The sequence below is a fragment of the Schistocerca gregaria genome, chromosome 1, assembly GCF_023897955.1.
Source record: "Schistocerca gregaria isolate iqSchGreg1 chromosome 1, iqSchGreg1.2, whole genome shotgun sequence".
NCBI lineage: Eukaryota > Metazoa > Arthropoda > Insecta > Orthoptera > Acrididae > Schistocerca > Schistocerca gregaria.
Genome location: NC_064920.1, coordinates 110,723,419 through 110,867,597, shown reverse-complemented (window position 1 = coordinate 110,867,597; position 144,179 = coordinate 110,723,419). Strand labels below are relative to the sequence as shown.

Genomic DNA, 144,179 nt, shown 5'->3' with positions numbered 1-144,179 from the left:
GACATTTCCAGAGCAGTTAAAACAAGCAAGAGTTGTACCTTTGCTTAAGAAAGATAATGCAGAAGACAAGGAAAATTAGCGACCCATTTTTCCGCTGCCACCATTGTTAAAAATAATAGAAGCAATTATGAAAGACAGATTAATGAAGTACCTGAATAAATACAACCTTTTCAGCAAATCACAGTTTGGTTTGTGAAGTGACAAAAATACAGAATCAGCCTTAGTAGAATTCACAGAAGTTGTACTTGATGCCCTTAACAAAGATGAGTGTGTCACAGGCATATTTCTGGATCTTTCTAAGGCCTTTGATACAGGCGACCACAAGATTCTATTAAATAAATTAGAACCATTAGGAATAACAGGGGTGGCTGATGATTGGTTTTGATCAAATCTAGTTGATAGGGTACAAAGGGTACATACTTCAAATAGATCTAAACATTTAGTAAAACACTTATCAGAACCAATATACATTAATATAGTGGTTCCGTAAGGTAGCATATTAGAACCAATACTATTCCTGATATACACCAATGACTTTCCCAGTAGTGTTACTAAAGGTGAAAAAATTCTCTTCGCTGATGACAGCAATATTATAGTCACTGAGAAAACGAGATTGAACATAAAGAAAACTGATGCCATGAATTTCAGTTTGAAGAGGGAAAATGACAGTGTTAAATTAACTGTAGATGGCACCCCTATAGACTGTGTAACAAAAGTAAAATTTCTAGGAATGAATATTGATTCTCAGTTGAAGTGGTGTGAACACACAAAGGTACTTGCAAACAGAATGTCATCAGCATGTTGTGCCCTTAGAATTCTATCATCAGTGTGTAACATGCAGTGTCTTTTAGTATCTTAACGAGTCAGTTTTCTGATTAACTCCTCAATGTGATTTTCAGATAAGGCACTGGGAACAATTTCACATGATTCACTGTCCCTACTTCCCATCCTAATCACTTGAGTCTCCCAGTCTATGGTTGGTATGTTATAATTCCTATCTAAAACTGTAACATAACCAGGAAACTTATGCAAAATATTCTCCAAGTTTCCCTTCAACTGTTGCACCACTACTGCTGCTGAGGCAGAATGGCCTATTAAAGTGGATGTTTGATCCACCTTGAACACTTAACCCAAATGATTTTGCATTCTGAATTTTTACTAATCTCACTAGATATCATTGTATTTTTTTATTGCTATGAACATACCTCCACCACTAGCATTCAACCTATCTTTGAGATAAACATTCCAGTCGGAGTTCAGAATTTCATTGCTATTAACTTCTGGTTACAGCTAGCTTTCTGTCCCAAGTACTATGTGCTCATTGTTACCATTTATACGTTCCTGGACCTTTCCATATATGCTCATGCACTTAACTGATACTATATTAACATTTTATTTCTCTGATATGCTTTGACAAATACTACTTGTCTAGACTCAGAAAGTGTCTTATCAGGCTGTGGATGATCGTACAAAACTCACATATACACACAGCACATACTTTAATACCATTGTAGCCACTTCCTGAGTGTAATGCACGCCTGATGTATCAAAGGGGGGTCCTTCATTTCTCCACCTGAAAGTGGAGATCAAGAAATCTGCATCCAAGATTAATGTTCTGTGAATGATGACAAAGCAATAGCTCTGCTTCAACCCTGCAAGCAAGGCTAATTGTCCTCACAAAGTCAGCCAACCATGTGTAGGAACTGAGGACGGCCTCAGAACCCATGTGGCAAGCACCATTCATGCCAACATGAGCCATAACTTGCAGCTGTGGGCACCCCATCATATCAGTCACTGCCAGCAGTGTCTACTCCATATCTCACATGACACTCCTTCCCATACCCCCATCCTACCACCACAACCAGCAAGCAAACAGGGTGGTCACTGGCCTTCTTTGCAGATCTACCCTCTATTTCTTTGACGGCACTGTTGTCCCCCACCTAACATTGGCACTCTCAGTGACAAGCAGTTCCACCCACTATACTTGTCCGGTCAGGAAGGTCAGCCACAGTCCCAACAAGTATGATATCCTGTGCTAATTCAGATGTACTTGCACCAGGGACAAATTTATGGCCGTTACTCACTTTTGCCTTCTGCCCAAAGAGTTTTGTCATCCTACCACTGTTCGCCAGTCGTGTAACTGTGAACAGGCAGAGTCATGAAAATTGGGATGTGCAGTGGCATCAGGGATCCCAGACTATGATACAGGCTCTAGAGTTGCCAAAGCAATCGCCTCAGATGCCCCAGTGCCACAACATCCCAAGGCAGCAGCTTGAAGCCCGTCGACAGTGGCCAACACAGCATCCAGCTGTTTATGGACACTGGCTGAGTCCCCATGCCCCTGTCCATCTTAAATCAATAAACAAGAAAACAAAAGTAGCTCTAGTATGTTTTAGATGGCACTGCAGGAGATACTAATAATCAATGTCACAAACTGAAAAGCACAAGGTGCACAGCTCACATAGAGGCAATGAACTTATATTTCAAGGAAAACCCACCAGTATTGTTAGGGAAGAAGCTGAGTTTCCAGTGGTTAGTGAACTAGTTCAGAAAGTGAAGGTTAAACAAGCAAAACAAATGAAGAAGATGGAGCCACATAACCGAAATGTAAAACCATCCAATTTCAAGATTGGAGACTTAGTCTTGGTGAAAACAAATGAGAAGTCTAGTAAAGTTAATGATGAAATAAAGAAATTTTTGCATGTATACCATGATCAATTCAAAACTGATAGAGTTGCACATGACAATGCTTACAAATTCGCTGACACAAAATTGATGTGACTTACCCAACGAAAGCGCTGGCAGGTCGATAGAAACACAAACATACACACAAAATTCAAGATTTCGCAACCAACGGTTGCTTCGTCAGGATAGTGGGAAGGAGAGGGAAAGACGAAAGGATGTGGGTTTTAAGTGAGAGGATAAGGAGTCATTCCAATCCCGGGAGCGGAAAGACTTACCTTAGGGGGAAAAAAAGGACAGGTATACACACGCACACACCTTAGCTAGCTTCATCCTGACCCACAACTTCTTCACTTTTGAAGGCCAGACATACCAGCAATTAAAGGAAACAGCCATGGGTACCAGGATGGCTCTCTCGTATGCCTACCTATTTATGAGTCACTTAGAGGAAGCCTTCTTGGTTACCCAGGTGTGCCAAACCAAAGTTTGGTACAGATTTATTGATGACATCTTCATAATCTGGACTCACAGTGAAGAAGAACTCCAGAATTTCCTCTCCAACCTCAACTCCTTTGGTTCCATCAGATTCACCTAGTCCTACTCCAAATCCCATGCCACTTTCCTTGACGTTGACCTCCATCTGTCCAATGGCCAGCTTCACACATCCATCCACATCAAACCCACCAACAAGCAACACTTCCTCCATTATGACAGCTGCCATCCATTCCATATCAAACGGCCCCTTCCCTACAGCCTAGGCCTTCGTGGCAAACAAATCTGCTCCAGTCCTGAATCCCTGAACCATTACACCAACAACCTGAAAACAGCTTTCACATCCCACAACTACCCTCCCGACCTGGTACAAAAGCAAATAACCAGAGCCACTTCATCATCCCCTCAAACCCAGAACCTCTCACAGAAGAACCCCAAAAGTGCCCCACTTGTGACAGGATACTTCCCGGGACTGGATCAGACTCTGAATGTGGCTCTCCAGCAGGGATACAACTTTCTCAAATCCTGCCCCGAAATGATATCCATCCTTCATGAAATCCTCCCCACTCCACCAAGAGTGTCTTTCTGCCATCCACCTAACCTTCGTAACCTCTTGGTTCATCCCTATAAAATCCCCAAACCACATTCCCTACCCGTCTGGCTCCTACCCTTGCAACGGCCCCCAGTGTAAAACCTGTCCCATGCACCCTCCCACCACCACTTACTCCAGTCCTGTAACCAGGAAGGTGTACACAATCAAAGGCAGAGCCACATGTGAAAGCACCCACATGATTTACCAACTGACCTGCCTACACTGTGAAGCCTTCTATGTGGGAATGACCAGCAACAAACTGTCCATTCGCATGAACGGACACAGGCAGACAGTGTTTGTTGGTAATGAGGATCACCCTGTGGCTAAACATGCCTTGGTGCACGGCCAGCACATCCTTTTGTCTTTCCCTCTTTCCTGATGGAGCAACCGTGGGTTGCGAAAGCTTGTTATTTGTGTGTGCGTTTGTGTGTTTTTATTGTGTCTATCTACCAGCACTTTCCCGTTTGGTAAGTCACAGTAGATTTTACTGGTGACCAGGTTTAGCGTTGTATTTCATTTATGTACATAATAATTTCAACTCATCTTTTATGAAAATTCTTTAATGATCTACGTGAAAATTTTGAAATAACTAATTGCCTAGACACTGGATTATACAGATAGCTATGTGGCAGTATCTGCCTGTTTAGTATATCTGTACAGGCGTACAATGCTACACAGGTATTCCTCGGGCAAATGATGGCTTGGTAATAATCAGGGGCCAGAAATTCTTGAGAGAAAATGGAACTCGCCATGTGAGTCAATCTATGGGAAGCAGAGAGTCTGAAACAATGTAAAGACATGCATGTGAATAAACTCAGCATGCAGCTGGTCAACAGCTGAGCACTCAGCACGATGTGCAAGGGGAGGACCACAGTGGTTGAACTCAGTGTAAACACTGGCCCGCTCAGCTTATTACCACTTGCATATAAACACCTCAGCCCAGAGGGTCAGCCTGTACTGCATGTCATTTGCGCACTCCATCAAAGGCTTCCACATTGTTCCATTGCACTACCCTCACCAGCTCATGTGACTCCATAGCACTGTGTGTTAGTGGGGATAACTCAAGGGGGCAAGGATAAGTGACAAAGCAGGTGGACTTTCTCCTATTTTTCCGTACCCTCTGACATATGGCATTGATTAATTAATGCAGTAATTAATTATTTCATATAATGCACTTTGATTTGCAATATGGCGTCTATTCATCTGAAGGAGGGAAAGCACAATGCAGAAAAAAAATAGTGTCACTGAATTTTAATAATTTGTAACCAGCAAATTTCTGGAATTCAAATTTCTATTAATTCTTGTAGTTCATCAGAAACAATAAATTCCCATGTAGCCATATTTCAAAGCATTAAATACTTTTAAAAGTAACAGTTTGTTCTTACGCCAGCCCATAAGTAGTCAAGTACCACACAAAATAGTCTGTGATTTAAAGGTGAACAGTTAATCAGTGTTGGAGGCGCTCTCGTTGTTCACATCAAACCACAATTATGTATTTGTTTGCAAGAATATGCACTCCATTCATCATGGAACTCAAGTACTTTAATTATATACAAGTTATTTCTGGTACCTAAATTAATGGATGTTTGAAATGAACTGTGTTGTAATTACCAAGAGCATGAACTGTTATTGTCTTTGGAATGAATTTGTGCGATGGACTCACTTAATGGACCACCAAAGTGTAATTTTTCTTAACAATTTGCTAAAGGACTGTTCTAACTATGAACTGTCAATTTTGTATAAATGTGCATTGCTAAGTTTTATGCCACAATAGAACCAGTTACTTCCCACTGTACAATTACAGTGTGTGCTGGCTTATAGACTTGTGCTAATAGTTGTTTGTAGTATAAAAACTAGTTATTGTAATTAATAACTTGACTTCAAATGAATAAATTGTATGTGTTCATGTCACCTAAACTGTTGGTGTCATGTACATTTATGAACCCCACCATTCGCATGTATGTGAGGTGGTCAGGAGGCTGGTACTAGCAAGGAAAGGCTACGAACTGCGTGTCACTTCCACTGCACAGTGAAGCATATGTGTGAAATTTTACAAATCAATTACTGTGCAGGTATAGTATTAGGAAACAAAGGTACTCTGTACAAGTCAAACCACTTATACATAATTACGAAAATGAAAAGGTCATTATTTTGGAAGGAGATTCTTCATTCTGAGAGTGTTGTCAACATTTTATGTCCAAATGGAAAAAAAAGACACACTTGTAATTGATAAATACTGTGACCTTTAACGATTATCAAACATTGTAAATAGTGATGTGTGTTTACCATCTGCCACTTTATTAGTTTTTAACATCCAGTAATTTGTTTGAGGTTGAAAGGAGCATAAGAAATGATCTGTGCTCTTGCATCATTTATGATCCGTACTAAGAGAACGACTACTTCTTCATCAATACACAGTATAAGATATGAAGCAAAAGAGACTAATGGATTTCACTCAGTGTAGCTTCACATGTTCATAACGTGGATTGACATACTACTTTCTTTGTCATATTACCTACATCCACACTGTGGACATTAAACAGTGTAATTATAAAACTACTATACCCAATCAATATGTCTATACAGAGTGAAGAAAAATGAAGTCACAAAATTTTAACCCTGGATAGCTGATGCCAGTAGGAACCAAAATTATTAATGTTGTGTATGTCGACAATGCAAAATTTTGAAAACTACGGAAATTTGGTGCCACACAATCCGATTGGCCATGGGATTGCCCTGTTGACGGATGCTCTGGACAATGCATGACCACAAATGTTTTGCTTGCTGGAGATTGCGATATATCTAAGGCAGGCCGCATGCTCAGTGGTAGCATTCCAGCCTCCCACTCTAGGGGGCCTGGGGGTGAATCTGCCGGGGTCCCGACACATCCATTATAGTTTCATGATAAGACATACCGAGAACAAACCCGTCAACAGCTGTTAGTTCGCATACAGAAAGTCTTTTACAAATTGTGTCGGCCCTGAAAACGGCCTTATTTGTAGCTAGGATATTGTTTACTTAAAGCAGGTGCTTGAGCTGGTGACCCTCTGACGCGACACAGACTTGGTAACATCGAACGGTGTTTTGCTGAACTCTTTCAAAGATTCCTGGCATTGCCCTGATGTAATTGGTGGCATGTGTTGAATGTCATCCATTAATTCCTCTTCGTTTATAGGTGGTTCATGAAGCTGGTGATTGCTGGGCCATGTCCAATGAGCACTTCTGCCAATTGCCCAGCCATCGAAGAGTTCATTTAAATATCTGTGCCCCATCATGCTGTGTATCAACGGGAACATCTTCCAGCAGGCTGGGTAGAGGTTTTTGCAAAAAGTGAAGGTAATTTGACCTGGTAAGTCAAGGAGGTAGACGGACCAGCCCAATCAGACGGTCACCCACAATGCCTGCCCAAATGTTGAGCGAAAATTGTTCCTTGTTTCCATGGGCATATATGATGGGAGGATTTCCCCTTTCCCAGTAAAGAGTGCTTCGAGTGTTGTAAAGGTCATCCCAATGGAAGGTGCACTTGGCGGAAAACAACACCATGGTAGGAAAGTCAGGATCTCGTGCAGCATTTTGCAGAAACCACTGGCAAAACCCTAGCCTTTGTTCATAGTCTGCCATAGGATTTAGGTCTTGGACAGGGCGAAAACTAAATGGATGCTGGCTGTTATCCATAAAAACTTCCCAATCTAACCGATGAGTGACCCCCATGTTATGTCCAACCGCTCGAGTATGTGTCGTGGGTGCTTCCTCGAAGCGCCCGAGAATGGTCTCATCAAATGCAGCATCCTGTTATGTTTGAGGTCTTCCAGCATCACCATTATAACCTGCCAACAAGCCCATTTCGCCAAGTCGCTGGTGAATTGCTGTAAATATTTGCGGGTGCCGGTGTCATCTTGCTGGGTACTGTTCCTCATACAACTGTCGAGCTTCATACACATTACCATTGGCTAGTCCATAAACTAAAACCATATCTAGTTGTTCTTCAAACGAATACTGTACTACCAAGCTTACTGTATGACTAAATCACAGATGACGCGCGTGTGTGTGTGTGTGTGTGTGTGTGTGTGTGTGTGTGTGTGTGTGTGTGTGTGTGTGAGTGTGTGTGTGGGCGCGCGCTCCGAAGCGAAGCTTACATATGAATGCCTCTGATATGAGGTGGACAGAAACAGCAAGACCTATTCATCGCGCATGTGTGTAATCCGTTGGGGCAGTCATGGGGTGAGGGTCATTTGTATGTGTGAATCGACAATCATAGTGCTCCCCGTCAACCGATGAACGGCAACAGGGCAATCCCACGGTGAATCAGTGTGTGCGGTGCCAAGTTTCTGTAGTGTAAAAATGATTAGTTGTTGACCTACACAACATTAGTTGTTTTGGTACCTATTGGCATAAGCTATCCAGGGTTAAAATTTTGTGACACAATTTTTCTCCATCCCGTATATAACCAAATGTTTTTGTGAAGGTAATGGTTAATCCATCTTGATGTTTATGTGTACTACTCACTTATTGGCCAAACTTAAGAGAGCAATGTACATAGTCCTCTATATAAATGAAAACCTCTCTTTTAATAATGAATTAAGGATGGGTCTCCCAAATTTTTGTTTTGTTTTATTACCCAAACATGTTTCACCACCGCCGTGGCATCCTCTTTTGTAAACTTTGGCTACATCTACCACAGGCATCCCCATTGCAAGAACAAAGTTTACTAGTTTATGATATGACTGACTGGTTCGATGGCCAGAAGATTACTAGTAGTTCATTAGCTGCAACAGGGAAACGACATGCTTTATTGATGCTGCACATTTTTCTAGATTCTGATTAATGTAAACTCACACTGCAGTGTTGTTCTTTGGCACACCAGTGTAGAAGTTGGCACAGAAACAAATAATTTAAAAAATCCATGCAATTCACATGTTTAGTTATATCAACAAAGCAGACTTCAGAATTCTTTTTTGTGTGAGACCACATGTGCGAGATTTGTATGCTGTTTTGAAATTCTAAATTTTCATATTTTACTGTTTGCATAACTTCTCTATAATTTTTCATTCAGTTGCATCAATACCCCTTCATAATGTGAAGATTCTAACTGTCCAAATGTTGCCATAAACTCCTACTGTTATTGTCAATTGTAGGCTTAAACTTATTTGTGTTCTTTTAAAATTTTTGAGAACAGTAAGTGTATCCTCATTTAAAACAACTGTTCTCTAATTTCATTGTATAATTATGCGAGAAACACATTATTTTAGAGAATTTTTTGGATGCTTACAAAATTATATTTTTGTAAGTTACTGGTACAAGTGTTTTTGGATAACTTATTTAGCAGGAAGTCAGCATTTGTGATTTAGTTACTGTAGCAGATATTCTAACACCTTATGTTACATCTAGTTTTCCCTCAAAGAAGAGTAAATACTATCTACATTTATCATAAATTAACTTTATTTTTGAGTTTGTTTATAACTATAATCAACATCAAAAATTATTAGGAAAATAGAAAGGTTTTTTCTTTTGCCTTAATAGAAATCTCCTTTTGTGTGTCTGCTTCAATTCTTATAGGGAATTTGTAATTTTCTTGGCTCAACAAATATAGAAGATAATCAGCAGGTCCAGTTTAATGTTACTTGCTCACTGTCTTGTAATATATTGCACCAGCCAAAGTACAGCACTGCTATGAATGCTGTCCTCGAACACGGGATAAGTTGGTTAAAGTTTGTAAGGAGCTGGAAATTGCCTTGACTACTGTAAAACAATTAGCAGCCACTGCGAATTGCTGTGTTGGAAGAGGTACTGAGAACCATGTACCTGATTTAATGGTACCAAAGGTATCTCAAGTACTATCCTTACCTGTGGATCCTGTCTCCTCTGTAGAAAGTCTGGGATCAGTCATTACTCATTCACTTGACAGCAAGCGGCATTTCAATGGTAGATCTAGGTGTCCTAAAGAGTGTGGACAAGGACCAGGGAGCACTCATAGTGTTACCAATCCACCTAATCAACAAGCTGTCTCACTGAAACTAAGCCAGTGGGACTCACTTCACCTGTTTTGGGGAAAGCTGTTTTGTCCAATGTCAAGAGGACGCAAATGCAAAAGGATAGAGGTTTATTAATTGTCAGCACTTCGAACGAACACCTTAGGGAAGTGGCAGCAAGGGACAGGAAAGGACAACGGGTGCACTCAGTATGTATGCCTGGGTGTCTCATCCAGTGTGTTGAAGAGGGTATCTGGCAATAACTCAGGGAACAAAGTGCAAGCAACTGCAGATTGTGCCACACATTGGAACAAATGACGCTCGTTGTCTGGGCTCCGAAGTCATACTTAGATTACTCAAGCGACTGGCAGAAAAGGTTGAGATGACCAGCCGTGCGAACAGTTTCAATGAAAAATACAATTTGCAGCACGGCCCCAGAACTGATTGTGGCCCCTTTGCTGTGAGTTGAGTGGAATGACTTTGAAGGTTCTGTGACAAGCTAGGCTGTGACTTCCTGGATTTGAATCATAGAGTTTAGAATTGTGGGGTGTGCATAAATGGGCCAGGGGTGCACTACACATCAGAGGCTGCTACTCAGGTGCCTGTGTGTGGGGTGCCCACAGGTTTTTTTTAGATTAGGTGACTCTTCATACAGTCCAAATAACAATAACTGTACGAAACCCAGAAGTATCAGTATAAGATTGAAAGAAACGTCCTCCCATGGACAAGTGTATTAAAATCCTAATGGTCAATTGCCGAAGCATTCGCAACAAAGTGCTCAAGTTCGAAGTGCTCCAGAAAAGCAGTGAAACTCATGTAATATTACGCACAGAAAGCTGGTTGAAACCTGAAATTGACAGCAATGAGATTTTTGTGGAAAATGTAAGTGTATATTAAAAGGATAGGTTAATGGCAAATTAAGGTGGTCTATTTGATGTAGTACACAAAAAACTCAAGATGGAAATTCAAGCTGCATGTGAGATTGTTTGGGCAAGACTCAGTATCAGGGGTGGGCATAAAATGATAATTGGATCCTTCATTGTCCACCAGATTCATCTCCTGATATAATCAAAAACTTCAGAGAAAAACCTCAGTTCACTTGTACATATGTTCCCCAATCATAATGTAATCATCAGTGGACACTTAAATTCATACAACAATCAACTGGAAAAATTGCAGTTTTGTTAGTGGTGGGCATGATAAGACATCCTGTGAACCATTACTAAATGCTTTCTCTGAAAACTACCTGCAACAGACAGTTCAGAACGCCACTCATGATGGAAATGTATTGGCTCTAATGGCAACAAACAGATCTGGCTCTCTGAGGATGTCCACATTGAAACTGATATCAGTGATCATGAAGCCGTTGTGGCAGCCATGATTACCAAAGTACAACAAAAACAAATAGAAATATGTATATGTTCATCAAATGAGATAAAAGAATCAGTAGTGTCGTATCTCAATGAGGAACTTGAAAATTGCAGCACAGGCAGGAGCATGTAGAGGAACTAAGGCTCAAGTTTAAAAGAACAGTTGACCATGCACAGGATAGATATGTAACAAGTAGAACATGGGAGAATGGTATACAGTCACTCTAAACAAACTTCTATAGAAACAGAGATTACTGTACAATATGTGTAAAACAAAGCATAGGACAATAGACAGAGAGATGCTGAATGAAACATTTTGGCTGTCAGGAGAGTACTGTCTGAAGCCTTCAGTGACTACTGAAGCAGAATTTTGTCAAATGACCTTTCACAAAACCCAAAGAAATTCTGATCATATGTAATGGCTTCTTAGTGGAAAAAAAGCTATTGTCCAGTCGCTTGCTAATGAGACAGGAACTGAAACTGAGGATGATAAAGCAAAAGCTGAAAACTTTGATTTCAAATGCTCCTTCACAAATAAAAACCAAAGAGAATAGCCCCAATTTTATAGTCACTGAAAAGCCAAGTAAAATCAGTATTAGTATTAGTGGTGTTGAGAAACAGCTGAAATTGTTAAAATTGAACAAAGCTCCAGGAGCCCCTGTAATCTCTAACAGATCCTATATTGAATTTGCGGCTACTTAGCACCTCTTCTAACTATAATCCATCCTAGATCTTTTGAACAAAAATCTATGCCCAGTAGTTTGAAGGAAGCACAGGTAACACCTGTCTACAAGAACAGTAGCAGACGTGATCCACAATCTACTGTCTGATGTCTTTCACACTGATTTGATGTTGAATCTTGGAACATAGTCTATGCTCAATCGTAATGACGTATCTTCAACAGAATGACCTCCTCCATGCCAACCAGCAAGGATTCCGTAAACACTGATTATGTGAAACCCAAATCGCACTTTTCTCACAATACATACTGAATGCTTTGGATCACACCAATCAGGCAGATGCAATATATTTTGATTTCTGAAAAACATTCAACTCAGCACCACTCCTACGCTTACTGTCAGAAGTTGGATAATATACAGTATCAAGTGAAATTTGTGACTGGATAGAGGACTTTTGGCAGAGAGGACACAGCATGTTACCTTGGATCGTGTGTCATTGTCAGATGTAGAAGTAACTTTGTGTGTTCCCCAGGGAAGTGTGTTTGGACACTAGCTGTTCATATTGTACATTAATGGCCTTGTGGACAAAATTAATAGTAACCTCAGATTTTTTGCAGATCTGAATGAAGCTGTATAAATATTCAGTCAGATTTTGATAAGATTTCAGTGTTGCAAATTTGGCCACTTGTTTTAAATTTTCAGAAATGTAAAATTGTACACTTCTCAAAACGAAAAAATGCAATATATTATATGACTAAGGTATCAATGAGCCACAACAGAAATCAGTCAGTGCATATACATAGTAGTTGTAACAATCTGTAGGAAAGTGCAATGAGTATACAAAGGAGATTGCTTACAAATCACTCATGCAACCCACTCTAGAATATTTCTCAAGTGTGTGGGACCGTACCAATAAGACTAACAGGGGCCATTGAATATATAAAGAAAAGAGCAGCACAAATAATGGACACAGGTTTGTCTGATCCATGGGAGAGTGTTACAGTGATGCTGAAGAAACTGAACTGGCGCACCACTCTTGGAGATCAATGTAAACTGTCCCGAAAAAGTCTACTAACAATGTTTGAAGAACAGGCTTTAAATGATGACTTTAGGAATGTACTACAGCCTTTTACGTACTGCTCACAAAGGAATAGTGAGGACAAGAGTAGAATAATTGCACCATGCACAGAGGTATTTAAACAATCATTCTTTCCATGCTGTATATGTGAATGGAAGAGGAAGAAACTCAAACAACTGGTACAATGGGATGTACCCTCTGCCACGTGCTTTGCGGTGGTCTGCAGAGTATGGATGTAGATGTAATTCCTATCTGTCAATGACTTATGTTACTAGCAATCGCACAATTTAGTTGTGCACTTCTTTATTACTTGACTCCAATCAGCTACATTGATAGCCAAAACTATATAGTTTTCTGATACTTGTTTGCCTATATACAGGGTGTTTCAAAAAGAATATACATATTACAAAGTATTATTTTGTACAAACTATCGATTGCTGCGCCTTGGCTCGGCTATTGGAGAAAAGAATACTTAGTCGAGTTTATAGTAACAGCCACTAGATATCAGTTGTCTTCTGGTTTGCTTGGTAACTGTTATATGTTATGGCTACTCTGCAGCAGAAATCATTTTGTGTCGAGGCTGCGAAGTACAATTCTGTTATTACAGTGCAAAGACATTTCAGGTTGAGGTACGAAACTGATCCTCCAAATGGGTGGAACACTTGCATATGGTATCGACAGTTTCTAGGTACCAGATGTGTTACACGAATTCAAACTGCTTTCCAACATAGACCTTCAAAATCAACTTGTTGTGCCAGTCGGGAATTACAACTGCCTACAACAACAATTTGGTTCGTTTTTAGACATTAGTTGGTTATGAAGCTATACAAGTTAGAGCTGTTACAAGCTCTTCATCCTGATGACAAACGCAAATGTGTGGCATTTTGTAACAAGATTCTTGATGCTATTGACAATGATAACACTTTCGCACAACACATCATGTTCAGTGATGAAGTGACTTTCCATGTTAGTGGTAAGGTAAAAAAAAAATGAAATATTTGAATTTGGGTCCTAGAGAAACCACCTGCAGCCATAGAACATGTACAAGATTCACCCAGAGTCAATGTGTTTTGTGTGATATCCCGATCATCTGTTTACAGCTCATTCTTCTTTGATGCAAACACAGTTAACAGTATCTCACTGTCACAAAACCGGATGTTTTCGAGGCTGCACAAAGACAACTTCATTTTTCAAGACGGGGCACCCCCTCACTGGAGTCGCCAAGTGCATCAATATCTGAATGAAACTCTACCGAACCATTGGATTGGTCGTCAAGGAGCTGGTGACTTCGCTTGTCTCCGCTGGGCTCCATTGTCACTGCATTTGACACCCTCTGACTTCTTCCTGTGGGGTTTTGTTAAAGACAATGTTTATGAACCACCACTCCCACAGAATGTGGAAGAGTTGAAGAACCGGATCCATACTGCCATAACATCAGTGATGAAGGACATGCTTGCCTGAGTATGCGAGGAATTTGAGTATCGATGTGATATTGTTTGTGTCACTGATGGAGGACATATTGAACATCTGTAATCTGAACTTGAGAGGTCCTTAAATGTGTGTGTAAAGTTTCATATTCATATGTCTGAAACTTTAATAAATATAAGCATTCGAAATACATATATTCTTTTTGAAACACCCCGTATTTAGCTATTAGTAATTATGATCTTGCATTTCCGACATTCACACAAATAGATAATATTATTCCTTATGATTACTACTTATTCAGCCTACTTCCATTCACTAATGAGTTATGGAATCATCTTTTGGGGAATCTCCTCTCACAAACAGAACATTATCAAAATTCAGAAACGAGTCATTAGAATTATATTTGGTGTCAGTCCTAGATCATCATGCACAGGTCTCTTTAAGAAACTTGGTATTCTGACTACTACTTCTCAGTACATACACTCACTGATGTCTTTTGTCATTTCCAACATGTCTCTTTTTACACAAAATAGTGCAAAACATGATTATAATACCAGAACCAAAAACAATCTTTATAAGGACTATAAAAGCTTAACATTAGTACAAAATGGAGTCAAATACATGGGTACTCATATCTCCAATAACTTACCAGAGCATGTCAAAGGTCTTGTTCAAATGGCTCTGAGCACTATGGGACTTAACATCTGAGGTCATCAGTTCCCTAGAACTTAGAACTACTTAAACCTAACTAACCTAAGGACATCACGCACATCCCTGTACCCAAGGCAGGATTCGAACCTGTGACTGTAGCGGTTGCGCGGTGCCAGACTGAAGTGTCTTGAACTGCTCAGCCACAACAGCCGGCTCAAAGGTCTTGTAAGTGATAAAGATCGGTTTCCGAGTGAATTAAAGAACTTCCTGTTGGTCAACTCCTTCTACTCCATCAATGAATATCTTCACAAGGATTATAGCTCATAACTCTGTCTGCATTAGAATTGTACAACATCCATGTATATGGGGGGGGGGGAGACTTAAACTCTTTCCACATCCACAGATCCATGCTAAATGCAATGTAATGTTTCTAATTTTGATAGATTTGAATTCTTGTGACTACGTGCTGTCAGGAGTTCATTATATTGAATTTTGTCCTATAAAGAGAAGAAGCAAGCCTACCATTACAATTTGTTTGTTTGTTTGTGTTTATATAAAAAGGTTAATTGTTCCCTAGCCAGACACTTACTAATGAGGGTAATGCAAAGTTTCAGAGAGTTCATGATGAGTTGAGGTGTGAAGGGCCTAACCAAAGTTGTGAGAAGTGGGACTCAAGGTGGTGAAGCTTTGTGTACAAGCTGCTTGCAAGCTATGTAAAGAAAGAGGGACATCTGTGAAATATTTACAGAGATTTCAATAGTAAAACAAGTAACTATAACCAGGCACAAGTTTTTATGACTAATACCAAATTATATTAAATCATGTGGACTAGAACACTTGTACACCAGTTAAGACAGATTGTACAAATTCATCATTATCATTACTAATTAAAAAATTTGTCTGTGATGTAAACACACAATAACTGTATATTACTAAATTTGCTTTGCATTACATTGAGAGAGACCCTAAGTTGAATTTCCCATTTCTATTCCATGCATGGCCTGGCAGAGTCTTGCCCATAAGTGTTATGTGCAATACTTGGGGGAGGGGAGTGTAGGGGATGTTGTAATCTGTTGCAATAAACTAAACTAAACTCTGCTCAAATAGCCCATGAAGGCCCAAATGGTATCGACCGCCGACTGTGTCATCCGCAGTCCACAGGTGTCACTGGATGCGGATGTGGAGGAGCATGTGGTCAGCACATCAGTCTGCGGCCATATGTCAGTTTACGAGATCAGAGCTGCTATTTCTCAATCAAGTAGCTCCTTAGTTTGTATATGAGGCACCCGCTTGCCAACAGCAGCTGACAGACAGAATGGTCGCCTATCCCAACAGTGCTTAACTTCAGTGATCCAATGGGAACTGGTGTTACTAATGTGGCAAGGCCTTTGTCAATCTGTTGGAATGGGACAATATATTTAGAATACTTCAATAACATGTCAATTACAGACTGTTGTATCACACAATGGCCATTATAAAAGTACACTAAAGCTACATTACTGTTGATTACCTGGTTTATACATGAATCTTGATGTACAAAACAATAACTTTGGCACATAATTGGTTGTTTTTCATTATAAATGCAATACGTATTATTCATTACCTATGTAGCTCAATTCAGAATGTACACAAACACAAGTACAGAGTGGTTATAATTAATCTTTTGCTACTAGAGGCAGTGTAGATGAGAAGCTATTTGCTATATGGGTACCAAACTTAGTAGAAATGACTTGCAAACTGTGCACTGATGGATTTGCATTGTTAGTAGTGTTAGTGTCATGACTTGCCATTAGGTGCTGGTAACGGTACGGCGATGTAGGCTTGAAACATGTCCATCTATGTACATTACAGCTGCAGTCAGTCAACGTGGATCCAGACAGGGTGAGCAGTGCTACACTTGTAAAGCTGTTTTATCAAAACAGCAATAGTGCTGTTGCTGTTTGTGAGTATTTACACATCAAAGGAATACGGAGAGGCCCTTTTTCCACACTGGGAATTGCTCCTGGGTGAGGTCAACAGCCAACTGTACCATAAAATGTTGCAGAAGTTACTGTTACCATGACTGGGAATGCTGAACTCAATGTGTGATCGTCAACCAGTGCATGAGCTGTGTCACAGCAGCTGCACATTCCATGGTCCACTATTTGAAAAGTGCTCTGTACAATTGTGAAATTTGTACAAACTTCACATTATTCACCAACTTTTGCCACGTGAGGCAAATGTTTGAGTAGACTTTGCTCTCACATTTCTTGCAAGCATTGACATTGACTACATGCGACCTGGGAACATTTTGTGAAATGCTGAAGCTACTTTACACACAGTAGGGCAATTAACAACTCACAATTGTCACATTTTGGGATTGTCACTGCCAATGAACATTCATGAAGTTTGCCTGAACAGTGAACACATCATTGTGTGGTGTGACTTCACAGCCCAGTTCATGATTGGTGCATTCTTCTTGAAGGAACTCTTGACACTATGGATGAAGGGTATGGAATATGAATGGCATATGTTATTGTGATCTGATTCACCAACATGTGATTCCAGCTCTATTGGAGGGAGATGCTTTGGGCTCAACTGTTTTGATGCACAACGGAGCTGTACCCCACATTCCTTGTGAAGTTGTTCGATTATTCCGTAACATATTTGGAGAAAACCGAACCACTGGCTAATCATTCCAAACTGTGTGGCCACCAAGATCACCAGATTTGAAATCGTGTGATTTCTGGCTGAGGGGTTACCTAAAGGACAGGGTTTATCAATAGGACACTAATACATGTTGGAGGCTGAAGACAAGCATAGTGAGGGAGGTTGCCAACATCCCAACTGAGATGTTTCAGGCAGCAGTAAAGCAGTCTGTAGTGTGGTTCCAGGCTGTTATGGATGCAGGTTATCATATTGAGCAACATTTGTAACCTGGAATGTAAATATGGCATGCAATTAACAAATGTTGCCCTCTGATGTGGTAATTACCATGTGTTCCTTTCAGTGGTTTCTTTGTTATTTCTTTCCCACATGTCCTTACAAAGATTTCCCTTAAGTTTCACTGTCCTATGATCACTTGTTTTTCATGGTGTCCTCTCAAGTACAGAAAGCTTGATTGTAACCACCCAAAATTATGAAGCACACAACTTCATAATACTGGGAGCTTGTTAAGAACATTAGAACTGCTTAATTCAAAAGTTATTAAATAATTTTTATAATTAACTATTAACCCAACTGAAACCACATACTTAGTAAAGTTACAGGCTCTAAAACATCAATATATTTATTTTATGTTGAAATTTCTGTCAAGACCATGATTAATCCATGACCGAATAATCCAGATATGTAAAACATAGATTCTAAACTACGAAATGCAGAGAATCAACAATGTACTTTTACAACTTTCATTATTCTGATTTTATATAATAGGCTTGGTTGAAAACATGTGAAGGTCAGTCTTCGTTATGGCAATGCTGGAACAAAATCTGTGCATGTCTTTGTCATAATAAACAGTTACATTTAAGGTGTGGACTTGATCATTTAGTAGTTAATTATAAAATTGTCCAGAAAGTGCCTAAAATGAATACTAGAGATATAAAAATAAAGGTTATTATTTTACAGAAATGGCGCACCCCCTTGACAAACTGAAAACTTAAATGACAAGTATTGAGTCTGCGATGATAACTGCAATTGGTACATTTCACTCAGATAAGACTGTCTATTCTAATTCATATTGTTATACATGTATAACTGTCCACCTGCTTAGCTAAGTGGTAATGTGCTTGCTTACAATGCAGCAGTCCCAGGATCAGTTCCCGGCCAGAGTGGAGATTTTCTCTGCTTGTGGACTGGGTGTTGTGTTGTCCTCACCATCATTTCACCATTACCAACATGCAACTCGGCCAATGTGGTGTCATCTGTAGTAAGACTTGCAACTCAGTGGTCGAACTTCCTCGGATGGAACCTCCTGTCCAACAATGCCACACAATCATTTCATTTTTTTAAATGTGTAATTAAATCATTTCAACCCACACTACTGGCATGTACTCAGAATGTTAAAATCACATATAACAGTAAAATGCAGTCACAATGACGGTGCAGGAATTGACTGTTCATATAAACTGCTATTCAGTCGATTGTGATTTCGTCTGTACCTCGTGTGTGATTAGGTCTTGTACTATTGTATGTGATACCAACTGCGTTATCTGGAATGTTTTATTTACACATATGACATCGGCACTGAAGTACTAGCCTAAGTGGCGTGCTTTCTATGCAACACATACAACAGACCAGTGTGGCAAAATCTGCCATTGCAGACTTTTGATGACCAAATAGTCAACAAATGGTACTTGAAAATAGCCTAACGTAAGACCAAAATTATGCAGCAGCATACAAATAAACTAAAAAATTAACAGTTGCAGGTGGTATGGAGTTACTTAAGACATAAATGAAGTTTCAGATTTTTAGGAATATTCATAATGTTTGCCGAGAACTCAGGATTTTAAGTTAAAGTAAAAAATAGGTGGAGGGTGGGGGGGGGGGGGGGGGGCGTTGGTCAAGAGCTTTTATTTTGCTTAAACACAAAGAAAGAGAAATGCATTGAACTTAAAAATGCCACTTGAAAGAAGTGCCATCTTTTGGCTCATATTCCACATTAAACCAAAGATGCAATATATAAAGTATTTAAAACAGAGGAACAGAATGTAACATGGGGTAAACTCTACTGTTTGTTAGTAAAATGCATTCGTTGTCAGGAGAAGCAGGAAATGAAACCAAAAGACATGTGGATGGATGTAAGGTAAGGAGCTTGGAGTATATTCTGGAGTATATTCTACTGAGCGAACTGCTTAATTGTCTGGGAAATTTGTGTGAAGTTCCTATGGGACCAAACTGCTGAGTTCATTGGTCCATAGGCTTACACACTATTTAATCTAACTTAAAGTAACTTATGCTAAGGACAACACACACACCCATGCCTGAATGTCTGGGATTTTACTTCTCTTATTTAAGCTTTTTGTTGCAACTGGAAACTGCAGTACAGTACTTGGTTCATTCGAGGAACTGTTGGGACCAGGCATGATAATGCACAGAGCAGAAGTTGTGTTCAGGCAGAAGATTCTCCCAATTCCAGTAGTTTCTGAGTTGCAGAAAGCTGAGTGAGCAATGGCCAATGGTGACCAGTTGCTGAAAGCTGTATGAGAAATGGCCAAGTTTGGTTTCCAGCTGTCAGAACCCAGTCACAGGAAATTCTTCCAACATCAAAATGAGCAAAAGCTGCAAAGTGAAATGTATATAGGCAGGCAATTTTCCCATCTAATGGAAACAAATGAACTTTTTGTAACTGGGAGCTGCCAAGAGAATTTAAATATATTCACACTCTGTTAGTAATTTGTTATGTACCTGTTTTAAATTTTGGGTTTGATTTCAATGTTATTAGTGATGCAAGTATTAATTGTCTTGCAGCAAATTTAAGTTATTTTTGCTGGTTTGCTACATAAATTTTGCTTTTCCAAATCTGACTCCTTCCCAAGTTTGGGTTCATTCATTATAAAAATTAGGTTGTTCTTTACACTAATATGGAATAAAACATTTCATTCACAAGAAATATTTCAACTTCTGTGTGTTAGCTTCTCTAGGTCTCACATTATTTCACAATTACAACCCTTTATGCCTTAAATTTACAAAATGTCATTCTTTGGTAAATTACAGATTGGCAGCATACAGTGTTTTATCATACTACATTTTTCAAGTGTGAAGTGTGAGTACATTTTAAAAGCAGTTTCTTTATATAATTACCCACACCACTGATGTATGGTTGTCATTGAAACACACTAAAAAAAAGAACAGATAAGTTTAGATCACAAATTGTAAGAGTCATTTTGCTACAGTTCCTCTATATACACAAATGCTGATTCAGCTCATCTTTAAATTATGGAGAATAACATTCCTAAACTTTTAATATCTGAAAACAATATATGAGAATGATTTGGAAACTGAAACTCCTGATACGTACTCAGTGTTAGAAATTACATGTTTAGACTTGTGGATACAGATTAATAAAAAACTACAAACACACATTATTATATTACAACTTGAACAAAGTATGCTACACTCATCCATAACTTACAAGGAAAACTCCTCATCGCACCCCCCTCAGATTTACTTATAAATTGGCACAGTGGATAGGCCTTAAAAACTGAACACAAATCAATCGAGAAAACAGGAAGAAGTTGTGTGGACCTATGAAAAAAATAGGCAAAATACACAAACTAAGTAGCCCATGCGCAAGATAGTCAACATCAAAGACAATGTGTGCTCAGGAGCGCCGTGGTCCCATGGTTAGCGTGAGCAGCTGCAGAACGAGAAGTCCTTGGTTCAAGTTTTCCCTAGAGTATAAAATTGAATTTTTTATTTTCAGTCAATTATCAAAGTTCAGGCACTCACACATAATCAACTTTGCTCTCCAAAATTCCAGGACATGTTCAGATTTGCTTGGACATATGCAGGATTTGACGGTCTACACATGGAAAAATTTGAAAATGTTAAAAACATATGTTATGACAGAGCACAAGAAAAACTGTGCTACTGTGAAACTGTTGCATTCATTTGTTGCAGTTTATGTGACAAACTCTTATGTTTTCATCACTTTTTTGGGAGTGATTATCACATCCACAAGAAAACTTAAATCGGGCAAGGTAGAAGAATCTTTTTACCCATTCGCCAAGTGTACAAGTTAGGTGGGTCGACAACATATTTCTGTCATGTGACGCACATGCCGTCACCAGTGTCGTATATAATATATTAGACGTGTTTTCCTGTGGAGAGATCGGTTGGCCTATGATCTTGCGATCAAATGTTTTCGGTTCCCATTGGAGAGGCACGTCCTTTCGTCTACTAATCGCACGGTTTTGTGGTGCGGTAGCAAAACACAGACACTAAACTTATTACAGTGAACAGAGACATCAATGAATGAATGGATAGATCATAACTTTGCGAAAATAAAGAAGGTAAACTTTTCACTCGAGGGAAGACTTGAACCAAGGACCTCTCATTCCGCAGCTGCTCATGCTAACCACGGGACCACAGAGCTCCTGAGTTCGCACTCTCCTCGATGTTGCCAATCTTGTGCATGGACTACTCAGTTTGTATATTTTTCTTATTTTTTTCATAGTTCCACACAACTTCTTCCTGTTTTCTCGATTGATCATAGTTCAGTTTTTCAAGGCCTGTCCACTGTGCCAACTTATAACAAAATGTGAGGGGGGTGCGATGGGGAGAGTCCCTTGTTAGCACAAGCTCAGAGACTGTTCACTGTGCTATGTCTGTTTTAATAGAATAGTTCATGTTCTGGTTACTCACTCTCTGTCTAGCTCAGGCACTGTTCCTACTTATAAAGGAACCATGAAGGCATTGATCAATACAATAGACATATGTGAAGGATCTTCCAATATTCACATCTTGACAGTGCATACATATAGAGAACATCAAAGTCTGTTAGAAATAATAATAATAATAAAGTGAATGCTTATAGTAAAGCAAAAAACATAAAAATGAATATATGAACCTCCATGTACATAGAGCAGAAACCTTTACCTTAAAAAAATAACCCTTTTCAACAAGGTACAACTTGTTACCAAAAATAAATGCATTGTCATCTTATTGTTTCACAAGAATCTTAATGATTTGCTACTTGACAACTCTTCTTAAAATGTCATCTTTTTCACATACTGTCTCAAAGAAATGTAACATAACCAAATGCAAGAATAAAAGAGGTATGCAATCATGCAGAATCTATTTGAGTGAATGTTTTTTATACATAGCTTCTCTAACTATGCCAATGTTTTAATCTGGTGTGTGTGTGTGTGTGTGTTGCAGGAGTGGGTGGGAGAGGGGGATTTTAATCACACCAAATCATTGTCCATCATGACATATATTACCCCATAATGCACCTATTATATACGTCAAGATGTGCACAGTTTTGGACACTGTTCCGCCCAGTTAAAACTGTACTCTAGTTCTATGTGCTTCGTGTAGCTATTTTATGATCATTATGCAATGGAAACTACACCCTAGCACACCTCACACACACACACAACTGCCATCTCCAGCAGCTCGGACCAGAATGAGTTTCATTGTGCCTGTCTGCAACTCAAAGGGTCATCTTTACTGTGAGTAGCAATACATCTTTTCCTTATACTGTTTATGAGCATTATACATGTGTAAGCATGGAATTTGTGCCTTAAAACTTTGAAAAGTAGCTTATTATGGAATTGTTAACATTGATAGTGGAAGATAACACGATTCTACAATGATGTCACATTTCCTGACTTGTACTCCACCATGTTGCACCAACAATGACGTGTTTTTGATGCACCTTTTATGTATCAGAGCATCTGAACATGAGATTTTCTTAGCACACAAATTAAAATATGTTACTTACCAAATATGGCACTTTAGCTCCAGAATAATGCAATCTAATGCAGAGTTAAAGGAAGTTTTGCACAGGATCAAACAACAAAACATACAGAATATGCACACAAGCAGTGTAAAAATCAATAGTAGTTGGAAACTCTTCACTGCTGCACATGCACAGTAAAACCAGTTTGCAAACATTGTCAAATGTTTCTGACCATGGGTCAAAGAAAGCCAATATCTTACTGTACTGAATTCTTCCACACATCATGGTCATAACATTAATATACAGGCTGCTATCTAGTAACTGAATTCAGAAAGTTTTAAATCTGAAAAATGTAATGACAAAAGTGAGCAGGAATGGGGTCGAATGAATATATATAAGTCATAAAACATTTTACTATGGTTCATACCTTGCTATTTACAAGAAAACTACAAAATATTACATCATTTCTTTTATAAAGTGTGCAATATATACTCTACATAAATTCTTTGGTCGTCATAGTATTGTAACAAAGTAAAACTTTCCACATGATTATAAACACCATGATAAACTATATTGAGACGTTTTGTAAATGACATCATGGTCCTGTTTTGATTGTAGAATTGTTATCTGTACACCCACCTCTGCAATTTTGGCTGTGTGGCAATTATCAAATGAAAATACTTACATTTTCTGTATATCCTGAAAAAGATGACAACCTCTCTCGAACCGCACAGACAAATGGAGCCCTGGGTATTATGAGTGAAGCTGAGCTGTGCAAGGCCTTTAGCTCTCTACAAGCTTTGTCGCAATGTTTTTTTGTTCTCTTCCTGCTCATCCCAGGGGTTGAGCTTTTTCTACACTGCAGCGAGTGGCTGCTTTTGGAGAACCTTTGTTCAGGTGGTTCTGTTACAGTTTCAGGACAGCTCTGCGACTGACTATGAGTTACTGGTCCTCTACCACAGCTGGTCTGTGGTGTACTACTTCTATTGCCGTCACATCTACTTGGCTGATTTTTTTTCTTCTCACCATCTTCATGGGCTTTCATGCGCAAAGCATATCCCTAGCCCACAGTTCGTGCCAAACTATCCATTCAGAAGCATCCACAACCAATTACACGTTACTAAACGGATAGTAAAAGAATAACAAAATCTGGCAACAAAGCTCTTGAGAGATAATGACCTTACATAGCTCAACTCAATGCTTAATACCAAGGTCTCCATTTGTCTTTTTCAAAAGACACAGAATTTGGAAACTGTTCAGAATTTGGAAAGTGTTTTCACTTGATAATGGTGGCCCCATGAACTGAGTGCAAAAGTGGTTTGTACAAATAAATAATTTTACTGTCAAAAGACGACTATAATATCATTTAGAAAATTTTACATGACTGAACTCCAACATCATATATTCCCAACTATTTGTGCTAAATAATTACAAATACATAAAAGTTTAGTGAATATGCTGACAGCGAGCACAGTAACTCACACACAGACATGTACATAAAATATTTGAGACTATCACAAAAAAATCATTACAATTCCATCAAACATATTGTATGTACAGCACCACAAGTCCCCAAGGTTCAGGTAATTTCTCCGGAAGACGTTCACATGATAGTAATTTGGGAAACAATTACAATTAATAATCAGGCACTACCCAAATTTATTTTCTGCGCAGAGAGCAGCGTGTTGCTCAATACAATCCTTCGCAATCAGTTCATCACATATTGGACAGACCTAAAAAAAAGAGATAGACAGATAGAAAGAAAGAATAAATATTGCTTGTGAAATTAATAAATCACTTGTATTACAGAAAAAAATAAAACAAATTCTTATTAACATGAAGAGACATACACTTAAAACACTGAGAGGGTCTGCAATACAATATCGTTGTCCTAATTTCTAAATACAAAAACTGAGGACAATTAGACTTGGTCTCAATTGGTCTCTCTTATTTATTTGGCCTGCTTATAGTGTTTAAGAGGGAATATATGCAGAACTGCAGTACTGTGGAAAAAAAAACCTTATAGCCCAAAGTTCTCATGGCAATGTAACTACGTGTTATATACATACACACGTGTTCTGATGCTTACTGGCATTTTACAGTTTTAATTATAAACAACTAAATTATTTTAACAAAGTGAGTTCGAATGTCTCCTTTTTTGAAAAATCTATCAGAAAGAAATTAAAGCATTTTTTGTACAATATTTGATACACCATTGTTACAAATATCTGTGGAACAGAATTTTGATACCTTCTTTTGCTGAATTTTTACAGCTCTCCAAATACATATGCACACGCGCTGTATGTGTGTGTGTGTGTGTGTGTGTGTGTGTGTGTGTGTGTGTGTGCGCGCGTGCATGGGAGAGTGTGGGAGGAGGGGGGGGGGGAAATTTTAAGGATTTTCTCTTACATAAATATCTCGCTATTGTATTAAATAATCAGTGATTTGTAAGGAAAAGGTACATAAAGTTTCCAAAATGTAAGTTAAGGGAAACATGAATTAAAGGTAGGATAGCATTTGTAATCAGGCCTTACATTAAGTTCGTGAACTAATGCAAACCATATGCATATTCCTCCTCTTCCTCAAGCATTCTTTTCTTTGCTTGTCTTTGGTTAATCTCATTTTAAAACGGAGTAGCAATAATATCAGCTGCAGCAATTCTCCTTGTATCAATTTCCTTCAATGTCAACAGTATGAAAGCTCCTTGATCAAATCCTAGCCTCTGCAGAGTTCGCAGTCTGCCAAAATTACTAAAGTGTAGTGATTACACTTTGCTGGAATGAGGCATGTTGCTGATTGTAATAACAGATCTATACACAGCTTTTGTAAACTTTACTCCTTTGCAACCACTTCTAAACAAGCAGGAATAAATAATATGAAGAAATACAGAACAAGAAAAGGGCGTGACACCGTGTAACCTTCTGCAAATTATTATTTTAATACTACGTACTAAATGAAGAACCAGCAAAATTTTTTTCACAAGGTTTATTGCTTTCATGTATGTTCCCCCTTAATGAATTTATCTATCTGCAGCATTTTATAAATTGAGGCAATGAGAATGATGAATTACAGACTTGCTGACATTACAATACTGTTAGTTAAAGCTTATTCCACTTGACTGTAATCCTTGTCTGACTATAAAATTTCTCTCATTAGCACACTTTATCAGTATACAAAAAAACACAAATTACAGAAAATGTGAGCTTCTGGTATTATGTCTGCTAATGTGTGGCCTATTGCAATGACCAAACTGAGAGAAATACAGCATATTTTGCAAATTGATGAACTCTAGAGGCAGTTCTGAGTAAAGGCAAGACATGGGTTATGACGGAAGTATGTTGTTGTTGTTGTTGTTGTTGTGTTCTTCAGTCCTGAGACTGGTTTGATGCAGCTCTCCATGCTACTCTATCCTGTGCAAGCTTCATCATCTCCCAGTACTTACTGCAACCTACATCCTTCTGAATCTCCTTAATGTATTCATCTCTTGGTCTCCCTATACGATTTTTACCCTCACGCTGCCCTCCAATGCTAAATTTGTGATCCCTTGATGCCTCAAAACATGCCCTACCAAGCGGTCCCTTCTTCTTGTCAAGTTGTGCCACAAACTCCTCTTCTCCCCTATTCTATTCAATACCTCCTCATTAGTTACATGATCTACCCATCTAATCTTCAGCACTCTTCTGTAGCACCACATTTCAAAAGCTTCTATTCTCTTCCTGTGCAAACTATTTATCGTCCATGTTTCACTTCGATACATGGTTACACTCCATACAAATACTTTCAGAAACGACTTCCATACACTTAAATCTATACTCGATGTTACCAAATTTCTCTTCTTCAGAAACACTTTCCTTGCCATTGCAAACCTACATTTTATATCCTCTCTACTTTGACCATCATTAGTTATCTAGCTTCCCAAATAGCAAAACTCAACTACTAAATTAAGTGACTTATTTCCTAATCTAATTCCCTCAGCATCACCTGATTTAATTCGACTACATTCCATTATTCCCATTTTGATTTTGTTGATGTTCATCTTATATCATCCTTTCAAGACACTGTCCATTCTGTTCAACTGCTCTTCCAGAACCTTTGCTGTCTCTGACAGAATTAAAATGTCATTGGCAAACCTCAAAGTTTTTATTTCTTCTCCACAGATTTTAATTCCTACTCCAAATTTTTCTTTTATTTCCTTTACTGCTTGCTCAATATAAAGATTGAATAACATCGAGGATAGTCTACAAACCTGTCTCACCCCCTTCTCAACCAGCAGTCCTTTTCATGCTCCTCAACTCTTACAATTGGCATCTGGTTTCTGTACAAACTGTAAATAGCCTTCTGCTCCCATTATTTTACCCCTGCCACCTTTATAATTTGAAAGAGAGTATTCCAGTCAACATTGTCAAAAGCTTTCTTTAAGTCTATAAATGCTAGAAATGTAGGTTTGCCTTTCCTTAATCTTTCTTCTAAGATAAGGTGGTGGTTAGTGTTTAACGTCCCGTCAACAACGAGGTCATTAGAGACGGAGTGCAAGCTCGGGTTAGGGAAGGATTGGGAAGGAAATCGGCCATGCCTGAAACGATTTAGGGAAATCACGGAAAACCTAAATCAGGATGGCTGGAGACGTGATTGAACAGTCGTCCTTCCGAATGTGAGTCCATCTAAGATAAGGCATTCGGTCAGTATTGCTTCACGTGTTGCAACATTTCTACGGAATCCAAACTGATCTTCCCCGAGGTCGACTTCTACCAGTTATTGCATTCATCTATAAAGAATTCGCGTTAGTATTTTGCAGCTCTGAATTATTAAACTGATAGCTCGGTAATTTTCACATCTGTCAACACCTGCTTTCTTTGGGATTGGAATTATTATATTCTTCTTGAAGTCTGAGGGTATTTTGCCGGCTGTCTCATACATCTTGCTCACCAGATGGTAGAGTTTTGTCAGGACTGGCTCTCTCAAGCCTGTCAGTAATTCTAATGGAATGTCGTCTACTCCGGGGGCCTTGTTTCGACTCAGGTCTTTCAGTGCTCTCTCAAACTCTTCACACAGTATCATATCTCACATTTCATCTTCATCTACATCCTCTTCCATTTCCGTAATACTGTCCTCAAATAAATTGTCCTTGTATAGGCCCTCTATATACTACTTTCACCTTCCTGCTTTCCCTTCTTTGCTTAGAACTGAGCTCTTGATATTCATACAAGTGGTTCTCTTTTCTCCAAAGGCCTCTTTAATTTTCCTGTAGGCAGTATGTATCTTACTCCTAGTGACATAAGCCTCTACATCCTTACATTTGTCCTCTAGCCATCCCTTCTTAGCAGTTTTGCACTTCCTGTTGATCTCATTTTTGAGACGTTTTTTATTCCTTTTTGCCTGCTTCATTTACTGCAATTTTATATTTTCTCCTTTCATCAATTAAATTCAATATTTCTTCTGTTACCCAAGGATTTCTACTAGCCCTCGTATTTTTACCTACTTGATCGTCTGCTGCCTTCACTTCTTCATCCCTCAGAGCTACCCATTCTTCTTTTACTGTATTTCTTTCCCCCATTCCTATCAATTGTTCCCTTATGCTCTCTCTGAAACTCTCTACAACCTCTGGTTTAGTCAGTTTATCCAGATCCCATCTCCTTAAAGTCCCACCTTTTTGCAGTTTTAATCTACAGTTCATAACCAATAGATTGTGGTCAGAGTCCACATCTGCCGCTGGAAATGTCTTACAATTTAAAACCTGGTTCCTAAATCTCTGTCTTACCATTGTATAATCTATCTGATACCTTCTAGTATCTCCAGGATTCTTCCATGTATACAACCTTCTTTTATGGTTATTGAACCAAATGTTAGCTATGATTAAGTTATGCTCTGTGCAAAATTCTTCCAGGCGGCTTCCTCTTTCACTTCTTACCCCCAATCCATATTCACCTACTATTTTTTCTTCTCTCCCTTTTCCTACTCTCGAATTCCAGTCACCCATGACTATTAAATTTTCGTCTCCCTTCACTACCTGAATAATTTCTTTTATCTCATCATACATTTCATCAATTTCTTCATCTGCAGAGCTAGTTGGCATATAAACTTGTACTATTGTAGTAGGCGTGGGCTTCGTGTCTATCTTGGCCACAATAATACGTTCAATATGCTGTTTGTAGTACCTTACCTGCATTTCTATTTTTTTTATTTATTATTAAACCTACTCCTGCATTACCCCTATTTGATTTTTTATTTATAGCTCTGTATTCACCTGACCAAAAGTCTTGTTCCTCCTGCCACCGAACTAATTCCCACTATATCCATTTCCATTTCCCTTTTTAAATTTTCTAACCTAGCTGCCCGATTAAGGGATCTGACATTCCACGCTCTGATCCGTAGAATGCCAGATGGAAGTTATGTAACATGTATTTGAAACCCTCCGATGACAGAATAGCACTGCCTCAGACACCACCAAATTACTTTTGTGTTTATTAATTCAATTCCTCTTCAAATTTTGTCTACTGATAAAAAAAGCAGTAGACATTTCTTTGTGCATATCAATACCCGAGCAAATAACTTACTCGTATATGATCAGCAATACATAACATCTCCTGCTGTTTGTCTAAGTTCATTGCTAAATTACTGCTGTCCCTGTCTGTATAATTGTCATGTTATAACGAACTTGCTGTTTACTTTATTCTGGTATGCTCATCTTGATTCATAAAAATATATTCATACTCAACATTTCCGAAAGAAAAGAGTTAGCAAATGAAATCAAACAACAAGTGCAGAAAAGGCAAAAGTTTCAAGGAAATTGTACTGGGAATTTGATAGAATATACTGCACTAAACAAAACTATATGTTTAGGAGAACGTGTATGATGGTCCAATGAAAATCTGATAAAAGGAATAACTGAAAACAATGAAAATATGAAGAACACACAGAACATTCTGTTGGGTAAATAATAGTTAGTAATTAAGATAAGAGTGAGTTTGAAACATGCACATTTCTTTTGACAACATCCTAGACATTCTCAACAGAAAATGAGTTCACAGGACTGGTGATCAGTCCAGCACATTCACATCCCTAAATAGGCTATCAAAGTGTTGGCACCATAATGGAGCAGTGGAGAGGGACAATGCCTTGTTGAATTTATAGCAGCTATCACTGACCTCTAAGAATCAATGTCAGACATACCAGGAAGGTGATTTTTGCCCCATATTAAATCTGAGTATGAGGGCACCAACAGTCTGAACTTTGCCCTCCAACTGGCTTGTACTTCCCACACCTATACTCTAAAAACCATTGTCAAGTGTATTTCATAGGGTACTTCCCATTGTACCACATACTAGGCAAGGATCACTTACATGCACTTGTGTGCACAGTGGTTAGTCTAATTTTATCTTCATGAGCTCTATGGATGCAATACGTAGCAGGTTTTAGTGTATTAATAGATTAATCACCTACAGTCAATTCTTGAAACTTTGTAAATAGGCTTTTACAAGATAGTTTGTGCCTACCAACAAAGTTTTTACATCTCCATGATGCTCTCCCAAGAGTCAAAAGAATCAGTGACTATTCAAGTGCCATTCTTTATCTGCTTTTAGTTTTATTTGGTACAGTCTCCAAACATGTGAGCAATATTCTCGCTTGGGCTGCACAAGTATTCATAAGGCATCTCCTTCGTAGACTTATTGTTTTTTCCAAGTATTCTCCTAATGAACTGAAGTCTGCCACCTACTATGTCCATGACAGAGCCTATGTAACTATTCAGTTTCATATCTCTAAACATTTTTACTCCAAGATATATGTATAAGTTAATCATTCTAACTGCAACTCACTGATTGGCAGCTGCACCATACTAAACGTTTTTCTTTTACAAAATGCAAAATTTTACATTTCTGTACATTTGAAGCAAGCCGTCAATATTTGCACCATTTTCAAAACTTATCGGGATCTGACTGAATACCTGTGCAGCATTTTTCAAACAGTACTTCAAACATTACCTGCAATGCTGTTAATATATAAGGGGCAATCGGAAAGCTTCGATCTGAGCGCGCTGCTGCAGCATATATGCAACATAGCAAGACCCCAAAGCGGTTATATACACACTGACTTGTAGGCAAGGGATTTGAGTAGCATTTGTGTCTTTCCAATGTACATGCAGTGAATGAGGAAACATTAATTATAGCAATATTATCACCAAATGTGTCCAAACAGGACTAATGTGCTGTTATTCTTTTCTTGGCTGATGAAGACCAAACACCAGTAGTCACCCATCAAAGAATGAAGTATGTGTAGAGGGCAGCATGTCTATTGAAAACCAGTGCTGTAGAATGGTATGCCAAGCTCCATGTTGGTCATGATTTGACACAAGATGTCAATCAATCTGCCAGTCATGCCCCCCATATGGAAAATGTCAAGTTGGAGATACTGTAGCACCTGCTGTATAGTCCTGACCTTGTGGTTATAAGCCTTTGGTCCCTTAAAAAAGGCCTTGAAGGGTTCATGATTCCTGTTGGATGAGGATTTTCAGCAGGAAGCAGCTGAACATGATGTTTTGCCAAATGGGTATCTTCAGCTTGTTGAGTTGGTGAGATGATTGCTTCAATTATCACACTGATTTTGCCTGACTGATATATGAATTTTGGACTGTACAGCCTTCAAACAGGGAGTTTTTGATTGTCCTTTACACAATTTGAACAGCAAGAGCTTCAGCACACTTCTGTGGAGCACACTTGAAATTTCTTATACAAATGTTAATGACTCTCCCTCCAAGAAAATATGTTGTCCTCCCTACCAATAAATTCTTAATTCCGTCACAAATTTTGTTTGCTATCCCATACAATTATACTTTTCATAATAAATATAGGTGCTTTTTCGAACTCAATAAATATGGCATCTACTAGACTCCCATCATCCACTGGGTTTCATGACGTCATATGAGACAAGCACGAGTTGGGTTTCATATGACTGATGTTTTCGCATTTCATGCTGGTTGGTATGGAGGAAGTCATTCTGTTTGTTGTAACTCATTAAGAGATGACATTACTACAATAAATTTCTATCAGTGCAAATAATTTATTTGTGGATTAAGGGATTATTTGTCTTTGCGAGTACTAGCAATTACAATCACTGTTTGTTACTGTGGCTCAGTGAGCTTTCTATTTAATAAAGAATTTATTAACACTTTGTGCTGAAGTTTGACGTTGTGGCTCAGTGGATAAGTGCCAGAGTACAAACTGAAAGGTGCTGAGTTCTGTTTCCAGTGGGCTTTGGCAACTTTTTCTGTCACTTGTTGCTTCTTTCTCAGACAGTGATTTTATTAATGTAAAAATGCACTGTTGCACCATGGTTCCTAACATCCACATTACAGTACACATATCCTTACAATTAACTGGATAAGTCAGTTCAGAGCTTGTAGGAATACTACCTTCAATAAGACAATGCTTAGTAAAGCACTGTGTGTTCAAAGCAACCTTTGAATTCTTCATAGCTGTATTCATTTTACAGTTTAATAATTATAACACAGGCAGATTGCCTTAACAGTTACACTTATGACATCACGTAATTAAACTGCCTCTTGCACCAGACGGTATGTCCTCCCCCTCCCTTTCCATGCTAATATGTGGAAGCAATGAGCACGACTAGGTAAAGATATAAACATGACTTATGAAGAGTAGTTTGCTACACCTTCTTCAGTTGTACAAAGCCTGCTAAAGCCAATGGATGTGAACAGCTGTGCACTTCCCTTCTGTTTGTATTACTACAAAATGAGTGAATAAAGTTAGGACTCCATAAGTGGTAAGTTAGGACTCCATAGGTGGTAAGAGTCTAACATCAACAGACATTAAATCTAATGTCTCCTAAAGTGGTGATATCAAGTGGTTTATATGTAAACAATTCACCCTCTGCATTGATCTTACTCGATGGTAAGTTTTTCAGACTTGAAACTGAAAGTTCAAACACAAATAATGTAGGTTCATGTTCACCAAAAGTTTTTTGGACTAAAGGAAGAGCTAATTCAAATGTGAACTTTATTGAGTGAGTTGAAACGAAAACACGGGGAACCACCTATTGAAGAATAATGTGCTTATGCTAAGCAAATGAAACAAGGATGAAGAAGCCTTTAAAAAACTGTGACAGTCGCAAATAACGAAAAATCACCAAAGCATGCTCAGGCCTTGCTGGTGATGATAAAGATATACTCGAAGGTGAAATGTATGTTTTATAGATTTTTAGTTTCTTGTTTGAAGGCTATATGCATAAGAAAACTGGAGGATAGTCCCGTCAAATATTGCAGAACACTGGCAGCATCCTATGGATAAGGGCTGCGACAGAATTTGAAGACTGTTTTTAACTTTTCTGCACCAAACGGAGAGCAAGCAGCTACTGTAGCACTGTCTTATCTTCAATTTAAAAATAAATGGTTCATTTGGATTTCCGTCCATGACCCATGGAGAGCAATAATAAACGTCTGATATAGAGTAGCCAAAGAAATGGCTACCATCTGGATGTGTCCACCCAGAACGACTTAAAATGGAACTGACTGAAAATGAAGTTGTGATAGGAAGAGAAAATTCACTTGTTGATTCTGAATCAGATTTGGAAGGTGGAACTGACAAGAAACTGCACTGAACTTACTCACCAAACATTAGAGAAGAATTGAAGATTCCTCAATTTTTTGCCGAAGAAGATCATGATTTGAAGCTAAATAATTTAGCAGTAAGTGCCCCTACTATTCAGTGAGTTGTTGCATTGAGTCATCAACATGTACACAAAAAAGATTGAAAATTCACTATTAGACAAATCCCCTTTCAAGCTACAGTACACACACACACACACACACACACACACACACACACACACACACACCTATACTGTGCCAAGTGAATACAAAATGCTGGGACTGCAGTTCTGAATATAGACTGGGGGTAGAGGGGTTGTGTCAGGTGGACTGGGCAAGGAGAGAAGGGTGGTGGTCAGCAGGAGGGAAGTTTGGGGGAGGGTAATTGGCAGCTCGGAAGGAGAGGTAGCAAGTACATGGGATAATATTAATACGAGAGGGAGGACAGCAGGTGGACAGGATATGCATGTGGAGCAGCAGCAGTTGCACTATGTAGAAATTCAGGAAGGAGACACAGCATGTGTATGGGACAGAAATGTGGGAGGGAGACGCAACACATGCAAAGGATAGGAATGCAACACACGGGTACTGCCACCAATCAGTTTCAGCAGTGGACAGTGCCTTAGGTGGAGGAGTGGATTTGGAGGATGAGGTGCAGTCTGAGTGAAGTTGGGGTTCTGAGACAGTTGTTCAGTGGAGACTAAGGTCAGAGGGATTACAGAAACAATGGATGCATTTGCAGGGACAGTTCCCCCTCTAGGTAGTACAGAAAATCTGGTGCTGGGGAGAAGGATTTGTATGGCACAGCCTGCAAAGCAGCCATTTTAATCAAGCACATTGTCGCTCAGCAGCATCTTCTCTCAATGGGTGGTCAACTCTGCTCTTGCCCAAGTTGGCTGCGGCCATTGATTCAGGGTAACAGTTGGTTGACGACCACACCTACATAAATTGCTGAGCAGAATCTGCATAAGGGCTAGTATGTGAAATGGCTGCATTCACATGCGGGCCTGCCTCCGAAGAGATAGGGTAAGCCTATGACAAGATTCAAGCAGGATGTGCTCGGTGGGTAAATCAGACATATCTTGCACTTAGGTTGTTCTTCCACAGGGATATGATGCATGTGGCAAGATGTTGGGGATGAGTGCTGCATAGGAATGGAACAGAATATTGTGTAGGTTGGGTGGGCAGCAGAACACTTTAGAAGAGAAATGTGAGTGAGATGTTTCTCAAAGCCCTGGTGAAGGACATGATTAAATTGTTCCATTCTGGAATGATACTAGGTGATGGAGGAGGGGTCGCCTCGTTTCACCAGGTTCTTGATAGTGGAAGAATGAGGGGGGGGGGGGGGGGGGGAATATATGAGGATAGGGTGAGAGAACTATGCAACTTAGATTTGGTGGATAGTGCCTGTTTGTGAAGGCCTTAATGAGACCTGCAACATACTGGGCAAGGGAAATATCATCATTGGAGAAGTCCCAGTCACCAGTTTCCAGACCATATGGGACTGATTTTTTGGTGTGGAAGGGATGACACCTGCCAAAATGCAGATACTGCTGATGTTTAGTGGACCTGATATAGATAGAAGTATGGATGATTCCATCATGAGTTGGAGATCAACATAAAGGAAGATGGCACACTGGGCTGACGATGACCATGTGAAACGAATGAGAGAGAAGGTGTTAAAGTCGTGGAGGAATGACGACAGCGTGTGTTTGCGCTGGGATCCATATCAGGGAAGTATCTTCAGTGAAAATGAAACAAACATGGCGTTTGGGGTTTTTAGATCCTAAGAAGATAGCGCATACGAGGGAGCCATGCAGGTGCCATGGCTGTGTTGCAGGTTTGTATGTATATTTTCCCCTCAAAAGAAAAGTAGTTATTTGAGAGTATGTAATTAGCTGGATGTATACGGAATGAAGTGGTAGTTTTGGAATTTGGAGGAGGGAGATGTTGCACAGGAATGTAGCATCAACAATGATGAGTAGGTGTCTATGTGGTACTAGGGTGGGCATGGTTTGAAAGTCGATGACGAAAATGTTTGTATTTTTAATATGAGAGGTTAGGCTACTGCAAATTGGATGGAGGTATTGGTCAAAAAGGGCAGTAATTCTTTCAGTGGGATCACTGCAACTAGCTACAATTGGGTGTTCATGATTGTTAGGTTTACCAGTTTTGGGAGGTTACCATTAGCAGGAGGAGGGAGATTGATTTTGGGGGAGAGAGAGATTCTGGGACTAGCCAAAGGATTTGACTAGAGGTTATGTTAGACTTCTTGGATGGAATCCCAATTTGGTGGTGGTGGGGAAGGGGGGGGGGGGGGGAAGAGGGGGTTAGTAAGTGGAGGACTCAGATGGTGGAAGTCTTCTGTCACGTAATCACTGTAATTCATCGTGACAATGAGGAAGGTTTTCTGTGCACGGAAGATGATTATACCAGGATCTGTCTTGAGGTTGTGGATGGCTGTTCTTTCTTCTACTGACAGGTTTATGTTATTGGGAACGGACCTGTGGAAAGATAATTAAGTCACGTTGGAGGTAATAAATTCTTGGGAGGTAACCAGTATGTAGTTCTTTGTGTGTGTGTGTGTGTGTGTGTGTGTGTGTGTGTTCTGAAATAAAGGCAATTTTCAACAGATTCTCTTCGGTGTCTGTGGATATTTTTAATTGTTTTTTTTTTTCAATGCCACAATGGTAAATCTTCCAAAGTCCAATAAACTGTCTGATGAAATGGTAGAAGAAAACAGGTTCCAAAAAGTAATCTAAATTCAATAAAAAGTACATCTGTCCAATAAGTGACAAAGAAATGGAGCAATAAATGTTTTTGGATTTGATGATATTATATTTTATTTGTGCATCCTTTTGTTCACAAAAAACAAATATTTTTATTGGTGTAAATGAATAATAATTTTACCTACACTGGTTATCCATCATCTGAATGAATTTTGTCCAATTCTAACATTACATTTAAGCTCAGAACATCTTCTCGGATTCTAGAACAAATGTATGTCAAGGATATTGAGGATCACTTGTGCTACCCTTCATGTAGTCAGCCATGTCCTGTACTTTCTTCCATTATTGGGCACAGTTCTCTTTTCAAGGGACCTATGATAGATTATGGTTAACACAAGGGTTAACTCAATTGCACATTCTTTAGAGAATGATAGTGTCTCCATCAGGCCACTGAGCCTTTTTAATTTTAGCAGTTTCCCAATGTCACTGGTGTTATCTATATTACTCACCTTTCCAGTGGCACGAGAATTGAATGGGACAATACTTCTGGATAATTTGAGAATGAAGCTCAGCACTTCTACTTTTGTTTTGCTACCCTGAATTTTAGTTTGTCTTGTCCATGAGTGCCTGAGCACTAACTTTTAAGCCACTAACAGCCTTTACATACAATAGTCTGCCATGAATAATCTGACAAACTGAATTTTTCCACGCTTTAAGCAACCAACAGTGGTGTGTCTGCACTGTTAATTTCCATGACCTGCAACATTCAGTTAGCAGAGTTTCTCAATGTGGCATCTTTACTCCATAGAAGGACAAGGTTCTGCATGGCACTTGTAGCATTAGACTACTAAGTGGACTACTGTACTGTGGCCTATCTGCTACTGCACTCTGACAGCCATGTCAAACACGTGTAGATAACCACACCAATTAAGCCTGGGGCAGTGAAAACAAATCAACATTTCTTAATAGACCTTTCCTCAGTGTTCTGTAAAAGTATTGTGCTTCTACGTCTTTTTGAAGATATATTCTGATCAAATGCAATGAGACCTTGTGCACTGCTCATCCAGTGTGTGTCTACGAGTCAGACGGCTGGTACAATGTTTGAGTGCATCAAACATCTTACTAAACTATTCCATTAATTCATGTGATACTTGTTGGAGGTACAGCATTTCTGTATTTAGTTCAATTGTCTGCATGTACTCGCTTTTTACCTACTAGTGAAATAAAAGGATGCTTGAGTTTCTATAATTTCAAAGAACGATTGGCTGATGTCTTACCTCTCTTTCTGAATTCAGCTGATGAATGTCAGCAGGAACAATGCAGGTTGAAGAATGATTTCCTATGTCTGCTATACTGAAGAACTCTGTGAAAAAGCAGAAATACATGTGTTTTAATACTACAACTTGTCAGTGCTTTAAACAGGAAGGATAAATGAAAGAATAATTACATACATTCATTTTTCTGACCACACTTCCCCAAATCCAATGTTGAGAATGTAACAAGATTATAATTGCTATTATCTAAAAATGTGTAACACGCCACTCACTAATATTTTTCACAAATACAATATAAAAATATATGCTGTGTATAGAGTTACACACATGTTAACAATAATGTGTGATGTTGGAAACAAAAACAAATACTATAAAGAACCATATGGAATTTAATTAACACACTGCAGATGGCTCCCCGAGTTTACTCATGTTTTGCATGCCATATTTTACGGACGGATCTCAAGATAAATCATTTTCTACAATCTGTCTGTGGATGTCATCTGCTGTGATATATTTTAACTACTTCTGCTACACTGCTGGCCATTCAAAATATAACACCAAGAAGGACTGGAGCAAAGATCACATACAACTGAAAATATAGTGCCAGGTGAAGTGAGGAAGATGATGAAGTCAGTATTTGTTGGCTATAACTGCTGCTACCCACCTTGGCACTGAATCAAAGAGGCTCTGGATGTGTTGTTGGGATACAGCAGTCTGTTTCCACATATTGACAAAGTTGATCTGGTGTAACAGTAGATGGTGTATCCTGGGCCAGTCGTAATGCAATCATTGACCAGATGTATCTTGTTCCAATGTGGGCCATCATAAAGCTCTGAAGGTACAGGATGACGACAGGCTCCAACATTTCAGTTTAGTGTACAGGCAGTGCGTACTAAGGGGATCCCGAAGTGGTATCCAATACCACCTCAAACCATAATATTGGGTGCAGGACAGGTATGGTGATGCATAAGGCAACAGTTCAGAAGTCTCTCACCACGATGTCTCCATACGCTAACTCAACCATTGTGGTAGTGCAGGCAGAATCGGGATCTGTTGGTAAAAACAATATCGTACCGTTCGGTTGTCCATGTCCATCGTTCATTGCACCATTGCTGGTGCAAAATGCCTGTGGCATTGACTCAGTGGTAAACACAGTAATGGATGCCTTGCAGACAGTCCATTCTGCTGCAAACAATGGCGAATGGTATGTACAGACAATGCTTGTTGTGCAAGAGACCAAATTTGTTGTGATGTGGCAGCGCGATTCAACACTGTCACACGCAGAATATGTCTTCTCATCACATGTAGCGGTGCTATGAGGTGGGCGCAACCGGTTCCTTCGATTACTGATTTCTCTGAAGGATAATCTGCAATCCCTTTAGGCAACTGTTCTTTCTCTGTCGAATACCGAAACATGCTCAAAAGATGCTCACTCTCTTCTATGAAGCATACAGAGTTTGCAGGTGGCGCTAGTGGCTTCCGTGATGTGCGCCTGCACTGGAGTGCTAATCATGTGCATCTCTCATCGCCACAAATGCATGCTGCAAATTTCACCTGATTTAGATGCTCCCTTCAGGGGGTTGCATTTTTGGTGGCCAGCAGTGTATTTAGGTGTTTACACGAGTAGACAATACATCAAACTTGATCGCCTTCATGTACTTTTTGCTTGTTTAGCATTCTGACTGTATTCTGATATTTCAAATAGTTATCTTTTTGTCTGGAAGTTCCTCTTGCTTTCAGAGATGGTCCTGTTCAGAAAAATGGACAAATCTGAAATCCTTTCAGAGGTTTTTGACAATGACATGTTCCTAGTGAGAATAAAGATTGGGAGGATTGTATGATATAATGGTTTTACGGTACTGAGGACAACTGCAACAACAATGACATCATTAGACCTGTAAAAAAGTGTATGGCAGCAGTGTTTGCAAGTGACTCAATAATAACGGTGAAGGTTCTGGTACCGTGAAGCCGCAGAATTTGAATCCCCGCCAGACATCATGGACGTTGAAGACCCATAGACGTCTCTGCATCATCGCGCCGTAAGCTGTGGCGGCGCGCACCTCCTGGCCTGCATTTAGAGTGAGGGCGCCACAGTGGAATACATGGTTGCATCAGCCAATAGTGGCGTCCCCGATAGAGCACTTAAGCGCCTGCCTGTCGCTCAGCCTGCCAGTCTAATCTTGCATACGTCTGTTGACACCTCACCTCGCGTTAGCCAGCTTCCTTTCTTGTTCTGTGTACGAGTGGACGTGTTTGTTAGGTTTCCTTGTGGCTCCGTTGTTCGATCTAGTTGTTGTTCATTCTGTCCTTCATTGGTCGTGTCCGTCCTCTCCTGTTGTGTTGTTGTTCGTGGCCTCTCCATTTTGGCGACGAAGTAAACGGTGGTCATTGTTGGTATGGAGGCGAAGTTGGTCTGTCTGCTGGAGCAACAGCAGCAGCTCATGCAGCAGCAGCAGCTCCAGTTAGACACCTTGCAAAAGTTGCTGCAGTTGCTAACAGACGAAGTCGACGCCCGGGACACGTTACCACAACAACTTCAGAGTCCACGGGTGTCCGATGCTTTCCCACATCCGCCGTCGTTTCCACCTTTAAATGACACTAACTTGACTATGAAACCTACTTACATTGGCTGAAACCACATTTCACGGCTTTTCAAGTCACAGACGACTTCTTGCAGCAGTCGTTGTTTTTCTCTTGGGCCTCCCCGCACACGTTCTTTCTTTTCCGCAAGTTGGCACCGTTCTCTGATCCTGTGGCTCTCTCTTTCCAGGAGATCTGCCTTTTGCTGACAAACTATTATTCCCAACGCTACCATGTGGTCGCCTCTCGGCTGGAGTTCCACCAGTACCATAAACAGCCTGGTCAATCGTATCGTTCCTGAGTCACAGACTTGCAGAGTCTCAGCCATTGATGCGATTTTACGTGCACAAATCAGCAGTGTAAGGCTTTCTATGCAGACTCCCTGATCTGAGATGTGGTGATACAGCTGGCTGCCGATCCTGAGGTCCGTACTGCGGCGTTGAAACTCGACAACCCCTCCTTGTAAGAGATTCTCCACATTGCTCACTCCTTTGAAATTGCTCAAGCGGCTAACAAGCGTCTTATGGCGTGACCACAGGTGGCGGCGAATGCAGCATCACAGCGGGTTCCACTCTCGCGATGTTAATGTGGCCCGGCCGACATAGGGCAGCGCAATCGTGATTCCTCGTTGTCCAACGTCTCTATGGCATCGGCGCCTTCGGTCGCCCCTCGTCGCGGGGCCCACTTCCATCTTGCCCACAGTGCTTTACTGCACACTCACCGTCTGATTGTCCCCACTGCTGGAAAACGTGCATGCTGTGTAACACGGAGGGCCACGTACTATTGGTTTGTTGTAGTCGCTCGACTCGCTCTAGTCCTGCCCCTCCTGGGCCTCAAGATACAGTCCATGCTCTGCAATCGGTCGTCCCACAGGAGGACCAGAAGCATTTCCCCACACTCCGTTTTCACTGAGGATGTCAGTTTTTAGGTCGACACGGGGGCCAGTCTCCCTGATTAATATGGCGACATATACCCGGCTGGGCTCTCCTGCGTTGTCGCCTCCCTCTTGCCATTTGCTCGGCCACTGAGACGGTTCCACTCCCATTAGTGCGCAGTTTGTTGTCCAGGCGACATACAAGCGTGTTCCCCGGCTCCTTGTCGTCGACCATCTATCGGCTTCAAATATATTTGGCCTGGATGCGTTTCAACTGTTTGGCTTTTCAATTTCCAATGAAGTTAAGGTCGTTTCCACGGCTGTTCCCTTTCAGGACTTGGACGATCTGTGCTCCGCTTTTGCGTCGTCATTTTCACCGGATCTCGGGTATGCTTCCGGCTTTCAGGCGCACATCACAATATGGCCGGATGCACAGCCTCGCTTTTTCCAGGCCGAGCCCCTTCCGGTGGCCTTACGGCCAGCGATCAAGCAGGAATCTGATCGGCTCCAGGCTGCTGGCGTGCTGGAGCCTGTCACTTACAGTGCATGGGTGACACCACTGGTGATCATACAGAAACCCAATGGGTCCCTTCGGCTGTGTGGGACTTAGGCACTACAGTCAATGCTCAGTCCCCCGTTGACACTTACCCCGTTCCCCGACAGAAAGACCTTCTTGCCCAGCTTGCCGGGGGAGAGTATTTTTCCAGGATCGACCTGGCTGAGGCATACCACCAGTTGCCGAATCTCAGATCATCATGGTTAGCAACACGCCTTTCGGATTGTATAAGTACAATCGCCTTCCCTTTGGTGTGTCTTCAGTGCCGACCATTTTCCAGCGATTCCTGGAGCTGCTGACACAGGCTATCACTGCCTGTGTGAATTATCTGGATGACATCTTGGTCACCAGGCATTCCCGCCAGGAACATTTGCAAAACCTCAGTGCCTTATTTCACATTCTGCAGTCTGCTGGTTTACACTGTTGGCTGGACAAGTGTTGTTTTCCAACTGGAATTGGAATACTTAGGCGACTGGCTTAGCAAAGATGGCATTCACCCTTTGGGTCGTAATGTTGTGGCCATTGAGGCCCTTGCTCGTCCCAAAGACTTATCTGAACTCCAGGTGTTTTTGGGCAAGGTAACTTATTACTTAAAGTTCTCGCCCCATGCTGCCTCCGCTGCTCAACCCTTCAATCACTTGTGTTGCAAAGGGGTACCTTTTCATTGGACCCCTGCCTGTGAGCACGCTTTTCTCCACTTAAAGGTGATGTTGAAGTCTGCCCCTTGTCTTACTCCCTTTTCTCCAGACCGCCCCTTGGTTGTGGCAGCCGATTCGTTGGCATACGGCATTGGGGCTGTCCTTGTGCACTGGGATGGCGGTGGCTCCAAACACTCCTTCGCTTATGCCTCTAAGACGTTGACCCTAGCACAACGGAACTCCTCCCAGATTGAAAAGGAGGCTCTGGCGATCTCGTGTTCGCTGTCCAAAAATTTCACACCTATCTCTTTGGGGCAAAGTTCACACCGGGATGCGCTGGACTGTCTGCCTCTTATGGCTGCTGACATTGCTGTGGCTACCCGCCGCGGTCCTGTCTTGCGGCAGGTTCTCACCTGTATGGTCCACGGGTGGCCGTCCTATATCACTCGTCGGATGCAGTTCGATTTCAGTAACTGGTGCCACCTGTCCTACAGGCTCACCATGGTTGATGATGTCCTTCTGTTGGCCACGAAGTCAGATGCCCATTGGGTGGTCATCCCTCCGGCATTGCGGCTTCGGGTGCTCAGTTTGTTACACCGTGGGCACAGGGGTATGTCCCGTATGAAGGTTTTGGCTCATGGCATGCGTACTGGCCTGGCATCCATGGCGATATTGAGCACCTGGTCCATGGGTGCACTGTCTGTGCGCGTCACCAGGCGAGTCCCCCTCAGTCATTTGCACCCTGGCCTGTGCTCGCCGGCCCTGGGATCGCATCCACATCCATTTTGCGGACCAGTTTTTGGGGTCCATGTGGTTACTCATTGTTAATGCCTACTCCAAATACCCACGGCGGGTTGGACACCCGCCACGGTTGTCATGGCCCATGGGCGGCGTGTGACGTCGGTGCAGACATCAGAATGCTTGGAGCGCCACCATCATAATCAGCTCCCCCTGCATGCCACCATAGGACTCGCGCCGCCTCTGTCCCTACCTCCTTCAGGTAAGGACGTGGTCCTCGAGTTACCGCCCCTGCCCCCGATTGCCATCTCCCCGAGGGCCTGCTGCCGGCCCTCTCAGCCACCGGGTGGATCGGCGGCTCCCTCCCCCGCCCTGAACTCTGGATCGCCTGTCATGGATCAACTGATCAGATGACTTCGTAGCAGCTGAGGAGAGCTCCGCCTACCATCCTCCAAGGAAGCCATGGGTCTGAAGATGGTTATATAAATATAACCGAAACTGGTCACCTATGTTATTGAGACATAAGTGTTTTGATCAAGACTAAACTTCAGTGAAAATATACAAGACAGGAGCTACAGAGATGCGGAATGAAATGCTTTTGGCCGTCAAGAGAGTAATGCATGAAGTCTTCAATGATTAACATAGCAGAATTGTGTCACATGATCTTTCACAAAATCAGAAGACATTCTGGTCGCATGTAAAGGCTGTTAGACCATGGTTTGTGTCCAGACACTGGTGGACGAGATGGAAATGCAATTGGGTACGGCAAAGCAAAAGCTGAAATGCTTAACTCTGCTTTGAAATGCTTCTTCTCAAAGGAAAACCCTGGGAGAACTGCCCCAATTCAATCCTTATACTGCTGAAAAGATGAATGAAATAAGTATTAGTGTCAGTGGCATTGAGAAATAGCTGAACTGGTTAAAATTTATAAAGCATCAGGCCCCGATGCAATCCATAACAGACTCTATATTGAATTTGCGGCTGAGTTAGCACCTTTCTAAGCTATAATCTATTGTAGATGTCTTGACCAACAAACTGTGCCCACTAATTGTAAGAAAGCACAGGGAACACCTGTCTACAACAAGGGTAGTAGGAGTTATCCACGAAACTATTTTCTGGTATATTTGACATCAATTTGTTGTCGAATCTTGGAATATATTCTAGCTCAAACATAATGAGATATCTCGACCAAAATGAGCTCCTCCATTGTACCCAGCATGGATTCCAAAAACATTGATCATGTGAAATCCAATTCACACTTTTCTCGCAAGACATCCCAAGGCTTTGGATCAAGGCAATCTGGTAGATGCAGTATTTCTTGATTTCTGAAAAGCATTTGATTCAATACCACATCTATGCTTATTATCAAAGCACAATTATATGGGGTATCAAGGGAAATTTGTGACCAGATTGAGAATTTCTTGAATGGAGAGTCATTGACAGATGTGGAAGTAACTTTAGATGTGCCCCATTAAAATGTATTGGGACCCATGCTGTTCATGTTGAATATTAACAACCTTATGGACAATATTACCAGTAACCGCTGATGCAGTTACCTATAATGAAATTCTTGCCTGAAAGAAGCTATTCAGTCAGATCTTGATAAGATTTCAAAGTGGTGCAAAGATTGGTGAGTTGCTTTAAATGTAAAGAAACGTAAAATTGTGCACCTTACAAAACAAAAAAGTGTAGGATCCTATGACTATAGTATTAGTGAGTCACGGTCTTAATTTGTCAGCTCATATAAATACCAGTCCACAACATTTTGCAGCGATATGAAAAGCAATGGTCGCACAGGCTGAGTCGTGGGCAAAGAAGGTGACAGACCTTGATTTATTGGTAGAATACTTGGGAAATGCAACTGTTCTACGAAAGTGATTACTTACAAATCACTTGTGCAACACATCCCACAATATTGCCCAAATATGTGGGACCCACACCAAACAAGACTAACAGGTGATACTGAATGTATATGGAGAAAGGCAGCATGAATGGAAACAGGTTTGTTTGATACATGGGAGAGAGCCCCATAGATGCTGAGGCAATTGAGGGATAGTGAGGACAAGATTAGATTTATTACAGCATGCATGGAGGCATTCACACAATCATTCCTCTCACATTCCATAACTGAATGGTACAGGAAAAACCCTATTGCAGAGTATAGATGTAGATGTAGACCAATGTTTTCAGAATCCATGCTGGTTGGAATGGTGGACATAATTCTGTTCAATATACTTGATCAGGTTTGCACTCAGAACATGTTCTAAGATTTTATAACACATGGATATCAAGAAGGTACTCCAGCAGCAATAGCACTCTCCCGCCCACACTGACTGCTACTGCCTTGTGGTGTCATGCCGGGTATTCTTCATGTTTTACTGTGTCAGTTAATATGTAACACTAAACCGAATATCACGCTAGACTAATGTGGGACAGCTCAATTGAATGGGCATGTAAAATTCTGATGTAAAAATAATTTTGTTTGTAACGGGAAACAAACTGATGCTTTCTGTCAACAATGGGCTTCACGACTACTTAATGGTCAAAATTTGTTTGGGCTGACTCCAGCTTCACAGTGCAAAAACGAAATTGCAATTAGCTGTTAAAATACCAGAGACAATGCATCTGATGACTCTTCACAAAGATACCTTCTATATATGGAAGGGCCCCTACACGTTCAATGAAACCAACAGTAATCTCATTTGAAGTAACAAGTAGCATATCTGTTCCACTGTACTATTAGGCTGTCAGACAAAATTCATAAATATGAGATGAAAATAATAAATATGAATAACTGTTTATTGTTTACAACTGAGAAATACAAACTCAAAAAATTGCATTTTCAGTATATTTAAATTTAAGCTGCACTCAACACCACTTCCTTTATGCATATACATGGTGTTTCAGATTACTATTAAGACTGATGTCCCAATGTACTGTACACTTCTGGGACATCAATTTTTTGATATGCAATATTTACCACAATGTAAGTGCTACAGTAAACTCGGGCTCCAGAATCAGAATGTACTCCCCCCTCCCTCTTTTCAGTCTGGAGTGCAGCAGTTGGTACCAATAATGACAGGGCAATGATTTCCGTTATGCCATAAATTGTGGTTATGTCACTAATGATATTGATGTTCACAGCATGAAATGACTGATGAGAGACATTAACATTCAATTACACATATTTTTAACAAAAGAGCAGCTACTGTATCCAATGTGAAGTAGACAAATAGACACAACTATGCAAAACATTTAAATAAAACAAGCAGCCAAGTTCTGTCATAATCGGTCCTATTTGCACATAGCCTAAGAAAAATGAGATACTTCTTTACATGTATCCTTAATTCCATTATCTTCTTCTGACTATCTAATGCGGAAATTATGACTTCAGCAACAGAATTATGAAATTAAAACACTAATCTCTTGCAAGATGAGCACTATTTCAATCCCAATGCTTCACATAGACTAAACTCATTGAACAACTACGCCATGACTAAATAAATCATTTACAAATCCAACGAAGTGTGTTCAAGTTTCATTCAATCCATTAATTTATCACTGTGACCTTCTTGCCTTATCAGTTTCTTTTAAATTCAATTATTTCTTTCACTTGAAGATTGACAAATTAATATAATTTTTTTTGGAAGGTACCAGAGCTGTCCTGAGTACGTGAGGACTATGGAAGATCAACAACGTCTGCGAACCCTTGAAGAAATTTTCTTTCCCCAGCTTTGTAACTTTCTTCATTAAGCAAAAGAAAAACCAAAGATATGTCAACATTGTAACTACTACTGTGATAATGCAATAAAATTGTTTTACCTTCACACAGATGGCACTGGACCATGTGAGCGACGTCCTCCAATATAGTGTGCACTGTATTAGGTTCAGAGTTACTACCATCATTAGTGGCATCTGAACTGTGCATACCATTAGCCAATCGTTTCCTCCTAAAAGGCCCACTCTCCAAACTCTTTCTTTTAGGTGTGTGAAGAGAGTCAATTCTTTTGGTCGGTGTTGTGGGTGATGCATGGATTATAACATTTCTGCTGATGAAATCATCTTCTTCACAATCATCCCTGTTTTGTGCATTTGCGGAATCTTCTAAACTTAGAAGATTTCTCCTACATACAGGATGCCTTCCTATAACATCCTGATTATCTGAAACCTTACTGCTGCTGCTTTTTCCCTCTGAATCCGTGTTTGCTCTAAGATAACTTCTTACAACTGCCGCAAACTTTTTGATTTCGTGACTCTGAAGGGACTCTTTTGTTGTTTGTTCATACAATCTTCGTAATTCTGCAAAAGAATGAAATAAGTGGAATTAAAATTGTATTTTAGTCACCAGACACTCACCTGATAGTAAAAATTCACTTAAGTACAAGTAAATGAAGTTAGAAAAGTAGAGACTCCCAAGAAACTTTTTTTGCTAAGTTTTTTGCCTTGACCGATATATTATGTACACAAATATCACTGTGTGATGGTTTGGATTCCATGTTAACCTGTTAGTTTTGAATGGGTAAGTCTCTTCTTACGATGGGTGAAAACAAGTACATCTTGAACATGACTACATGAAAAACTGTCAAATAATATTATTGCTGATGACTACTGCACTCATGTGATACTAGGGGCAACTTCAAACAGAAAAACAAAGTTTGAAAGCTCAGCTACAATATTAAACTTATAAATCAGGGATAAAACTCTGTGGAACATGTGTGTCTTTTGATACTGTAGTATAGCTTTTTTTTAATTCCTTAAAAACGGAGAAAGTATTTCTGACTAAAAATAGAGCATAACTATTTTTTATGGCTGGTCAACAATCCCATATATTTGTAGCTTTTCATGATTTTTTAGACCTTTTCTAAAATAAACTGCTGCAAAAATACTGTTATTATGCAGTAGAAATTCCCTTAGCAAGCTATACTCATCTCTTATTTACAAAGGGCTGTACAGCCAGCTAGGCCTTCTTGTTGGTTGTTTGTAATCCTTCATTCCATTGACTACTATCATCTTACCAAGAAATCTCTGTTGAAGTCAACTTCTTCAGGTTTGATTTCTACTGTTTAGAGGTCTTATTTCATGTTTATATGCTAAGTCATTATGGTTTTGTGCTTTACACTGGGAAAAAAATATCCACAGCCTCTGCCATCGATTTGTTTGAAGTGATCAAAAAGTTCTGTTTTTTTTTTTTTTTTTTTTTTTTTTTTTTCCCCCCCAGCTCGGTTCTGTTGTGTCCTCTGTGATTCCGTGGATTTATGCCTTGGCAACATATTCTTGTAACGTAAGTGTACTGATTTGCAACTGTTTTCCTCAACTGCCTAAAGAAATCCTATTTATCTGGCCACCTTGGCTCATCAGGTTTTAAGTTACATATGCAGCCACTGGACACTGTTTAGGGACATATATTTTCTTCTTCTTCTTTCTTCTTCAACATTTGTTGGCCTTCCTTTTCGCCCAGTATTCCTTCATAAACAACGAATGGGCTAACTTTTGTTGCGTAGACCAAGTATATCGGTTTGTTTTTCTCTCTTCTTCCTCAAAGCCCCGTGTGTTTGTGATTTTTCTGATGTCATTTCTGTCATGTAGATTTGGAGACCCTAATTCTCTCAGATCTTTTTCAGTCTGTTTGTACCAGTTCAGTCTTGTAGTTTTGTTCTTTAAAAATGTATGGATTTTGTGCGTTAACCTGTTTGAGTCCATTCTTTCTAAATTCCCCATGAATTGGACTCTTCTCATGTGCATTCTGTCTGTTATTTTGGAGATATTTTTATACATTTCTGGGTTTTGGGTAATGCACGCCATCTTTAGTTCTTGGTCCTAGGATTTGACTCATTATTTTACATTCTTTCACTTCTAATTCCTCTTTTAGTGTTCTGTGTTGAAGGTTTAGTGTCTCAGATGCGTAGAGAGCTTTGGGTTTAATTATTGTTGTGTAGTGTCGTATTTTGCAGTTCCATGAGAGACTCTTTTTGTTGTAAATGGTTTTTGTTACTTGAAATGGCGTCTCCATTTTCTGGACTCTTGATCTGACAGATTTCTTTTCATTACAATTTTCTGCGATCCATTCACCTAAATATTTAAATTCTTTAACTCGAGAGATGTAGTTATTACCAATTTTGAGATCAGAAGGTGCATCTTTTATGTCAGTCATAAATTTTGTTTTTTTTCAAAAGAAATTTGTAATCCTATTTTTGCTGCCTGCTCTTGTAATAATTCTAGCTGTTTCTGTGCATCGGCAATGTCTTGTGCGATCAATGCCATGTCATCAGCAAATGCTAAACAGTCTAATTCTATGCCCTTATGTCTTGGTCCCAGCCTGTGTGCTGGTGCACCTGCTATTCTCCATTCACTAACAACTTTTTCAAGACCACAATTGAGAAGCACTGGGGACAGTACAACCCCTTGTCGTACTCCTGTGTCTATTTCAAATTCTGTGCTCAATTCTCCCATAAATTTTACTTTGGATTCGGTCTCTGTGAGTGTTTCTTTTATGATGTTTGTTGTCTTTTGATCTAGTCCAAATTCTGCTAATACTTCAAAAAGGGATTCTCGGTCTATACTGTCACATGCTTTTTTAAAGTCGACAAACGTGATGACATAACTTTTGTTTGAAGTATTACACAAATATTTCGTTGAGTTTTTTAAGTTAAGGGTTTGCTCTACGCATGATCAACCTTTTCTGAATCCACCTTGGTATTCGCCTAGTTTTGAATCCAGCTGAGGTTGTGATCGGTTTAGTAGGGCTTTAGACAGAATTTTGTATGTTATTGACAATAAAGAGATTCCACGATAGTTGTTGGGGTCTGTTTTACTTCCTTTTTTGTACAGAGGATGTATGATTGCTGTCTTCCAATCTGTGGGGATTTTTTCAGTTTTCAAGATTTCATGTATAATTTCTTTGAGTTTTGCAATAAGATTTTCTCCTGCATTTTTCCATAATTCTGCAATGATTTGGTCTTCTACTGATGCTTTGTTATTTTTCAGTGACTGAATTATCTCTTTATTATCCTGTAAACTTGATGGCTTTGAGTCTGGGTTTCGTTGTGTGTGATGGAACTCACATTTTTCTGCAGGCTTTTCACAATTCAGTAATTTAGAAAAGTATTTTGCAAGAATTTCACAGTTTTCGGTGTTGGTATGGGCAATTTCCCCACGTTCATTTTTGAATCGGAGTGATGGAGGAGAGTACTTTGTTCATTTTTGTTTGAATACTCTGTAGAAATTTTGAGAATTGTTTTTCTTGAAATCAATTTCTATGTCTTGCAATTTTTTGTCTTCGTGTTGTTTACGGACTGTTCGTATTGCTTTTGTGTCTGTTTTTCTGGTATCTTTGAGATCTTCCAGGGTCTTTTGATTTTTATTGCACAACCAATATTGCCATGCCTGTTGTCTGAGATTTATCAATTGGTCACACTCATCTGTCCACCAAGGGGGTTTACGTGTTCTTGTTAGCGGTGCTGCTTTAAAGGACCTGCTTGCAGTTGATGCCAATTTTGTGGTTTTAAATTTTGTGCTTCTTTTGTACATAATACGATTTTAATTATAGATAACTCATTATATTTAGTAATTTATTTGAAGTGTTTGTTTTCATTCCCAAAGTGCCTTTTTTCCCTTCACATTTCTGATGCCCCCATATTTTGCTTGGAGTTTTGCTGCTGTACTTTTAATGTTAGTAGACAAGCCTGTTAGGTGATCTTTTAGTAGATCTGATTTGGATGTTGGCACTTCTTACACCATTTGACATCAGTGGACAATAGCACGCTTCACTTGACTTTAATATTCAGGCATGTGTGATGTTTCTGAGAAAACTGTCAAGAAGTCTTAGAAGTCTTGCCTGCCTCCTAGTCTGAATTCAGGCAAATTGGTGATACATAATAGAGAATAAGTTTTTGACTTCCTGCCTGCCAAGACAACTTGAATTATGTGCAACAATTTTAGGTTCATCTGGAACTTATTAGGTGCTTAATATGACCTTGCTGTCTACCATGAATATTTTCTTTAATTTTATTTTATTTTTATTAATTAACTAACTTTATTATGGTATAATTCTCTTTTTTCATTAATAGTACACTATAAATCAATTTGTGTTTTAGAAAAGTCATAACTTTTTGTCTCTCATTAAGAATGACAAACTCTATATTGTTCAGCAGATGTGGGGGAAAAAAAGGGAGCTGAACAGAAAAACAACCACAATTTCAAACCCAAGCAACGTTCCAAGTCAACAGCAACACATTGGATAAAGAGCTCAGTATTGTATACTGAGTCAAATTAAGAGATCAGAATGCTGATGATTGGATGGGAAATTAAGCAACTTTGCCAATAACTGCAATTGAGGAAAAGCCACAGTTGCTTTGGTGAAGGTCTAATAAAACACAAGAGGTGTGTGCAAGTATCATTGTCAACATTTTTAAATAAAATCTAAAAACCCGAGAACATGAAAATACTACAAACAAAATTACATATACATAACAATGTAAATGAAGACAGAGGAATGACTGTGAATAACTCAATAAGTTGGGAAAGTTGAGTTTTTTAATGATATGGGATGAGATATCCATATTCACTATGGACGAACTTCCACCTCCACCCATACATAATTTAAAATTACAATTTAACTGATGTTATATGAACTTCTCTTAACAACTGATATGAAGAATAACAATGGACAAGAAATCAACACAAAACAAAAGATACAATTTGAAAATAAAGGAAGACAAAGTTATGGTTAGGCAATAAAGAAACAATGACGTGCGAAACCATCTACATCTACACCTACCTTTATACTCTGCAAGCCACCCAACGGTGTGTGGTGGAGGGCACTTTACGTGCCACTGTTATTACCTCCCTTTTCTGTTCCAGTCGCGTATGGTTCGTGGGAAGAACGATTGTCTGAAAGCCTCCATGCGCACTCGAATCTCTCTAATTTTACATTCGTGATCTCCTCGGGAGGTGTAAGTAGGGGGAAGCAATATATTCGATACCTCATCCACAAACGCACCCTCTCGAAACCTAGTGAGCAAGCCACCTAAGACTATAATATGCTGAGAAAATTTATGTGAAATGCATTCCAAATTTTCTCTCAGTTGTTCTGCCACTAATGCTGCTGAGTCGGGAGGTCGGTAAAAGGAGCCAATTATTAACCTAGCTCGGTTGTTGAGTGTAACCTCCACCTATAATATTTCTCAGGAACTATCCGCTTCTACTTCACTACAGGATAATCTACTACTAACAGCGACAAACAGCCATCACCGGTTGCATGCAATCTATCCTTTCTAAACACCGTCTGTGCCTTTGTAAAAAATTCGGCTGAATTTATCTCTGGCTCTCTGGCTTCAGCCAGCTTTCTGTACCTATAACGATTTCAGCTTCGGTGCTTTCTATCAGCGCTTGAAGTTCCGGTACTTTACCAATGCAGCTTCGACAGTTTACAATTACAATACCGATTGCTGCTTGGTCCCAGCATGACCTGACTTTGCCCCGCACCCTTTGAGGCTGTTGCCCTTTCTGTACTTTCCCGAAGCCATCTAACCTAAAAAACTGCCCAGTCCACACCACACAACCCCTGCTACCCGTGTAGCTGCTTGTTGCGCGTAGTGGACTCCTGACCTATCGAGCAGAACCCGAAACCCCACTACCCTATGGCGCAAGTCGAGGAATCTGCAGCCCACATGGTCGCAGAACCGTCTCAGCCTCTGACTCAGACCCTCCACTCGGCTCTGTACCAAAGGTCCACAGCCAGTCCTGTCTACGATGCTGCAGATGATGAGCTCTGCTTTCATCCCGCTAACGAGACTGGCAAGTCTTCACCAAATCAGATAGCCGCCGGAAGTCAGAGAGGATTTCCTCCAATCCATAGCAACACACATCATTGGTGCCGACATGAGCGACCACCTGCAGATGGGTGCACCCTGTACCCTTCATGGCATCCGGAAGGACCCTTTCCACATCTGGAATGACTCCCCACAGTATGCACACGGAATGCACATTTGTTTTCTTCCCCTCTCTTGCTGCCATATCCCTAAGGGGCCCCATTACGCGCCTGACGTTGGAGCTCCCAACTACCAGTAAGCCCACCCTCTGCGACTGCCCGGATCTTGCAGACTGAGGGGTAACCTCTGGAACAGGACAAGCAGCCATCTCCGGCCGAAGATCAGTATCAGCCAGAGACAGAGCCTGAAACCGGTTCGTCAGACAAACTGGAGAGGCCTTCCGTTCAGCCATCCAGAATGTCTTTCGCCACCTGCCACACCTCGAGACGACCTCCTACTTTACCACAGGTGAGGGATCAGCCTCAATGTGGGCAGTATCCCGCGCAGCCACAGTCGTGGTCCGATCGGGGGATGCGTAGGACGAGCTGACCGTCCCCGACAAACCCCCATCCGGACCCCCACAGTGATGCCCACTGGCAACAGCCTCAAGCTGTGTGACCGAAGCTAACACTGTCTGAAGCTGGGAGTGAAGGAATGCCAACTCAGCCTGCATCCGAACACAGCAGTTGCAGTCTCTATCCATGCTAAAAACTGTTGTGCAAAGAACGTCTGAATTAATCTACAGAGAGCACAAACAAATCGACACAAAATTTAAACGGTTATTAAAATACAAGTCTGCCTAGTAAATGCAGTAATGCTGCTACTTGCGCACTACTGACACAAGTGACCCCTCTAGATGGCAGTGCTGTAGGGGCAGAAATCTGGATCACAATTAATAGTGGCGGTAGAGTCCGCAAAATGCATGGCCAGGGTCTGGGCAATGTCTCTCGGCGCCGTGAGGAGACATCCCTGATGCAGCAATGCCGCGACAGGTAGTTGGCTGAGTTTTCCGGAAATCCTCCTGATGGTTTCCCATACTTTCGTAGAACTAGTGGAGCGAGAGATGGAGTTGAAGAACGATTGCCATGACCGTCGTTTGCTCTCTTTAATCACTCGCCGCGCTTTGGCCCTTGCCACCCGAAAGGCTGCAAGATTGTCAGCTGAGGGATGGCACTTGAAGCGGCACAGAGCTGCACGGCAGGCTCGGGTGGCTGAGCGGCACTCAGTGGTCCACCAAGGGACAGGACGCCTCTTGGGATGACCGGATGACTGTGGGATTGACAATTCAGCAGCATGGGAGATCACGGCTGTAACATGGTCTACCCATTCGTGGACGCTGGCACGGTGTTCCAAAACAGCCAGTTGGCTGAAAAGTGTCCAGTCAGCTCTGCAGAGGTGCCACCGGGGTGGCACTGGTAATGTCAGAGCCTCATCCAGGAGGCAAATCCAAAGGGGGAAGTGGTCACTAGAATGGAGGTCAGCAGCAACCTCCCACAGAGCAGAATCCGCAAGTGCTGGAGAGCAAACGGAAAGGTCAATAGCCGATGACGACCCGGAAGCAGTACAGAAATGAGTGGGAGCACCAGAGTTGAGGATGCACAGTTCTTCAGACATCATGAGGCTTTCCAGAATGCGACCCCTGGGGCAAGTAGTCGGAGAGCCCCATAAGACATTATGAGCATTGAAGTCCCCCAGAAGAAGAAATGGGCGGGGGAGTTGGCTAATAAGGTCTGTGAGAGCCTCAGAGTCCATTGCATCCTGAGGCGGTAAATAAACTGAACAGACTGTGAGCCTCCGACCCACAAGAATGTCAACTGCAACTGCTTGCAAGTTGGTGACGAGAGGGAGCTCAGATGAAGGGTCCATGTCACGGACAAAAACCGCAACACCACCCTTTGCCCTTTCCCCCGTCAGATCATCTTTTCGATATACGGTATAGCCCCGTAAAGAAGGAGCATCAGTGGCCCGAAGATGTGTCTCTTGGAGATATAAGCAGAGGGGGCACTCGCGTATAAGGGGTTGTAATTCGGCCACATGCGTCCTGAACCCATTCAGGTTCCACTGTAATATGGGAGCCAGTGATCAGGGTGGCTGAACTTTCACCCTGCCTATGTGCTTTGGAGGAGACCCCGTACTGGCCGGAGATTTATTCCTGGGGCGAGAAGATCGCCCCCGGTCGACATCAATGTCCATAAGCTCCGATGATGACCCAAGGGAGATGTCAGACAGTATGATGGCCTCGTCATTGGACCAAAGCTGCCTAGTCTCCTCAGGTGGCAAAATCTTCACCTTCTGCAGCTTTGTCTTGGGGGGGCTTAAAATGCAGAGCCTTGTCAACAGTTGGAGCTTTACTCGCCTGGGCAGAAGGCGCCATATGGGGGGAGGCAGGAAGTGCCCCAATGTCAGCAACCACAGCCTTGTCCGACGTAGCGAGGAGAGCCGCAGGTTGCAAAACAACCGCAGCAGCACAAGTGCACTGGCAAACGCAGGTATTAGTGCTAACACTAGCAACCTCCGTTTGCGTAGCAACAGTGGCCATTTGAACAGTTTTTTTCAGATCGGAAGCGAAAGATGTTGAAAACACAGGAGATTGCATGGCCTTAAAGAGCTTCTTGGCCTCACCATAGGGGATGCGCTTAGATATTTTAATCTCCTGTACCTTCCGTTCGTCGAGATAGATGGGTCAGATCCGGCTCCAGACAGGGTGACTCCCAGAGCAATTCATGCACTTCACAGGCAATGAACAATCGGCTCCGTCATGGGCAGGCTGACCACATTTACCAGAAGTGGCTATCCTATTGCATCCCAACGTAGTATGCCCAAAGTGCTGACATTTAAAACAGCGCATTGGGTTGGGGAAATATGGCCATACTGGCAAATGTAAGAACCCCACTTTAACATGCTCTGGGAGTCTCGGGCAACTGAACGTGAGAATAAACGAGTCAGATTTGACGAGGTCCCCATCGACTCGTTTCATAATATGCTGCACGTCAACAATACCTTCATCAGCCCACTCAGATTTTAACTCGTCTATGGGGATATCCACCAAGTCCCTACACGTCACAACACCCTTACTATAATTCAAAGTGGAGTGGAGCTTGGTCTCGATAGCGTACTCTCCTTGACAGGTTGCTTTCCGAAGGGAAGCGACTTGACGGGAAATAGAAGTCTCAACTAACAGAGTCCCATTGCGCAGTCGCTTCACAGATTTCAGTGTTCCTGCAATTCCCTCAAGACCCTTGTGGATGTAAAAGGGAGAAACCCTCTCAAAGCTACCCTACTTCCATTTAATAATCAAAAACACATTCTGATTATCAGCATGTGCTCCGTTACTACAGTCTGTTAAATCTCTAGCAACACCAGGTGCTGGAGGACTCGCAGCGCGTAGCCGCTTTTTCGATAGGGTGTGTTTTCCTACCAGTGGCCCACCCAAGCCACTGGTAGGGGGAAATGTAGAGGTCGAAGGGTCCATTGCGGTCCCACAAGCAGCTAGGGAACTAAAGGTCCGCTCAGACAGAGCCCCGAGTGCCTGAGTAAGCCTTATACAACTGGGGTGTGGCAGGTGCCCCAGAGGTCGCCCGCTTGTGACTGTTCCACCCCAACAGCCATGCATCTTCTAGGCGCGGAGCACACCGAAGGATTGAGGGGTTTTTATAGAGGTTGGCCTTCCTCGCAATCCAGCCAGTCAAGCCAAGATTACCATTCCCCGCAGCACACAACATTTCACCGCCGCGCTGTATGGTGGTCGCTGAAGCATGTTCGGGGGTTACAGTGACAGGAGACTGGCGGCACTGACCAGTCTTCAGCTCAGGACCCCGGGATCGCCAAGCATGTACTCAGCAAGTGAATGCTGAGCCCCTGGGGGAAACTTGGGACCGTTGCCTTTCATGGGCAAGTTCTCTACCAGAAGGTAGGAGATAAGGTACTGGCAGAAGTAAAGCTGTGAGGATGAGTCATGAGTCACACATGGGTAGTTCAGCTGGTACAGCAATTGTCTGCGAAAGGCAAAGGTCCCGAGTTCAAGTTTTGGTCCAGCACATAGTTTTAACCTGCTAGAAAGTTTCATATCAGTGAACACACTGCTGCAGAATGAAAATTTCACTCTGAAAATGACATTTGTTTACACATGATACGTTGGTTATCTCCTTGTGTGTCCAGCAAATGTGAGCCCACAGTAAAGGAACGTCAGTACTCTCTGTGCCTTTCAGCCAAGTTATAGATTAGACAAATACTCTTATTTGAGCCACTAGTACATCATTTGACTGCAAGATGCCATGGAAGTTTAATTTTTACTTTAATAAATCTGTATTTAATGTGAACCTCACTGGGTGACTCATGAACCGTAGACTTTTATCTCCATGTTCTCATCATCATTATTTATACTTTGTTGTCTAACCTACACGAAAGAAAACCAAGGGCACTACAGATTAAGGCAATCATTCCATTGTCACAACACACTTCACAAAGAAAAGATTGACCAGCAAGACTGACAACAGCTATACATACATTGGAGTAAAACTGTTCAATGCACTGCCGCCAGAAGCACATACTACCTCATTAAAAACCTGAAGAAATATTCTACAAAACTGGCTTAAGAGGAAGACTTTTTATGGCACAGAGGAATTTTCTAACTGTGCCAAGAAAGAGCAAAATTTTAACTTATACTAATCATATGTTTTATTGCAAATCTACATGATTCAACTGCTTTCTTTATTATTACATGTCCCATTATATATTATTCAGTTTGTATAAACTACTGATATCAGTAGCATGAAAAAAGCTCAAAGATGAAAACAAATAAATAAAAAAAAGTAAAAGTTAAACTAACAAAAGCAGATACTAAAAATGATTTCGGGCTTGGGATCAGCCTATCACCACTCTACTTTAATGTGTGTATCATAGAATCAAAGAAACCTGCACAATTAAAAAAAGTTAAAGGAGAACAGAGATTACATAGCAAATCTGGCAGTAATGAATACTTAAGAGAAGTGTTAAATGTAATGTGCCAGTTTCTTTGTACTTTATTTGCAGCTGAAAGTGATGAGTGGTATATATATTTGTTTAACACTGAAATTGGGAAAGACACAGCTGAAGAGTAAGAAGTTTGCTAATAATAGCATGGTTGCATAACACACCAAAGAAAAGACAAAATTAAGGAGTAGAGTAGTGCAAGCAAAGGAAGTTTCCTTCAACAATAACAGTATTAGAATTGATTATCAGCGAAGAATTGAAGCAGCAGTACAAAGCAAAAAAAGGCACTAATTACAGATTGGACTATGTAACAAATTATTGTAGACATGAGTGTAATGTGTGTGCAAAAATTAAAAGGTTGACTGTACTATTCCTCTAGTGCCAAATAATCTGTTACGCATGTTCTATCACAGGTCTCAATAATGTGCAGATCAGGACAATGTGTAGCTGAGTGTCAGCATGTTCTCATATGAAAGATATTAGAAGAAAAATTCAAATATGAGTTACAAACATAAGCACTTTGTTTATATTCCAGTACACTATGCAATGCTTCCCTTATACATATTGAGAGGTTGTCTTTCGTAACTTTTTTGTGTCAAAAGTATCCACTCCACCTGAGAAAACTAGCTTATAACCACAGAAGATTAATTAAAATGAAACTATACTGCTAAAAAGAATGGAACAACAACAGAAACACATAAAATGTAAATAACTACAAAGAATACAGGCACATTCACAAAAATTTCAAGTCTAGCATCAATTTATTGCAGAATTGTAGAACATATACTGTGTGCATGTATAAAGTAATTCCTGGATACCAGACAACTTCTACGTATGGAATCAGTATGGTTTGCAGAAAGGACTGATCACGAGAAACTCAGTTTGCTCTTTTCATTCTTGGGACCCAGAAGGTTCAAGATGGCCTAATTCTGGATGATGCCACATTGCCCGATTTCCAGATATCTTTTGATACAGTTCCCCAGTCACGAAGTAAACAAAATACCTTATAAACTTGTTACAAAATGCAGAAACTTGTAGGTAATCAGTATGTGATGCAAAAAATGGATGCTGGTTTTCAAGATAAAAAAATGTATGTAATAAGTGTAAACAGAAAAAAAGAATTCAATATCATTCGACTACACAAGTGACATCAATCACAGTAATCAGACACAACCTAAGAGTTTCTGCCTGGAGTGGTTTAAGGTGAAATGATCACATAAAATTTAACTGTGCGAAAGGTATGTAGCAGACTTTCATTTATTGGAAGAATCCTTAAAAATAAGTGTAAGTCATGAATGAAAGAGCTCACTGGCAAAACTCCTGCCTGTCCGATTCTTGAGTACTATTCATCAGCCTGGGATCCTAACCGAGTTCGATCAGTGAAAACGATAAAATTCAAAGAAGAGTTGCACTAACTGGTAGATCGGTGTAAGAGTGCCACAGAAATGTCCAGTGAACTACAGCAGCAGACACTGCAAGAAAGGTGTTGCGACATGCACAGAGCCTTATTCACAAAGTTCCAGGAACTGACGCGCCAAAATGAGTCAAGAAGCCTGTTACCATTTAACTGAACATACATCTGCACAATGATCACGACACCAAAATTAGAGAAATTCAGCCTTATACAAGAGTTTTCTGAAGTTTGTCCCCATGCATGGAATACAGAAGGCGGAAAATAATAGGGGTATGAAGAGTACCCTCCGCCCAACACTGTACGGTGACACACACAGTACTGATGAAGATATAAAAGTCACCAAAGATAACATTCCTAACTGTAAAATTTTATGTATAACATTAGAACATTAACAGAAGGTCTTGTCTTTAGTGGGCAGACACAACTTACAGCCCATCCTCGCAGCTTCATATATGCCACTACTACCATTTCCCTCCTTTCCAAACTTCACACACTCTCTTCTGCATATCTTGCTGCACTAGCACTTCTGGAGGAAAAGATACCACTGAGGACTTATGTACAGCCTAGAAGATACCTTACAGAATAGTTTACACTCTGCATCAGTGTGTGCCAGACTGGGACTCAAACCCGGTACCTTGCCACTGTGGACAATGCGTGCCTCATAATCCGCACTCACTTCTGCCAGTACTACTTTAGTATATTCCACACGGAAGTGAAGTTGTAAGGGTACTTTTATGATGCAGTCTCACTGTGGGAAGCTCACTGATAGGTGCTGTTGGCACATGACACGTTGCTGCTCGTTGGGTGCCTTGTTCATTTAGACAGCAGCCTCACTGTTCATTGTCCGCCGGGAGTAATTACCTGCAGATGTTCACATATCAAGTGCAGTGCAAGCAGCATCAAAGGTAGCACTGCTGGAGTGACCACGAAGTAACCAATCACAGCTCACATTTCAGGACATGGCGATGGTTGCAGTGCGAAACACAAATCAGCTCGATATCACTACTGGGAAAAGTAAGCAGTGATGGCACTGGCTATATGGACCAGTAAGATGCAGTGGGTCTGATTCATTATAACCGTGCCATGATAGTGAGCAGTGATGTGGCAGCATTCACAGACCCTAAGGGTGGATCACAAGTTATGCATGGAAAGCTTGGTTGTTGTGAACATTCCCACCAAAAGGCGAGGTTCTGGGTGTGAGTCCCTGGTCCAGCACAATGTTCTAATCCGCCGGGAAATTTCAAAACATTGCACACACTGCTGCAGAATGAAAAATTCATTCAAATCACACATCCGATTAACATGTGACATACAAGTACTGACGCCTACCATAAGCACTGCAGACTGGTTTTTTAAATTATCACTGGACAAGGAATCCACAAAAGAAGATTTTGGCATTAAAGGCATATTAGAATGACAACCTCATCTCACAGCTGAAATGACCTGTTGGAGCAATGGCTTATGCCACATTTACAGCCATACATGGAGACTTCATTTTGCGACAGTGCTCCATTGTACTTCCTTTCAGACATTTGTGATTACTCAAAGCCAAAGTGCCTCAGCATTAGACTGGATGTACTTGCTTCATGAGTTTATTTTTCTTTAGTGGCCCCCACGGTCACTTGAATTAACTCAGTGTGATTTCTTCTTATGGGGTTGTGTCAAAAAGTGTGTGTGTTTCTGCCTCCAATGCCACTTAATTTGGATGAGGTGCAAGGAAGAATAAATGTTGTGCTCACTGGTATCAGCCATTACGGGTTGGGACACATTTAAAGCAAGAGATTGATTATTGTATTGATGTTTGCCACATCACAAATGGTGCCAATACTGAGCATCTGTAATGTGAGTTAAGAAATTGGAGAGATACTCCATTCACTGAGATGTATCTATTTTCTGAATGTCTTGTAGTTTCTGAACAGTTGCTTCTGAACTCCTGGAGGTACTTATGACTAACTCTGTATATAAGCCCCAAGCCAATGTGCAGTGCCTCGCACAAGGTACTTTTCACCAAATCAGCAACTTATATTCTAATCCATTCGTGCATTGAATGAGGGAAAGATAACTTAATATGTCTCTGACAGCCCCTCAGAATTATTGATATCCTTGAGAGAACGTAGCATCACAAAACTATTCCACCTGGCATACATGGTATACGAAACTGACAAAACACTCTCAGACTTCAAGCTGCAAGGCAATGGCCATGCACTTGTCCAAAAACTCACCTTTTTAATTTAACTGAGTGCAACATTTTCCAACCCTGTGTCTGCAGGTGCACGACTTTCATCGCCACAACTGCTGTACTGAAATCGCACGGTAATTAACCGATTAAAAATAAGGCAGTTGTGATTATTGCAGAACTGTTAGCTTAGTAAGACATACTTGCAAAATATTGACACAAATTATACACAGAAGAACTGGAAAACTTGGGAAAAATCAGCTTAGGTAATGGGGAAATGTAGGAATAAGTTAGACAAAACTGACCTTACAACTTGTCTCAGAATATGGACTGAAGAAAGGGATACATACATTTACAGCAACTGCAGATTTACAGGAAGTTTTTGGCAACATTCACTGGAATATTCTCTTTGAAATTCTGAAGGTCACATGGATAAAAATACAGAGTGAAATATTATTTACAACTTGGACCAAAACCAAACTGCAGTTGCAGAAATTGAAGGACATGAAAGCGAGGCAGCAATAGAGTTGAGAGTGAGAGAGGGCTGTAGCCTATCTTCATATTATTTACTAACTGTTATCCATAGCTGCACTCCCGTATAAGTAGTTTTGTTACGAAGAAAGATGATGATGATTATGATTCACTTGAAAGCATGCATTATATTTTCTTCTTATATTAAGAAACACCTTGATTCATTAAATTTGTACAGAAGTAATGTTTTTAGGGGTTCCCCTGGCTCAACTAGTAATGTAAATGAGATTTTTCGAACAAATACATGCCAACCATTTCTTCCTTCCATTCCAACACATTTCAATGCCTACATTTTGATCCATTCTGGTTAACCTTTTAAGTGGGCATGACGGATATATCCGTCCATGCTCTGCTATTGCACAGTGGGTTCGACAGATATATCCGTCCACTGCGTTCTGTGGCTAGTAGCTAGTGGGAATGACGAGTTATCGGCCTGCCGTTTACACTGTGGTATTAGTTGAGCTCCGTCCACTAGATGGCAGCTCTTGTCACGCAACACAGCGTGTTCTAGGCTAGTTACAACATTGTCCACCCGAGCGCGCGTCGAGAAAATGTGTCCTGTGAAGCAGACGCAAAAGCGCGCCTTTTCGTCTGTGTTTACAGCAGCGTTAGTGAGTGATGTTTTGCAATGGCGAAAAGAAGTCTTATCAGATTCGGAGATTGAGAAGCTGCTTTTAGAAAGTGACGATAATTTCAGTGACAGTTCTGAAAGTTTTCAAGATACAGATGTTGAGGCTAGTGAAAGTGTCTTTGATTCAGGAACATCTGACAATGAGACACTACTGCAGCAGACGGTACCTAGTGAATTTGTGCGTGCTAGTTCATATCGTATCCAATATTTGTTCAGTGGTAATAGTGGTAAAGTTGTGCCTCTAAAACAAAACGATGTGATCGAGTTGTTTTATGATTTGTGGATGATGCTTTGTGCACAATGATAGCTGAACAGACGAATTTATATGCAGAACAGTTCATAGCTTCTCATCTCAATTTAGCAGCATGCTCCAGGGTTCACAGTTGGCAGAATACTACACATGACGAGATAAAAACACTTATTGGAATACTTGTACTTCAAGAAATTCTTCACAAACCAGACCACAAAATGTACTTTTCAAAGAGGGAATCAGTTGACACAACTTTCTTCAGGAAAGTGATGAGTGAAAAGTGGTTTCATCTTCTATTGAAATTCTTCCACTTTGCTGACAATACCTCATATAATCCACTACGCACTATCAGCAGAAAACTATTCAAAATTCACCCCATTATGGACCACCTGTGTTGTAAATTCAGATCAGTGTACATGCCAGAAAGGAACATCACCATTGATGAATCGTTGTTGCTCTGGAAAGGACAGCTTGGACGGAAGCAATATATTCCATCAAAGCATAGCAGATTTGGCATAAAATTGTACGAACTCTGTGAAAGCAGTTGTGGGTATGTATGGGACTTTATTGTTTACACTGGAAAGGACAATAATTATGGTAGCCACTATCCAGACGAAAAAATAACCTCTCAAATTGTTTTGGAGCTTGCTCATGATCTACTCGGGAAAGGCCACTGTATTTATCTTGACAACTGGTACAACAGTACAGATTTGGTGGACAAATTAACCAGCATTAACACTGATGTTGCCAGCACAATGCAGCAAGACAGGAACGGGTTCCCTGACTTTGTAAAAAAGGAAAACTGAAGAAAGGGGAGTACATAACAGGGTACAAAGGCAAGCAGATGGTAATGAAATAGAAACACAAAAGAGACGTTGTTATGGTCAGCACCTTCCATGACGATACATTTGTAAATGTAAAATCAAAGAAGTGAATTGTTCAAAAGCCACAAGTTGTCGTTGACTACAACAAGAATATGGGGGGGGAGGGAGGGGGGGGGGGGGGAGGCGTGGATAGGTGCGATTCTCAGTTACAAAGCTACCAGATGGCCAGAAGCAGGCTGAAAAAATACTATCAGAAGCTTTTCCGCCACTTGTTGGACATTGCATGCTACAATGCATACATTCTGTACAAGAAGCATGGTAGCAAACAAAGTAGAATGAGCTTCCTGATTAGCCTTAGTGAACAGTTGACCATATCTTCACCACATCAAGGGACATCAGTAGGACACCCACCTCGAGTACCAAAAGCAACACGCCTTACAGCCAGGCATTTTCCAGACCTTCTGCCACCCACAACGAAGAAAAGACCAACAAGGAGTTGTGTGGTGTGTACGAGAAAAGGCCTTCGTAAAGAGACTTCATACTGGTGCGCAGAATGCGAAGTTTCCTTGTGGGCAGCACCTTGTTTTAAAATGTTTCACACTGAAAACGATATGTAATATTGTGAAAATACAGTTTTGTTAACTTCTGCAATATATTTTATTCATTTCCACCCAATATCAATTTAAATTCAACAATGAAAACGCGAAGGAAAACGTAAGAACAGTGCGCAGCACCACTGCAAACAGGCGCGCTGGCGTATATTATCCACTGTGGAAGAGGTGCGCACGCACGCGCGTAAACTACCCACTTAACAAGCTGAGATGTGTAGCTGATAATTAACATAGTCAATTAATGGATCGTAATCAAATGCAGACTCACTCAAAGCCTATAAGCAAAAGCACAACCAGCCTGTGTTTGTCATACACCATTTAAATGATGCTATCGTTTTGAGTATTCAACTGCCTCAGAAGCTCTAAGAGACATGTGATTAGCAACATCTAAAAGTGACAAGCTCGTGGCTGTTCTAATGTCTCTCCAGCTCTTAAGACTGCGTGGCATTCTGCATCTAAATGAAACTGCCCTGAGGGATGTTGGGTTTTAGTAACTTTCACAGCTCAAGCTCTCTTAGAACTATGCACTAAGTCATACTTATGTTTATGAGGTATACTGTAAAATAAATAATATATGTAATATATACTGTATGTAATAATATATGTAATAAATGAATATAACAGAGGGAAACGTTCCACGTGGGAAAAATATATCTAAAAACAAAGATTATGTGACTTACCAAATGAAAGTGCTGGCATGTCGAAAGACCCAAAAACAAACACAAACATACACACAAAATTCAAGCTTTCACAACCAACGGTTGCTTCGTCAGTAAAGAGGGAAGGAGAGAGAAAGATGAAAGGATGTGGGTTTTAAGGGAGAGGGTAAGGAGTCATTCCAATCCCGGGAGCGGAAAGACTTACCTTAGGGGGAAAAAAGGACAGGCATACACTCGCGCACACACACATATCCATCCGCACATACGCAGACACAAGCAGACATTTGTAAAGGCTTTACAAGTCCCTTCCATGTCAACACAGCCCACACTATTATGGAGCCACTACCAGATTGCACAGTAAAAGCTTTACATATGTCTGCTTGTGTCTTTTTCCCCCCTAAGGTAAGTCTTTCTGCTTCTGGGATTGGAATTACTCCTTAACCTCTTCCTTAAAACCCACATCCTTTCGTCTTTCCCTCTCCTTCCCTCTTTCCTGAAGAAGCAACCGTTGGTTGCGAAAGTTTGAATTTTGTGTGTATGTTTGCGCCTGTTTGTGGTCTATCGACATGCCAGTGCTTTCGTTTGGTAAGTCACATCATCTTTGTTTTTAGAAATATATGTAATAAGGTTTTTCTGATGTAATAATTTTAAATATGGTTCTTGGACTTACAACTGAAGTTTATTATTGTATCTCCACAATATTTCACCATAAAAACTGTCCAGCTTCACCAGATGTTACAGCAATTCCTTTTAAAATTTAATTTCAGAAACCAAGCACACAAACAAACATAGGATTTGCATGGTTAAGGAATAAATTATGAACATTACAATACACCATCATCCATCCAAGTATTGTCTGCATCCCAATTATGTATACTATATTCAAAAATAGTAGTAATACTCAAAAAGATAATACGACCACTTCCTATGGCCATAAAAAATTTCGTCAGAATCAGTTTAGCAGTGTAGTCATGAAAACGCAATAGACATTTACTTCTGCATTTATAATATTAGTATAGATTAAATTTGTTCATCGAGAAACCAGAAACCAAGGTGAAATTTGGAAAGAAAATTAAAGTTCAGGGGAAAAGAAATAAAACTTCTATTTTTGCCAATGACACTGTAAGTCTGTCAGAGACAGCAAACGAGTTGGAATATCAGTTGAATGAAATGGACAGAGCCTTCAAAACAGGTTATAACATGAATATCAACAAAAGTAAAACAAGAGTGATGGAATGTAGTCAAATTAAATCAGGCAAGCTAAGGGAATTAGATTATGAAATGAGATACTGAATGTAGGAGAACAGTTTCTCTATTTGGGTAGCAAAATAAGTGACAAGATATAAAATGCAGACTGTCAATAGCAAAAAAGTGCTTCTAATGGAAACATATTTCATAACATTGAATGTAAATGAAGGCGCAAGTAAGTGTTATCTGAGTTCGGACAAGAAGAGAATAGAAAATTTTGAAATGTGGTATCACAAAAGACTAAGAGAGTAAATCGGATTAAATACATTAAGGTGACGAAAGTCACGGGATACCTCCTAATATTGTGCAGACTTCCTTTTGCCTGGCGTAGTGGAGAAACTCGACATGGCATGGATTCAAAAAGACACTAGGAGCCCTTTGTAGAAACACTGAGCCATAATACCTCAATATCTGTCAATAATTGTGAAAGTGTTGGCAGTGCGTTACGTTGAGCACGAACTGACCTCTCCATTATGCCCTATAAATGTTCAATGCGATTAACACTGGGTGATCTGGGTGGCCAATTCATTCACTCAAACTGTTCATAATATTCTTCAGACACATCATGAGCAACTGTGGCCCGGTGATATGACATTACGGTTTGGGACGGTGATATGACATTGCGGTTTGGGAATGCAAAGTCCGTGAATGGCTGCAAATGGTTTCCAGGTAGACGAACATAACCATTTCTGGTCAATGATTAGTTCACTTGGACCAGAGAACCCAGTCCATTCCATGTCAACACAGCCCACACTATTATGGAGCCACTACCAGATTGCACAGTGCCTTGTTGATAACTTGAGTCCATGGTTTTGTGGGGTCTGCACCACACTCAAATCCTACCATCAGCTCTTACCAACTGAAATCGGGACTCATCTAAGTGGGCCACAGTTCTCCAGCCATCTAGGCTCCAATCAATATGGTCGCGAGCCCAGGAGAGGCATTGCAGGCGATGTCGTGCAGCTAACAAAGGCACTCATGTCGGTCATCTGCTGCCACAGCCTATAAATGCCAAATTTCGCTGAACTGTCGTACATCCCACATTGATTTCTGCAGCTATTTCACTCAATGTTGCTTGTCTGTTAGCACTGACAACTCTATGCAAACGTCACTGCTCTCAGTAGTTAAATGAAGATCGTCTATCACCGTGTTGTTAATGGCATGAGGGTGAGAGGTAATGCCTGAAATTTGGTTTTCTCAGGGCGCTCTTGACGCTATCAGTCTCAGAATATTAAATTTCATAATGATTTCCAAAATGGAATGTCCCATGTCTCTAGTTCCAATTCCACTTTCAGAGTCTATCAATATGGCTGCAAATAGTCTCCAGATAGATGAACATAACCATTTCTGGTCAATGATGGGTTTTCCGGTCGTGAGGCCATAATCATGAAAAAAAAAAAAAAAAAAAAAAAAACTTCCTTCACATGAATCATTTACAAATGACAGATCTGCAAATTCACTTTCCTTTTACACCTTGGGTATGCAGTACTACCATCCTCTGTACGTGTGAATATCACTATCCCATGACTTTTGTCACTTCAGACAGCAGAATGGTCACACAGTTTTTTGAATACAGGTTCTCTGAATTTATCAAGCACGGTTTTGCAAACATCACTGTTTTTCTTATAAAAATTTCTCATTTTGCATTACCAGACAATTCTGTTGCACTTTGATATGGGCTAAAATATAATGCTTCCTTGGAGCACACTTGGTACTTTGCACACTATGTGATCAAAAGTGTCTGGACACATGGCTGAAAATCATTTACAAGTTCATGGCACCCTTCATTGGTAATGCTGGAATTCAATATGGTGTTGACCCACCCTTAGCTTCGATGACAGCTTGCACTCTCGCAGGCATATGTTCGATCAGGTGCGGAAGGTTTCTTGGGGAATGGCAACCCTGTTCTTCATGGAGTGTGGCACTGAGGAGAGGTATTGTTGTCGGTCGATGAGGCCTGGCATGAAGTCAGCGTTCCAAAACATTCCAAATGTGTTCCATAAGATTCAGGTCAGGACTCTGTGCAGGCCATTTCATTACAGGGATGTTATTGTCGTGTAACCACTCCACCACAGGCCGTGCATTATGAACAGGTGCTCGATCATGTTGAATGATGTGATGTGCTCGATCATGTTGAATGATGTGATCGCCATCGCCAATTGCGCTTCAACAGTGGAAAGCAAGAAGGTGCTTAAAACATCAATGTAGGCCTGTGCTGTGATAGTGCCATGCAAAACAACAAGGGGTGCAAAGCCCCTCCATGAAAAACATGACCACACCATAACACCACCACCTTCGAATTTTACTTTTGACACTACACACGCTGGCAGATCATGTTTACCAGGCATTCGCCATAGCCACACCCTGCCGTTGGATCGACACACTGTGTACCATGATTTGTCACTCCACACAACATTTTTCTACTGTTCAATCATGCAATGTTTACACTCCTTACACCAAGCGAGGCGTTATTTGGCATTTGCTGGTATGACATTGTGGCTTATGAGCAGCTGCACAATCATGAAATCTAAGCTTTCTCACCTCCCGCCAAACTGTCATTGTACTTGCAGTTGATCCTGACACAATTTGGAATTCCTGTGTGATGGTCTGGAATGATGTCTGCCTATTACACATTACAACCCTCTTCAACTGTTGGCAGTCTCTGTCAGTAAACAGATGAGGTCAGTCTGTATGCTTTTGTGCTGTACATGTCCCTTTACATTTCCAATTCACTATCACATCAGAAACAGTGGACCTAGAGAAGTTCAGGAGTGTGGAAATCTCACGTACAGACATATGACACAAGTGACACCCAATCACCTGACCACCTTTGAAGTCCGTGAGTTTTGCGGAGTGCACCATTATGCGCTCTCATGATGTCTAATGACTACTGAGGTTGTTAATATGGAGTACCTGGCACTAGGCACATGGAAGAATCCTGGAGATACTAAAAGGTATCAGATAGATTATATAATGGTAAGACAGAGATTTAGGAACCAGGTTTTAAATTGTAGGACATTTCCAGGGGCAGATGTAGACTCTGACCACAATCTATTGGTTATGACCTGTAGGTTAAAACTGAAGAAGCTGCAAAAAGGTGGGAATTTAAGGACATGGGATCTGGATAAGCTGAAAGAACTAGAGGTTGTACAGAGTTTCAAGGAGAGCATAAGGGAACAATTGGCAGCAATGGGGGAAAGAAACACAGTTGAAGAAGAATGGGTAGCTCTGAGGGATGAAGTAGTGAAGGCAGCAGAGGATAAAGTAGGTAAAAAGACGAGGGTTGCTAGAAATCCTTGGGTAACAGAAGAAATATTGAATTTAATTGCTGAAAGGAGAAAATATAAAAATGCAGTAAATGAAGCAGGCAAAAAGGAATACAAACATCTCAAAAATGAGATCGACAGGAAGAGCAAAATGGCTAAGCAGGGATGGCTAGAGGACAAATGTAAGGATGTAGAAGCTTATCTCACTAGGGGTAAGATAGATACTGCCTACAGGAAAATTAAAGAGACCTTTGCAGACAAGAGAACCACGTGTATGAATATCAAGAGCTCAGATGGCAATCCAGTTCTAAGCAAAGAAGGGAAGGCAGAAAGGTGGAAGGAGTATATAGAAGGTTTATACAAGAGCGATGTACTTGAGGACAATATTATGGAAATGGAAGAGGATGTAGATGAAGACGAAATGGGAGGTAAGATACTGCGTGAAGAGTTTGACAGAGCACTGAAAGACCTGAGTCGAAACAAGGCCCCCGGAGTAGACAACATTCCATTAGAACTACTGACGGCCTTGGGAGAGCCAGTCGTGACAAAACTCTGCCAGCTGGTGAGCAAGATGTATGAGACAGGTGAAATACCCTCAGACTTCAAGAAGAATATAATAATTCCAATCCCAAAGAAAGCAGGTGCTGACAGATGTGAAAATTACCGAACTATCAGTTTAATAAGTCACAGCTGCAAAATACTAACGCGAATTCTTTACAGACGAATGGAAAAACTGGTAGATGCGGACCTCGGGGAGGATCAGTTTGGATTCCGTCGAAATGTTGGAACACGTGAGGCAATACTGACCTTACGACTTATCTTAGAAGAAAGATTAAGAAAAGACAAACCTACGTTTCTAGCATTTGTAGACTTAGAGAAAGCTTTTGACAATGTTGACTGGAATACTCTCTTTCAAATTCTGAAGGTGGCAGGGATAAAATACGCTGAGCGAAAGGCTCTTTAAAATTTGTACAGTTATCAGATGGCAGTCATGAGTCCAGGGACATGAAAGGGAAGCAGTGGTTGGGAAGGGAGTGAGACAGGGTTGTAGCCTCTCCCCGATGTTATTTAATCTGTATATTGAGAAAGCAGTGAAGGAACCAAAAGAAAAATTTGGAGTAGGTATTAAAATCCATGGAGAAGAAATAAAAACTTTGAGGTTCGCCGATGACATTGTAATTCTGTCAGAGACGGCAAAGGACTTGGAAGAGCAGTTGAACGGAATGGACAGTGTCTTGAAAAGAGGATATAAGATGAACATCAACAAAAGCAAAACGAGGATAATGGAATGTAGTCAAATTAAATCGGGTGATGCTGGGGGAATTAGATTAGGAAATGAGACACTTAAAGTAGTAAAGGAGTTTTGCTATTTAGGAAGTAAAATAACTGATGATGGTCAAAGTAGAGAGGATATAAAATGTAGACTGGCAATGGCAAGGAAAGTGTTTCTCAAGAAGAGAAATTTGTTAACATCGAATATAGATTTATGTATCAGGAAATCGTTTATGAAAGTATTTGTTTGGAGTGTAGCCATGTATGGAAGTGAAACATGGACAATAACTAGTTTGGACAAGAAGAGAATAGAAGCTTTCGAAATGTGGTGCTACAGAAGAATGCTGAAGATTAGATGGGTAGATCACGTAACTAATGAGGAGGTATTGAATAGGATTGGGGAGAAGAGAAGTTTGTGGCACAACTTGACTAGAAGAAGGGATCGGTTGGTAGGACATGTTTTGAGGCATCAAGGGATCACAAATTTAGCATTGGAGGGCAGCGTGGAGGGTAAAAATCGTAGAGGGAGACCAAAAGATGAATAAACTAAGCAGATTCAGAAGGATGTACGTTGCAGTAGGTACTGGGAGATGAAGCAGCTTGCACAGGATAGAGTAGCATGGAGAGCTGCATCAAACCAGTCTCAGGACTGAAGACAACAACAACAACAACAACAACAACAACAACAACGGCACTAGGTGGGAGCACAATGCATGTAATATGAGAAACATATGTTTTTGGGGTGTGTCCTGATACTTTTGATCACGTAGTGTATGTTGTAGCTTGGGTATCTGCTGACAATGCGACATAGTCTGTAAAGTCTTTGGAAGTCTACGAAGACTGAATGTACCTTTTCACCTACATCTAGTGTCAGCAAGACATCATGTATGAATAAAGCAATTTATATTCCACTTGAGAGTTCTTCTGAAGTCTGTACTGATACTTTGAGAGATGCTTCTTTTCATCTAGTTACAGCCTAAAGTTTGTGTTAAGAGTATTCTCTAAGAAGCTATATCAGAAAAACATCAGCAATATTGGTTTGTTATTTACCGCATAGTGAAGATGTTGAGTTGCAGACAGACACAACAAAAAGTCTACTAAACAAGTAACTTTTTGCCTACATGCCTTCTTCTGAAATAGACAAAACGTGTGTGTGTGTGTGTGTGTGTGTGTGTGTGTGTGTGTTTCAACTATTTTCAGAAGAAGGTTTTTTTGGCCGAAAGCTTACTTTTTGAGTGGTCTTTTTGATGTGCCTGCCTGCAACTCATCATCTCCACTATATGGTACATAGCAATCTATCTTTTCATAATACATAGATTTTTCCATTGCTTAGTTTGTTTTTCTGTGCATTAATTCTCTTTTATAGTGCCAGAATTGATTAAAGCAAGAAGGACTTTCTTCATCTGTCTACCAACATCCAACACCATTCTGCAGAAAGCCTGTTTTTATGCTGCCACAAGATAGAAGAAAAATACAGAGTGACAATTAATGAACGAAAAATTTGTTACAAACTACAGTGTGCACACACTTTACTCAACATGTAAACGTTACTACAGATATTAAGATGTAGGTTATGACATGTTTTATATGCCTGCCATCCTTGGTGATGATGTGGCGCAGACAAATACTGAATTTCTGCATGACCTGTTGAAGTGTCGGAACATCGATACTGTTGATAACTACCTGAATGGCTGTTTTCTAGTCAGCAATGGTTTTGAGGTTATTGCTGCACACCTTGTCTTTAATATAGCCGCACAAAAAGGAGTCTTGTGTGTTCAGATCCGGAGAATATGGCAGCCTATTGAGGCCCAAGCCAGTGGCCTCTTGGTTCCAAGAGCTAGATTGCGGTCCCCAAAGTGCTCCTCCAGGACATCAAACACTCTCCTACATCAATGAGTGGGGTTGAGCTCCATCTTGCATGAACCACATCTTGTCGAAATCAGGACCACTTTGGATAATGGGGATGAAATCATCTTCCAAAAACTTCACATACCATTCGGTAGTCACTGTGCCATCAAGGAATATTGCACTGATTATTCTGTGACTGGACATTGCACGTCACACTGTCACCAGTTGAAAGTGACTTGTTGATCGCGAAATGCAGATTCTCAGTCCCACAAAATGCGTCAATTTTGCTTACTGAAGAATCCATCCAAGTCAAAGTGAGCTTCATCACTAAACCAAACCATACTGCACACATTAATTCCCATCATGCCACAGGGCCAACCATACAGTTTGAATGTTGTAACGCAAACCATTCAGAAGTTACGACGATTTCATTTCGTATAGTTCAATAACTGCCATACTGTACACGATTATGTTCGTAACAGAATGGGAATGAGACATGATAACATCTGTAAATGAGAAGGCATGGGGTTGAAAAAACGATTACACACTATGAAAAGAGATAAAATACTGGAAATAATGTAATGTAAATGAACCACTATACAAGCAAACATGATGACTGATCACTTTACATCAGAGAGTCGGAGAAAAATTTGAAGAATGTACTTATACAATAGAACTGTTAAATAACCCTATTCTTTTTTATATCACTGTGTGGAAATCACATCTTTCTCTCAGTAGCTGTTTCGTATGAAAGCCAAAGTGCCCACAACTCCTAATCAACACATTCTGTTAACTATTTATGGCCAAGTAAATAACATTCAAATTGCCCATGCAGACTAATTGCCATTACTGTCTTCAAGAAATCAGATATTAGTGATAATGCCAGTTTTATGCTTACTGCATGGATGCAAGATTAAAAAGTTTATTTTAAAAGTGAGACTCGCAGGTTGAGAGTAGACTAATATTTAGAATTTTCAGTTACTCCCAAAGGAAAACAACAGCTAATCTGTACTGATTTCACATTATTTACACTATGTGATCAAAAGTATCCAGACACCCAAAAAACATGTTTTTCATATTAGATGCATTGTGCTGCCACCCACTGCCAGGTACTCCATATCAGTAACCTCAGTAGTCATTAGACATCATGAGAGAGCAGAATGGGGCACTCTGCAAAACTCACGGACTTCAAACGCGGTCAGGTGATTGGGTGTCGTTTGTGTCATATGTCTGTACATGAGATTTCCACACTCCTAAACATCCTTAGGTCTGCTATTTACGATGTGATACGGAAAAGGAAACATGATGGGACATGTACAGCACAAAAGTGTACAGGCTGACCTCACCTGATGACTGACATACCGCAGTTGAAGAGGGTCGTAATGTGTAATAGGCAGACATCATTCCAGACCATCTCACAGGAATTCCAAACTGCATCAGGATTCATTGCAAGTACAATGACAGCTAGACGGGAGGTGAGAAAACTTGGATTTCATGGATGAGCGGTTGCTCGTAAGCCACACATTGCGACGGTAAATGCCAGACGACGCCTCACTTGGTGTAGGGAGTGTGGACATTGGATGATTGAACAGTGGAAAAAAGTTGTGTAGGGTGACGAATCATGGTACACAATGTGTCGATCCAATGGCAGGGTGTGGGTATGACGAATGCCTGGTAAACGTCATCTGCCAGCGTGTGTAGTGCCAACAGTAAATTCGGAGGCAGTGGTGTTATGGTGTGGCCAGGTTTTTCATGGAGGAGGCTTGATCCCTTATTGTTTTGCGTGTCACTATCACAGCACAGGCCTACATTGATGTTTTAAGCATCTTCTTGTTTCCCATTGTTGAAGAGCAATTTGGGGATTTCGATCACATCATTCAACATGATCGAGCACCTGTACATAATGCACAGCCTGTGGTGGAGTGGTTACACGACAATAACATCCCTGTAATGGACTGGCCTGCACAGAGCCCTAACCTGAATCCTATAGAACACCTTTGGGATGTTTTGGAATGCCGACTTCATGCCAGGCCTCACCAACCGACATTGATACCTCTCCTCAGTGCAGCGTTCCATGAAGAATGGCTGCCATTCCCCAAGAAACCTTCCAGCACCTGACTGAGCATATGCCTGAGAGAGTGGGAGCTGTCGTCGAGGCTAAGGGTGGGCCAACACCATATTTAATTCCAGCATTACCGACGGAGGGCGCCACGAACTTTTAAGTGATTTTCAGCCAGGTGTCTGGATACTTTTGATCACATAGAGTATTTGTTAGTTGTTACATGGAAACTACTTGTATTCACCTTTTGGCTATAGCTAAGTAAAGTAATAATTTGCATGGAGTATTTCACATCACTATATCTGAAGTAATTTTAAGATGTAACAGAAAGCACTCCAGAGAAGATGTTGCTGCTGAGTAAAATTGGTATATAAAAAACTGAATAACTTACCACCAATTGTTATATGTTTCATGTACTTTGCCAACACATTCTCAGTGTCAAGGAAAGCTATAACTCGATGTCTAAATTTAATATCACAGTCTTTTTCTTCCTTATTCGGAGGTGTTTTCTGGCTTTGCTCTTCATATGCATTTATAAATTTCAGTGATTTGTGTCGTCCTGCCTGAGGGCTTGAGATTGCACTTTTTGTGGTGCTAAAATGAAAAAGAGCACATTTTTACAGGTATATTCAATTACATAAAATAAAAGGTATACACATGAAAAATAAAACAAACACACCATTAAGATGAAATTTGATTTCTGGAATAGTGTGCAAATAAAAGCAACTATGGTATAGTCAAGTAAAATATTATTTTATCACACATAAAGAAACAATATACTTATCAAGTGCGTGGAAAAAACATGTAGAAAGATGCAAAACTGACACCTTCTGAAACCATGTGGTAAGGCTTAGAGATATAAGTAAAGTCAACCATATAAGTAAAGTCAGCCTAGATCTTGGGACAAGGATGACTTGTTGAAATGACAATGTGAGGGAGAAAATATCTTACTATTCCAGGCTAGGTCTGGAAACTTGAGAACTTGGAATTGGTGGATAGGGTAGCAGGTGAGTCAGAGATCACTGGAAATATTTCACACGAGACAAAAAGAGGTCCTTAACTGCAGGAAAAATGTTGGAGGAGCAGCATAAAAACATAAGTATGAAAGAAGTGAAAAAGGAATGATATATTAAAAAGAAAGATGTGCCTCATGTAAGGGGGAAAAAATTCTATGGCCAATTTCAGTTTTTCCTATTTCGGTCTTACTTTTTGCTGATTTTGGTACTGTTTTCTCACAGCTTATTTCTGAGGCACAGCAAGTTGTTTATTTTTTCCTTATTCCATTATTTTACAGCGTTACATAGAAAATTAAAATATACCTATCAAATACATTATGCTTTTTGACATCAAAATCAAGTTTATTTCTGGCATTGGCAAAAGGGAAAAAAGAAGAAAACATATAATTAAACCTATTAAATCTACTCAATTAAAGAAAAAATAACTCTCCAACCCAACACTTGAAAGTTTTTCAAAAGACAGTATTGTCCTAACTTCAAAGTGCTCTTATGATGCAGATCTGTCAATACTTCACTATAGTGTTCATACACTGCCTTGGAGTCTAAATTTGAACATGGAAGGTTAACTGACTCCAGCACAACACCAGACATTTGACAATGTCCCCAATCCTGCTGGCACAAAAAATTGTTTTTTCACTAAATTGTGAAGGGGTTTGTATTCCTTCATAATATCTACACAGTTGAGACCTGCCAATCCAGGTATACTTAACAGACTCTGCCATGTCATCATTGTCATCCTAAGGTTGAAACAAGAACCTACAGCTGTGAACACAGTCTTTCAGAGCTCTGTGTCCTTGTTAGCCCAGTTTGAGAGGACAACCATGTTTTTCAGTGTGTCCTCCACTGGAGCCTACAAATTTCTAAAAAGTTTTAGTAATTTCAACACCAAAAATTACTTTCCCACAATAATGAACCAAAGTTTTAACCGGTGTCATCACATTTTCCAATATTTTTTGAAAAGACGAAAAATGTATTTTGTTGAGATGTTTAATGTGGTGCATAAATTAAACTGCTGGTTTTCATGGTATACAAAGTACAAAAATGAAAACTACCAAATACAATACTTCACTTTCAAATGCATACAAATCAAAATGGTATATGCTTGGTTGATTCTACCAGCCAATCACATACTGGATATGGTGTTATGCAAATGTGTTTTGGTAGTAAAACAGAACACTGACACTGGTTGTTTCAGTGTTTATTCTTTTTTTTTTTTTAATTTTTTTGTGATCGAAGTTTGCAGTGACAGCCTGATCTGTTGCATAGTCTGAGGTTTACATTAGGTTAAAAAGAGATAATTTAGTTACAAGTTGGTGAAACCAAACAAGATGATTACATAAAAAGTAATCATACCCTTACATATTTTTATTAATAAGATACTACAGTGGTGGACTCCTCGTCATCTGAGAGGATAACTGCTGCTGCTGTTGTTCTTGTTCTTGTTTTGGGCTGTATGGCCCCGCAACAGCAAGGTTATCAGTGCCCATACAAATATTAAACAAAATGAAAAAGAAAAAAAGAGCTAAAATTGTTGGCACAATCACGCACTCCTGCACTCACTCCTACCTCACTCATATTGATCCACACAATCGCTCCACATAACATGCCTCAAAATAAAAGAGATACATTGAAAGGTGCTACAAATGGGATGAAAACACATGTAAAAGAAGAAGTCAAACAATGGCACAGGGAAATAAGAATAGCTGACCACTTACATAAAACATGGGTGAGCCAGTCACCTTGTTAACACATTAAGAACATCTCCCTACAATTTCCAGAAACAATGTGGACTGATCACCTTAAAAATTTTCAGTGTCACTTAAAAAAGAGGGCAGTTCTGTCGGCAAATCTGCTACTGTCCTTTGGTCCAAAAATAAAACACAGTCTAGTTACAAAAATGCCACCTGGGTTCTGGTTTTCAGGCCTTGCAAGTATCGTAACCACAACAGTTTGGAGTAAAAAAAATGAGGCCGAAAAACCTAAATGTTAAATATTTAGAATCACATCACAGTTATCTGCAAAAAATTGAAAACCTATCTTTGCAGCCCACTCCTCTACCCTAAAATTGCAATTCACCGGTCACTGTTGCACCATGGGAAGAGGAATAGAAAACAACAAAATTGTCCACAAATAAGGAGCACTGTTCAGGACTCCATTCAGTAGATGTGATACAGTTCACAGCTATGGCAAAGAGGGTACCACTTATAACACTGTCCTGAGGAACACCATTTTCCTGCACAAAATGATCTGACAGCGAGTCACCAACACACAACCTGAAAACTGCTTACAAAGACGATATAAAGATGGAGAGGTGGCCATGTTAGCAACACTGATTAAGTTGCTCTAGAACACTGTGTCGTCAAGTAGTGTCTTACACCTTACTGATGTCAAAGAAGACATTGAGAGGTGTTGTTGATGTAGGAAAGCCTGTTGAATAGCAGCCTCCAGCAGGGTTTGGTTGCCGAAAGTTGACCGAAATCTCCAGAATCCATAATGAGAGCGGCTAAGAAGTTGCCTCATTTCTAACAACCGGACCAGATGACAGTTAACATTTTGCTCCAATGTCTTTCCTATACAGCTAGTTAAGGTGACACTCCAGTAACTACTGGGACATATGAGATCCTTTCCTGGTTCAAGAAGAGGTATCAAAATTGTCTTTCCCCATTAGTTGGGAAAGTGACCTGTCTACAATACCAAATTAAAACATTTGAGGAGCACTTCCTTTGACATTGTTGGCAAATGTTGAAGTATGCAGTACTCTTATGTGGTCGTGACTGGGTATAGTATCACGAGTTTTGGACAGTACCAATACCAGCTCCCACAAAGAGAAATGCCAGTTGCAAGACTCAGAATTGTGGGATCTTAAGTCCAACTTGTCCATCTCCACAGCCACATGGTAATGGAGAAATGCCGCATCCTTGATGACATTGCAGGGTTGCCCCAAGTTTCCCCAATTGACATTCCCTGATTTCCACACAAGTTTTAGCATTTTTCTCTGACAAGTTTTGAGATCTCAAGGGTAAGTTACTACATAAGTTGATAATCTGTCTCTGTAGCAATGGTACAAGAAACAATAGTGCAAATGAGGAAATATCTAAAAAAGCTTGCAAGCAGATGGCGTTTCCTGACGTCGACAAAACTCAACCTAGAAAAAAGTAGACCACTTGAAAGAAGTGTATTAGGTGGGGGAAGAATTGTGTAAACCAACACTGTAGGTGCCTGCCAATAAAATGTTTGTTTACTATGTTTGTTATTGTCAGTTATTACCTACTGTATTATATCTATTATTTCACAGGTATTGTGTGATTTTTCTTTCAAGAAATATATGAGTACATAGCAAACTTATCTTCTTATCATCCATACTTTCTAACATATAAACTACTTTTGAAGTGCCAAAATCTACTAGAACAAATAAAACATCTATAAAACATCACACTGTACATGTGCTTGTGGGGAAACAGTTGCAATTCCTCAAATTCATCGCTCATGGCCTCTGGCCTGCTGTGGAGCACCGCAATCCTGGGTCCATGGATAAACCATGAAAATCCGCTGCATTATGCAACACACAAACAGACCTAGCCTGTAGGCTGAGTGGTGAGATTAGATCCAACAGGCAGAGACTGCACATTAGTGGAATCCGAATGGCTTCATATTGGCAGGCCCAATCCATTAGATACACACAGAAAGGGCCTGCAGTTTTGGCCCGTCGCAGAAATCTACATGAGCCACAGACAGCATGCTGATGAAATGATACCACGGTGATCAATCCATGCAACAGATAACTTTTTCAAATACTCTGAGAATCAATAATAATGAGGATAGGTAGCAACTCACTGTTAAGATGATTGCTGAGCCGCAGACAGGCATGTAGAAAAGGCAATCTCACAACTAAATTTTCAGCCATAGCTTTTGCCACAAAATGAGAGCACATGAACACTCACAATCATTCAGATACATCTCATGCACACATGACCGCTGTCTTTGGCCACTGTGTCTACAGTATCTGAGAATCAGATATAAGCAAACCACTCGTCATGCCTCCCTGCCTCTCACCAGCAGCTGATAGGCCAGCAGCAAGAAGTGGTGGCAGCACTGACTGCACACTGGGGGGATTGGTAGGAAGGGGAGAAGCAGTAGTAAAGAGGGAGTAGGGAAGTGGCAAAACGTACTCAGCTGCATCCAGCCAGCGACAATGCATGACACCTTGGTAAACAAACCATTTCATTTGATGAGACAAAAATGAGATTTTTCCAGTTTTTCCCTGACGTGTCTGACATTCCCTGATTTCCAGACCTGTGGCAACCCTGCGTTGGCAGTAGTTGCTGCAAATTGCTCTGTCATCACCTGAGTGATGTCTCTGGGATTTGTTTGGCACTCCTGCTATTGGTAAGTGGCTGTGTTTACCGGAAATTCTCCAGATGGCTTCCTTTACTTTTGTGGAACAAGTGGCCGGTTGATAAGAGTCCAGAAACACGTGTCACGACCTTTTCTTGCTCTCCCTAAGTATGTGTTGAGCCATGGAGCTTGTGACACGAAAGGCTGTGAGGTCGTCTGCAGCATTTAAACCATTCTAGAGCCACACACCTGTCCTGGATCACAGAATGCCCCTCATCAGTCCATCAAGATAAAGGCTGTCTCCAAAGATGACCTGAAGACTTTGGAATGGATAAGCAAGTGGCATGATAGATCACTCCTATGATGTGATTCACCAGTTCTTGGACACTGTCGCAGTGCTCACCCACAACCAGCTGGATGAACAGCGTCCAGTTAGCCCTGTGGACCATTAATTTCGGTGGCTTCTGTTTAAGCAATCCTCCATCCAGTAGCAGATCCACAGTGAGAAATCGTCACTGGAATGAAGGTCGTCAGTTGCTTCCCACTATGCAGAGTCTGCAAGGGCTGGAACACAGCGAAAGTGAGGTTAACGATTGCGGACGGCCCAGCAGCAGCCGGGAAATGGGTGGGACTACCTGTTATGAGGATGCATAGCTCCTGAGTTATCATGATTCTTCAAGACTAGACCACTGGGGCAAATATAGTTTGAGCCCCAAAATACATTATGGGCACTGAAATCACCCGGTAGGAGAAATAGGTGGGGAAGTTGTGTAATGAGGCCTGCAGGAGCAGACAGTGATCTTCTGACCCACATGAACTGCAACGGATACTGCTTGTAGGTCAGTAATCAAGGAGAGGGTAGAGGAGTGGTGTGTATTACTGACAAGTACAGCAGCCCCAACCTTGGCTCTTTGCCCTTTCAGGTCATCCTTTTGGTGAAAGGTCTAACCCCATAGCACAGGGGCATCGATGTGTATTTCCTGTAGACACAAAAACAGGGGGTGTGCCTGCGCCAGAAGTATCAGTTGCTCCTCAAGTCCCGAACCCTGTAGTATGGGAGTCAGAGGGGTTGCACTTCCAACTTGTCTTTCTGCCAGGGTGGGGAGCTCGGGACAGGGGGAGTTTCAGGCTTGGGGCAAGATGGTTACCACAGCAATACTTCGCAGTCCATGGGTGCCAAAGAAAGAGCGGTAGAGCAGCAAGTCGAATGACATCGACATGGTCTGATGGTCTAACACCTGTCTTCATCTGCTGTGGAAGCTTCCCATTTGCTTTTTTGATTTGGGAGGGTTTTGTAGGAGCTGCAGAAGCAGTGGTGGAGGCATTCCCCCCCTTTTTTTGCCAGGCTCTGCCTTTGAAAGTACCGGGAGCTCCGCAGTGGTGGTGAGTGTGACTTCATTTGATGTTCTCTGGAAGCTATGAGCTCTGAAACAAGTGCATCTTGGCAAATGCCCTTACAAATGCAGGTACTAGTGCTGACACTAGCAACCTCCATTTGTGTAGAAGCGTTGGCCACCAAAATGACTTTAAGGGTCAAAGCAAATGATGTAGTGCATGTGGGAGGCAGCATGGTCTTAAAGATCTTCTTGGCCTCACCATATGTGATGTGTTTCAGTGTTTTAATCTCCTATATCATGCTTTCAAGGAAGACACTGCAGCAGCCCCTACTCCAGACAGGGTGATCCCCAGAGCAATTTACACACTTTGGAGGAGGAGCAACCAACTTTGTCAGGGGCGCCCTTGCCACAAGTGGCTTCACCCTTACATCCTACAGTGGCATACTCAAAGCGCTGGCATTTAAAACAGTGCAATGGGGTGGAGACATACGCAGTACGCTTAGACGAAGGAAACCTGCCTTAATGTGTTCCCTGAGTTTCGTGCTATTGAAAATAATGATAAAGGAGTCAGATTTAATATATTTTCTACATCAATGATCCCTTCTTCAGCCCACTATCTTTCAATTCCCCCTCAAGAATGTCAACCAGATATCTACATGATAAAACACCTTTGCTATAGTTCAAGGAGTTTTCTAGATCTGTTTCTATGGCATATTCCCCAAAGCATTTAGCTTTCCAGATGTTGGCTGCTTATTGGGAACTAACAGTTTCAACCAACAGCATTCTGTTATGCAGATGCTTGACTAATTTCAGTGTACCTGTGATATCATCTAAACCTTTTTGAATATAAAGATGTACTATTTTCCTTTCACAACTGAAAACACACACTGGCCAACAGCATGCATTCTGTTATAATAAACTGAAAAAATCGCTGGGCCAGGAGGACTGGCACATAAGCCCTCTTGTCAGATAGGGTGTGTAGCAGTTCCACCTGCTTTATTTATTCATTTGCTGTCCTTGGTGTCAACACACTGCGTTCCTACACTGGCTGAAAAATGATGTTTGTATTTTGGACATTGACATCTGTAAACAATGCAGACAACAGCTACATATTTGTATTTCCACGTAGTTTACTTTCACTTAGCACAACCCCCCCCCCCCCCCCCCACACACACACACCCTCTCAAATAACACACAGTTATACATGTATTGCCAGTGCACTATTGTTTGAACTTTCCATATGCCTCATTAATAGTTTGCAGGTGAATCTCCACATACCGCTATAATAGTTTACTGTTGAACACTGCGAGCAGTAAAAAAAAACACATAGTTCACAGTATTCACTGTCATTGGTTTAGCACATGGCCTATTGGTGTAACACTTACTTCACTGTTAAGTTGATGCACTGTTGTCGTTCTAAGCAAAACACGTTCCTAGTCTGAAACTCGGCTGTGGACTGACTCTCTCGTGACTAAAAATTGGGCCCTTATACATTCTCACAAAATACGTGCTGAAACTACACATTGTTCGTAGTGTAATTTACAGAAATTACAATTAAACCTAACTCATTAAATTACCATATTTACTCAACTCTAAGTGGCACCTGAAAAAGAGAGAGAGAGAGAGAGAGAGAGAGAGAGAGAGAGAGAGAGAGAATAATCTAAGCCGCACCTGAAATTTGAGACACGAAATTCAAGGGGAGAGAAAAGTATTAGGACGCACCTCCAAATCGAAACAAAGTTGGTCCATTGTAATATGAGACACAATTTAGGTAGAATGAATGACGATACAGCTACAGTAGTTTGGTTCCAGTCATAAGCTTAGCAGTTAAGCTTTACCACGTAGCCATTGATATGCGTCAGGCGCTCCATCTGTATTTATTCAGGTACCCTTCCTTTTTCACGTGTTTCGTCTAGTTTGAATCGATTGCTTATTTTTCTTTGATCTGGTAAGTGCCGTTCTCTTTGTTGTAGGTGTTTACGTCACTCTAAGCTGAAAATGCATTACTGTACTGTGTCATGCATTGTTTGTTGCATTCTGATACTGAGTGTTAATGACATGTCACCACTCGCGGCATGGCTTGCTTTTGTGCGCACTACCGCCGCTTTCAATTTTTTTAAAAAAAAGAGGGAAAGGGGGGGGGGGAGAGCGAGAGAGAGAGAGAGAGAGAGAGAGAGAGAGAGAGAGAGAGAGAGAGAGAGAAGAATCGTCTCATTCATGAAACAATGGCAAGAGACTGCTGTTTGTTGTTACTTACACTGCTGCTTTCTTCGATAGTGATCAACAAGAACCAAATAATAGACTGAGAATGGTAGAAGATGTTCTGAACGAGAGTTTAGCGAAAATTTTTCTCCATTTGAAAATCTTTGCAGACGCCTCTTTAGTACATTACATTCTGCACATAAATTAGAGTCATCTTAGATTTAAAAATCTAGTCAACTGCCGTGCATCATTTCTGACTGTATCACTATTAGGCATAAGAATAATATGAATATAAACATGTCATGATACAGCGTTTGCTGTTGTCTCACTGTAGTTTCGTAGTTTATTAGGCAGACAAGATTTAAATGAGATAGCAGCAAACATGAAAGAATACGTGGCAAAATGTTTATATTTGTATTATTCTTATAGTGAAGAGAATATTGCAAGTTATTCACAATTCATAAGAGTTCCTATTAGCAACCATCTCTTCTCACAGATAGGAAAAAATTCAAAACGTAGAGTTGGCCATATTGCCAAACATCCCAAACAGTCTTGCAGTCGGATTTTCGTAGTACATTGAAATGCTGCTACATTCGAAGATGAACAATACGGAATTTGTATTTGCTTCGTTGGGTAAAGTATGAAAATGCAGTGGTCGAAACTCGGGGCGGAGAAAAAAGCTCGTCTTCCCCCCCCCCCCTTTCCATGAACCTCGGACCTTGGTGTTGGTGGGGAGGCTTGCATGCCACACCGATACAGATACCGTACCGTAGGTGCAAACCACTACGGAGGGATATCTGTTGAGAGGCCAGACAAACGTGTGGTTTCTGAAGAGGGGCAACAGTCTGGATGATTGACTGATCTGGCCTTGTAACACTAACCAAAATAGCCTTGCTGTTGTGGTACTGCGAATGGCTGAAAGCAAGGGGAAACTACAGCCGTAATTTTTCCCGAGGGCATGCAGCTTTACTATATGATTAAATGATGATGGTGTCCTCTTGGGTAAAATATCCCGGAGGTAAAATAGTCCCCTATTCGGATCTCCTGGCAGGGACTACTCAGGAGGACATTGTTATCAAGAGCAAGAAAACTGGCGTTCAATGGATCGAAGCGTGGAATGTCAGATCCCTTAATCGGGCAGGTAGGTTAGAAAATTTAAAAAGGGAAATGCATAGGTTAAAGTTAGATATAGTGGGAATTAGTGAAATTCGATGGCAGGAGCAACAAGACTTTTGGTCGGGTGAATACAGGGTTATAAATACAAAATCAAATAGGGGTAATGCAGGAGTAGGTTTAATAATGAATAAAAAAAATAGAGGAGTACAGGTAAGCTATTACAAACAGCATAGTGAACGCATTATTGTGGCCAAGATAGACATGAAGCCCACGCCCACTACAGTAGTACAAGTTTTTATGCCAACTAGCTCTGCAGAAGATGAAGAAATTGATGAAATGTATGAGGAGATAACAGAAATTATCCAATAGTGAAGGGAGATGAAAATTTCATAGTCATGGGTGACTGGAATTCAAGTGTAGAAAACGGGAGAGAAGAAAAAATACTAGGTGAATATGGATTGGGGGTAAGAAGTGAAAGGCAAAGCCGTCTGGTAGAATTTTGCACAGAGCATAACTTAATCATAGCTAACACTTGGTTTAAGAATCATGAAAGAAGGTTGTATACATGGAAGAAGCCGGGAGATACTGACAGGTTTCAGATAGATTATATAATGGTAAGACAGAGATTTAGGAACCAGGTTTTAAATTGTAAGACATTTCCAGGGGTAGATGTGGACTCTGACCACAATCTATTGGTTATGAACTGCAGATTAAAACTGAAGAAACTGCAAAAAGGTGGGAATTTAAGGGGATGGGACCTGGATAAACTAAAGGAACCAGAGGTTGTACAGAGTTTCAGGGAGAGCATAAGGGAACAACTGACAGGAATGGGGGAAAGAAATACAGTAGAAGAAGAATGGGTAACTTTGAGGGATAAAATGGCGAAGGCAGCAGAGGATCAAATAGGTAAAAAACCGAGGGCTAGTAGAAACCCTTTGGTAACAGAAGAAATATTGAATTTAATTGATGAAAGGAGAAAATATAAAAATGCAGTAAATGAAGAAGGCAAAAGGGAATACAAACGTCTCAAAAATGAGATCGACAGGAAGTGCAAAATGGCTAAGCAGGGATGGCTAGAGGACAAATGTAAGGATGTAGAGGCCTATCTCACTAGGGGTAAGATAGATACTGCCTACAGGCCCCCAGAGTAGACAACATTCCATTAGAACTACTGACAGCCTTGGGAGAGCCAGTCCTGACAAAACACTACCAACTGGTGAGCAAGATGGATGAGACAGGCGAAATGCCCTCAGACTTCAAGAAGAATATAATAATTCCAATCCCAGAGAAAGCAGGTGTTGACAGATCTGAAAATTACCGAACTATCAGTTTAATAAGTCACAGCTGCAAAATACTAACGCGAATTCTTTACAGACGAATGGAAAAACTGATAGAAGCGGACCTCGGGGAAGATCAGTTTGGATTCCGTCGAAATGTTGGAACACGTGAGGCAATACTGACCGTACAACTTATCTTGGCAGAAAGATTAAGGAAAGGCAAACCTAAGTTTCTAGCATTTGAAGACTTAGAGAAAGCTTTTGACAATGTTGATTGGAAAACTCTCTTTCAAATTCTGAAGGTGGCAGGGATAAAATACGCTGAGCGAAAGGCTCTTTAAAATTTGTACAGTTATCAGATGGCAGTTATGAGTCCAGGGACATGAAAGGGAAGCAGTGGTTGGGAAGGGAGTGAGACAGGGTTGTAGCCTCTCCCCGATGTTATTTAATCTGTATATTGAGAAAGCAGTGAAGGAACCAAAAGAAAAATTTGGAGTAGGTATTAAAATCCATGGAGAAGAAATAAAAACTTTGAGGTTCGCCGATGACATTGTAATTCTGTCAGAGACAGCAAAGGACTTGGAAGAGCACTTGAACGGAATGGACAGTGTCTTGAAAGGAGGGTATAAGATGAACATCAACAAAAGCAAAACTAGGATAATGGAATGTAGTCTAATTAAGTCGGGTGATGCTGAGGGAATTAGATTAGGAAATGAGACACTTAAAGTAGTAAAGGAGTTTTGCTATTTGGGGAGCAAAATAACTGATGATGGTCGAAGTAGAGAGGATATAAAATGTAGACTGGCAATGACAAGGAAAGCGTTTCTGAAGAAGAGAAATTTGTTAACATCGAGTATAGATTTGAGTGTCAGGAAGTCATTTCTGAATGTATTTGTATGGAGTGTAGCAATGTATGGAAGTGAAACGTGGCGATAAATAGTTTAGACAAGAAGAGAATAGAAGCTTTCGAAATGTGGTGCTATAGGCAAATGCTGAAGATTAGATGGGTGATCACATAACTAATGAGGAGGTATTGAATAGAATTGGGGAGAAGAGGAGCTTGTGGCACAACTTGAGTAGAACAAGGGATCGGTTGGTAGGACATGTTCTGAGACATTGAGGGATCACTAATTTAGTATTGGAGCGCAGCGTGGAGGGTAAATATCGTAGAGGGAGACCAAGAGATGAATACTTTAAGCAGATTCAGAAGTATGTAGTCTGCAGTAGGTACTGGGAGATGAAGAAACTTGCACAGGATAGAGTAGCATGGAGAGCTGCATCAAACCAGTCTCAGGACTGAAGACCACAACAACAACAACAACATACAAAAATTCATAATTCGGCATGAAGTGCATATTGGTTTGTCCAGATTCACAATGAATTAATGTATTTATATTTTTTCAGTGTGGTATTTGGGATGTAAATTTTCTTGGAGTAGCAGTACTGTACCATCTCATGTTTGGTTCTTTATTATGGCATAATACCATACATGGCAGAAGATGAAAACACGCACTGTGAAATAAAAGACTTCATTTCAAATAAACTGACTGTCTCGGCGAGAAAGATTAATAAAGCCAGTTTTCTTTAGCAAACTGAAAATAATAACTTCATTGTTCTGCAATGCTTGACTGCTAAAAACTTGTAAATAAAGTAAAATCCCAAAAACTGAAACTAATAATATATTTTTGCATTCTGTAATTATGTGAATGTATTTTAATCGGCGCTTGCGCGAATCTGGCAGATATTGGTGCGAGAAAAATTTTTCTCATTAGCTTTTTGCTGCTTGCTGCTACTGCCAATACAGCTAACAGCCACACTTCGAGGAGCCAGAAGCGTGATAAGGTATTGCTCATACGCAAGTCAACTGCACATGCACATGAGGCCGCTGGCAACTGCTCAAATGAACCTAACGTAAGCAGTTGTGACATCCCGCTCGTAGACAGGAATTTACTGGTATGAAGTATTGCAGAGTCTTCGCCCTAATGCCTTTGACATACTTCTGCTGTTTGCAGATGCTTGTGTGTGCACGGTGTTTTCTTGTTGTAAATGATGCATTTCCTTCACAACTAAAGATTTTTGTCCTCTCATTTATGTTTCGTTGCAGCAGTATCATTCTCCAGTAGCAGGATACAGAAACACTGTTTGCTACAGAATCAATTCTTACCAGTAAAAATTACAAAAATTTAACTGAAAACTAAAACAATGAAAAATTCCCAAAATTCCGAAAAATTCTCGAGTTTTTCCCTGTTTCCTCCCAGGTGAAAAAAATTCCCGGGTTGTATACACCTTGTAATTACATAGCACTACACAAACTCTGGCACAGGTAAAGGCTCTCACATACTGCAAACACTGGTTAATGACCTAAAAAGGCCAAACCTAGTACGGAACAAAGAAAAAGTTTGAATAAATAACAGTCAAAGTGGAAAAATGTGCCAGTCATTAATATACTGTATTCCTAGCTGTGGCCCTAGACTGAAGAAGGATATTATGATCAGTTCAGAGGTGTGTGTGTGTGTGTGTGTGTGTGTGTGTGTGTGTGTGTGTGTGTGTGTGTGTGTGTTTAAGATAAATTGTGGTCATGATTTTGTGTTTAGGGTGCACAGCAACTTGTTCGTTACTGTATGTAATTTTTTTCCATTGCGAGACCAGTATTGCTAAAATAAATAACTTTTTTGTAAATCAGTTAAGAAATAAACTTATACCAGTCCACATGTAGAACTTGAAAACAGTGAAGACGTATACAGAATCTTGGGATTTTGTTAAAACTTATATTAAAGGAGAAGAGGTTCAACATTTAAAATTATTTTGACCAGCACATGTAGTTGCTGATATATTTTTACAATGTACTGCACTATTATTTGCATGCTTTATTCTGCCGTCTGTGATCAGTGTAACTCAGGTGACTTTGTGCTGCTCCAGAATGTTTACCCCCATTGCCAATCTTAGCTATGTAGCGGTATTGTGTGTTGGAACAATAAGTAACCGTTGTGAATATAGTGTCGATCCATGAGTGATGGTGTGCCGAGTGATTGATAGTATTACGATACTTATAAAGATGAGATGAGAGGGTGTTGACTGTCCTTCTAGTGACTTGCCATCAACTTTCATGTCACTTCTGTGACACATTAATCCATTGTACATTTGTTCCTTTTATAAGCTACAAGCTGACAGCTCTGGGAGGAAGCAGTGTGTGTCCCTGCAACCAATGAGCTACGAGCCGATCGCAAGCTTTCACTCAAATCATTATCTGCTAAGAGGCCAAATGAAAGTGTGCAATCAATACTATTGCAGTATCTGTAGGGACAATGCAACTATGATTAAAAAAGTATTTATTCTACACAAGGTTGCAGAAAGAATAGTACATAAAGTTGATAATGAAATATCTTGCAAAAAGCCTTTTCATGGACATGGGCCAATGCATACTCCCCTAATGGTATTTGTAGTGTTTATATTATACAAATTTTTTTGTTAGTATATAGACACTCGATAGCTGTCTGTGTAAGGTTCCATAAATGCTTTGTTTGAAAAACTGGATAAAAGAAATAGCAGCTGCGGAGTGTAAGGGGATGGGGGCAGTGCTTTATTTCCAAGTAGATGTTTTTCTCTTAATATAACTGTACATATATGTAAATGTTAAGTCTTTCCTTCTCATCCAGTTGAGTAAATCTCACCTGACCTGGGCCTATGGGTGATTTTTCCGAGCTCTACCCCTTTTCCTTCAGCTCATTAGTCCTTTTCCTTCCCCTTCAACCTTTCTCCCAGAAAAAGGAGCCACTGACTCCAAACACTTCATATGTAATACCTTTTATACGTGTTTTTTTGTCACTGCTTCTGAGCAGTTTTTTTTCTCTCAATTACATTATGTACTCAAAAAATTATTTTTTTAAAATATAAAGTAAATTAAAAATGATTTCCATTATTAACAGTGTGAGAAGCTTAGCACTAGTCAGAGTCATTTGTTAGTATACTTCACAGAACTACTACTCCTCAGTGGCTGTTTCTGCTTCTTAAAGTATAACTTGACTCATTCCAGATCCCTGATAGCTATCATGCATGATGGGATCTACAAATCACAATGTACAAATCAATGGATGATAAGAACAACAGTCATCAGATGGCTGTGGCTGGCTGATCTACAACTAGTAAAAGATGAACCAACCACTGATACAAGTTCGTTCTTAAGGTTTGTGAAAAATGAGTACATTTGTTAATCAATGGAAACTGTCAATCACTACACATTAGGGGACACTAAAATATCATCACTCGACTTACCTGTCAAGTCGCTTCTCTGCACAAGCATCAGCATGTGATGCAATATATTCCGAACTAAATTTACACTTGCATACTGGACACATCTGAAAGTGAAAATTACAGAGAGTAATTTAAATAAACTTATCTTTTTACTATTATATGTTTACAAGTTCAACAAAATGTGAGTGAAGGATCCTAACTTGGCAATCATAAGTATTATTGACATGATACAGAAAATGGCTCACTGACATCTTGAGACACCTCATTAACTTTGAATTCAATTTATTTCACAAAATAATATCACATCTTTATTATTACACTGATGTATCCAGGCATGTCAATGTGGTAGCTATTAATAGGCTCTGAACAAAACTATATCTGTGCCTTGTTCATTGTTAATATTTATAAAAATATATCTTCATTATTACTGTTCTCATTGAGATATTCATTCTGTAATTATATAGTTCAACTTAATTGCTCTCATACTAATTAAAATTCCTGACCGATTTACGAAAAAAAAAGTTATTTTTTATGTCTTTGGGCAAGCTTCCTGAACAAGATTTGTAAATGGGTTGCACAACTCCCTTGACAGCTATAATCCCATTTTATTTTTATATGCACAAAATCTTAATCTCTCCCTGCAAGTCAATTTCTGCAGCCACTTCTTTCTCTAAATTCCAGAACTTGAATGTGTTAGGTGGCAAGCAGAGCTCAGACAATAATTTAGCTCTTTGTAATTTTTTTATTTAGCATATGGTGTAGCATCACACAAGATTTACATATACCAGGTATGTCCCATAAGTTTCTGGCCTGACCTTGAATACAAGTGTGAAGTCTAAAATGATTTGGAAGGGAGGTAGTTACACCTGTCAGTAGATGTGCACATAAACTGCGGCTCGCTGCTAGCCTCAGTCAAATGATGACATTCGTCTGAGTAAGGCATTGCGTGCTGCAATCAATGAAGTCTACACTGTGTAGTGATAAAAGTTCTTGACAAAAGAAGGACTTGCACCAGCTGAAATCAATGTTCGCTTGTAAGGCATTTATGATTATGATTATGCTTCCACTTCATACTCCACAGTGAAGGAATGGTCTAAAAGGTTTCGGTTAGGCACAGAGAGCATTGCTGAAGATCCACAAGTTGGTCGACCTGTAGAGGCGGTGACTGAGGAAACCACTGCTATAGCTGAAAGTGAAATTCTGAGTGACAGGCAGTTGAAACTCAGGAAATTTCAGCATCATTAGGGTTATCTAAAACAAATGTTTTCCGGATCATGCATGATCATTTGCACATGAAAAAGATGAGTGCAAGTTGGGTGCATGACTTCACTCCGCAGGGCAGAAGAAGTAATGTCTGACTTCTTGCACCGGGCTCTCAGAACTCTGCCGTAGCAACCAGTCAGAAGTATTGGAATCGATTGTTACAGGGGATGAAATTATGGCTTTTATTATAGTACTCTGTCCAAAAGAGAATCTCTCGAATGGTGTGAACCAGTGAAGCTCCACCAAGAAAGGCGGAGGTCAGTCAAACCACAAAGGAGGTCAAGGTAACAATCTTCTGGATTTCAGAGGAAATGTCTTAATTAATTTCAAATAAAGGAATACCATTGTGAACACACAATACTATGCTTCGCTTCTGCACAAATTACGTGACGCTATCAAACTAAAGAGGTGAGAAAGGTTGTCGCATGGTGTTTATTTCCTCGGCAATGTGCCAACGCACATGGTGGCAATTGCAAAGGCTGCAGTAAAGCAATATGGCTTCCAAGAGATTGACCACCACCCTATAGTCCAGGTCTAGCCCCAAGTGACTTTTATCTCTCCAAGTGGAAGATAGATCTCTGAGGAAGAAACTTTTATTTATTTATTTATTTTTATTTATTTATTTAACCTGGCAAGATTAGGGCCATCAGGCCCTCTCTTACATCTAACCAGGCAGTCTACTTATTTTACAGTCATATGTTTTAGTAGGCATGTTGATGATGAAATTAAAGCTGATGTAATGGGACATTTCAATGATAAACAATCAGATTCCTTTTTGAAAGGCACAGGGTTGTTAATTCACAGATGAGAAAAGTGTACTGAAATAAAGGGTGTTTATGTGAAAAAATAGCATCATATTTTTGCAACTTTAAAAATGCATTCAGTCCGGAAACTTTTGGAACCTACTTCGTAAACAGTCTACAATACGTACATCAAATACAAATATAAAACAACAAAACCACAAAATATATGGGAACACGATGACAGCCAGACATCCATGTTGTTGATTTCACTGCCTTTTTGGTAGCATGCAGAATTCAGAGCAGTCAGCAGTGAAGGCTATCAATGAACGATCTTCAACTATATGTTTTAATGCACGTAATGCAGCTCCACGATCAAACTTGGGAGAAGCTATTTTCCCCTCTGTGCAACAAGTCAGCAGTTATACCACAGTCTGCCTGTATTCCATTTAGGGTAGACCAGATATTGCAAGGCTTGTCAAATCCAGGTGGTGTGGTAAGGATTATATAATGAAAGGCAGGTGGGTGCCTGTTTGGTCCAGTCCAGTCCTCTTTTGGTGATCAACTAGGCTGAGTCTATTTTCATCCAAATTATTGGACTCTTTGAGGGTGAATGTCTAGAGTGTGGTCTTGTTCTCTCAGTATTGAGATTGTCTTGATAGATTTGTAGAAGAGGGTTGTTCTCAATCTTTTGAAGCCTTGATGCAAACAGAGGGGCATTGTAAGTTTAACATGTGTATCTGTCTGTGGCATTGTGGCTTCCAAATGAAAGATCCAATTTTAATGCAGTTGTTTTAATTTGGAAGCTGGTTTAATCGGGTCAGTTCTTAGCTATGTTCTGCATATTATGAAATTGTAGAGCTCAAAATGATGTAAACAAAATCCCATGAGAGCATATGTTTATCTTTTGTGGTTAACCAACAATGAAGATTTTTGTCTTTTGGAGTCACCCATTTCAGCACCTACGAAGCAGAAAAAGGGTGAGTGTGATTCAACTTTGATTTTGCCCTAATAGTTTATGGAGCCTAAGGCAAGAGAACGCAATGACAGCCCACTTTCTTCTGATTTGAAGTAGAATTACTGCCACTGCTTATTGCTTATGTTAACTAAATTGGCTGAATATATACTAAAATGTAATCAACGAAGAGATGTGTGAATTAAATAGAAGAAACACCTCAATTGCATTAGTGAAAAAGATGGGACTGTTAAATAAATAAATAGAATAAAAACAGAATACATCTAAAGATAATGAAGTTTAAATTTAAATACAAGTAAGCTACGTAGTCAACACAGGCAAATATCACCACAATAATATCAAATTGTTGAGTCTATGTCTTATCAACTTACACCAAAATACACACAACTGTTGGAAGACACTTGTCATCACACGACTGCCCATTCAGGTTTCCACACTTGATCATGCAATGTGCACCACACACCATGTATTGCGCAACTCGTGCTTGTGGTTTAATGAAGCATGAGATAGCACACCGTCATCAAACCATTGCAGGACATCGGCCTCGTAAGATAGATTAATGCATGAAAATAAGCTCGTACATAGTTAATACAAAATATGATGTAAAATAAAAAGGTAACTCTCAATGTTAGGCTAATTAATGACAGATTGGTTTTTTTGGTTTTTATATTTTATACAATAAGTAATTATAACTTCACTAGCTATTTTGAGGTGTGGATGCGGGACGCGCAGGACTGGAAGATATGATGCCTAAAAGAAGAGGCTTATACCCAGCAATTATGAAAATATGCTAGAAAGGACAACTGCTGTTAACTTCTTATTTATTTTTATTTACTTAGCGGTCACCCAACCTGACAACACTTGGATCAAAATATTAATACTTATATTAAACTTCAAGGAGAAATACTTTGTTTTTACTTTTTAGAGGTTTTTTTACGTCTTTCTTTAACTTAAGTTTTTGGAGTTCTCTAATGCGTAATTTCTATAGCCACTGATGAGGGGGAGGAGTTAAAATGCTTAGTGCAGGTAGTCGATAGTTTGGGGTTACTTTTATTCTGCCTGGTATAAGTAAGGTGCACAGTCTGATTGAACTGAACACTGATGCGAGTAGTGCAAGTACTGCTGAGCCACACTGGTGCACAAAATTCTGCTACCATATACATTAGACCTAAGGCTAAAGTCCAGGGGCGGACAAATGTTGCACGCGGCTCATGAGCACACAGTGCTCCACGTGTGCTGCTCGAGTGCAATCGTCGAACGGGGCAGTGACGACAGCCGGCATGTTGCGGCAGTGTAGCACCAGGCTAAGCTGCAGACGTTGATGCAAAGCGACCACTATATAGTGAATGTTGTATTTCAATGGGAGAAATATTTTTCCTTGTGTAAAAACGTGAAAATTCGGAATGTTTACTATGTGGAAGTATTCTCGCTGGTCATCAGAAGTTTGGTACTGAACGCCATTACAGTAAATATCACAAGGACGAGTACAATTTATTGTTGGATTCTGAGCGGATGGGGAAACTGACTGAGCTTAAGAAGATCGATCTGACAATACTAGATTAAACTGACGTAATCTGCTGTTGCCACGAGAAATCTGTGACTTTCTTTCATCATGTCTCTCATCTAACTGATTTAACATTTTATGGAGCACTGTTTTCAATTTTTCAGGACGACAACAATGATAGCCCAGCGGTACGTAGAAGTTATAAGGTTGCGTTTAATAGAGCGAGAGTTGGAAAACCGTCTGCTGAAGGTGAGTTTATAAAGGAATGCATCAATGACGCTGCTGATTTACTTTGCCCACTGAATGCAAATAAGTTTCGAGCTATCGCTCTTTCTCGGTGGATGGTAAGTTGTTTTATAATTGCCCTGGCAGGTGACGATTACCGTCAATGCAGTAGTGCACAGATATTTCAGACACCGCGCAATTAGTGATTTATGACCGCAGCGTGGTCACTGCTCTGCACATAACAGGTTTTTTTTTTTTTTTTTTTTCATATGGTATCTTTAAAAAGCACGACCACCGGCGCTGACATCCTAAAAGCCGTTGAAGAAGCTGTCGATTCAGCTGGCTTAAACGGGCAACAATAGCTTAGCTGCGGTAATGTACTCAAAAGAGTACTGAGAATACCAATAACTCAGTATTTAAAGGACAAAGGAAGGTACGAAGTTAGAAGATGCAGAGTGGGTGACACATGAATGCACTGAACACAAGTTTGCAAGGAGAAAATCAGCTAAATTGTGAAATGGCTGAAAAGGTGCAAGCTTTCACTAGCAAGCTTGGGCTGTGGAAACGACATCTCTCGTCAGGGAACACAGTGCATTTCCCTACTCTGTCTACTGTCCGAGAACAGAATTGCAAAGAATATGTTTCTGTACTTAGTGCAATAAAAGAGGAATTTCTCAAGCGATTTGGGAATATATCATATTTATTCCAAGCTTCTGAATCGTTCCCAAGACCAGTTGCTGTTTCTGTAGATGATATTCATCCCAATTTGCAAATAGAATTAATAGATCTACAGTGTAATTCTCGTCTGAGAGACAAGTTCCTTTTGGCGAGATGTCTGATAGACTTTTATCACGACTTTCCACAGCATGAATTTCCTCGTCTACATCGTGAATCCGCGAAGATAATGTCAATTTTTGGTTCGACATACGTTTGTGAGAGATTTTTTTCTGTTATAAAAATTAGTAAGTCTCGGTTAAGAACAAACATCAGTGATGAAAATTTACGTAACTGTTTGCGTTTGTCTGTATGTAGCAATTTTGTTCCAAACATTAAACGTATTGTTAACTCCACCTGTAATAATTACATAAAACGTATCGTAGGTAATAGGTACTCTTTCAGACCATCATTTCTTTCAAGCACTCCTACTAATCTTATTCTTTCATTCAATAAAGCAAGCTAGGAAACAAAACGCATTACAGAGGAAGGAGCGGAGAAACGGTATTGTGGGGAGGGGAGAGAAGCGGGTGGCCAGTTTGCCCCTGTGTGCATGCAGAACACCTGTTAGCTGCACGCGTGATTGTGCACTGCACACGTTCAGGATTCCTGTCCGCCTCTGCTAAAGTCCGTAGTGTGTCACTGGAAGATGACCATGAAGTTATGGCAAGTTTCTGCAAGATACTGTTCCAAGTTCTAATTTTGGCAGCTGTGTTTGACAAATGAGTCTTGAAGCTTCAGTGATCTATTATGAAACCTAGATATTTTGGGTGTCAATTGTGGGCCAGTAGTTTGTTTTCAAAGTAAATACTGAGTTCTCTGTTGGTTAACTTGCTGTTGAGGTGAAATGTAGAGACTTCTGTCTTTGTGACACTGGGTTGTAATCTCTAATGGCAAAGACATTTCCCAACAATTTTTGGGTCCTACATTAAGATATATTTACAACTTATTACCAGAGCCCAAGCATCAGCATATCCCAATTTTCATGAAATGGTTATCAGGCATACCAACTATATAAAGGCTGAATACTAGTGGAGCCAGAACAGATCACTGTGGGCGGCCATTCTTCAGCTTCATTTGAGTGCTCAATCTATCATCCAAGATCACTTGGAAGCATCTATTAGAAAGCATGGCATTTACCAGATTGCTGGTAATTTTGTAGGGAATCACTGTCAGGAGTTTTAATATCATGCTGTCTCCTAACTGCCATATGCTGTTGTAAGGTCAATAAAAACAGCTGAAGCTTTCAACTGTTATCGGTAGCCTGCTTTTATGAACATTGACAATGAGAGAGAACTTGATCCAAGCAGCTTCAATGATGCTGAAATCCCGATTGTTCAATAGGGTATTTGACTGTATTTTGGAAACCATCTTAAATAATTAACTATGTCATTTTAAGCTCATAACATCCTTTTTTCCCCTCATTAATTTAAGTATTAAAAATATAAATAAAAAAACAATATTCAAATAATATGAAAGCCTGCTAAGACTGCCGTTTGAGTCCTGTGATGCCTGTCACATTACTGACTAGTATGCTGCTCCTACTGCTGTAAAGCTCATTTAAAGTGATACCTTGTTTTGGAATTTACATTCTGGAAAACAGTTACAAATAATGTGGTACCACACTGTACAAATACAGCTATAAAAACTCCTGAAAAATTGTGTATGAGTAGTTCAAAAACTGGGAAGATGTGTAAAATGTCGTCATAACTTGCCCGTAGAGATCTAAATGAGATAGTGCTCACTATATATGTTTACTTGTGTAAGGATCATTTTGATGTAAGTGAACACCTAAAGTCAACACTTTGTCGCTTGTAGTGTATTAGGTAGCAGGGTGGACATGTAATGCAACATTCACAAGATCGATCCTCATTCATAGGAAAGTTCCTGACCACCGCTTAAGTTTACTTGATTTGTAACACAGTTACGTAAAAGCTTTAAATTCTGTATCATATTACATTAATAGCTATTTCCCTATTTTCATTTATTAGCTCAATTTTACACCTGATAAATTTGAGATAATAACAAGGATGGCATTCAGTAACTGTATTTCATGCCTGATATAACTGTTATTCTGAAGAATGTTAGAAACCACTTAACAATTTCTGAGTACAATATTCTTCCCACACAAGTCGTTGTAGGCAGTAATTTACCACCCCGAACCGTCTTCACTAAGCCTGTTGTTAAGCTGTGAGATTTTGACAATGAAAAAAATTGAAAATTGCTTGGAACTTATGAGGAAATGTTATAGGACCAGGACATTTTGATAAAATGAAAGTGTGTCCTGGTTGAGCAATTACTAATCATTGTGTTTCAGCAGCAGTTAAGTACCCAGCAGAACAACATTCTACTGCATCAATTGCATATTTTACAAACATAATTTTCTGATGGTTTAAACTGATGACCCGCAGGAAGGGGAAAAAAAAAACACCTAGAAAGGGTAAAGCTGTTGAATGCAAAAACAGTGATGCTCTACACCGTGAGTGTTATTACACAGTCTGCAAATTGAGAAAATAGGTATCTGAAAAACAGTAGTAGTTATGGCAACAACCACAGTAATTAACAATCAGAATTATCTTCTGAATGAAATGTCGCCACTGTGTTTTCTTGTGCAGGTTTTACTAGTGGCCCTGGAAAACCTTTTCAGCATGGTCCAGGCAAATAACTGTGTACCAGATTCCCTCAGTTTTAAGTCAATTCTTTGACTTATTGCTACCCAGTAGCCAAACTTACCTAATTTGTTTCCTTTGCTGCTTGCGCTAAGTAGATTGAATAACATGGGGGACAGGCTATAACCCTGTTTTAACTACTTGGCCCCCTTTGTGCTTTTCAACTACAGCCTGGTTTCTGTTAAGTGTAGTTCATAGCACCCCCCCCCCCCCCCCCCTCCACACCTGTTATATTACCCCTGCCACCTTCAGAATTTGAAAGAGAGTATTCAGTCAACACTGTCAGAAACTTTTTCTTAATCTGCAAATGCTATAAATGTAGGTTTGCCTTTTTTCTCCTGTGACTAACTGTAAAGTCAGTATTACTTCTGAATCTAAACTGATCGTCCCTAAAGTTGTCTTCTGCCAGTATTCTCATTAGTTTGTAAATAACTTAGATTAGTGTACCGCTACCACAACTTATTAAACTATAACTACTGAAACAAATGCTGCCCCTCTTCAGGAACCATATATTAGCCTGGCCTCTCCACAGATAATCCTTCAGTGGGATTGTACCTACACATTGACTATATGTTTCACTGACACACGGAAGTCACCCCCATTTCAGCAAGGTCCATGGTTCATGGTATCATACAAACTGAGCTTTATACTATGCATTACCTGTTGTTATATAACAGTCAATATTTTCTTCATTTGCATTTCCTAATGCTTTGAATCTTTTCTTTTATGATTAAAAGAGAAACCATTCACCTGTATGTTACAATCACTTGATTAATAAAATTCATATGAAAACCTACCACTTCATCATTCTCTTCAATAGCTGAATTGCTGTTTGACACACCAGTGCACTGTGCTGCATGGGCTTCAATTTCTGTTACCTCATATGAACCTACAAATCAAAAGAAATTAATGAACACATATCAAAAGTAAGGATACATTTTATCGCCTATATTATGGAAGAGCTACAAACAACAAGATTTAACTGAATTACAAGCTGCTGAGATAAACAGAATAACAATTTCATTCACTTTCATTACATCACATAAGCTTTCATATCCTTTTTTCCAAGCCTGTGCTCATGGTTTCTCGAACATAATAAGCTATAGTTTTCATATCTTTTTATTTTGCAAACAGTACAATAATTATTTCTTTGTGCAAAGATCACAAATTCTGCTAAATAAGTCATAACAGATCATCATCTATTACTTCTTTAAAGTGGTTCACTAAGATAGTGTTCAACAAAGTGAACTAGATGCATTATGGGTAATACTCGAAAGAAATAAAAGCAAACCATGTCTAAATAACTTCTCTATAGCAAATCAATAGCTAGCAATATGTGAATGAGAATTTTATTGGCCTTGCACCAAGTATAAAGACAAAATTCAAAACTCTGTTTTAAGATAAGAAGTGCCCTTTACAGCATCGAGTTATCTGATTTATATGGTTCAAATAATAACACAAGAATATAATGTGATACTTTATTGAAGGAAGACATCAAAAGTGGGGGATAAAATCTCGGTATCACGAAATTTATTAATCATTTCAACAGCTTCATCAAAATATTCTTATATACCATTATTCTTAAGTAACGAGACATGATTGGAAATAACTCACCACAACAAATTGGGCATTTGCTACGCCTTGAATCTGTACCAGACAGACCATTTGATAGCTTTTCAGTTCTGGAAACATTTTCTCTTAATGGCATTTCTTTAGCACAATCGACTGTTTCTGATATCTTCTCTCTGTTCTCAGAATTATGAAGGTTCATACAAGCTTTCATGAGCTCCAGTGAACGTGGTGAAGCTGCAGCTACTTTTTGAATAACATCTGACTGTGGCCTGAAAGGAAAGAGATTAACTTAAAAACTTTTAAAAATTCAGGTGCTACAATAATCACATGTAAGTTCAAAGACAAAAATACTTGAAAATAAAGCTCATATAAAAACTGCTGCGGGGGGGGGGGGGGGGGGGGGGGGGTTACTCACAGCTTTACTTCTGCCAGTATCCGTCTCCTACCTTCCAAACTTGGACGTGAGTCGTGCTTCGGTAGCTCAGTTGGTAGAGCACTTGCCCGCGAAAGGCAAAGGTCCCGAGTTCGAGTCTCGGTCGGGCACACAGTTTTAATCTGCCAGGAAGTTTCATATCAGCGCACACTCCGCTGCAGAGTGAAAATCTCATTCTGGAAACATCCCCCAGGCTGTGGCTAAGCCATGTCTCCGCAATATCCTTTCTTTCAGGAGTGCTAGTTCTGCAAGTTTCGCAGAAGAGCTTCTGTAAAGTTTGGAAGGTAGGAGACGGATACTGGCAGAAGTAAAGCTGTGAGTACCGGACGTGAGTCGTGCTTCGGTAGCTCAGTTGGTAGAGCACTTGCCCGCGAAAGGCAAAGGTCCCGAGTTCGAGTCTCGGTCGGGCACACAGTTTTAATCTGCCAGGAAGTTTCATATCAGCGCACACTCCGCTGCAGAGTGAAAATCTCATTCTGGAAACATCCCCCAGGCTGTGGCTAAGCCATGTCTCCGCAATATCCTTTCTTTCAGGAGTGCTAGTTCTGCAAGTTTCGCAGAAGAGCTTCTGTAAAGTTTGGAAGGTAGGAGACAGATACTGGCAGAAGTAAAGCTGTGAGTACCGGACGTGAGTCGTGCTTCGGTAGCTCAGTTGGTAGAGCACTTGCCCGCGAAAGGCAAAGGTCCCGAGTTCGAGTCTCGGTCGGGCACACAGTTTTAATCTGCCAGGAAGTTTCATATCAGCGCACACTCCGCTGCAGAGTGAAAATCTCATTCTGGAAATTTGGTACTGTCGATTGATTTGTGACTTGCTGGTACATGAGCAAGATCTGCTACATATTTATATGGCCTCTCTGTACATTTTCGCATAGCAACACTGTATCTTAAGAAAAACATAGTATCGGAAAAACAAATTTGCTACTGTCGATTGATTTGTGACTTGCTGGTACATGAGCAAGATCTACTACTGCTGGTTTATCTGTGTTTCCCCAGACGAAAATTGTTTCTTGAGTTGTTTCTGTGCTTTTGAATTTCTGTGGCCTCTCTGACCATCCTAGCATACAAACGTTAGGACCCTGATAAAACCACAGTATCAAAGAAACTTAGTTCTAGTGCACAATCTACTACTGTCAATTTGTTTGCGATTCCCAGATAACAACTGCTATTGTGCTCCTTAAACTGGGTGTTTATGCTGCTTTTTAGTTCTTATATGTAAACTTGAACGCAGCAAGGAACTGTATACTGCCTAAGGAAGTGTATGTCATTTTTCACTGTAATTAATTCTTTTCCACTAGAAGCTCCATATCTTTTAGGGTGTAGTACCCCATTTATATCTTTGTTAGAGTACCCATTAGTTCTTAAATAAGTAAGCTCTTCCTCCAGCACTGTCATTCAAAAATTCTTTTAGCCATTCCATCAACATTTTTGTCACTCCTTTTGTTTGTTTAGGATGGTGACACATTTTTGTGAACATGTCTGTCAAAGTGAGTGAGCTTTCTTTAGACTTTGTGCCCTTCAGATCCATGAGTTTTTGTAAGTACCTGTACACATAAAAAGTAAATACGACTTTCTTTCTCTTTTTCCATAGTAAATTCTACACTGGGATTAACTTCACTCAGAAAATTTAGAATTTCAGTGTTCTTTTTCTCCAAGAGGTCATATAATGAAAGAATCGTCAATACACTGAATCCAGCAAGAGGGTTTCTTCCTGAGCATCTGAAGGACTGTTTCTCCAAATTTTTCTGTATGGCTGCACTGACTAGGCTCCACATAGCCATGTCATCTGCTTGATCATACAATCTGCTGTCCCACTGAAAGTAAACTGATGTTAGATAATGTTCAAAAAGATTTACCATATAATTTGCTAGAATACCTCCCAACTGTGACATCACAAATGGTTCAAATGGCTCTGAGCACTATGGGACTTAACATCTGAGATCATTAGTCCCCTAGAACTTAGAACTACTTAAACCTAACTAACCTAAAGACATCACACACATCCATGCCCGAGGCAGAATTCGAACCTGTGATCATGGAAGTCACGCAGTTCCAGACTGAAGTGCCTAGAACCGCTTGGCCACAGCGGCTGGCTGTGACATCACCATCCCAAGTGGAGAGAGTAGTGATCAAATCAATTGGTGGACCAGGCTAAAAGCATATGTGAATAACAATATTTTGAGGAATAGCTGAATCATTTAAAAACTACTTTCAGAAAAAAAGTACTCTGACAAGGAAGAATTTCTGGTGATACAGAACCAACAACTAGGAAACTTTAGCTTTCATTTCTAGAAGCAGTCACAGATCACATCAGCTGAGTACTATGAAGAAAAAGTATTAACACAGTACTTAAACCAACAAGAAAGGTGCGTGAATATTTGAACACAGCAAAAGACCTACATCCACTGCCTGCCACAGCTGAAATACATAAAAAACATTGCAAATGAGATCTGGTGTAAAAGAAAAGCATTAACAGTCAGCTCATGGAACACAAGAGCAAATGTCATCTGGAAAACACAGATAGATCAGTAGTAGCAGATCGTGCATAGGGGACCAGGGAACCACCAAATTCATTTCTCCAATACTACGATCTTATCAAGATCTGATGATTATTAACCTAGGGTGTACAGAGAAGCCGTAGAAATTCAAAAAGCAGAAAAATAACTTTAATATAAAAGAATAAGGATTGAAGTTGGACAAGTTGCGGGTCTTAGTGCAAAATAAAGCTAATGAAAAATAAGGCTCCACTACAAACTCCATAACACAACACGACAGCCCAAATCCGAAATTTCAACTGTGATCTGATGTCACAATCTCCAAACTGTGTGAAAACGTACAAACAGTTCAGCTTGCTAAGCCTTTTTAAGTTTGAAACTTATATCTGAGTCTTTATAGCCTTGATGAGGTCTCCAGTATTATGAGATGAAACATTAAACACAAAAATATGCCTTGGACCATGATCTAATGCATAAATAAAAGACTCAGTAAGGATGCCAATACCAGGCACAAAAGATTGCACTGTAGGATCAATTCAACACTAACTTCTCATCACTAACCAAGGTTCTTTTTTTTAAGTTGACCCCATAGTCTCTGACACTCTACATTGTTGTTGGCCAAATCAACCATTTGACTGTTAAGTACCCCTTTCCAGAGACTCAGGCGAAATGAGGTAATTCTAGCTCAGCCCTGTATGCAGTTTACCCTTTGTACCACTACTTCCTCCTTGGAGAAGAAGAGCCACTAGAGATCCATACTTGTGCTACCAAATTTTGACAGATTGTGGTTGGTACTCTGATCTGAAGATGTTGTGTATTTAGACTTGTTTTAGGTGATAGCACTACCAATGTCAAACATATCTTAAAGTTCTGTGAGAAATTAACATTATCCCTAAATTCTCAGAGTTATAAACGTAACATTCTTCCATATGCACATTAAATATAATGATGTTGAGAAATATAACCACTTCAGCTGTAATATCCTTTTATTATTAGACACTTCAGGTTTTACAGCACTTACAGCTGCACGTTCAGCCACAAATCTGTAAGTGGAAAAAATGAGTAATTCGGTCACTCTGTTAGTGAAACTGCACTGCTGAGAAATACGACAACAGCACAGCATGCAGGAGAGAGATTCTAGCAATCTAATTTGTAACTCGCAGCTAGCCGCTCAGAGAGAGAATTAATCTTATTGGTTGCTAGCAGTTAGTGGTGGAGGATGCCCAGAACGGCTGACGCAAACTTTAAGCAGTACTGGGTACTATTGCACAAGTTTTAATGATTACATTGCCAAGCAACAAAAGTCAACTAATGTATACAAGGTGGCGATTTGTCTCGAAAAGCTGGAAAAATAATAAATTCTCAGAAAATTTATTTTACTGAAAAAAAAGTCAGGTACATCACGTGAAATTCTGAGAGGCTCTGATGGAGAGTCAAGCGGTTTGGTGATGGAAAGGACTCTGTTGGGAAGTTGAACTGTTTGATGACAGAAAGAAATGTAGTCATTTTGCTACAATTCACCCAGAGACTGCTATGGAAACAGTTGTGGATTTATATAATAATTGATGAATTATTCCTACTACCTCTGGTACGTTCACCAACATCAGCAATATTTATTACTGTCCATGTGTTCTCTAGCTCCAGATCCATTGCCCATTGCGTGATTGTGAGTCTAATGGAGTTTAATGTGTGCATGAGAAATTGTTACATACCTGGCAATTAATAATAACACAAAGAAAAAGTTTTTTATACTATAAAAAAGTAAGTACAGATCAACATTTAATATTTTCAGATCAACTTTTTAATATTTTTTACTAATTCCAGTGCAAAGTAGTACTTTGGGCATTTTCTCGCAGTTCAATGCTTCAAGTTAAAAATGCCCATGGCATGAAGAGCATGCGGTTTCATGTTGAATCACTGTTATCAACATCTATTGATATTACGTTCCAGAGACAACAGTATGAAGCGTGTTCCTATGAGGATTTCTCATATACTTGTGGTTATTGCATAATGATAGAATGGTGACGGAAATATCCAATGCCTGGAAAGAAAATATATACAGCAAAGAAAAATCTGTTTCACATTAAGCAGCTCTTTGGCATCAGTTACTGTTCATTTGTTGTGAGGAGCGATAAGGCTCCCACTGGGAAAAGAAAATTTCTCATTCACTGCTTCAGATCCTCTGTTTAAATAATACAAAGGACAGTCTTATTTTACACACTTGATGGAGGCAAGAGTTTTGCATAACAATATGGATAAATTACAACTGCATTCTCTTCAAAAGCATACTGTTTTACTCCAGTAAAAGCAGACTGACAAAGTTGTCTGGTTATTCCACTATTTGATGCCACTGTGTGAGAAAGTGAAGGGATATATTTATGCTAATGGAAAGTCGTGGATGGACTGCAAAAATGGAATCAGTAAGGGTGACCACTTACTGTATGTCTGGGGTGTTGAGCAGTTGTAGGCATGTCAACCAGATTAAGAGTATTGCAAAATTTTTGTGCACTGTTTTTCTACTGTGTAAAGGCATGCACACACGTGCGCGTGCACACGCGCAGGCGAGCGCGCGCACACGCACGCACACACACACACACACACGCACACGCACACGCACACGCGCACACACACACACACGCACGCACGCACGCACACACGCACAATGGCGCAAGCACACACACGTATGGTTACATCGTGTGTGCTTACAACATTTTCAAAAGTGTTACACTACCCATCCAATCTCTGTCATCCTGGTCCCTCCTTAAACTACACCTTTTCTAACCCCTCAAAACATGGGTCTGGAAGTTTAGGCATCATAAACCATTAAAATATGCACGAAAAAAGGCATTACAAATAGTTACAATAGAGAATAGAAGGCAATATAGAAAACTTTTCTGGAGTAAAGTTGAGTCTCTTGTCAGATAATACATTTTTCATTTGAGAAAAAGACTTCTCCACATATACAGAGGTAACTGGAGCAAATCTAAAACATTAAACTATTGCCGGGCTTACTTCTACTGCAAAGAACTGCCACCTAGCAGAACTTTTGAAATATTTCCAAGTTTGTCAAGATCAGAATTTTTCGAAAAAAAAATATTTTCACTTTTCCATAACTAACAAACCCTATTTCCTTGGCACATTCTGACATTCTCCAATCCTTGCACACAATCATCCACAATTTTCACTGATTTTGTAAGACTTATGTTTCTTGAAGCTGACAGTTCATTTGTGATAGGAAACCAAACTTGGCTGCTATGGAAGTCAAGTCATTTGCGAAGTTTCTTCACTGCTAAAGTTGAAGACGCTTCATCCTACAGAGCAATGAACAACTTAGTTATACTCTGGAAATTTAAAGGGTAGTAAACTGCTGCTGAAATCCATGTCCCCAATTTTGTTATGAAAGGTTCAGGGGACACAGATACATTTGGCGTAATGTCTTTCAATATCTGAATCCTGTATGGAGTTTTAACAAAGATCTTAATACTGGAAATCAATTAGTCGACATTCTGAAACAAGCTACGTATCTCTTCTGCCACCCTGTGACACCCATGTGCTAAACAAGACACGACAAGCATGTTTAGAAATAGCACTTTCATAGTTGGCTCAGGCTTTTTCATGTTTAGTACAGCATCTGAGATGAAAAGTAATACACTGCCGTATTGAATTTCTGTGATTAATAGGTGAATAACTGTTCCCTTGTTAATATTTTTCAGGCACTCTGTCGTAAGCAGGATCACTTTTAATGATTCACCTCCTGAAGGAGCTAATGGCCCAACAATGACACTGCCAATAAGGGACCAATTCCATTCCAGGCCATTTTTTTTCATCTTTAATGATTCTCATTATTTGTGACTCTTCAAGCTTTCCCATCAGATACGTTGTAAATAATCTTCACGGGCTTGCCGCCAGATGACGCGCAATTTACACAACGCTTCCTCTGAGCAACTGTCCAACATCTTCAGGTGTTTCAACCTTACTAGTGTCTAGGTGTAACTAACGGTATCTGCACATTGACGCCTGTATAAAGAACACGCACATGAAGAATACACAGGTGTGGAAATCATGCATGTGCAATGATTTGCAGATAGATGGTGCCATACTAAAATGCCCTCTGCACTCATGTCGACTGTCTGCTACTATGACCTATTAACGCCAAATGGTGCTGCACTGTTCTAACAGATACGTTAATCATATGTCACACTCTGATTTCTGCATTGCACGTCTGTTAGCACTTTGACAACTCTATGCAAACACTGCTGCTCTTCGGTGTTAAGTGAAGGCTGTTGGGAATTGTGTTGCCCACAGTGAGAGGTAATGCCTGAAATTTGGTATTCTTGGCACATTCTTGACACTATAGGTCTTGAAAGATACATGGAATGTCCCATGTGTCTAGCTCCAACTACCATTTCACGTTCAAAGTCTGTTAATTCCCATCGCGCAGCCATAATCACATCGCACACCTTTTCAAATGGATCCCCTGAGTATGAATGACAGTCCGCAAATGCACTGTCCTTTTATACCTTGTGTACACGTTACTACTACAATCTGTGTATGTGCAAATCGCTATCCTCTGATGTATATATGCATGTCACTATCCCATGACTTTTGTCACCTCAGTGTATAATAAATGACGTCGTTTCATATCAGAGCTTTTTGTAATCCAAAATATGCATTTGACAGTGTAACAACACTACAACATATGATGGCAGGGCTGCACCTTACTAGTGAGAGTATATGCAAAAGAAGCATTAGGCTTTTAATGTTTCAGCTGCAAGTCTTTAAACATAATGTATTAACTAGCAAGCAGTGACTCCAGGCTCATAGGCTGACATTTCTTTTGCATGTGTTCTCAGTGCATTCCCTCTCCCCAGCCACTCCATCACAGGTGTAATGAAACAAGTAAATAATCCCAATAAACACAGTTTTGGAGACCACACGAGTGTAGTTATGCAAAAGCTAACAGACTATTTGGATTATGTTCCTTAGGATGAAAGAATGCATGTGTGGTACATGCAAGTGATGCACCAGCGCACTTTCATGTTGCTGTTTGGGAATACGTAGCATGAATCTTCTACAAAAAGAGCATCAGTCTGGGGTCGCCAATACCATAGCCACCTAGATCCCCCAACCTGAAACTGTCAGTTTTTCTGTGCATTTGGGACACATCTGGCAGTTTTGAACATAAATGGAGACAGATGAGATGAGCTGAAGCCTGCCTTCACATGAATGGTGGCCATGTGGCACACTGTAATGTGTATAACCTCAATTGCATGTCTGCAGTCTGGATACCTGGGGACTCTGTAATAAGGTGTTCTTGTATTCAATCTAATAAGTCACATCATATGTTTATTAGGATTATTTGCTTGTGTGTGTGTGTGTGTGTGTGTGTGTGTGTGTGTGTGTGTGTGTGTGTGTGTGTGTGTGTACTGAGTAGCCCAAAGCCCAGATAAAGTAGGAAGGTTGACATTATCAAGACCAAAGTTAAGGCCTACCAGAACTGACAATCCTAGTTGTAATGGGAGTGAGTACAGTAATTACTCCAAAACACACTAAAGCTATACAAGCATGATAACACAATGAAATCTAATTAATAACCTAAGTAGCAACTCTTCCAAAGACGCCACTGTCACCAAAGATCCAAACAAGCATTCAATTTGGATTCTGGGGAAGATTAGACACCATGTTAATGGTGAGTCAGAACATCTTGGAAATCCCAAAAGGTCTCACAAACTTAAACCCAACTCAAGGACTTTCTTAGGAACTGTACTCTTAAACTCTTTAATACAATCTGACAAGATGAAACAATTGATTAACGCTCAGAAGAATATAAAATTCTAGTAAAGCCATTGCAAGAAACCTGCTTCAAATGACATTTCTGAATCAGATGGATATTGCTTCTTTCAGAACAAATCAAAATAGAGAGCAATGCAGAGCATTTCATTTCTTGACACATCCTCAGCTGCCAATATCAAAATCTCAAATTTCGAACCAATAGATGACAGACTCTGTGTGCTGTGGAAACAAAATTAATACTTTTATTAATGTACATGCCAAGCAGGCGATCACTTTATTTGGAGAGTTCGAGTGCCTTTTAGTGAGATGTAAATTATTAACTTTCCCTTCGCTCAAGATCGGTGTTTGCTTATGCTTGCCGGACCATTCCCACGACTTGGAATTGATGAATATTGCAGGCCTAAAATAGTTCACACAAGCTAGAAACTACCACTCTACAAGTACCATCTATAGCAACCAATGAGGAGTATGGAAAGACAGACATGTGAATTCCTGGAGGTATGAGCACAAAGTTGGTTCAGAAGGGGCTCACTCTCTGCCTGCAGCTTCCAACCTGATGTGATGGCTCTTCCTAGTCATTAATAGCCTGGTCAACTTTCCTAGGTGCACCTCATCCATCCTGTATCATGAATTATATCAAGCGTTTTACCGAACAAATCCTCCTGTTATAACCTATATGGTTGCTCACTCCCTCATCTTATCCTACTGACACATACAATACCCAAAAAATGACAAAAATCACAAGAATTCTGAAAAGACAGAAATTTCCAGAAAATGGTACCAAAATGGTGGAAATCCTGAAATACTACATAAGGATCTTACTGCATGATTACAATGTACAAGTTGGATGGAAAACAAAGGATAAAAAGACCAACAAATAATGGAAAATGACTCGTTGAATTGTACAATCTCTCTCTCTCTCTCTCTCTCTCTCACACACACACACACACACACACACACACACACACACACACACACACACGTGTGCTCCAATAGAGTGCTGGTGTCTGGTAAGTCTCCCCTAACCCAAGGTTCTGGGTGACTTCTCTGAGCTCTACCCCTTTTTCTCAACCTCACCAGCCCTTTTCCTTCACCTGTCTTCTTTCCCCTTCAACCATTCTGCCAGAAGAAGGAGCCGGTAGCTCCGAAAGCTTGCATAAGAATAATGTCTTTTATACTTGTGTTCTCCTGCTGCTGCTCAATGTGCAGATTTTTTTAAACTGTCCAATTACACTGCGCTTTCAAAAATCAATTATTTTTGTTGATACTTTCATCACATATATACTAACAAAGGGTGACGATTATTCGGCAAAAGCTAGAATTCTCAGTGACTTACATTTTACCTGACAAAATTGGGGAAATCTCAAGGAATTTCATAACATCTCACAAAATTCTGCATTTTTAACCAAACATTGAAACTGAATTTTACTGAGTTTTGTAAATAACATTTTAAAATACTTAAAATCTCAAAGTGTGTTAATTATATGAATATTACTCCATACAAATTATCAATATTAAAAACTGTGGTTAAACTACGGCTTATGGCTGGTGTGTAGGTAAACTGAGAGGAAAAAGAGACATTACCATGGTATGCCTCTCCCCCTCCACTTCATGGATGAGGATCCCCTCCACCACCGCCATTAATTTATAAGGAGCTTCTTGACACCATCTTCCTCCCCATACCTGGAATTCTGAGGGACTTTTTTATCCCCCCCCCCCCCCCCCCAAACGTCTGAACAGCCACCCTGGCACATATTTTGCACATTGACATTACACACAAGTCCACGTTATAATGATCAGCCAACATAACAAAAGGAAAATTCCAGAGACCGTTGCTATCTTCAGTGAAAGATAAGATTTGTGCTCCAAGTTATTAAGTGGAGTACACCAAAACATTAAAGAGCATTTATTGCAAAATATGAATCACTATTAGAAAAGTCAACGAGACATGTCATTTTAATTATATTGCCTCACAACACACATTAAACTGCAACAAATAAGATATGGTGCAATAAAACAAAGATTCCTCTTGTGTTAAACAGATAAGTTGAGAAAGTTTGAAACAACTGAATTTGCAAACTAAAACAATATACATGACAAAAAAAAAAATACCTGGAAATGCTTGCTTTATTGTATATGTTCCTTTTTGCCATAATCCTGTTTTCTTTTCCACTCGTATCAGCAAAGACAGTATCTTTTTCAAACGTTATTATGTGGATAAAACTCAAACCAAATGGAACATGAGTATCAAATGGTTGTGTACAAGTAATTTTTATGATACCCCATTTCTTCTCTCTCACATTTTCACAAAACTTATCTGTAAAATAAAGCACACATTGGGTAGTAATGAATACCCTGATGCTAAAACTAGATGAAATTTTTAAATAAATAAAACTGTCTTGCTAATGGGAATACAAGGTATTGCATTGTGATTAACATCAACTTCAAAAGACGTAACAGACTTTTACAAACTGACTTTTTCAAATTAAGTTATAAACAAGACTGTGTGTATCAAAGATAATGAATGTAAATTTGTTGTTTTATTTGTTTCTTCCATCCAGCTAAAAAGCTGTCCCAAATGCATTGCTGTTGATCTAAGACGAGAAACTTACCTTCGATACTTGTGGAAATTCATGCCCATTTCTCTGTCTAAATCGAGATTTCTTGCTAACATCATGCATGTCTTTTCATGCTTTTTAAATTGACAATGAAAAGTTCTCGATCGAATACCAATAAACAAAGGGATAAAGGTAAATACTACAGTATCTTTCAGGCACTGATCAATCAACAGGCACATAAATAGTAAACCTAGAAAATTGGTTAAGAGAAGGTAGTTTTAAATGATGGGACCCAAAGGGTTTCCAACAGGCATAAAATGTGTTGACTTTTTTCTTTAATGTTTGGTAGCAAGACAATGAATCTGTATGTGTATGTTACAGTCATAGAGAAACTTCTACTTATCATCAAGCTGCAAATTTAAGTCTACACATCAACAAAAGATCACAAAAATATTTGTATTTTGAATTTTATGTTCCTTTATCTGGTAAAGAGACATGAAAGGTTTGGAGTAAACAGCCTTAAGCAAAAATGGTAGCCAAAAACGGGAGACCAATTAGAGGGAAATCAATAATGAAATTGCAGAAAATTAGGTATATAAACAACTTAATTTGAAAGCAAGTATTATTTGTAGTGTTTACTCACGTTTTCAAACAAACAAATTATGTGGGAAATAATCACTTCTTTACACTAAACCAATTGGAAAACAGAAAAAAATTATTTATGTACTCCACATAATTTAAATAATAGGCCAGCTCATGGATTGTCTGCGGAGTATAATCGCTATACAACAGATTTTAAGACACAATATTAAATTAAAAACTTTGAAGTGAGCCAGATTAAGACATGTGTTGTTATCATGTTAAAAAAAATATTTATACATAGTTAAAAAGTATTTATTATATGTCACTGTTGGGCCTTTTGTCAGAAGACTGGTTCGATGCAGCTCTCTACGCTAGGATATGCTGTGCAAGCCTCTTCATCTCTATATAACCACAAACTACATCCATTTGTACCTGCTTACTGTGTTGAAGCCTTAGTCTCTTCCTACAATATCTCCCTCCACCCTCTATCGCTTCCTTCCAATAATAAACTGACCATTACTTGATGCCTCAGGATGTTTCCTGTTAACCAACCTCTTCTTTTAGTCAAGTGGTACCATAAATTTGTTTCCGCCTCAAAGCAATTCAGTACCACCCATCTAATCTTCTACTCAATCCACTCACCTAAGTTTCAGCTTTCTTCTGCAGCACTACATTTCAAAAGTGTCTAATCTCTTCTTGTGTGTATGTATTGTCATCCACGCTTTGCTTCAGTACAATGCTATACTACATTCATGTACCTTCAGAAAATAATACTTATTCAGTGTCAACAAATATCTCTCAGAAATATTTTTATTGCTATTGTCAGCTGACATTTTATATTATATCTACTTTGGGCAACATCGATCAGTCACTGTGCTGCCGAAATAGCAAAACTTATCTACCACTTTCAGTATCTCCTTTTTAATCTAACTCCCTCAGCATAATCTCATTTAATTTCACAAAATTTCATTATCCTCATTTCAATTTTGTTAATATTCATGTTACAACCATGTTTCAAGAGGTTTTCAATTTCATTCGACTGATCTTCCAAGTCCTTTCCCATCACAGGGAGAATTACAATGTCATTGGCTCAAAGTCTTCATTGCTTCTCCCTGAATTTTAATTCCAATTCCAAATTTCTCTTTCACTTGTTTTACTGCTTGCTCAATGTACATGCTGAAAACACTGCGGATAGGCTACAACCCTGTCCCATTCCCTTTTCAACTACTGCTTCCCTTTTAAATCCACTGATAACATTTTGCATTCTGTGTTTTGTCCCTGCTAACTTAAGAATTTCAAAGAGTGTAATCTAGTTAACATTCTCAAAAGCCTGTTTCAGTCAGACGTTACCTAATGCGGCCATTGAAACTCAACCTCTGATTCTTTCAATTTATAGAGGTCACATCTCCTTAATTTCTTCCCTTCCTGCAATTTTAATCTATAGTTAATAAAAAATAAACTATGGTCATGGTTCCTTTCCGCCCATGGAAAAGTTTTGCAAATTAAAATCTAGTTTTGAAATCTCAGTCTTAAAATTCCCGTGTCTCTGGGTATCTTCCACATATTCAACCTTCTTTCACGATTTTTAAATTATGTATCAGCAAGGACTGAATTATGCTATGTGCCAAATCCTACCATGTGGTTTCCCCTTCCATTGCTTTCCTAAGGTCCATGTTCTACCACTATTTTTCCTTTTCTTGCTTTTCCAACAAATGAATTTAAGCCCCCAACCACAATTATGTTTTTGCCCCCTTAACAATCTGAACAATCTATTTTATTTCCTAATATGCTGTTTCAATCTGTTCATCATCAGGAGAGCACATAGACAAATATCGTACCACGTGATAGTATACATTCTGTCATACATCTTGCAGCTGATTTGAAGTATAAATGTACACAAATATTGCCACACAAACCTAAAGGTGCTATTATTTCAAATTCACAGTAGTATATTTTCTTGGCAAACAGAGAATTTAAATAATTAAAGTTTATCAATTCACAAACCTCTTGAAAACATCAGCACAGATGTTTTTCCTGACCCACTTTTAGTCTGTTGTCGATCCATTAAAACTGATGATGGCAGAAGTGTTTCAAATTCTGATGATCCATAATGTGATACAGAAACTGTCACAAATGCTGAACCACAATTTCCTACAACATAAAAATTTTAAAAAATTCATTTATAACCATAAAAATGTTATATGAAGAAATATAACAAATTTATTTACTTAAGGTCAAGGTGACAGTTATTCAGCTTATGTCACATAGAAGTCAGCACCAACTGTTCTGATAATGACTCAACATTATAGTATTGCCCTGGAATAATTTACAAAATACATCATCTGACTGATTGGTCCGCAGTTTGCATGTGGCTCCTTCCCACAAAAGTACATATGTGTGTGTGTGTGTGTGTATGTGTGTGTGTGTGTGTGTGTGTGTGTGTGTGTGAACACTTTTCTGAAAAAGAAACAATATACAAAGAAATAAATGACAATATAAGACTACAGGCATATACCAATACTCTCATTTCACTTTAATTTTCCCACTTTTTTAAAGAAAAGTGCGTGACAGACTTAAAATTCTGTATTTCAATCACGCACCAATTTTATGCCTCCAGAGTCTGTGCGAGACAGATTTTGACAACTGAGATCATATCTGCCCATGTCATAACATTAGAACATCAAGAAGTAAACAAAAAAGTCAAAAGCAACTATATGTTAAGCCCAATCGATAGATGGAAAGATCGCTTAAAAAAGGGCTTAGCCTTGGATAAAGGTCCACATAAAACACCATAGAAGCAGCAGAGTTCCCAAACCAAAGATTAAATGTCCTTCGCCATACTGCTATGATGGACAAACAGCCCATGCATCATTTGCTAAAATGACCAATAACTCGGATGGCAAACATACACTGGAAAGTAAGTAGTTAAAAAAAAGACATTGGGTCAGGGAATGGCAATCCATCAAAGGTGGATAACAAGAGCAGAAGGGGGTGGGGGATAGCTACGTACCAAATGGCGAGGCTAATAGTGGCCAATATGCAAACTATAACCTTGCTATGAGAGGGCCAAGGAAGGTTGGCCATGCCGTTGGGTGAGAGGTTTAACTCCCTGGAGCTTGTTCCTGTGAAGAGAAGACCAGTGGTGATGCCAAAGTGACACGATCCGCCAACAGACAGCAACACGGAGATCAACCAAAAAATGGAAGAGCAAGTGGGGCGAGATAGGATGACTACAGCCCTGGCAGCAGCAGCCTCATTTCCTGTCAGACAAAAGTGAGGAGGAAGCCACATGAACATCACGGAGGCTCCCTCAGCAGTGAGCGAGGAAGCTTTCCTGGGCCCATTGCACTACAGAATGTACTGTGTACAGCACACACAGGCTCTGAAGAGCACATAGAGAATCAGAGCAAATGACACAATTAAGAAGCATCATCAGAGGTACTGGGGGCAGGGGGGGGGGGGGGGGCTGATAGAGGGTGAAGAGTTTTGCTGTAAAAATCAAGCAGTGTTCTAGACGCCAGTACTAAAAATAGTTGGTGCCAATAACGAGTGAACACCCGACACCATAGCCAATCATGAAGGTGCTATCACTCAGTTGCGTGCGAAGGTCAAAAAACCTCCAGCAATAGATCAAATCTGGAGTAGTGTCCTTGGGGAGTGAATGAAGTCCAAGATGAACTGGGGCCCCCATACGAAGCCAAGCTGGTGACGGGTTTACACCCACTGGGAATGTGACAGGTAGCATGAAGTTAAGCTGCTGGAGCAGTAGCCGAAAGTGAACTCCAAGATGTGAGACAGAGAATAAGGGCGCACTCCAAACTGGTGGTCATGGGAGTCATATATAAATAGGGCATAGGACAGGTGGTTGGGCATGAGTTTCTGCTGAGGAGGACATTATGCTGGTATGACACGTGGTAGCTCAGTAGCTTATGCACAGATACTCTCAACCACTCTAGTGTGACCAAATGTTCTCCACAATGGTGGATTGTGTTAAGACGGCATAAAATGGATGGATGGGCAGCTGAATAAACTAAGCACTCATAGACTAGTTTCAAACAGACAAGGGATCAGTATAAACAGAGGAGGTTGGTCTGATCCCCAAATGCGATTGTATGTACAAATTAGAAAACGCTTGCCCATAAGAGAAAGGTATATATGAATGTGAACATCGTCCAGTTGTTTGTGGAAGATTGGGATTGGTATGAAGTGAGGGTATGGTCTAGCTTCCTCACAGTAAAAACAGCACTGTAGCATTCATGATTCTCAGAGGAGAAGGACATCACCCAAACCTCCTCCACTTGTGTCTGAGGAGGGAAGGTGGGTGGAGCTTGAAATCTCCACAAAATAACAGTCCTACATGTTGGAGATAAGAACAGGCTCGACAGTGACATCATCTGCTACAGTTACACTGGAAATCGGAGAATGGACATTTGTCCCAGAGAGCTGACAGAGATTGTCCCACTTGACGGAAGGAGGAGGAAAAGAGTTAAAAGAACTAGTAAATGAAATCCAGCTAGCTTTTTTGCTATCCTGAGGAATGCGATGACACTGTGCTTGCAACTGTTTGTAATGAATACAGTTCGCCATCGTAGGATGACGATTAAAAATGTGGAGAGTATGTCTCCGCACCTGAATCACGCTGTGGCATGCTTCAGTCCACCAGGAGAACAGGACACAGCATGGTAAACAAGAAGTGTGAGGTATGGAACATTCTGCAGCAGTAACGACAACATTCATAAGGTACCCTACCTGGTCATTACAACTGGGGAAATGTTTTTCGTCAAAAGTTGCCAGCCAGTCTTAGCTGCCAATTGGGTTTACACGCAGGTGTGGTAGGAGCCAGCAAATGGATAGCACATGGGAAATGATTGCTCGAGTATGTGTCAGAGAGAACGGACCACTTGAAATGGCAGGCACGCTGGGCAGTGCACAATGTGACGTCCAAAATGGGAATGTGTGTGTGTGTGCGCGTGTGTGTGTGTGTGTGTGTGTGTGAAAGGAACACAGGTGACCCAGCATTGACAGAGATGAGATTGAGTTGACTGAAAAGGTCAGCCAAAAGGGTACCTCTCGGACAGCTTCTCAAGGAGCCCCCAAGGAAGATGGCGGATGTTAATGTCATCGAGCTGCAAAAAGGAGTGACAGTGAACAACGGAGGGATGTAGATGTTACAAAATGAAAAGGTGAAGTGAGGAAGGAAAATGCAGAAATGAACAACTTGAAGCCGGGTTTTCAATGAGATGATGTAGCTATGGACTTCATCCTGGATTAGTCGCATTATCCCCAGTGAGATAGAATGCCATCCTAGGGAGGAAGGCCAAACGGATCGGAAGGGAACGCGAGAGATCAAAGTGATCACAAGAGAACACAAATTTGTTTCTTGGAAATATGTCTGCTTGTGTCTGTGTATGTGCGGATGGATATGTGTGTGTGTGTGTGTGTGTGTGCGTGTGTGTGTGCGCGCGCGAGTGTACACCTGTCCTTTTTTTCCCCTAAGGGAAGTCTTTCCACTCCCGGGATTGGAATGACTCCTTACCCTCTCCCTTAAAACCCACATACTTTCGTCTTTCCCTCTCCTTCCTGAAGAAGCAACTATCGGTTGCGAAAGCTAGTAATTCTGTGTGTGTGTTTGTGTGTTTTGTTCATTGTGCCTGTCTGGCGGCGCTTTCCCGCTTGGTAAGTCTTGGAATCTTTGTTTTTAATATATTTTTCCCATGTGGAAGTTTCTTTCTATTTTATTTACCTATTAGTGTGTTAGACTGTGCATGTCATGGAGTCCATACACAAAATTTGAATGTGAATTGTACATTTATTTGTCAACTTCATTACTGTCTATGTCTATGTAAAATGTATGTACTATTGTCAATTTTATGCGAAATTTTTTTCTTGAAGTGAAACCATTAATGTATGTATGTGAAGCGAAATGCGACGGATGAGTAAAACATTCACATGTGTGTAGTGATACAAAAATAGTAAGTCCTGCTAATAGTGAAAATAATGGCTGAGCCGTGGTAAGAGTAAACACCACAGCCTAGCAAAGTGAATACAGTGAGTGTGATGCGTATGCGATGGAGAAAGCAAAGGAAATCCGTATAACCACTAACTGATGTGTGAGTACTGCAGAGCTACAATGCACAACGGAAGGCAATGACGAATCCTGCAGTGTAGCCCTTACCTTCAATTTCACTGGCAGAAAACTTCGTCCAGGTGCGAGAGGAGGTACTGGTGTATTTCAAGTTGAGCATTGGACCTGAATCCGTTGTATTCAGTCTCCAGACTGGAGGGCATAAACAACGACTTCATAAACCTGGAACGACATTACAATGGATTTGCGGGCAGAGCTACTACTCACGTGGCACTTGCGTCACTGTGACAGGCGCGTTAAATAATGAACTGCTGCTGGCGGTAAGAACAGCAAACAATGAGATAGCATGTGCCAATAGGACACCTTCTCAGAATTGCGAATGAACCCAAAGCAAATGAGAAAAAACCATTTTTAAAACAGGGTGGAAGAGCAATTTAAGAAATTTAAATCTTTCCGCTGTTCACACCATACAGCTTAACATATGTAAGGATAAATAACAAACTAAGATGGTAGCACAATATGGACGTGCAATTATGTTATATAAATACAGGGTGTACATAAAGTCTGAGAACACTTTCAATTATTAATAGTGCAAGAACCAAACATTGTACAGATATCACACATATGACATTTTGAAGAGAAACCCTGAAAGTTTTTTTTTTTTTTTTTTGTACACCACCACAGTGTAGTTTGGTAATGTGCTGACAGTCAGCGCTAGTCGCAAACGTGGCGAGTTCAGGTGTGGAGCGAACTTTCTGTATGTTGGAGTTTGACTTCCTTGACTTGAGTTTGAGTTCCTACTTGGACATGTTGCAGCAATGGCTGATGCCTCAAAAGCAATCAGACTCTCTATTCACCTTTCAGCAGGCTGGGGCTCCACCCCATTTTCATCGGAAGTTTGTGGGTACCTGAACATGGAGCTGCCGCATCAATGGATCGGCCGTGCTGCGGAAGGGCACAGCTGTTTCACGAAATGGCCTATCCCGATCACCTAATCTCACTTCATGTGACTTTTTTCTGTTCGGACACATTAAAAATCTGGTGTATGTACTGCCTCCACCACATGATGTAGCAGAGCTCCGGGAGAGAATACGGGAAGCGACTGCCACAGTCGACGATGTGATGCTGGGACAGGTATACCAAGAATTCAGTTACCGTATTGACGTCTGCCGGGTCACTCATGGTTTGCCTACAGAATGCTTGTAAAAAAACTTTCCGTGTTTCTCTTCAAAATGCAATATGTATGACATCTGTAGAATGTTTAGTTCTTATGCAATAAATAATTGAAAGTGTTCCCAAACTTTATGTACTAGTATGAGCGTATTTATGTTTATTAATTTCCAATGGACAAAGAAATGAAGCTTTGTAAATATAATTGTAGTAACATAAGGGTATTAAAACTCGATTGACTTGCACCAAGTGACTGAACTATGAGCCCCAATGTACATAAGGCTACTGTATACTGTGTCCCCAAATAAACAGATTGATTTCTAACAGTATACAGTGATGTACATTCCGCATTGCTTGCTTTTATGTTTTCATTTTCTTCAAAGGCAAAAAGGAAAGGTGAAGCAGTAGCCCAGCATAGAGCCTGTTCCTACCATCATGTATTTTTGATTTTCAAATGTTAAATAAGATGTTTTTCCTGTTCCTTGGTAAGAGGAAGGAGTCGCTCTCTGTTAATGAACGAAGCTAGACACATGTTATTTTAGAGCATAATTGGCAGTAGTCATTTTGGTTGAGAGAATGAGTACAAAGTTTGTATTTTTTTAATAGAATATAACATTATTTTACCAGTGAAGTTTCATGAGTCATTATCCCAAGTAGTACTGTAACATATAAAAATCCAAGAAGCCCACTTGTGTACTTTGGAGTTATTACGAAGATCCAATTACAATATCATGGACAACGGTCAAGATTTTGTATGTGGATACGGCAACTGGACATAGTATTACTAATTGGTACGCATAAATCTACAAGAGAAACATCTATGTAGAGCAGTTGCATATGACTGCTAATTAAGGAGCTATTGTATCAACATACTCTGAAAGGAACCTACGTGGTATACAATCTAGCCTAGAGTACTCGTCTTTATTAACTGATTTACACTTCTTTGCTATCTGTGGGTGTATACTTCTAAGTTACTCATTTTGATACTGTTCTTCATTCAAATTCTGAAACATTTACTTTCTGTTCTATGGTGAAGGACTTTCACAAAACCATGTTTAGTAACTCCGCTTTTGTGGCACTGTTCAGTAACTCTGCTTTAATGGCACTATCACTGCTAACATTATCATTGCTATCACACAGTGAAGGCATTGTTTGTGTCTTTCCTCTCCTGTACTTTCCATACTACCAGAATCTCTTTAGATATTCTGTCAGATTACGAAACAACATTTGCATTGAAGTCCACACTAAATTTGGGCTTTGGTAAAACATCACATATCTGCAAGAAGACCAGCCACATATTCACCATCTGTCTGTGGACATTCACTGCCAAGAAGGCTTTCAAACTCATGGACCAAAAACCCGCACAATGAAGCAAATGAAGTTACACTGGCTGAAGAAACCAGCAATAATGAAATCAGTAGCAGTTAAGACGCACATAAAATCTACAAACCACTGTAAAGCAAAGGCTGCACACTGAAATTCCTGCTGGATACTGATGCAACATGCTCACTAATAAACCTGGATGCTTGTGAATTTCTCGGATCTCCAGAATACTTCAATTCAAATTCAACACTGAAAACATTCAATGGAGGCCAGATTAACATATAGACAAAATTGATGATAGTGGTCAAATACTATGGAACTCCAAAAAAGTTATATTAACAATTGTCAAATCACAAAGGACAGCCAACCTGTTACACATGAATTGGTTAAATGCTTTCAGTTTAAATATTAGAAAAAATTAGCTTTAAAGAAGCCAAGAAGAAATTTGCCAGGATCATGAAGCTCTTTTCCAGCCTGGCTTAAGCACTTGCAAAACTTACAAAGCAGTCCTGCAATTGAAGGTAAGGGCCACACTCAATTTTTTCAAGCCCACACCAGTATCATTTTCCACGATAGATAAAGCCCAAGATGAAATTTAGAGACTGATCAAAGAAGGAATTTGGAAGTGAGTGAAGACCAGTCAATGGGCACATCAACTGTGACTGTACATAAAGCCAAATGGATCAATGAGAATTGGCGGAGATTTGACAGTGTTGCCACATATTTCCCCAAGTGAAAATCCCTGATTTTCAGAAAGTTTTAGCATTTTTCCCTGACAAATTTTGAAATCTCAAGGGTAAATTAACAAGCTGTCTTTGCAGCTATGTCTCCTGAAACAATAGTGCAAAAAAAGAAATATCTAAAAAAACTTGCAAGCATATGGTGTTTCCTCATGTGAGGAAAAATATTAAGTGCTAACATCAACACGTCTTTTGTATTGAACTGCTTTTAGATGGAGAAAGCAAACCAAATGGTATATGTGTTTCATTAATATCAATTATGTTATTTTATTTCAATAAAACGAAACACATTTGGTGACAAAAACGCTCATTGCCTTGGAGTCGCAAAACAGATTTAAAATACCTTCATTGATTTCAGAAATAAACTCAGAAAAAAGTAGGCCTCCTGAAAGAAGTGTATAAGGCGGGCAAGAATTGTGTAAACCAACACTGTAGGTGACCACCTATAAAATGTTGGTTCTACTATGTTCATTATTTTCGGTTATTACTCACTGTGTTATATCTATTATTTTACAGATATTGTGTGATTTTTTTCTTTCAAGAAACATATGAGTACATAGTGTGCAAATCACCAGTGAGTGACACATTGTTTTTCTCCTTATTGTCCATACTTACGTACACACTACTTTTGAAGTGCCAAAATGTATGAGAACAAATAAAATGTCTATAAAATGCCACACTGTACAATGTTCTTGCAGTAAGACAGTCTCAATTCCTGAGAGCCATCATCCATGGCCTGCTGAGGAGGACTGCAGACCTGAGTCCATGGATAAATCTTGAAAATCCACTGCATTATGCCACACACAAACAGACCCGGCCTGCGGACAGATCAGTGTGACTAGATTCGACGGACAGGGTCTTCACATTAGTGGGAACAGAATGGCTTCAGATCTGCAAGCCCAATCCATTACAGATACCCTCAGAAACTGCCTGTGGTTTTCGCCCATCATGGAAATCCAACCATGTGGCCAGCTATTCACGAGGCATAGATAGCATGTTGATGAAATGAGACCATGGTGATCAATCCATGTAACAGACAAGTTGTTCATATAGTGGAGACACTGAGTCACAGATAGACACAACAAAAAGATTGTCACAAACAAAGCTTTCAGCCAGTAAGGCCTTTGTCAGAAATAGACAACAGACACAGACACCCACACGCACGTGGGCATGGGTGTGCACACACCTGCGCACGCGCCCGCACACACACACACACACACACACACACACACACACACACACACACACACACAAACTAACATACACGACTGTAGTCGCGTGTGCGTGTGTGTGTGTGTGTGTGTGTGTGTGTGTGTGTGTGTGTGTGTGTGTGTTCTATTTTTGACGAAGGCCTTAACTGGCCAAAAGCTTTATTAGTGACAGTCTTTTCTGTTATGCCTTTCTGCAACTCAGCATCTCCACTACAATGGTGAGTAGCAACTTTTCCTTTCAGAATACTGTTACATTCGATTGTTAGATAAGTGGTTAAAATACTCGGAGAATCAATAATAATGAGAATAGATAGCAACTCACTGCAGAGATGATTGCTGATCTGCAGACAGCCACATAGAAAAGACAATCACACTCTCACAACTAAACTTTCAGCCACAGCTTTTGTCAGAAAACAAGAGCTCACACACAATTAAACAATCATTCAGACGCAATTCATGCACACGTCTGCCACTGCCGTCTCTAGTCGCTGCGTCTACAGTCTCTGACAATCAGACCCAAACAAACCACTCCTCATGCCTCCCTGCCTCTCCTCATCAGCAGCTGCTAGACAAGTGACAAGAAGTGGTGGCAGCACTGACTGAAAGCTGAGGGGAGTGGTAGGAAGGGGGAAGCTGTAGTAACAAGGGGAATAGGGAGCAGCGACCGTACTCGCACACACCCAGCCAGCGACAATACATGACACCTCAGTAAACAAACCATTTCATCTACTGAGACAAAAACGAGATTTTTCCAGTGTTTTTTCAACTTTGGCTGAAGTGTTTGAAATTCCCTGATATTCCCTGATTTCCAGAACCCGTGGAAACCCTGTTTGAAAGTGATGTAATTCCCCAGCTGGAAATATATCAGTAGCTGATTCCAAGTCATGAGCAGTTCTTTCAGAAATCAGAAATGGCAAATCTTTTAGAAAAATAAGATTTATCGGAAATGGAGAAAAGTGCAAGAAGATTGTTGTCAATGCTAGACCTGGAATGTTTGGATACAGATGTTACCATTTGGTTTAAAAAGTGCTCCTGCAAAATAGCAGCAATTTGTGGAACAAATCATTAGTACCATATCTGGATATGTCAATTACTCAAACAATATAATTGTCACAGGCACAACTAAGGATGATCACATGAAGAATTTGGACATGTTTTTCACACAATTGGAAGAAAATGGCCTCCGGTGGATTAGAAAGAAATGTGAATGAATACCTGGGCCACATCACTGGTGTAGGTGGGATCCAACGATCCGAAACTAGTATAAAAACAATAAAAAAGCTGTCTCGTTAAAAGAATATTCATCATTCAAAGAATATTCAGTAATTCACTGGAAAAGTAAATCACTACAACAAATTTTTCAAGGAATTTGCTGGAATCGCTGAACCACTGAATCAAATTACAATGGAAAATGCACTGTTCAAATGTCCAAGCAGCCAGAAGCAGCAGAAATTATGAAACTCGAGAAGGAAATTACCAAGGAAACTAAAATGGTGCACTTTGCCCCAACTCAAACTGCAGTACTACCCACTGATGAATCATCGTATGGAACCGGAGCACTAATGTCTCGCAAGTATTCAGAGGCATCAGAAAAACTCCTTTGGATTACTGTCTCTTAAAAGGTAAGTTGTAGCAGTTTAACTGCTGTAAATGATTTTTTTAAATAATTTTTTTAATTGGATGTTTCAAAAGTTCCCATTTTTATGTATCACCCAGTAGTTGACATGAAGTTTACTACTTCATAAACCACAATAAAGGCACTCGACAATATCTTTGCCATAGGACTCCCCAAGACCCTAGTTTCTAACAATGGTACACAGTTCGTATCAAAGGAATTCAGAGATTTATGTGGTAGAATGGCACAGAACACCTGACTATACCTCCATTTCATACTGCTTCAAATGGTGAAGCAGAAAGATATGTCAAGACTTTCAAAGACACTATGAAAAATGCTAAATGGGAAGGAGAGAAGCAAGACGCCCTAGAGAAAGTACCAACTACTCACCGCACAACACCAAAGAAAGGGACATTCTTTTGATTGCATTAAAGGTTTCAATTGCAGTGTAACAATTAAATTTTAAATATTAGTAATGGAAGAATTTATAAAAACTCAAATACAGAAAATTAATTATGCCATACATTACAAACTGTGTTATGAAAACATTGTCCTAGAGTTTGCTTTCTTAGGAGCAGGTGCCTAGGTCAGCACTCACATTTACAGAAAAATATTACCATGTGCATTTCATATGGTATGGCCAAATTAGAACTCTACTACAATAAATTTACCTACAACATCCAACAATTAAAAATATCATTTCTTTTTGTGAGTTTGATTTCACTTTTGATGGGGCATCCCTTTAATGTATTTTTTTTATCTCTGGGACATCTGACTGACACACAGTCTTTTATTCTGTCATATATCATTTTAAAATAACTACCGTTAATTGGAAGCCTTCTTTATCTTGTGTTTAAGTGTCCTTCTATTCAAGAAATAAAATCCATGCAACGTATACTGTTATAACTTGATTACAGCCTGTCCAACACTTAGCAACAATTTCCATCTTGGTTATGTGCCTGATGGCCACTCAGTGGTTCCACCACATGCCAAGTTGTTACCTTTATTCGACATGTTGTAGCATCTTATTGGTTTTGACCTTACTAGTGTCCCAGAAAGGAATGATGATTCACTGAGGCACTTCATAGTACATAGTCACATGAGAATGGCACAATAGGCCATCAGCATGGCTAAAGTGCAGTTATGATGTACCTGCTCTTCCGTTTCAAGCTGCAATCGGTAATTGGGTGATGGGAGTGAATGACTGCACTTGTTTTCGATATGCGGAGCAAGATGAAAACTGCTGTGATGACAGACTGACCTGGGGTATAGCCCGAGGCCAAGGTTTGGTTGGAATGTGACAATTTGGTTGCAAGTTGGTGAAGCGAACAAATATGAATGGAAGAAAACTAGATGAGCGGACAGGCTGACCTACAGCAAAGCCGAGGTTAGGTTGGAATGTGACAACTGCACCCAGCATTCATTGTGTTCACTTCTCATCATTCTTTGTGCTGTCCACAACTGCAGCATGTAAAACACCATAACTGCACTACCACAATTGTGAAATATATCAAATAACAAAAAGTTCTGTTATATATGCATACATCAACAATCTTCAACAAGGATAGCTCAATACACAAATAGAAACCACTAACTGCTCAGATATGATGAAATCTGCAATGTTTTATGATTTAATCTACCTGTGTTTCTAAGTACCACAAACAATTTCTGATTCATCGCATGAACTCTAAGAATGAGAAAACACCCCAGTAGCACCAAGAATGTCATCTGAACACTGTATTGCTTTTCAATACTTTCTTTCTGAGTGAATGGGAATAATAATAACATAAATGAAATTGACAACACTTGACTATCAACTGTTTTTTTGTGAAAACACTGTAAATTTCTTACGGGAAAAATAAATTACAAGATTATGAAAAATGAATTACCATATATTTTAATTTGTGAAGTAATCACAAAAATATGCCTCACACATCCCTTTTCTTAATATTTGCCATGAGCAATGGCTAGTACAGAAGCATAAGTCTCACTTACCTTTTGTTGATGCTTATCATTTAAACATTCAACAAAACTTTTGTACACCTTACCTATGTTTATTCCACTTATAACACAAGCTCTTTCCATCATAAACACTGCTTCCATTGACATATTTTTTCTTGGAAGAGGACACAGCCATTTCCCAATATTCCCACGGAGCAAATTTGTTACTTGATGCTTTGGATCCTAAAAGTGATGATGAACATATTTCAGTAACTTTCAAAGACACTACAAAAAATGCTAAATGGGGAGAGAAACAGGACACTCTAGAGAAAGTACCAACTACTCACAGCACAACACCAAAGAAAGGGACAATAAAACATTCTTTTGATTGCATTAAAAGGTTTCAATTGCAGCGTAACAATTAAATTTTAAATATTAGTAATGGAAGAATTTATAAAAACTCAAATACAGAAAATTAATTATGCCATACATTACAAACTGTTTTATGAAACCATTCACAATTATAAAATCCCTGTCTGTATGGGTGTTACAAATGTAAATAATGAGATTTTCAACTAGTCTTTTATAAGTTTGGCTCGCACAGTTTCTGGGTTTAACATCATTTTTCAAATTACTGACATGCAAAAAGAAGCAGAGAGAAGTAGCTATTTCGAACAGGTCTATAAACAATTGGGATTTGTAAATAATGTGATACTGTGGTGAAAGAGCAATGACATCATAAACATAGCAGACACACACACCTCAAGTAACAACAAACAGAATACATCACAAACAGCAACAAAAAGTGGCAAAACAAAATTCAATGAACTAACAGTCCACATTGTTGTAACCGCGAACAGAACAGTCACGGGCATGCTACGAACAAAAGCATGGCGGGATCGAACGGGAGTGACCCGCGAATAAACAAGGCGGTCGAATGGAAAAGGGTGAACACATATAACAACAGATGACCAAGCAAGACACCAAGAACAACAACACCCAAGAAGCAGTGGGATCACAAGCGAAAACCTCACGAAATCAACAAAGTCCACTCATACACGGAAATAAACAAAGTAAATGTGATGTCTGTAAGAAAGATATCGAGAGTCTCACGTGAATATCAGACTGCCTCATTGAGTGAGAGGCAGGTGCTTAAATACATGATAGGGTACATCGCTATTGGCTGCTGGGACCATTTCCTCCACAGTGGTGCCCTCACATTATATGTGAACCAGGAACGTGTGCAGCCAAGGCTTACGGCATGATGGCTGCAGAGAACTCTAGTGGTAATCGAGGTCCATGCAGTCTGCCATGGATTCGAAACTCGTGGCACTAGGTACCAGATCCCTCCCCCCTGAAACCTGCGTGTACGGGCGGAAACGCCCCAGACGATGCCACGGCGGTTGGCAGATGGGAGAAGACCCGGGCTCGTCAACCGCCATTGGCGGGGAGGAAGAGACGTCTGAGGTGTCCATGACGACCAACCTAGAGGCCAGGGCAGCTGACCCAGCAGGGAGGCAGCAACTGGGGGCAGTGACGGCGACTCGAGGACCATCGAGGACCACGTCTGTACCCGAAGGAGGTAACGGAGGAGGAGGCATCAGCAGAAGTATCATGGGGGGGTACGCGGGCAGATCTGGTTAGGTTATGATAGTGGCGCTCCAACCCTTTCACCATATGCACTGACGTCACAAGCTGCCCATGGGCTGAGACAACCATGGCAAGCATCCAACCTGCATAGCTCACAGACATGCAGGCCCACACGGCCACGCTGGGGGCATAACACTGAGAGGGCCAGGAGTGAGGGCGAGATGGGGACAGCATTAGCAAATGGGGCAGGGTCTGCAGCTGTCGCCCATGGCGGAGCTCCGACGGACTACGTCCGTCAATTGGCATGGTGTGATAGGCGCTCAAGAACAGGGTGTGGGCCGATGTGGTTGGAGATGTTTTGACCACCTTCATCAACTGTTGTTTAAATGTGTGCACAAGCCTCTCTGCCGCGCCATTGGAGAAAGGATGCAAAGGCGGGTTATGGATTTGTTTGATACCGTTGGCCTGAAAGAAGTCGTAGAAGGAGGCTGCGGTGAATTGTGGGACATTATCAGAAACCAATGTGTGAGGCAGGCCCTCAATGGCGAGAACCTGAGCCAGGGTCATGAGTGTGGCCTCCATGGTGGACGCCATGCAGACGACATATGGATATTTGGAGTAGACATCAATGATAAGTAACCACATGGACCCCAAAAATGGGCCCGCAAAATCGAGACGGATGTGATCCCAGGGATGGCGAAGCACAGGCCAGGATGTAAATGACTGAAGGGGCTTGCCTGGTGATGTGCACACACAGCGCACCCACGAACCAGGCAGTCAATACCACCGACTGAGGGGGCTTGCCTGGTGATGTGCACACACAGTGCACCCACGAACCAGGCAGTCAATACCACCATGAATGCTGGGCCAATACAAGTGCCGGACAGCCAAAACTTTCATGCGGGACATACCCCAGTGCCAGCGGTGTAACAAACTGAGCACTTGATACTGAAAATCCGTAGGAATGACCATATGATGGGCATCCAACTCTGTGGCCAACAGAAGGACATCATCGACCACAGAGAGCCTGTGGGACAGGTGGCGCCACGGGCTGAAGTCGGTCCACATCCAATGAGTAATATACGAAGGCCACCCATGGACCACGTAGCGGAGAACCTGTGGCAAGATAGGGTCTTGGCGTGTAGGCGTGGCAACATGAGGAGCCATAAGACGTCCGCGTTAGCAGGGCCGGTGGTGGGTTTATACCGGATGGTGTAAGCTTAATTCTGTAGAAATAGCTCCCAGCGCTGGAGATGTTGAGCCATCCGATCTCGAAGGTGAGAGTGGGATCCGAAAAGCATAACTAAGGGTTTATGGTCCATTAGGAGGGTGAACGTTGCCCTAAAGAGATAGGTATGAAATTTTTGGATGGATAACACTATCGCTAAGGCTTCCTTTTCAGTCTGGGAGTAGTTCCGTTGTGCTGGGCTCAATGTCTTAGATGCATAAATGATGGGCTGTTCTGAGCCATCGGCATTCCGATGCGTGAGGATGGCTCCAATGCAGTATGCCAACGCATCAGCCGCCACACCAAGGGGCGGTCTGGAGAGAAGGGGGTAAGGCAAGGGGCGGACTTCAGCATCGCCTTTAAACAGAGAAAAACCTGGTCACAGGCAGGAGTCCAATCAAAAAGTACCCCTTTGCAATGCAAGTCATTGAGGGGTTGGGCTACAGAGGCAGCCTGGGGTAAGAACTATATGTAATAAGTAACCTTGCCCAAAAATACCTGGAGTTCAGATAAGTCCTCAGGACAAGGAAGGGCCTCAATGGCCGTGACATTACGGCCCGAAGGGGGAATGCCATCTTCGCTAAGCCAGTGGCCTAAATATTCCACTTCCAGTAGAAAAAATCGACACTCGTTCAGCTGACAGTGTAAACCTGCAGACTGTAGAGCGTGAAATAAGGCACTGAGGTTTTGCTAATGTTCCCGGTGACCAAGATGTCATCCAGATAATTCACGCAGGCACGGCTAGGATGTGTAAGCTGCTCCAGGAACTGTTGGAAAATAGCTGGCGCTGAAGAGACACAAAATGGAAGGTGCTTGTACATGTATAATCTGAAAGGTGTGTTGATAACCAAGGTATTCTGGGAATTGACATCCAAGGGTAGCTTGGGGTTGCCTCAGCCAGGTTGATCTTTGAAAAGTACTCTCCCCCGGCAAGCTTGGCGAGAAGGTCTTCCTGTTGAGGAATGGGGTAAGTGTCTACGAGGGACTGAGCATTGACAGTAGCGCCGAAGTCCCCACACGGCAGAAGGGACCCACTGGATTTCCATATGACCACCAATGGTGTTGCCCAGGCACTGTATGTCACAGGCTCCAGAATGCCAGCAGCCTGGAGCCAATCAAGTTCCTGCTTGACTGTTGGCCGTAAGGCCACCGGAAGGGGTCAGGCCCGGAAAAAGCGACGCTGCTCATCCAGCTGAAGTGTGATGTGCACCTGAAAATCTGAAGCACATCCGAGATCCGTCGCAAACAACGATGCAAAAGCTGAGCACAGATTGTCCAAGTCCTGAAAAGGAACAGCCATGGAAATGACCTTAACTTCATTGGAAATTGAAAAGCCAAACAGTTGAAACGCATCCAGACCAAAAATACTGAGAGCCAACAGATGGTAGACGACAAATAGGGTAAGGAGCTGGGGAACATGTTTGTATGTTGCCTGGTGACGAACTGCCAACGAAGGGGAATGGAACTGTCTTTGTAGGCGACCAAATGCCGAGAGGGATGTAACAACTCAGGAGAGGCCAGGCGGTTATATGTCTCCATATTAATCAGGGAGACGGTGGCCCTAGTGTCGACCTGGAAACTGGCATCCTCAGTGAAAAGGCGGAGTGTGAAGAAAAGCTTCCACACTGATGGGTCATCCAGTGAGACGACCGATTTTAGAGCATGTACGGTATCTTGAGGCGCAGGAGGGGAAGGACTGGAGCGCGTCGAGTGACTACGACAAACCAATCACTTGTGGCCCTCCTTGTCAAACAGCGTGCACGTTTTCCAGCGGTGGGGACAATCAACTCGAGAATATACGGTAAAGCACTGTGGGCAAGATGGTAGTGGGACACGCGACCAGCGACCAGAAGCGCCGATGCCTTAGAGACGTCAGGCAATGAGGAGTCCCAAAGGGGTGGCCTCTGATGGCTGGGCCAAGTCGACTTCGCAAGGTCATGCCACTTGCGGCCGCACCATGTGATGCTTGTTAGCCGCCTGAGCAATTTCAAATGAGTGGGCAATGCTGAGAATCTCTTCCAAGGATGGGTTATCACAGTCCAGTCACAGAGGAGCATTCCCCTCGTAACTCAGTACCATCTGGGACTGGAGCAACTGAATTACATTCTCCACCAGGGTTTCGAATACCTCTCGCCGTACCCTGAAATGGGAAATGTCCTACCACTATCCTTCCCACCCCTCCTATCGTGGTATTCCACCATCCATTGAAGCTAGACAATATACTCGTCCATCCTTACACAACCCCTGCTCCCAATCCCTTACTTCATAACCCTGTAATAGACCTAGATGCACGACCTGTCCCATACATCTTCCTACCACCACCTACTCCAGTCCGGTCACTAACATCATCTATCCCATTAAACGCAAGGATACCTGTGAAACCAGTCATGTGATTTACAAGCTAAGCTGCAATCATTGTGCTGCATTCTATGTAGGCATGACAACCAACAAGCTGTCTGTCCGAATGAACGGCCACCGAAAAATTGTGGCCAAAAAACAAGTGGACCACCCTGTTGCTGAACATTTTGCCAAACATGATATCCCTCATCTCAATGACTGCTTCACAGCCTGTGGCATATGGAGCCTTTCCACCAGCTTTTCTGAATTGCGCAAGTGGGAACTTTCCCTGCAATGCATCCTATGTTCCCGTAACCCTCCTAACCTCAAACTTCGTTAGTCACTGTCCTCACCCATCCAGCCCCCAGCCACCCATTCCAGCAATACAGAGCAGTCATTGCACTGCCACACCCAGTCTTTTAATTTCTCTCCTTTCCGCCACTTACTCCCTCCCCACCTTCCGTCTAAACTGCAACACTTCACTGTCTGCCACTCCCACCACACTATTCCTCCCCGCCCCCGCCCCAGCCTCCTCCTTACCCCGACCCAGTCGCCATCATGCACTGGTGCTACTGCTCACAGTGTAGTTTCAGCTCTCTGAGACTGCAGACAGACGTACGTGTGTGTGTGTGTGTGTGTGTGTGTGTGTGTGTGTGTGTGTGTGTGTGTGTGTTGCTGACAAAGGCCTTAATGGCTGAAATTATGTGAACCTTTTTGTTGTGCCTATTGCGACTCAGCATCTCCACTATATGGTAAGTAGCAACTTTCCTTCTCTGGTATTGTTATATTCCATCCTGTATTCTCCATTGTTTGAAAATTCAATCATATGTATATATCAATAAATTCACCATCTGAAATTAAGGATATTATATATTTTCTCAATAAAATAAAATAAATCATAAGGTTCGGATGGAGTTTCCAATGGAGTGCTAAAGATTTGTTCTCATACAATTTGGCTGGTCTTATTTGAAATACGTACTGTATCGCTAACTCAAGGCATTTTTCCAGAATGACTGAAATATCACTGTCAAACCACTATTTAAGAAAGATGATAGGAGAGATGCCAATAACTGCTGACCTGTTACACTGTTGACATCATTTTCCAACATTCTTGAGAAGGTAATGGAGTCATGAATAGTATTTCACCTTAGCATTCTCAGCAAATCACAGTTTGGGTTTCAGAAGAGTTGCTTACTGAGAATGCCATTTACACATTCACTCACCAAATTTTACAAGAATTAAATAATAATATAGCACTGGTCTGTATTTTCTGCAACCTATCTAACAGTATTCTTCCAGATAAAGTGGAGTTTCATGTGATTGATGGTACAGGCAACCAAGGGATAATGTCATATTTGACCAAAAGAATACAAAAGTCACACTTAGTAATTCGATCAATTTAGTTTGGGGTGTAATTCTGACTGGGGGAAACCATCTATGGAGTTCCAAAGACTCAACCCTAGATTCACTGCTGTTCCTCATATATGTAAACGACCTTCCGTCTAATACACAATAAGCAGAATTACTACTTTTTGAGAATTACAGTAAAGATGTAATCAGTCAAAGCATACATACATAAACAGAAGATATGGTAATCAATATTCTTAAAAGTATCATTTACTCATTTTCTGTGAATGGTTTCACCCTCAATTTTAAGGCAACACAACATATTAAGTTCTGCACGTATAGAGATACTAAGCCAATGATAAGTGTAGCACATGGAGAGGAAATATTAAGTAGTGTGGAAGCTCCAAAATTATTAGGTGTCCATATTGAAGAGCATTTAAACTGGAAAAGGCACATTTTGGAACTCATAAACCAACTTAGCTCAGCTACATTTCCACTTAGAATCATTGGAAATCTTGGGGAAAGACAAATCAGTATGATGACATACTTTGCATATTTTCGTTCAATAATAATATACAGAATAATGTTCTAACATCCGATTCCACCCGTCTGCTTTGACCCATGACGAAAGAGTGTTGTGGTGTGTGACATCATTACGGTGCGGAGTTTATGAGTTTGAGTTGGTGTTTGTAGATGTCATCTTGTGTTTGATGGCACCCTATGTGTGTGTGTGTGTGTGTGTGTGTGTGTGTGTGTGTGTGTGTGTGTGTGTGTGTGTGTGTGTTTTCATGTACTTCTTGTGTATTGAATGTGTTTTCATTTACGTAGGGATGTTTGACTTCTGACTTTTTGAGGTGTTGTGGTTTTGGTTCTGTTTATCGTAGTTGTAGGTGTTTGTTTTCTCATATCAATAGTTATGGTTGACCTATGTACGTCAAGGGAAATGACCGATTACAATTTTCGAAGTTTTGTATGTAGGTATTGGTGTTTTGGTATTGTCAGCTGTGGTCAAGGGAAATGTCCGATTTCAATTTCCGTAGTTTTTGCTGTATGCGTTGGTTTTGGCATCGTCAGCTGCTTTTAACCTATATAGGTCAAGAGAAGTGTCTGATGTTATGTTTAGCTTATCCCCTCCCTAAAACCCCCAGTTTCCTGTGGTTGTCCCATTAGTTTGATTGTATTTTTAGAGGGAGATGTTATTGTCTTATTTATACATATTTTCATGTTTTTTTTCCATGTGTATGTTGTGACATCATAGGCACCACACTGGAGACGCGTAGAATACCCATTTCCGCCATACTGATGATGTCATGGGTCAAAGCAGACAGGTGGAATCAGACACTTCCATAATCCCAAGAGGGGTGTGTAGGTTTTATGTATTTTCGTGTTTGTTGTCGTTTATGTAATGACGTCTTAGGTGCCATATTGGAGACGTTGAGAATGGTCGTTTCCACCATTCTGGTGACATCATGGGTCAAAGCAGTTGGAATCCAACGCTTCTGTATTCCCACTCATCCTTAAGAAAGAAATTCTTCATTGCTCAAAAATGTGCTGCATGAATAATATGTGGTGCTCATCCACGATCATCTTTTAGACACCTGTTGACGGAGCTGGGCATTCTGACTACTGCTTCACAGCATATTTATTCTCTTATGAAGTTTGTTGCAAATAATCCACTACATCTCAAATGGAACAATGATGCATTACAATGCCAGAAGGAAAAATGACATTCATTATTTCACAGTGTTTTTGTCTTCAGGGGAGAAAGGGATGTATAATGTTGCACATAAAATCTTTGCTTACTTACACACTGATATAAAATGTGTGACAGACAGCAACATACAATCTGAAAATACACTGAAAAAGTTTCTCCTTGAGAACTCTTTCTATTCCAAAGAAGAATTTCTATTATTGTAAAGTGTGAAAGTGGGTAGAAATTACTAACTCATTCCTGTATAGTTAAAAGAACAAGAAGAAAAATAGAGAGAAAGAAAGAACACCACCACCTTGTAAGTCAGCATGTAGCCATATTTACAAAATAATTTGCGATATGAATGTAAAATGACTCACTCCACAACATTACAACTTATCATGGAACATAAAACTAACTACAATATTGTGAAAAGGATAGATAGCTACTCAACATACACTGGAGAGGCTGGTCGCATACAGGCACAACAAAACACTGCAAGCAACAATGCGCGATTGGAGGAGCAGTCTGGATGGTGAGGGTATAGAGAAGGCTGAGATGGGGAGGGAGAGGGATAGTAATGCAGGAGACAGTGAACTGCTAATTGTGGGAGCATACAAAGACGAGGTACGGAGAGGGTATGGCAGCTAGGTGCAGTCAGAAGTTTAGATCAAGAGCGGGGCGGAAGAGAAGAGACAGTGGGTACGCTGGTGGAACAGAAAGCTACGTAGTGCTGCAATGGGAACAGGGAAAGTGATAGGTGGGTGAAGGATGGCGATTAACAAAGGTCGAGTGAAGAAGGTTTATTGGAAATAGGATATATTGCAGGGAGAGTTCCTACCTGCACAGTTCAGAAAATCTGGTGTTGGTGGGAAGGATCAAGACAGCACAGGCTGTGAAGTGGGACTTTGGGAGGTAGTGGGTGACTGGAGACAAAAGCCATGTGACATCTGTTTTTGTACCGCGGTAATTATGGTCTGTGGAGGCCTCAGCGAGACCCTTGGTATATTTCGAAAGGGAAAGCTTCTTACAGAAGATGCGGCGGCCACAGGTGGCTAGGCTGTTTGGAAGTAACTTCTTGGTACGGAATGGGTTGCAGCAGTGGAAGTGGAGGTATAGCTGTCGGTTAGTTGGTTTGACAAGGATGGAGGTACAAATGTAGACATCTTCGAGGTGGCTTGTCAGATTGACGAGGACTAGGCGAAGTGAATGGGGGAGAAGATGTTGAGGAGGAATGTAGATAGGATGTCCATTCCCCCGATCCAGATCACAAAGATGTTATCAACGAACCTGAACCAGGTGATTTCCAGGGATTTCTGGATGGTTAGAAGAGTTCTTTCAGATGGCCCACAAATAGGTTGACATAGAATGCTACATGTGTGTGTCCATTGCCATATCCAGATTTATTTGTATGCAATGCCTCCAAAGGAAAAGTATTGTGGGTGTGGATAGATTTGGTCCCAGTGAGCAGGAAGCAGGTTGTAGGTTTCGTGATCAGTCAGGCATTAGGAAATACAGTATTCAATAGCGGCAAGGCCATTAGCATTAGGGACGTTAGTGTAAAGGAAGTTGGCATCAATAGTGCAAGCATGGCACTGTGTGGTACAAGAACAGGAACTGCAGAGAGAGAGTTTGAAGGCATCACCTACAAACAAATCTGGGCTAAAGCAATCGGCATCTCCATGGCACAATCCAATGCCATGGGCCACCTAGAAGATGGATGCTTGAAACCAACAGCTGCTTCACAACCCAGTCCATTTGGATCCTCCCCTCCTCCACCAGCTTTTCTGAACTGTGCCTCAACAGCTTTTCTGAATTGTACAGATGACCATTACCCTTACAACACGTTCTCCACTCCAGAAATTATCCTGGCCTCAACCTACAGTAGCCTACTGTCCCCATACCCTCCACTGAACAGTTTCCACTCTCTCTGTTGTCTCCCTTTTCATGTTCCCCCACCCTTATGTGCCATCCTCTGGCAATGCATTCACCTGTCCTTTCCCCTTCCCTGCTCCTCTCCTTTCCAGTTCCTGTTTTTCCCCTCACATCCCACCTCCTCACACTGTGCCTGGAAGTCTCAGCAGGTCGCAATTTAGACTCTGGCATCCCAACAGACAGCACCCTTTTCTCTCCCCCGACCCGTACCCTGCATACCTCCCCCTTTACCTGCACCACTCTAGATAGCAGCTATTCAGGTGATAGGCACATTCCAGTCAGAGCTACCAGTGGTAGTGATCATGTGCACATGAAGTGTGCTTGCTTGTGTGAACGTGTGTGCGTTTTCTTTGTTGAAGAAGGCTTTAGCCAAGACTTATAATGTCTTTTCATTGCGCCTGTCTGCAGCTCAACGAGTCATCTTTACAGTGAGTAGCAATCTATCCTTTACTTAATATTATCAATGTATTGTTAAATAATACGAACGACATGACAACTACAACCATACAAATACATCTTCAAGGCCAATTACACAACACATAATAATCCACTTTAAAGAAAACAATGATGGCTCATATTGTTCATTAGAGACAATCAATCATTATTAATGGCAGCCAGCATATGTTTCCACATTAACTAAATCCTACTTATGGTCAAAATTAACCGTACATGAATATGTCAACTTACTGAAACACAACTAGCCTACTTTAAAAATAAATGTTCTTTAGTTGTAGAGCCTACTGATTTTCTGATCTGACTGTATCAAGTTTACATGAATAACAAATACTCGTTGATGACATACATAAATTCAGCTGTATTTCTGTAGCCTATTACTGTCATCACAATATGATTTTCAAACAAAGACATAAGAAAATGCAAAGTAAAATTGTATCTTTTGTAAGTGAACACAAGGTCTCCAGAAAATCACGTTATTTTCTTTACTGCAAAGATTGGCAAGGGGAGAGGGCAAAGTACGGGTATTTCAAGACTTCTTTAACACCGAAATGTTCATCCATGCAATTGACGTTATGAACCATTTTACTGTGCAACCCAATCCACCTTCAGATCAAATAGACACTTCAAGAATTAATGTCAAAAGGAGAAGATAAATCAACAACATATATGTATATGACGAAAAAACCATTCACGCATTAAGGAATAATAAGACCAATAGCAAGAACATCAAAAGTATGGCAAGAAATGAACTCGGTGAGAGTTAATGAATCGAGATAACGCCTGCTATTTGGAACAATGGCGTAAAACTTTTATTCACGCGAAAAAGTGCACCCTTACAACACGTTCTCCACTCCAGAAATTATAAAACATAATGCGTTAGCCAGTGGCAAACTGTTATGTGTGTTCACGGAAATAAACGCCAAAAATTGCGAAATGTCTAGGTAGGGAAAAGTTGCTTCCACAATGGCACCACCACCAGTTTATAAATAATAATTGAAATTTCCATACATATATAAATTATTATGTAAGCTATAATCTATTGCATTGCACCAAGAGCGTGTAAAATGGACAAATAGGTAAATATTATTTGATTAAAATATTAACTGAAAAAGGCGGAGTGGGGGGCAAACATCAATGGATGGTGTATAAAAACTCCTAGTTCCTGAATGACATTTTTGCGAAGAAATTTGAAACATCAAGCTTGAATATATACACATAGCAGATAGGATCAAAATAAATGTGTACTACGTACGTGTAAAACTACTTGGACAAGGTACATTCACAGTAAATGAATCTTGTCATATAAAGTAAGTTCAAATCCTTCGGAAAAAAAGGTCTGTGATAGCACTGACTACATAGCTGTGTAGGAGTGAAAACATTAATATGAACAGTTTTGGAATATTATAATACATGTAAGTACCTGAAAATTACAGCTGATCACTTTCACTAATTGTACCTCCGGCATTGTTACTTTTCACACTCGTACGCGAAAATATTTACATATATACTGCCAACACATAAACAACTCTTTTTCACAATACTGTACGACTTCCCGCGCAGTCAAAGCATTTCTGTTAAAGAGACTATCACATCAATCAAGCATTCACAATTTTTGTGGGTTTGAGAAAACATTAAGTGCAACTCCATAGATTTTACGTAAATGAGTATATGAGAATGTATTTGTAACAACAGCTTGACTAATTTGCAATGAACTGCATTTTAAGATTACACGGAAAGATCGGGTTAAGACCAAATTTGACGAAACTAAGTTATTGGCGTCATTATGTACTTCATTAGACGTACTTTCCGTTGCTTCATGTTACCTAAATGTAATAGGTTTCGTCTCAGTGTTATAGCCAGATAAAAATATGGTCAACACTGGGAAAAAGTGTCGAGTTCAGCCAGATCACAGACAGGAGAGAAATCCTGCAAGGTGTCGATATCTGAGATGTGCTGATTTTTTTGTTTAGTTTTATGGAAGTCTCATCGTAGACATTGTTAAATGTAGTGTCATTGTTGATTCTTCTTTTGTACTGTCGACGTTCGTGATTTGTGCCAACGAACAGCAGATTTGAGATTAGCTTCTTTGCTGTGTTGTGGAATTAAACTTCGTCTAGGTCTAAGGGGGCCACTCATATGTTCAATGATATTGCTAAATTGCCGATTATTGACGGCCTGATGGTGCTTATTGACGTGTCGTCAATACTAAGGATAATGGCAAGGAGTATTGATGGACCTCAGTTTGTCAATAGCTCCTGCACAATTGATGTCAAGTATTGCCAGTCGGACAATATTCTCCATTCAGTTGTTGACAGAGCTTCAGGAACCAGCCACAAGGCGTTAGTGTGCACTGTTTATTTTTCAATATGCAGGTGTGTATAACATACCTCAGGTTCAGTTTTTAAGGAGTCTTTTAACACGAAAGAATCATTGTTTAGGCTATACCACTTTAGGATGGTTAACAGAGGATTCCCTACGACACTGCTTACTTCATTAATTTGAAAATATAGTGTAGATTGGTCCATTACATAGCAGTTTGGAGGAACGCTACCATTTCAAAAAATACACCATGTATGTGTAACGAATAGTGAGAGGTCTAAAAATACATGTCAGTTTTACAAATTATCACAAAGTGTAAAAAAAAAGACTATTTTACGTTAATTGCATGAACAGATCCCTGCCAGGTCGATACAGTTTTACTGATTGTGCTAGATAATATTACAGATATAAACTTCAAGCATTACAATGACCCAGTCACCAGAAATTCAAAGTTATTCCTAATCTCTTGTCAAATACGATTGCGTTTCACATTAACGTATTTTGGTTCCGTATTTTATCATGTATCACCGCTAATAATTTCTGTAAGTGTTGTTGATAATGTGGGGTCTCTTGAATATAATGTGGTATCAACACAATGGGTGTCCGACACATTTTTCGCTGATGGCTAGAAATGAGTTGCAGAGACAATTCCCAAATTGTTGGGTTGGAAGCGGAGATGTATCCTGGCCAGCTGGTTCACCAGACGTGATGCCTCTGGTGATTCGTAAAAGACATTGCGTATAAAGACATTCCAACTACTCCTGAAGATATGCGAGAGAGAATTGTGAGAGCATGTGCTTTGATAAGTGCCGAAGTGATACGGAATACCACTCAAGTCATGACAGGAAGATTGCAGCACTCCATAGATACCAATGGTCACCACTTCGAACACCTTCTGTAAATGGACGTTCATGCCACCTTTTTGACCTTCATTGATCTTCAAAGACCTTACTGTTACCATTGGATTCGTCTCGATAGCAGCTATCAGAAAATAAGCACCAAATTATAGTATCCCATTTTAAAAAAAGCAAAGTTGTGCTTCATATGTCTGAAGCGACCCTACCTAGTAACAACATATTGTGGCACCCATTGTCCGATGCAATATTTGTCCCATAAACTTTTCAGCTACCACCATACTTTCGGAAATTATTCTAGGTGGCAATAGTCAGTGACTCACCCTGTATAAATTCATGCTTTGACACAGCTTGTAACAAATCTAATGTAAAAAAAAAGTTACTGAATATCCTAAAGCAAGCACAATTTTCATTATGTTAATTCAAAACCTACTAATCCAAAACAATGCTTAGATAATGTCTTTATTAACTGTCCTCATGGTATGTATTTCACCAATGTGAAAGAATTTATTTTCTCAGATCACCATGATAACAGTAGAGTTAAGAAATTTTATAAAAGTAGACAGGAACAAACATAAATAAATCTAAAAATATTTTAATACTAAGAAAATACAACCTGAAGAAACTAGTGCATCTTCTCAGCATAACAGACTGGGGCATATTATTTCTAAGGTGTGTCTCCAGGCCCATCTTGTTAATGAAATTTTCACCAATTACGTAATTAGTATCATAAATGCTCTTCTTGTCACCAACAGAAACCATTTAACTAGAAAACGAAAACCCAAAAACTGGAGAATCTAAAGAATAGAATGGAATAGTACACAATCTGTATTTGCCTTTTGGCATGTTTGCCATATAAAATTGGCTTCATCAATTCAGTCAATCCATAAAACGAATATAATTACATAAATATGAATACGCAAGACATGTAGATACATATACTAAAATAATGGTGGTAATAAAATAATCATACACAAAGTGGTACTATACAGTGGTAATATAATAATAATAATAATAATAATAATAGGAGCAATAATAGTAATAATACGTTACATTAATCACACATTATACAACAGTGTCATTTATAATTATTTTTTACCTTAAGTACCATAGTTCCATATAGAAAAAAGTGTAAATGCTTACACAGTACAATCTCACAGATATAGACATATTTCATACGTAGTTATTGGCTGCTTACTGCATATCTCTTTTGTGTCACTGTTTAGAAACTCATCAGTTGAGTAGTATGGCATACATTTAAAGCACACTTGTATGGTATGTGTACAAATACTCATTGACTGATCGCTTATTGTCTTTGGGAGTTTGATATAGATTGCTAAACTTAGGTACTTATGGCTCTTACGTGTTAATGTCAGCCTTGAGTATGGAAGATATAAGTTCCAAATATTTATAGTATTATGGACATGGTCTTGGGATCTCAAGTTAAAATTGTTTGTTTCCTTTAGCATATATTAAACATTTGTAGATATATATACTAGACATTGTCATTATCTTTTCTTCTCTAAAACGTTTTGGCAGCTTTGTCCTGGTTCTACTTAAGTAGCCTGTTTATAAGTTGCAGCACTAGCTTTTTTTAACGTTATCTCATATCTAATAGAGTCAAAGGCTTTATTTAAGTCTAAAGGCGTGGCACAAGTGAGTTTCTTGTTCTCAAATCCTTCATAAATGTTACCAGGGAAAGAATCTACTGCTTTTGTTGTTGTTAGCTGAGATCGAAAGCGAAACTGTCTATTACTCAGTAATTTATTACTTTCTAAATTTAAATTTGCGTATGTACACTGTTTTCTATAACTTTTGATATAATGGGAACTATTGATATGGGCGTATGATTGTCTTTCACCTTTTTTATAGAGTGGAAGTGTAACTGTCATTTTGAGACATCCGATGAATACACCTTATGAAGAACACAATTTGCAAGATATGTTAGTGGTATCATGGTGGCAGAAGCTATAAATTTAATAATACTGTTACTAATCCCTTAGCAATCCACCGTTTTTGAGTTTTTAAGTAGGTTTACAGATTTGATGATATTACTTGGGGTGATTTTTACTAAGAGAATTTTTTAGTTGCTGGGATTTGTCACTTAAGCAGAGACACAGCAACTGAACAATCAATAGGACTGGTTGTACTAAATGAAGTATGGGAGCTCGCACAGTTTATAAAGTTTTCATTAAGGATATTGCAATCTACTGGGTGTGTGGTTTGCCCATTGCCTATATTGATCTCACTTTTTATAATTTTTTCAAGCTTCTAGACAAATCTTAAGGGTCATGTATTGCTGTTTGGCTTCCTCACTTTTGCCACTCTTATTTTTGTGAAGAAGCAGCAGTATCCTTATTTGCTCAAGCTTTGGAGTGTGCTACTTATTAGAGTGCTGAGTTTTCTGTTTGTTGCTGTGAGATGGAAGGGGAGGGGGGGCGGGGATTTTTTTGTGAGAAGCAGGCAGTGCCTATCTACTGCATTTTTAATTATAGACCAAAACACAGAATAACATTCACCCAAATTTTTTATATTACACAGTTGTTGTTGTTGTGGTCTTCAGTCCTGAAACTGGTTTGATGCAGCTCTCCATGCTACTCTATCCTGTGCAAGCTTCTTCATCTCTCAGTACCAACTGCAACCTACATCCTTCTGAATCTGCTTAGTGTAGTCATCTCTTGGTCTCCCTCTACGATTTTTACCCTCCACACTGCCCTCCAATACTATATTGCTGATCCCTTGATGCCTCAGAACATGTCCTACCAACCGATCCCTTCTTCTGGTCACGTTGGGCCACAAACTTCTCTTCTCCCCAATCCGATTCAATACTTCCTCATTAGTTATGTGATCTACCCATCTAATCTTCAGCATTCTTCTGTAGCACCACATTTCGAAAGCTTCTATTCTCTTCTTGTCCAAACTATTTATCGTCCATGATTCACTTCCATACATAGCTACAATCCATACAAATACTTTCAGAAATGACTTCCTGACACTTAAATCTATACTCGATGTTAACAAATTTCTCTTGTTCAGAAACGCTTTCCTTGCCATTGCCAGTCTACATTTTGTATCCTCTCTGCTTCGACCATCATCAGTTATTTTGCTCCCCAAATAGCAAAACTCCTTTACTACTTTAAGTGTCTCACTTCCTAATCGAATTCCCTCAGCATCACTCTACTTTATTCGACTACATTCCATTATCCTCGTTTTGCTTTTGTTGATGTTCATCTTATATCCTCCTTTCAAGACACTATCCATTCCATTCAACTGCTCTTCCAAGTCCTTTCCTGTCTCTGACAGAATTACGATGTCATCGGCGAACCTCAAAGTTTTTATTTCTTCTCCATGGACTTTAATACCTACTCCGAATTTTTCTTTTGTTTCCTTCACTGCTTGCTCAATATACAGATTGAATAACATCGGGGATAGACTACAGCCCTGTCTCACTCCCTTCCCAACCACTGCTTCCCTTTCATGTCCCTCGACTCTTATAACTGCCATTTGGTTTCTGTACAAATTGTAAATAGCCTTTCGCTCCCTGTATTTTACCCCTGCCACCTTCAGAATTTGAAAGAGAGTATTCCAGTCAACATTGTCAAAAGCTTTCTCTAAGTCTACAAATGCTAGAAACGTAGGTTTGCCCTTCCTTAATCTAGCTTCTAAGATAAGTCATAGGGTCAGTATTGCCTCACGAGTTCCAACATTTCTACGGAATCCAAACTGATCTTCCCCGAGGTCGGCTTCTACTAGTTTTTCCAATCGTCTGTAAAGAATTCGCGTTAGTATTTTGCAGCTGTGACTTATTAAACTGATAGTTCGATAATTTTCACATCTGTCAACACCTGCTTTCTTTGGGATTGAAATTATTATATTCTTCTTGAAGTTTGAGGGTATTTCGCCTGTCTCATACATCTTGCTCACCAGATGGTAGAGTTTTGTCAGGACTGGCTCTCCCAAGGCTGTCAGTAGTTCCAATGGAATGTTGTCTACTCCAGGGGCCTTGTTTCGACTCAGGTCTTTAAGTGCTCTGTCAAACTCTTCACGCAGTATCGTATCTCCCATTTTATCTTCATCTACATCCTCTTCCATTTCCATAATATTGTCCTCAAGTACATCGCCCTTGTATAGACCCTCTATATACTCCTTCCACCTTTCTGCTTTCCTTTCTTTGGTTAGAACTGGGTTTCCATCTGAGCTCTTAATATTCATACAAGTGGTCCTCTTTTCTCCAAAGATCTCTTTAATTTTCCTGTAGGCAGTATCTATCTTACCCCTAGTGAGATAAGCCTCTACATCCTTACATTTGTCCTCTAGCCATCCCTGCTTAGCCATTTTGCACTTCCTGTCGATCTCATTTTTGAGACGTTTGTATTCCTTTTTGCCTGCTTCATTTACTG

At 40.2% G+C, this 144,179-nt stretch overlaps 1 protein-coding gene across 1 annotated transcript; it reads right to left on the bottom strand.

Moving 5' to 3' along the window:
- Positions 1–24,587: 24,587 nt before the first annotated feature.
- Positions 24,588–138,913, bottom strand: LOC126334628 (uncharacterized). The gene is made up of 11 exons (XM_049997065.1): positions 138,027–138,913; positions 126,131–126,266; positions 113,943–114,089; positions 110,911–111,115; positions 100,123–100,349; positions 99,306–99,397; positions 90,439–90,521; positions 75,275–75,477; positions 47,137–47,613; positions 37,932–38,017; positions 24,588–25,058 (listed from the first exon to the last, which is right to left on the bottom strand). The coding sequence occupies exons 1-11, from the start codon at positions 138,069–138,071 to the stop codon at positions 24,975–24,977; spliced, it is 1,785 nt and encodes a 594-aa protein (XP_049853022.1). The 5' UTR covers positions 138,072–138,913; the 3' UTR covers positions 24,588–24,974.
- Between the last annotated feature and the right edge of the window lie 5,266 nt (positions 138,914–144,179).

Excerpts from the sequence above, each read along its gene's own strand:
- LOC126334628 (XM_049997065.1), bottom strand. The coding sequence starts at position 138,071 with ATGCCGGAGGTACAATTAGTGAAAGTGATCAGCTGTAATTTTCAG. Across the intron at positions 75,478-90,438 it reads GCAGAGAAGCGACTTGACAG|CACCACAAAAAGTGCAATCT; the intron begins GTAAGTCGAGTG and ends TTTTCATTTTAG. Across the intron at positions 25,059-37,931 it reads AGCTGAATTCAGAAAGAGAG|GTCTGTCCAATATGTGATGA; the intron begins GTAAGACATCAG and ends TCTTTTTTTTAG.